At 37.2% G+C, this 125764-nt stretch overlaps 4 protein-coding genes and 1 long non-coding RNA gene across 7 annotated transcripts; 1 reads left to right on the top strand and 4 right to left on the bottom strand.

Annotated features, from left to right (window-relative positions):
* Window positions 1-24862: 24862 nt before the first annotated feature.
* LOC121908186 lies at window positions 24863-26284 on the bottom strand. Its single transcript, XR_006099186.1, has 3 exons — window positions 26141-26284; window positions 25824-25895; window positions 24863-25552 (listed from the first exon to the last, which is right to left on the bottom strand). It is a non-coding gene; the product is annotated as an uncharacterized LOC121908186 (long non-coding RNA).
* Window positions 26285-46412: 20128 nt separating this feature from the next.
* On the top strand, window positions 46413-77507 carry myripa (myosin VIIA and Rab interacting protein a). Of its 2 annotated transcripts, XM_042427989.1 has the most exons (18): window positions 46413-46590; window positions 47182-47241; window positions 48625-48792; window positions 56569-56790; window positions 59736-59872; window positions 64284-64364; window positions 66240-66337; window positions 67466-67546; window positions 67820-67966; window positions 68413-68545; window positions 70583-71139; window positions 71929-73986; window positions 74177-74233; window positions 74791-74970; window positions 75663-75824; window positions 76202-76300; window positions 76396-76456; window positions 76704-77507. In XM_042427989.1, exons 3-18 carry the CDS (start codon window positions 48683-48685, stop codon window positions 76718-76720), a joined length of 4200 nt encoding a protein of 1399 aa, XP_042283923.1. In that variant the 5' UTR covers window positions 46413-46590; window positions 47182-47241; window positions 48625-48682; the 3' UTR covers window positions 76721-77507. The 2 variants fall into 2 exon arrangements, with proteins under 2 accessions (XP_042283923.1, XP_042283924.1); XM_042427990.1 differs by lacking the exon at window positions 74177-74233 and having other exon boundaries at window positions 46414-46590.
* A 298-nt stretch (window positions 77508-77805) lies between these two features.
* plxdc2a (plexin domain containing 2a) lies at window positions 77806-90146 on the bottom strand. Of its 2 annotated transcripts, none has more exons than XM_042427991.1 (14): window positions 89728-90146; window positions 86293-86519; window positions 85647-85790; window positions 85278-85347; window positions 84429-84551; window positions 84173-84291; window positions 83995-84094; window positions 83756-83851; window positions 83351-83432; window positions 82240-82300; window positions 81896-82130; window positions 80356-80391; window positions 80035-80192; window positions 77806-78304 (listed from the first exon to the last, which is right to left on the bottom strand). In XM_042427991.1, exons 1-14 carry the CDS (start codon window positions 89822-89824, stop codon window positions 78089-78091), a joined length of 1764 nt encoding a protein of 587 aa, XP_042283925.1. In that variant the 5' UTR covers window positions 89825-90146; the 3' UTR covers window positions 77806-78088. The 2 variants fall into 2 exon arrangements, with proteins under 2 accessions (XP_042283925.1, XP_042283926.1); XM_042427992.1 differs by having other exon boundaries at window positions 80035-80189.
* Window positions 90147-92100: 1954 nt separating this feature from the next.
* On the bottom strand, window positions 92101-95651 carry LOC121909369 (peptidyl-prolyl cis-trans isomerase FKBP1A-like). The gene is made up of 4 exons (XM_042429883.1): window positions 95513-95651; window positions 95371-95418; window positions 94099-94211; window positions 92101-93539 (listed from the first exon to the last, which is right to left on the bottom strand). Exons 1-4 carry the CDS (start codon window positions 95547-95549, stop codon window positions 93414-93416), a joined length of 324 nt encoding a protein of 107 aa, XP_042285817.1. The 5' UTR covers window positions 95550-95651; the 3' UTR covers window positions 92101-93413.
* Window positions 95652-97883: 2232 nt separating this feature from the next.
* On the bottom strand, window positions 97884-105258 carry LOC121908977 (MAM and LDL-receptor class A domain-containing protein 1-like). The gene is made up of 12 exons (XM_042429315.1): window positions 105178-105258; window positions 104462-104649; window positions 103911-104076; window positions 102844-103062; window positions 102266-102444; window positions 101485-101722; window positions 100432-100591; window positions 100213-100327; window positions 99718-99811; window positions 98980-99076; window positions 98800-98875; window positions 97884-98709 (listed from the first exon to the last, which is right to left on the bottom strand). Exons 1-12 carry the CDS (start codon window positions 105236-105238, stop codon window positions 98614-98616), a joined length of 1689 nt encoding a protein of 562 aa, XP_042285249.1. The 5' UTR covers window positions 105239-105258; the 3' UTR covers window positions 97884-98613.
* Between the last annotated feature and the right edge of the window lie 20506 nt (window positions 105259-125764).

Genomic DNA, 125764 nt, shown 5'->3' with positions numbered 1-125764 from the left:
GGGGGTCAAATTAATACCATTTACCACCGAGAAAAGCTGTTTTGGTGTTTGACAGTAGGACATTCTTACATACAACTAACATCATGTAAAATGCAATAATGGAAGCGTAAGAGATGATGAACTCATGTGGATTTTGTTAAAGCCCTTTATTTTTTGCCACATAGTAGATAACAGAACATCAGGCTGACTGACTCCATCTTGTGGTCACATAATAGAGCACTTGCAGAGAATGATACACATCTTAGCATATTGTCTCTAAAGGCCAATTTGTTTTGTTTTAACTAAAACATTTATTTAACAGATATTAAATAGTTTTGTCTTTGTAATTAAAAGCACATTGAAGCGAGATAGCATATGAAACATCTCTGTAGAAAATTATTTGTTTTGCAGATGGAAATGTTCTTAATATGGCAATCTCCGAATTTACTGATCTTCTTCTTTCATTGATAATTGATTCAGAAACAAAAAACTAGATGATTAATAGAGAAGTATCCTGTGCCATCAACGTAAGAAAACACTCATGAGTACTAAAATATAAATTTACATTAAAAATTGAATATGTTTTCCGCTGAGATATGTTCTTGGGTTGATGATTTATGAGAAACGAGGACTGGAGGGTTCAGGTTAGCTGTCATTTTCACATCCTTCAACTGTTTGAAAAGAGCAAAGCCTCTAGTTTGATGGCAGTGTTGTTCAGCGCAGATGGCAGATTCTGTTATACAATACCAGTCACACTTTCTCAATCAAATGAATGGGAAGGTGAAAACGGTGCTGTGGCGTTGTCAGCCGTACCAGTATACCACCAAGAAACTACTGGTCCTAGAGAGAGAGAGAGAGAGAGAGAGAGAGAGAGAGAGAGAGAGAGAGAGAGAGAGAGAGAGAGAGAGAGAGAGAGAGAGGGAGAGATACAACTATTAACTAAAAATACTGTAATTTACATGAGAAGAAACTAATGCGCCCACTAATAACCGGCTACTCCACAATGACCAAATTAAGATGTTGAAAATGAAGATAAATTAAGATGAATGTCAAGATATAACTTTTGGAGGATTCACAGTATTGTAATTACAAGACAGAAATTGAATAAATAAAAATCAAACAAATTCAGTCTTACCAGGCCGATACATCCTCTGAAATACCATGCACATCCTCTCCTCTTTAGTTTTACTTTTCTTGCAGTTTGCTGAGAAGTCCATCTCTTCACCTTTTACGAAATTAACATTAACACATATAACATTGTTACAAGAAAATGCCTTATTTTCCCCATCTACTGTTTCACTGAACATTTGTAATCTTCTACATAATAGATAGATAGAAATGGCTGCAAATCAAAAAAATAATTCTCTGTGTCAACATGATGGACAGACCTAAACAGACAGACCTAAATCAAGGATCTTACAACACAAGAAAAGCTCCTTGCATATAATTTATATGAGAAGAAACCATTGCACCCACTAGTAACCGGCTACTGCACAATGACCAGATTAAGATGTTAAAAACTAAGATAGATTAAGATTAATGTCAAGATATAACTTTTGGAGGATTCACAGTATTGTAATTACAAGACAGAAATTGAATAAATAAAAATCAATCAAATTCAGTCTTACCAGGCCCATACATCCTCTGGGCAGTTTTGCACATTGTCTCTTCTTTAGTACTACCTCTTCTGCAGGGTTCTTAGGAAGGTGAAATCTCTTCACCTTTAACAAAAGAGCATTATTATAAGAAAATGCCTTATTTCCCCCATCTACTGTTTCACTGAACATTTGTAATCTTCTACTTAATAGATAGATAGAAATGGCTGCAAATCAAAAAAAAAATTCTCTGTGTCAACATGTTGGACAGACCTAAACAGACAGACCTAAATCAAGTATCTTACAACACAAGAAAAGCTCCTTGCAGTCAGTGACCAGCAGTGGTCCTTCTTACCTGATCAATAGACTGTTGTTGTTGATCATCCTTCACCAGAGCGGCTGCATCTGTAGAAGTGAAGGCTGTGATGAGCAGGAAAGCCTGCAGACACAACAGAACCAGCAGCACACCTCTGTCCATGGCTGACGGACTGAGAGCCAAAGGAAGCCCACGTTTATAACGCTCACTGGAACTGATAAGACAAAGATGAAGCAACAACAGGATGTAATCCATTACTGTCACCAAGATGCAAGTCATCAGCAGCTACACACTTGCAGTTGAGATATAACAGTAACAAAGTTGTGACATTATTGGGGTTTTATAAAAGCAAAAAGTCAATTTTAATGTTTAATTTCAAACAAAACTACACAGTAAAGAAATTTACCTTTAGTTGAGAGAGGAAAAATTCTCCATACTTGTATCCAGAGGTGGGCCCAGGTGGTTCTGGGTCACCCATCAGAGCTCAGGCCCACCCAATGACACATCCTCTAAAACACATATATGGTCAGAAGCAGAGTGACTGAATATCAAACAATTAGATATTTTTTTCAATGTTTTCTAGATTCTAAATTCTAAATGTATATGTTTATGGGTCTTGTTTTGGGTCTTGTTTACCACTTGATGATCATTCTGTTTATGTATGGCAGCAGCTACATTTTGTAAAACTGCCAGCAGCTCAGCTGTCCATGAGAACTTTCATATTTAGAGCAATGGTTTGACATTTTGGGAAATAGGTCTATCCACCTTCTTGCTGAGTCACACACAAACACACACACACACACACACACACACACACACACACACACACACACACACACACACACACACACACACACACACACACACTGACTATGTTTTGCAATATTTATATTGCAAAACAATTCAATTGAACAAAACATTGTTACTAAGGGAGGGGAAAGTTTTACTTCTACTTACTGAAAGGTTTGCTGACCAATGCCTACTTTGGATTATTTCGTAACATGTGGCAAAACTACAAGAAAAAGAACTGCAAGAATTTTTAAAACATGGTTTGACCTGGTATTTCCAAATCTGACCCCAACCTAAATTCTTATTTCAGGGAACCTTTTAGTGATACAAAGCACTGGATTTTGGCAACTGCACAGCGGCGGATCTTCAGGGGAACAAGGGTTAGAGGAAATGTTTTCGAGTAACTTCAGTTCATCACACAATGTAAATTGAAACAGGTGCAGATGTTTCGTTGCACTGTTAAACAAAACGGGTTATGTCATATTTGAATCATTAACATTAAGGCAGTGTGGAGCTTGACAGTTCTTTCATAGGGATTTAGTTTAAGGTGGACTTTAGTCTTAAAAACTGCAGTGCCAGAGGATCATTTATACCATGATTACATATTGAATCTGTAAGTATATTTAAAACTGTTTTTCCTCTAACACCTTTCTGTTAATGTGAGTACATGAGTGTCCACACAAACAGGCTGAATCCTCAACTGTCATGATACAAATATTGCTTCTGTGTAGGGCTGCAACTAACAATTATTTCCATTGTCGATTAATCTGACAATTACTTCCTTGATTAATTCATTAATCGTCTTTCTATAAAATGAAAGTAAATAGTAATCAAAATGCCCATAATTTCTCACTGTTAAAAGTGATGTCTTCAAATTTCTTAGTTTGTACAACCAAGAGTCCAGAACCCCCAAATATTCACTTTACTATCATGTATGATAAAGGAAAGCATCACATCTTCACATGTGAGAAGCTGAAACCAGCTAATTTCTGGCATTTTCGCTTAAAGAGGACTAAAATGATTATTTAATTATCAAAATGGTTACCAATTAATTTTCTGTTGAATTCATCAGCTAATGGTTTCTGCTCCTACAATATAAAACACATATTTTAACTAACACCTCCTTTCTCATCTTGACTGTTGTAGGTCAGTGTAGCTGGATTGGCCTTCTGACACATGACCCCATTCCTGCCACAGTTTCTGCTGGACCTCATGGTATTTTTTTATTTCTGTCTATAAAAATTCAAGTACAATAACACACTCAGTAAAACTGTTATTGACTATCTTCTGTTGCCATTGACCTGTAGTGGTAGCATGTATTTTTTGTCGGGACCACCACCCTTGTATGGGCGAGATTGTGGTTTTGTTTAAATAGTGAAAAAGTCAACACATCCTGTTTTGTGCTCCAACTCAGCACTTATGCCGCACTTACGTCTGGCAAAACTTCAAATGAAATTGTAGGCAGTTTTTAAATGTATATTTAAATGTAAATAACAGACATAAAAAAGAAGAGATATAAAAATTAGAAAATGATGCACAGCACAGCCAACCCAGCATGTCATTCCCAACTCCTCCTACACCTACGGTGTTGTGTTTTGCACTTCAGGGCCACCGTGCAAACTGTTTAGAAATGCAGTTCCTCTGAACCCATCACCCTAAAATGAGGTCAGATCACTGAACAAGTGAAGACCAAGTAAGTAACTTCAGATACCTCAGTCCACCTCACGAAACACATAGTAGCATGCAAATTCACTGTTACAACACCTATTATTTCTTTAACAGCAGTCCAACAACTACATAACTTAAAGTCACCTTCAAACACAACAGTCATTTTAACATTCATTAATTGAACTCCATAGTTTCAAGTAAAGAGTCCATTTTAGTTTTCTATGTATATACAGAGAATATATCTACTTTATTTGTTTGCACATAAAGGGGAGGGATTTCTAACAGTTTTTCTACTTCATATAGTAGATTTCATACATTTGGTGTCCCAGGAAGCTATAAATAGGATGTTATAGGATGCAAATAAAGCACATTGTTACTGAAATTCTAGCTCATGGAATGAAGTTAAGTGCTTGTGCTTTCTTTCGTAAATTGTTATGCTTGTTTTTTAATTAAAGTTTTCCAACACTTCCACACATTCACACTAAGTGCTATCCTGTTGACTGTAGCTCTGTGTCATCCTCATCTCTGCACAGTTTAAATTCATAATGATTCATTTTGTCATTGTTCATGTATTCCCAGTGATGCAAGCTAGTAATGACGGGTCCCATTGCAAGATTTTTTTATGAGCCCTATTCATTGCGCAGAGTCATGCAAGAACACATACAGAAACGCAACCACAATATTAGAGACCGCTCTCTTTAAAATGAACCACTATGAAAACTCAATACCGTGAATAAGCCACTATAAGGCGACATGCTATGCCAGCAGCGACCCAAGTCACACAACAGATAACAGGCTGGCACGGCAGCCAATCAGAGCACATACACCCTCCAAAAACTAATGTATAGCCTACTCACCTAATGTTATTCAAATGGCATCCAACAAACCTTGTGCTGTTCAAAATCCTTAACGATGTCCATCTCTCTGGCTCTGGTGTCCCCTAACTGACAGGACAGCTGGTGTTTCTACTGGTGACTGTAAAGGCTTTATTAATTTAACTGTAAGATGTGTTCACCTTTCTTAAAGTTAGTTTGAGTGTGGGGGGAAAATATATTTGCACAGTTCAGCTCATTTTTTATGAAGGATTTAGGAAGGATCTGTTGTTAATGCTCCCTATATGCTGGCAGCCTGCCCCTCCAACAGGACCCCCCAACCCTCCTGAGAGAAACAAAATATGTTTATTTATGTTATTTGTTTTATTTAGAAAGTAGAAACATGAACAAAATAACTTTAATCAAATTTACTTAAAGATCCCCTCCAGACATGTTTTAAGATGTTTAATACTTTACTTTGAATAATAATTTGTTTATAATATTTGTATATAATAGAAGGAAGAAACTTTCCACTTTCAGCAGACAAATGTGCAAACTCTGCACATACATCATTCAGTACAGTGAAGCTCAAATATCCAAGTGAAGGAACGATAAGCAAAACATTTTTGAGTGGAGGGGGACATATTAATATAATTTACTAGAGAAGAGCTGTGTTTTGGTGTTTGACAGTAGGACATTCTTACACACAACTAACATCATGTAAAGAACAACAATGGAAGCGTAAGAGATGATGAACTCATGTGGATTTTTGTTAAAGCCCTTTATTTTTTGTCACATAGTAGATAACAGGACATCAGGCTGACTGACTCCATCTTGTGGTCACATAATAGAGCACTTGCAGAGAATGATACACATCTTAGCATATTGTCTCTAAAGGCAAATTTGTTTTGTTTTAACTAAAACATTTATTTAACAGATATTAAACAGTTTTGTCTTTGTAATTAAAAAGCACATTGAAGCGAGATAACATATGCAACATGTCTGCAGAAAATTATTTGTTTTGCAGATGGAAATGTTCTTAATATGGCACTCTCCAAATTTACTGATCTTCTTCTTTCATTGATAATTGATTCAGAAACAAAAAACTAGATGATTAATAGAGAAGTATCCTGTGCCATCAACGTAATAAACACTCATGAGTACTAAAATATAAATTTACATTAAAAATTGAATATGTTTTGCGATGAGATTTGTTCTTGGGTTGATGATTTATGAGAAACGAGGACTGGAGGGTTCAGGTTAGCTGTCACTTTCACATCCTTCAACTGTTTGAAAAGAGCAAAGCCTCTAGTTTGATGGCAGTGTTGTTCAGCGCAGATGGCAGATTCTGTTATACAATACCAGCCACACTTTCTCATTCAAATGAATGGAAAGGTGAAAACGGTGCTGTGGCGTTGTCAGCTGTACCAGTATACCACCAAGAAACTACTGGTCCTAGAGAGAGAGAGAGAGAGAGAGACAGAGAGAGAGAGAGAGAGAGAGAGAGAGAGATACAACTATTAACAAAAAATACTGTAATTTACATGAGAAGAAACTAATGCACCCACTAGTAACCGGCTACTGCACAGTGACCAAATTAAGATGTTGAAAATGAAGATAGATTAAGATTAATGTCAAGATATAACTTTTGGAGGATTCACAGTATTGTAATTACAAGACAGAAATTGAATAAATCAAAATCAATCAAATTCAGTCTTACCAGGAAGCCACATCCGTTGAAATACCATGCACATCCTTTCTTCTTTGTCTTCGTTGGTTTTACTTCTCTTGCAGTTTGCTGAGGAGTCCATCTCTTCACCTTTAACGAAATTAACATTAACACATATAACATTGTTACAAGAAAATGCCTTATTTTCCCATCTACTGTTTCACTGAACATTTGTAATCTTCTACTTAATAGATAGATAGAAATGGCTGCAAATCAAAAAAAAAAATTTCTCTGTGTCAACATGTTGGACAGACCTAAACAGACAGACCTAAATCAAGTATCTTACAACACAAGAAAAGCTCCTTGCAGTTGGTGACCAGCAGTGGTCCTTCTTACCAGATCAATAGACTGTTGTTGTTGATCATCTTTCACCAGAGCGGCTGCATCTGTAGAAGTGAAGGCTGTGATGAGCAGGAAAGCCTGCAGACACAACAGAACCAGCAGCACACCTCTGTCCATGGCTGATGGACTGAGAGCTAAACGAAGCCGACATTTATAACGCTCACTGGAACTGATAAGACAAAGATGAAGCAACAATAGGATGTAATGCATTACTATCACCAAGATGCAAGTCATCAGCAGCTACACACTTGCAGTTGAGATATAATGGTAACAAGGAAGTGACATTATTGGGGTTTTATAAAAGCAAAAAGTCAATTTTAATGTTTAATTTCAAACAAAACTACACAGTAAAGAAATTTACCTTTAGTTGAGAGAGGAAAAATTCTCCATATTTGTATCCAGAGGTGGGCTCAGGTGGTTCTGGGTCACCCATCAGAGCTCAGGCCCACCCAATGACACGTCCTCTAACACACATATATGGTCAGAAGCAGAGTGACTGAATATCAAACAATTAGATATTTTTTTCAATGTTTTCTAGATTCTAAATTCTAAATGTATATATTTATGGGTCTTGTTTTGGGTCTTGTTTACCACTTGATGATCATTCTGTTTATGTATGGCAGCAGCTACATTTTGTAAAACTGCCAGCAGCTCAGCTGTCCATGAGAACTTTCATATTTAGAGCAATGGTTTGACATTTTGGGAAATAGGTCTATCCACCTTCTTGCTGAGTCACACACAAACACACACACACACACACACACACACACACACACACACACACTGACTATGTTTTGCAATATTTATATTGCAAAACAATTCAATTGAACAAAACATTGTTACTAAGGGAGGGGAAAGTTTTACTTCTACTTACTGAAAGGTTTGCTGACCAATGCCTACTTTGGATTATTTCGTAACATGTGGCAAAACTACAAGAAAAAGAACTGCAAGAATTTTTAAAACATGGTTTGACCTGGTATTTCCAAATCTGACCCCAACCTAAATTCTTATTTCAGGGAACCTTTTAGTGATACAAAGCACTGGATTTTGGCAACTGCACAGCGGCGGATCTTCAGGGGAACAAGGGTTAGAGGAAATGTTTTCGAGTAACTTCAGTTCATCACACAATGTAAATTGAAACAGGTGCAGATGTTTCGTTGCACTGTTAAACAAAACGGGTTATGTCATATTTGAATCATTAACATTAAGGCAGTGTGGAGCTTGACAGTTCTTTCATAGGGATTTAGTTTAAGGTGGACTTTAGTCTTAAAAACTGCAGTGCCAGAGGATCATTTATACCATGATTACATATTGAATCTGTAAGTATATTTAAAACTGTTTTTCCTCTAACACCTTTCTGTTAATGTGAGTACATGAGTGTCCACACAAACAGGCTGAATCCTCAACTGTCATGATACAAATATTGCTTCTGTGTAGGGCTGCAACTAACAATAATTTCCATTGTCGATTAATCTGACAATTACTTCCTTGATTAATTCATTAATCGTCTTTCTATAAAATGAAAGTAAATAGTAATCAAAATGCCCATAATTTCTCACTGTTAAAAGTGATGTCTTCAAATTTCTTAGTTTGTACAACCAAGAGTCCAGAACCCCCAAATATTCACTTTACTATCATGTATGATAAAGGAAAGCATCACATCTTCACATGTGAGAAGCTGAAACCAGCTAATTTCTGGCATTTTCGCTTAAAGAGGACTAAAATGATTATTTGATTATCAAAATGGTTACCAATTAATTTTCTGTTGAATTCATCAACTAATGGTTTCTGCTCCTACAATATAAAACACATATTTTAACTAACACCTCCTTTCTCATCTTGACTGTTGTAGGTCAGTGCAGCTGGATTGGCCTTCTGACACATGACCCCATTCCTGCCACAGTTTCTGCTAGACCTCATGGTATTTTTTCTCTCTGTCTATAAAAATTCAAGTACAATAACACACTCAGTAAAACTGTTATTGACTATCTTCTGTTGCCATTGACCTGCAGTGGTAGCATGTATTTTTTGTCGGGACCTCCACCCTTGTATGGGCGAGATTGTGGTTTTGTTTAAATAGTGAAAAAGTCAACACATCCTGTTTTGTGCTCCAACTCAGCACTTGCAGCTCTTACGTCTGGCAACACTTCAAATGAAATTGTGGGCAGTTTTTAAATGTATATTTAAATGTAAATAACAGACATAAAAAAGAAGAAGAGATATAAAAATTAGAAAATGAAACACAGCACAGCCAACCCAGCATGTCATTCCCAACCCCTTCTACACCTACGGTGTTGTGTTTTGCACTTCAGGGCCACTGTACACACAAAAGTGCTGATAATAAGAATTAATAATACATTTATGGATGTGCAGAGGGCCCAGTATTTGTATTTGTATCTATATTTGTTGAGGCAGCAAAATTATTTGTATTCGTATTCAAATAAAAGTGGAAAGAGACTTAAAAATCCTGTTTCTGTTTTCATTGCACTTTTAATTTTAGAAAATGAAAGTGTTACAATAAGTGTTCATGAATAAACCACCTTACGAAGGAGGTCCCCACACTGGGTCTTGAACTGGAGTCTCCCAGATCATAGACGACTGCGCTGACTACTGAACTAAAACTTTACTCACCGCGTCTTTGCAGACAGACCTCGACCTATTTATACATCCATAACACAGAGATGGCACAGTGTGTAACATGTAGAGAAGAACTTCAAAGGTGATTCTTGCTTTACGCTTTTCATTTATTGCCTATTTTTCCAACCTAACTTTGTGGAAAGGAGAAGGGAAACAACAGGTTATGGAGAGTCCCTTGGGAGCACTTCACATGTTTCAGTAGCTCAGCTTTATCTCTGGGGAACACCCCCAACTCCGGGAGTGATGTCCAAAGGAAATGTGCGTCATGCAGCAGGTGAGTGTGACTCCCCTTGTTGAGACCTGCTGATAGACGTAACAGCGGAGCAGAGGAGAGAGACTGAGATAACGATGTAACCGTCCTGCACTCTGGTATTTGACTGAGAAGCTCCACTGCAGAAGCTCTGTGTTTGCTACCTTGCTAAAGGAAACATAAACACAGGAGATCCTCAAAACTCATATTGTTTTAAAGATTTTCTAAAAAAAACCTATGTGCATAAGTCAACACTGCATGGTCCCAAAAGACGTAATTGTTTCGAGGTAATGGTCCGAACTAAAATAATGCACGAACATATTTACTCAATGTTTATGATTAAATATTTACTGTCAAACAGTCACATTAAAGCTTATTTGTAATATTGATTTAATTTGTTTTTTTGTCTAGTTGCTTAATTCAAGTTGATCTCTTCTATGTAAACAAAGTGTGTCTTGGACAATATGTTCAGTACATATATTATATTTTACGTTATATTATATTTGACATAAAAAGATGATTGGTTCATTGATTGATTCAATGTCACTGCGGTCTTTGCGTCAACATTTGTTTCTGCTCTATTCCTCATTGAGCTTTCTGATTTGATTAATGGACAGAACAGTCAGAGTAAGGAAGCATGAGCAAAAAAAAAAAAAAAAGTTTCTGCAAACACGTTGCATATATTATTGGATTCAGTGTGCCTCTCAATGACTTCAATTATTGTTAACATATTTTGAATTAATGTGTTAACAACTTAAAATTTGATATTTTTTGTTTCTTTGTTCATCTGTCTTTTTCTTCTTCTTCTTTTGTCATGTCCTCCAGTAAGTTTTTTATTATGTGGCCTTTTCTGCATATCCAACTTTTATGTGTCGTTTAAAGTATAGTAAACAACATAAGTGCTGAGTGGGACATTTTATAGTTGAACAATAGCAAATATTCCTGTAAATTTTAAACACTACACAGAAATTTTAAACGTATAACGAAACAAAAGCAGAAGATGGTTTTCTGTGTGAAATGCTGCATAATTCTTGATGGGTTTTTTTCTTTTTTCATTTTTGCATAATGATTTGTCATTTGGCTTCCTCTGACATTTTCTGTGAAACTGTTTAGAAATGCAGTTCCTCTGAACCCATCACCCTAAAATGAGGTCAGATCACTGAACAAGTGAAGACCAAGTAAGTAACTTCAGATACCTCAGTGCACCTCACGAAACACATAGTAGCATGCAAATTCACTGTTACAACACCTATTATTTCTTTAACAGCAGTCCAACAACTACATAACTTAAAGTCACCTTCAAAAACAACAGTCATTTTAACATTCATTAATTGAACTCCATAGTTTCAAGTAAAGAGTCCATTTTAGTTTTCTATGTATATACAGAGAATATATCTACTTTATTTGTTTGCACATAAAGGGGAGGGATTTTTAACACTTTTTCTACTTCATATAGTAGATTTCATACATTTGGTGTCCCAGGAAGCTATAAATAGGATGTTATAGGATGCAAATAAAGCACATTGTTACTGAAATTCTAGCTCATGGAATGGAGTTAAGTGCTTGTGCTTTCTTTCGTAAGTTATTATGCTTGTTTTTTAATTAAAGTTTTCCAACAGTTCCACACATTCACACTAAGGGCTATCCTGTTGACTGGAGCTCTGTGTCATCCTCATCTCTGCACAGTTTAAATTCATAATGATTCATTTTGTCCAATTTGTCATCGTTCATGTATTCCCAGTGATGCAAGCTAGTAATGACGGGTCCCATTGCAAAATTTTTTTATGAGCCCTATTCATTGCGCACAGTCATGCAAGAACACATACAGACACGCAACCACAATATTAGAGACCGCTCTCTTTAAAATGAACCACTATGAAAACTCAATACCGTGAATAAGCCACTATAAGGTGACATGCTATACCAGCACTCCAGCGTCTCTCTAACTTTGACATTAAATGGTTTTGCCAGTAAGATGTATTCACCTTTCTTAAGTTAGTTTGAGTGTGGGGGGAAAAGGATTTGACACCATAACTGTCAGTAGAAAAAGTGTCCGAAACCACTAACTACTGCGACTACTTTGATACTTTAGAATCAAATGTTGCAGGAGCTGTTCACAGACTGCATGGATTTTAAAATCGCTTTTCCAGGCTCTAGGAAAGTTTTACAAACACAAAACCTTCATAGAATTCTTTTTTATAATGGTGGTCTATGGGGAAAATGCTCTTTGGGCCTCAGGGGCCACTGAGCAAACTTGACAGCAAGGATGAGCGATGCCACCATATCCAGTTCTTATTATGCATCCAAGGTCCACAGTAAAAGATCAGGTTAATGGGTTGAATATGGATGACCTTCCAAACTAAAGGTATAAAATCTGCTGCACTGCTGATCTAGACATTGCCATTCCTTAAGCCACACCACTAGGATGGCTCAAAATATGACAAAGAAAACACAATCATTTTGTAAATTTCAGTTAAGCATGTTAGTCAGTAAGCTGTTGTTAATGCTCCCTATATGCTGGCAGCCTGCCCCTCCAACAGGACCCCCCAACCCTCCTGAGAGAAACAAAATATGTTTATTTATGTTATTTGTTTTATTTAGAAAGTAGAAACATGAACAAAATAACTTTAATCAAATTTACTTAAAGATCCCCTCCAGACATGTTTTAAGATGTATAATACTTTACTTTGAATAATAATTTGTTTATAATATTTGTATATAATAGAAGGAAGAAACTTTCCACTTTCAGCAGACAAATGTGCAAACTCTGCACATACATCATTCAGTACAGTGAAGCTCAAATATCCAAGTGAAGGAACGATAAGCAAAACATTTTTGAGTGGAGGGGGACATATTAATATAATTTACTAGAGAAGAGCTGTGTTTTGGTGTTTGACAGTAGGACATTCTTACACACAACTAACATCATGTAAAGAACAACAATGGAAGCGTAAGAGATGATGAACTCATGTGGATTTTTGTTAAAGCCCTTTATTTTTTGTCACATAGTAGATAACAGGACATCAGGCTGACTGACTCCATCTTGTGGTCACATAATAGAGCACTTGCAGAGAATGATACACATCTTAGCATATTGTCTCTAAAGGCAAATTTGTTTTGTTTTAACTAAAACATTTATTTAACAGATATTAAATAGTTTTGTCATTGTAATTAAAAAGCACATTGAAGTGAGATAGCATATGAAACATCTCTGTAGAAAATGATTTGTTTTGCAGATGGAAATGTTCTTAATATGGCAATCTCCAAATGTACTGATCTTCTTCTTTCATTGATAATTGATTCAGAAACAAAAAACTAGATGATTAATAGAGAAGTATCCTGTGCCATCAACGTAATAAACACTCATGAGTACTAAAATATAAATTTACATTAAAAATTGAATATGTTTTGCGATGAGATTTGTTCTTGGGTTGATGATTTATGAGAAACAAGGACTGGAGGGTTCAGGTTAGCTGTCACTTTCACATCCTTCAACTGTTTGAAAAGAGCAAAGCCTCTAGTTTGATGGCAGTGTTGTTCAGCGCAGATGGCAGATTCTGTTATACAATACCAGCCACACTTTCTCATTCAAATGAATGGGAAGGTGAAAACGGTGCTGTGGCATTGTCAGCTGTACCAGTATACTACCAAGAAACTACTGGTCCTAAAGAGACAGAGAGAGAGAGAGAGAGAGAGAGAGAGAGAGAGAGAGAGAGAGAGAGAGAGAGAGAGAGATACAACTATTAACTAAAAATACTGTAATTTACATGAGAAGAAACTAATGCACCCACTAGTAACCGGCTACTGCACAATGACCAAATTAAGACGTTAGAAACTAAGATAGATTAAGATTAATGTCAAGATATAACTTTTGGAGGATTCACAGTATTGTAATTACAAGACAGAAATTGAATAAATAAAAATCAATCAAATTCAGTCTTACCAGGAAGCCACATGCTCCTTTCCTCCTTCTACATCCTCTCGTCTTTAGTACTACCTTTTCTGCAGGGTTCTTACGAAGGTGAAATCTCTTCACCTTTAACAAAAGAGCATTATTATAAGAAAATGCCTTGTTTTCCCCATCTACTGTTTCACTGAACATTTGTAATCTTCTACTTAATAATAGATAGATAGAAATGGCTGCAAATCAAAAAAAACCAAACCATTTTGTTTTTTATTTCTCTGTGTCAACATGTTGGACAGACCTAAACAGACAGACCTAAATCAAGGATCTTACAACACAAGAAAAGCTCCTTGCATATAATTTACATGAGAAGAAACCATTGCACCCACTAGTAACCGGCTACTGCACAATGACCAGATTAAGATGTTGAAAATTAAGATAAATTAAGATTAATGTCAAGATATAACTTTTGGAGGATTCACAGTATTGTAATTACAAGACAGAAATTGAATAAATAAAAATCAATCAAATTCAGTCTTACCAGGAAGCCACATCCTCCGGGCAGGTCTGCACATCCTCTCGTCTTTAGTACTACCTCTTCTGCAGGGTGCTTAGGAAGGCGAAATCTCTTCACCTTTAACAAAAGAGCATTATTATAAGAAAATGCCTTATTTCCCCCATCTACTGTTTCACTGAACATATGTAAGCTTCTATTTAAGAATAGATAGATAGAAATGGCTGCAAATAAAAAAAAACACAACACAAGAAAAGCTCCTTGCAGTTGGTGACCAGCAGTGGATCTTCTTACCAGCTCAGTAGACTGTTGTTGTTGATCATCTTTCACCAGAGTGGCTGCATCTGTAGAAGTGAAGGCTGTGATGAGCAGGAAAGCCTGCAGACAGAACAGAACCAGCAGCACACATCTGTCCATGGCTGACGGACTGAAGGCCAAAGGAAGCCCACGTTTATAACGCTCACTGGAACTGATAAGACAAAGATGAAGCAACAACAGGATGTAATCTATCACTATCACCAAGATGCAAGTCATCAGCAGCTACACACTTACAGTTGAGATGTAATGGTAACAAGGAAGTGACATAATTGGGGTTTTATAAAAGCAAAAAGTCGATTTTAATGTTTAATTTAAAAAAAAAACTACACAGCAAAGACATTTACCTTTAGTTGAGAGAGGAAAAATTGAAACCAGCTAATTTCTGGCATTTTCGCTTAAAGAAGACTAAAATGATTATTCAATTATCAAAATGGTTACCAATTAAATTTGGTACGGTGTTGTGTTTTGCACTTCAGGGCCACCGTACACACAAAAGTGCTGATAATAAGAATTAATCATACATCAGGGATGTGCAGAGGGCCCAGTATTTGTAAATAAATAAAAGTGGAAAGAGACTTAAAAATCCTGTTTCTGTTTTCATTGCACTTTTAATTTTAGAAAATGAAAGTGTTGCAATAAGTGTTCATGAATAAACTACCTTACGAAGGAGGTCCCCACACTGGGTCTTGAACTGGAGTCTCCCAGATCATAGATGACTGCGCTGACTACTGAACTAAAACTTTACTCACCGTGTCTTTGCAGACAGACCTCGACCTATTTATACATCCATAACACAGAGATGGCACAGTGTGTAACATGTAGAGAAGAACTTCAAAGGTGATTCTTGCTTTACGCTTTTCATTTATTGCCTATTTTTCCAACCTAACTTTGTGGAAAGGAGAAGGGAAACAACAGGTTATGGAGAGTCCCTTGGGAGCACTTCACATGTTTCAGTAGCTCAGCTTTATCTCTGGGGAACACCCCCAACTCCGGGAGTGATGTCCAAAGGAAATGTGCGTCATGCAGCAGGTGAGCGTGACTCCCCTTGTTGAGACTTGCAGATAGACGTAACAGCGGAGCAGAGGAGAGAGACTGAGATAACGATGTAACCGTCCTGCACTCTGGTATTTGACTGAGAAGCTCCACTGCAGAAGCTCTGTGTTTGCTACCTTGCTAAAGGAAACATAAACACAGGAGATCCTCAAAACTCATATTGTTTTAAAGATTTTCTAAAAAAACCCATGTGCATAAGTCAACACTGCATGGTCCCAAAAGACATAATTGTTGTCGAGCTAATGGTCCGAACTAAAATAATGCACGAACATATTTACTCAATGTTTATGATTAAATATTTACTGTCAAACAGTCACATTAAAGCTTACTTGTAATATTAATTTAATTTGTTTGTTTGTCTAGTTGCTTAATTCAGGTTTTTCTCTTCTATGTAAACAAAGTGTGTCTTGGACAATATGTTCAGTACATATATTATATTTTATGTTATATTATATTTGACATAAAAAGATGATTGGTTCATTGATTGATTCAATGTCACTGCGGTCTTTGCGTCAACATTTGTTTCTGCTCTATTCCTCATTGAGCTTTCTGATTTGATTAATGGACAGAACAGTCAGAGTAAGGAAGCATGAGCAAAAAAAAAAAAAAAGTTTCTGCAAACACGTTGCATATATTATTGGATTCAGTGTGCCTCTCAATGACTTCAATTATTGTTTAACATATTTTGAATTAATGTGTTAACAACTTAAAATTTGATATTTTTTGTTTCTTTGTTCATCTGTCTTTTTTTTCTTCTTCTTTTGTCATGTCCTCCAGTATGTTTTTTATTATGTGGCCTTTTCTGCACATCCAACTTTTATGTGTCGTTTAAAGTATAGTAAACAACATAAGTGCTGAGTAGGACATTTTATAGTTGAACAATAGCAAATATTCCTGTAAATTTTAAACACTACACAGAAATTTTAAACGTATAACGAAACAAAAGCAGAAGATGGTTTTCTGTGTGAAATGCTGCATAATTCTTGATGGGTTTTTTTCTTTTTTCATTTTTGCATAATGATTTGTCATTTGGCTTCCTCTGACATTTTCTGTGAAACTGTTTAGAAATGCAGTTCCTCTGAACCCATCACCCTAAAATGAGGTCAGATCACTGAACAAGTGAAGACCAAGTAAGTAACTTCAGATACCTCAGTGCACCTCACGAAACACATAGTAGCATGCAAATTCACTGTTACAACACCTATTATTTCTTTAACAGCAATCCAACAACTACATAACTTAAAGTCATCTTCAAACACAACAGTCATTTTAACATTCATTAATTGAACTCCATAGTTTCAAGTAAAGAGTCCATTTTAGTTTTCTATGTATATACAGAGAATATATCTACTTTATTTGTTTGCACATAAAGGGGAGGGATTTCTAACAGTTTTTCTACTTCATATAGTAGATTTCATACATTTGGTGTCCCAGGAAGCTATAAATAGGATGTTATAGGATGCAAATAAAGCACATTGTTACTGAAATTTTAGCTCATGGAATGGAGTTAAGTGCTTGTGCTTTCTTTCGTAAGTTATTATGCTTGTTTTTTAATTAAAGTTTTCCAACAGTTCCACACATTCACACTAAGGGCTATCCTGTTGACTGTAGCTCTGTGTCATCCTCATCTCTGCACAGTTTAAATTCATAATGATTCATTTTGTCCAATTTGTCATCGTTCATGTATTCCCAGTGATGCAAGCTAGTAATGACGGGTCCCATTGCAAAATTTTTTTATGAGCCCTATTCATTGCGCACAGTCATGCAAGAACACATACAGACACGCAACCACAATATTAGAGACCGCTCTCTTTAAAATGAACCACTATGAAAACTCAATACCGTGAATAAGCCACTATAAGGTGACATGCTATACCAGCAGCGACCCAAGTCACACAACAGATAACAGGCTGGCACGGCAGCCAATCAGAGCACATACACCCTCCAAAAACTAATGTATAGCCTACTCACCTAATGTTATTCAAATGGCATCCAACAAGCCTTGTGCTGTTCAAAATCCTTAACGATGTCCATCTCTCTGGCTCTGGTGTCCCCTAACTGACAGGATAGCTGGTGTTTCTACTAGTGACTGTAAAGGCTTTATTAATTTAACTGTAATGAAATGTTCAATATATATTCTTCGGATTCTTTTTGTCTCTCTAACTTTGACATTAAATGGTTTTGCCAGTAAGATGTATTCACCTTTCTTAAGTTAGTTTGAGTGTGGGGGGAAAAGGATTTGACACCATAACTGTCAGTAGAAAAAGTGTCCGAAACCACTAACTACTGCGACTACTTTGATACTTTAGAATCAAATGTTGCAGGAGCTGTTCACAGACTGCATGGATTTTAAAATCGCTTTTCCAGGCTCTAGGAAAGTTTTACAAACACAAAACCTTCATAGAATTCTTTTTTATAATGGTGGTCTATGGGGAAAATGCTCTTTGGGCCGCAGGGGCCACTGAGCAAACTTGACAGCAAGGATGAGCGATGCCACCATATCCAGTTCTTATTATGCATCCAAGGTCCACAGTAAAAGATCAGGTTAATGGGTTGAATATGGATGACCTTCCAAACTAAAGGTATAAAATCTGCTGCACTGCTGATCTAGACATTGCCATTCCTTAAGCCACACCACTAGGATGGCTCAAAATATGACAAAGAAAACACAATCATTTTGTAAATTTCAGTTAAGCATGTTAGTCAGTAAGCTGTTGTTAATGCTCCCTATATGCTGGCAGCCCGCCCCTCCAACAGGACCCCCCAACCCTCCTGAGAGAAACAAAATATGTTTATTTATGTTATTTGTTTTATTTAGAAAGTAGAAACATGAACAAAATAACTTTAATCAAATTTACTTAAAGATCCCCTCCAGACATGTTTTAAGATGTATAATAATTTGTTTATAATATTTGTATATAATAGAAGGAAGAAACTTTCCACTTTCAGCAGACAAATGTGCAAACTCTGCACATACATCATTCAGTACAGTGAAGCTCAAATATCCAAGTGAAGGAACGATAAGCAAAACATTTTTGAGTGGAGGGGGACATATTAATATAATTTACTAGAGAAGAGCTGTGTTTTGGTGTTTGACAGTAGGACATTCTTACACACAACTAACATCATGTAAAGAACAACAATAGAAGCTTAAGAGATGATGAACTCATGTGGATTTTTGTTAAAGCCCTTTATTTTTTGCCACATAGTAGATAACAGGACATCAGGCTGACTGACTCCATCTTGTGGTCACATAATAGAGCACTTGCAGAGAATGATACACATCTTAGCATATTGTCTCTAAAGGCAAATTTGTTTTGTTTTAACTAAAACATTTATTTAACAGATATTAAACAATTTTGTCTTTGTAATTAAAAAGCACATTGAAGCGAGATAGCATATGCAACATGTCTGCAGAAAATGATTTGTTTTGCAGATGGAAATGTTCTTAATATGGCAATCTCCAAATTTACTGATCTTCTTCTTTCATTGATAATTGATTTAGAAACAAAAAACTAGATAAATAATAGAGAAGTATCCTGTGCCATCAACGTAATAAACAGTCATGAGTACTAAAATATAAATTTACATTAAAAATTGAATATGTTTTGCGATGAGATTTGTTCTTGGGTTGATGATTTATGAGAAACGAGGACTGGAGGGTTCAGGTTAGCTGTCACTTTCACATCCTTCAACTGTTTGAAAAGAGCAAAGCCTCTAGTTTGATGGCAGTGTTGTTCAGCGCAGATGGCAGATTCTGTTATACAATACCAGCCACACTTTCTCATTCAAATGAATGGAAAGGTGAAAACGGTGCTGTGGCATTGTCAGCTGTACCAGTATACCACCAAGAAACTACTGGTCCTAGAGAGAGAGAGAGAGAGAGAGAGAGAGAGATACAACTATTAACTAAAAATACTGTAATTTACATGAGAAGAAACTAATGCACCCACTAGTAACCGGCTACTGCACAGTGACCAGATTAAGATGTTGAAAACTTAGATAGATTAAGATTAATGTCAAGATAAAACTTTTGGAGGATTCACAGTATTGCAATTACAAGACAGAAATTGAATAAATAAAAATCAAACAAATTCAGTCTTACAAGGCCAATACATGCTCCTGGCCTCCTTCTACATCCACCTTTCCTCTCTTGTCCTTCTTTTCCTGCAGTTTTCTTTTCTTCTTCTTTTGCTTCAGTTTGCTGAGGAGTCCCTCTCTTCACCTTTGACAAAATTAACATTAACACATATAACATTGTTACAAGAAAATGCCTTATTTTCCCATCTACTGTTTCACTGAACATTTGTAATCTTCTAATTAATAATAGATAGATAGAAATGGCTGCAAATAAAAAAAAACATTTTGTTTTTTATTTCTCTGTGTCAACATGTTGGACAGACCTAAACAGACAGACCTAAATCAAGGATCTTACCACACAAGAAAAGCTCCTTGCATATAATTTACATGAGAAGAAACTTTTGCACCCACTAGTAACCGGCTACTGCACAATGACCAAATTAAGATGTTGAAAATTAAGATAAATTAAGATTAATGTCAAGATATAACTTTTGGAGGATTCACAGTATTGTAATTACAAGACAGAAATTGAATAAATAAAAATCAATCAAATTCAGTCTTACCAGGAAGCCACATCCTCCGGGCAGGTCTGCACATCCTCTCGTCTTTAGTACTACCTCTTCTGCAGGGTGCTTAGGAAGGCGAAATCTCTTCACCTTTAACAAAAGAGCATTATTATAAGAAAATGCCTTATTTCCCCCATCTACTGTTTCACTGAACATATGTAAGCTTCTATTTAAGAATAGATAGATAGAAATGGCTTCAAATAAAAAAAAACACAACACAAGAAAAGCTCCTTGCAGTCAGTGACCAGCAGTGGATCTTCTTACCAGCTCAGTAGACTGTTGTTGTTGATCATCTTTCACCAGAGCGGCTGCATCTGTAGAAGTGAAGGCTGTGATGAGCAGGAAAGCCTGCAGACACAACAGAACCAGCAGCACACCTCTGTCCATGGCTGACGGACTGAAGGCCAAACGAAGCCCACATTTATAACGCTCACTGGAACTGATAAGACAAAGATGAAGCAACAACAGGATGTAATCTTTCACTATCACCAAGATGCAAGTCATCAGCAGCTACACACTTGCAGTTGAGATGTAATGGTAAGAAGGAAGTGACATTATTGGGGTTTTATAAAAGCAAAAAGTCGATTTTAATGTTTAATTTAAAAAAAAACTACACAGCAAAGAAATTTACCTTTAGTTGAGAGAGGAAAAATTGAAACCAGCTAATTTCTGGCATTTTCGCTTAAAGAAGACTAAAATGATTATTCAGTTATCAAAATGGTTACCAATTAAATTTGGTACGGTGTTGTGTTTTGCACTTCAGGGCCACCGTACACACAAAAGTGCTGATAATAAGAATTAATAATACATCAGGGATGTGCAGAGGGCCCAGTATTTGTATTTGTATCTATATTTGTTGAGGCAGCAAAATTATTTGTATTCGTATTCAAATAAAAGTGGAAAGAGACTTAAAAATCCTGTTTCTGTTTTCATTGCACTTTTAATTTTAGAAAATGAAAGTGTTACAATAAGTGTTCATGAATAAACCACCTTACGAAGGAGGTCCCCACACTGGGTCTTGAACTGGAGTCTTCCAGATCATAGACGACTGCGCTGACTACTGAACTAAAACTTTACTCACCGCGTCTTTGCAGACAGACCTCCACCTATTTATACATCCATAACACAGAGATGGCACAATGTGTAACATGTAGAGAAGAACTTCAAAGGTGATTCTTGCTTTACGCTTTTCATTTATTGCCTATTTTTTCCAACCTAACTTTGTGGAAAGGAGAAGGGAAACAACAGGTTATGGAGAGTCCCTTGGGAGCACTTCACATGTTTCAGTAGCTCAGCTTTATCTCTGGGGAACACCCCCAACTCCGGGAGTGATGTCCAAAGGAAATGTGCGTCATGCAGCAGGTGAGCGTGACTCCCCTTGTTGAGACTTGCAGATAGACGTAACAGTGGAGCAGAGGAGAGAGACTGAGATAACGATGTAACCGTCCTGCACTCTGGTATTTGACTGAGAAGCTCCACTGCAGAAGCTCTGTGTTTGCTACCTTGCTAAAGGAAACATAAACACAGGAGATCCTCAAAACTCATATTGTTTTAAAGATTTTCTAAAAAAACCCATGTGCATAAGTCAACACTGCATGGTCCCAAAAGACGTAATTGTTTCGAGCTAATGGTCCGAACTAAAATAATGCACGAGCATATTTACTCAATGTTTATGATTAAATATTTACTGTCAAACAGTCACATTAAAGCTTATTTGTAATATTAATTTAATTTGTTTGTTTGTCTAGTTGCTTAATTCAGGTTTTTCTCTTCTATGTAAACAAAGTGTGTCTTGGACAATATGTTCAGTACATATATTATATTTTATGTTATATTATATTTGACATAAAAAGATGATTGGTTCATTGATTGATTCAATGTCACTGCGGTCTTTGCGTCAACATTTGTTTCTGCTCTATTCCGCATTGAGCTTTCTGATTTGATTAATGGACAGAACAGTCAGAGTAAGGAAGCATGAGCAAAAAAAAAAAAAAAAAATTTCTGCAAACACGTTGCATATATTATTGGATTCAGTGTGCCTCTCAATGACTTCAATTATTGTTTAACATATTTTGAATTAATGTGTTAACAACTTAAAATTTGATATTTTTTGTTTCTTTGTTCATCTGTCTTTTTTTTCTTCTTCTTTTGTCATGTCCTCCAGTATGTTTTTTATTATGTGGCCTTTTCTGCACATCCAACTTTTATGTGTCGTTTAAAGTATAGTAAACAACATAAGTGCTGAGTGGGACATTTTATAGTTGAACAATAGCAAATATTCCTGTAAATTTTAAACACTACACAGAAATTTTAAACGTATAACGAAACAAAAGCAGAAGATGGTTTTCTGTGTGAAATGCTGCATAATTCTTGATGGGTTTTTTTCTTTTTTCATTTTTGCATAATGATTTGTCATTTGGCTTCCTCTGACATTTTCTGTGAAACTGTTTAGAAATGCAGTTCCTCTGAACCCATCACCCTAAAATGAGGTCAGATCACTGAACAAGTGAAGACCAAGTAAGTAACTTCAGATACCTCAGTGCACCTCACGAAACACATAGTAGCATGCAAATTCACTGTTACAACACCTATTATTTCTTTAACAGCAATCCAACAACTACATAACTTAAAGTCACCTTCAAACACAACAGTCATTTTAACATTCATTAATTGAACTCCATAGTTTCAAGTAAAGAGTCCATTTTAGTTTTCTATGTATATACAGAGAATATATCTACTTTATTTGTTTGCACATAAAGGGGAGGGATTTCTAACAGTTTTTCTACTTCATATAGTAGATTTCATACATTTGGTGTCCCAGGAAGCTATAAATAGGATGTTATAGGATGCAAATAAAGCACATTGTTACTGAAATTTTAGCTCATGGAATGGAGTTAAGTGCTTGTGCTTTCTTTCGTAAGTTATTATGCTTGTTTTTTAATTAAAGTTTTCCAACAGTTCCACACATTCACACTAAGGGCTATCCTGTTGACTGTAGCTCTGTGTCATCCTCATCTCTGCACAGTTTAAATTCATAATGATTCATTTTGTCCAATTTGTCATCGTTCATGTATTCCCAGTGATGCAAGCTAGTAATGACGGGTCCCATTGCAAAATTTTTTTATGAGCCCTATTCATTGCGCACAGTCATGCAAGAACACATACAGACACGCAACCACAATATTAGAGACCGCTCTCTTTAAAATGAACCACTATGAAAACTCAATACCGTGAATAAGCCACTATAAGGTGACATGCTATACCAGCACTCCAGCGTCTCTCTAACTTTGACATTAAATGGTTTTGCCAGTAAGATGTATTCACCTTTCTTAAGTTAGTTTGAGTGTGGGGGGAAAAGGATTTGACACCATAACTGTCAGTAGAAAAAGTGTCCGAAACCACTAACTACTGCGACTACTTTGATACTTTAGAATCAAATGTTGCAGGAGCTGTTCACAGACTGCATGGATTTTAAAATCGCTTTTCCAGGCTCTAGGAAAGTTTTACAAACACAAAACCTTCATAGAATTCTTTTTTATAATGGTGGTCTATGGGGAAAATGCTCTTTGGGCCTCAGGGGCCACTGAGCAAACTTGACAGCAAGGATGAGCGATGCCACCATATCCAGTTCTTATTATGCATCCAAGGTCCACAGTAAAAGATCAGGTTAATGGGTTGAATATGGATGACCTTCCAAACTAAAGGTATAAAATCTGCTGCACTGCTGATCTAGACATTGCCATTCCTTAAGCCACACCACTAGGATGGCTCAAAATATGACAAAGAAAACACAATCATTTTGTAAATTTCAGTTAAGCATGTTAGTCAGTAAGCTGTTGTTAATGCTCCCTATATGCTGGCAGCCTGCCCCTCCAACAGGACCCCCCAACCCTCCTGAGAGAAACAAAATATGTTTATTTATGTTATTTGTTTTATTTAGAAAGTAGAAACATGAACAAAATAACTTTAATCAAATTTACTTAAAGATCCCCTCCAGACATGTTTTAGGATGTATAATACTTTACTTTGAATAATAATTTGTTTATAATATTTGTATATAATAGAAGGAAGAAACTTTCCACTTTCAGCAGACAAATGTGCAAACTCTGCACATACATCATTCAGTACAGTGAAGCTCAAATATCCAAGTGAAGGAACGATAAGCAAAACATTTTTGAGTGGAGGGGGACATATTAATATAATTTACTAGAGAAGAGCTGTGTTTTGGTGTTTGACAGTAGGACATTCTTACATACAACTAACATCATGTAAAGAACAACAATGAAAGCTTAAGAGATGATGAACTCATGTGGATTTTTGTTAAAGCCCTTTATTTTTTGCCACATAGTAGATAACAGGACATCAGGCTGACTGACTCCATCTTGTGGTCACATAATAGAGCACTTGCAGAGAATGATACACATCTTAGCATATTGTCTCTAAAGGCAAATTTGTTTTGTTTTAACTAAAACATTTATTTAACAGATATTAAACAATTTTGTCTTTGTAATTAAAAAGCACATTGAAGCGAGATAGCATATGCAACATGTCTGCAGAAAATGATTTGTTTTGCAGATGGAAATGTTCTTAATATGGCAATCTCCAAATTTACTGATCTTCTTTCATTGATAATTGATTTAGAAACAAAAAACTAGATAAATAATAGAGAAGTATCCTGTGCCATCAACGTAATAAACACTCATGAGTACTAAAATATAAATTTACATTAAAAATTGAATATGTTTTGCGATGAGATTTGTTCTTGGGTTGATGATTTATGAGAAACGAGGACTGGAGGGTTCAGGTTAGCTGTCATTTTCACATCCTTCAACTGTTTGAAAAGAGCAAAGCCTCTAGTTTGATGGCAGTGTTGTTCAGCGCAGATGGCAGATTCTGTTATACAATACCAGCCACACTTTCTCATTCAAATGAATGGAAAGGTGAAAACGGTGCTGTGGCATTGTCAGCTGTACCAGTATACCACCAAGAAACTACTGGTCCTAGAGAGAGAGAGAGAGAGAGAGAGAGAGAGAGAGAGAAAGAGAGAGAGAGAGAGAGAGAGATACAACTATTAACAAAAAATACTGTAATTTACATGAGAAGAAACTAATGCACCCACTAGTAACCGGCTACTGCACAGTGACCAGATTAAGATGTTAAAAACTAAGATAGATTAAGATTAATGTCAAGATATAACTTTTGGAGGATTCACAGTATTGTAATTACAAGACAGAAATTGAATAAATAAAAATCAATCAAATTCAGTCTTACCAGGAAGCCACATCCTCCGGGCAGGTGTGCACATCCCATCTTTATTGGTGGCTTAGAAGTCCCTCTCTTCACCTTTAGCGAAATTAACATTAACACATATAACATTGTTACAAGAAAATGCCTTATTTCCTGCATCTACTGTTTCACTGAACATATGTAATCTTCTACTTAATAGATAGATAGAAATGGCTGCAAATCAAAAAAAAAATTCTCTGTGTCAACATGTTGGACAGACCTAAACAGACAGACCTAAATCAAGGATCTTACAACACAAGAAAAGCTCCTTGCAGTCGGTGACCAGCAGTGGTCCTTCTTACCAGATCAATAGACTGTTGTTGTTGATCATCTTTCACCAGAGCGGCTGCATCTGTAGAAGTGAAGGCTGTGATGAGCAGGAAAGCCTGCAGACACAACAGGACCAGCAGCACACCTCTGTCCATGGCTGATGGACTGAAGGCCAAAGGAAGCCCACATTTATAACACTCACTGGAACTGATAAGACAAAGATGAAGCAACAACAGGATGTAATCCATTACTGTCACCAAGATGCAAGTCATCAGCAGCTACACACTTGCAGTTGAGATATAACAGTAACAAAGTTGTGACATTGTTGGGGTTTTATAAAAGCAAAAAGTCAATTTTAATGTTTAATTTCAAACAAAACTACACAGTAAAGAAATTTACCTTTAGTTGAGAGAGGAAAAATTCTCCATACTTGTATCTAGAGGTGGGCCCAGGTGGTTCTGGGTCACCCATCAGAGCTCAGGCCCACCCAATGACACGTCCTCTAACACACATATATGGTCAGAAGCAGAGTGACTGAATATCAAACAATTAGATATTTTTTTCAATGTTTTCTAGATTCTAAATTCTAAATGTATATATTTATGGGTCTTGTTTTGGGTCTTGTTTACCACTTGATGATCATTCTGTTTATGTATGGCAGCAGCTACATTTTGTAATACTGCCAGCAGCTCAGCTGTCCATGAGAACTTTCATATTTAAAACAATTGTTTGACATTTTGGGAAATAGGTCTATCCACCTTCTTGCTGAGTCACACACACACACACACACACACACACACACACACACACACACACACACACACCGCCTATGTTTTGCAATATTTATATTGCAAAACAATTCAATTGAACAAAACATTGTTACTAAGGGAGGGGAAAGTTTTACTTCTACTTACTGAAAGGTTTGCTGACCAATGCCTACTTTGGATTATTTCGTAACATGTGGCAAAACTACAAGAAAAAGAACTGCAAGAATTTTTAAAACATGGTTTGACCTGGTATTTCCAAATCTGACCCCAACCTAAATTCTTATTTCAGGGAACCTTTTAGTGATACAAAGCACTGGATTTTGGCAACTGCACAGTGGCGGATCTTCAGGGGAACAAGGGTTAGAGGAAATGTTTTTGAGTAACTTCAGTTCATCACACAATGTAAATTGAAACAGGTGCAGATGTTTCATTGCACTGTTAAACAAAAGGGGTTATGTCATGTTTGAATCATTAACATTAAGGCAGTGTGGAGCTTGACAGTTCTTTCATAGGGATTTAGTTTAAGGTGGACTTTAGTCTTAAAAACTGCAGTGCCAGAGGATCATTTATACCATGATTACATATTGAAACTGTAAGTATATTTAAAACTGTTCTTCCTCTAACACCCTTCTGTTAATGTGAGTACATGAGTGTCCACACAAACAGGCTGAATCCTCAACTGTCATGATACAAATATTGCTTCTTTATAGGGCTGCAACTAACAATTATTTCCATTGTCGATTAATCTGACAATTACTTCCTTGATTAATTCATTAATCGTCTTTCTATAAAATGAAAGCAAATAGTAATCAAAATGCCCATAATTTCTCACTGTTAAAAGTGATGTCTTCAAATTTCTTAGTTTGTCCTTTAATCCTTGATATATTCTTATGGTGATAGTAGGCTGACTTTGTAATTGTCTTAATGAGGCTGTTGAAATTAATCTCTTTAAATCTCTCCAGTCTGTAACGTAATCTCTTTAAATGCTTGCTTGTTTTAGAGGAAATGCTGAATCTTGTTACAGTATCCCACACTGATCATTCACAAGTTAAACAGATGGTAGCCTGGTTGAACCTGGTGGCCACTGGCCACGTGACCACACAGTTTGAACACATACGTTCCTGCACTGTGCGAGTCCACAGCATGAATTTATTATGAGAACTGGATACTTGACTCAAAGATGGCGTCTATTCAAGGGAATGAGAATTGCTCACCTGGCAAATGAACTAAAAAAGTTTCTGGCTTCCGGGTTTACTTCTAGGTTGTGTGACCCACTGACCCATCTGGCCCATCAGACTTTAAATTGGGATGACATCAGACATGGATTTTAAAATCGCTTTTCCAGGCTCTAGGAAAGTTTTACAAACACAAAACCTTCATAGACTTCTTTTTTATAGTGGTGGTCTATGGGGAAAATGCTCTTTGGGCCGCAGGGGCCACTGAGCAAACTTGACAGCAAGGATCTATCAATTTGGAACTTTGATTAATAATTAACTTAATAACTATAAACAAAATTACCATATCAATAGCTAGTTAAGGTTGAAGGATTTTGGAGTTCTTTGCAGAGCAGAGGTTGGCAAACTCATTCTTGTGCAACATTAAAACAGACAAGAGTTATATCCAAAAGCATTTATTTAACAAACAGGTAAAAAAGCAAAACACACAATACTAGTCTAGCTAAGTGCACCTATATACAAGTGTGAGTGTGTATGTGTGTGAGTGTGTGTGGGGAAGACAATGGCTGCAGTCACTTGGTAACTGAGCACATGGCATGCCAACAATTTGGCTGATAAAGGGAACTACAGAGATAAAAGGCCAGACCATGTGGTGTCTTGAACCACATGTGTTGCCTGAACCAAAGTTGCAAAACTAGGTTTTAAACCTCTTAATTGTGTGGTTCTCTGTTCAAGGCCAATTGGTGTAGGATAATGGTGCCAGCTTAGGAAGAGGTTAGTTGCATGCAAGACCTAGTTACTGGATGTAACATGTGTTGAGCATGCTAACATTAACCTAGCGGTGTGGCTATGCAATAACCTGACCATGAACAAGACATCACAACAATAGTTCAATGAATAACCTTAGCCAAATCAATACATGTACAGTACAATGATTAAGTTAAACATTCTTGCTTAGCCATGCTATGCTTCACTATATGTTGCTAGGCTATGCCCAGTTGTTCCCAGTCCATGAAGAAAGAGATGCTTTGTGGTGTTTTGCTTCTTAGCTGGTGAATCCGTGGAAGAGACAGGCTGAGAAGGGTTTGGCTCCAAAGCTGAAGGATGCAGGCATTGCTGGGGAGACAGCACTCCAGTCGTGCAGGTCAGAGGGCCCAGGTCTTCCTTTGTGTAGAGTTAGCGGCAAGCTAACTCTGTTTTGTGGCTCCTGTACTTGTTTAATCAGTCAGCAGACTTTTGTAGTAGCTGCTGGCACTAGAAAACTTAGTTTCTGAGTCTTAGGCAGGCTCTCGCGTCTTCTGCTGTAAAGAAAGAGTTTTGTGTGTGTCTGCTGGGAGTAGGCCACACAAGAGAGCAGAGAGCTGTGAGGAGAAAGAGGAGCTAAGAGCTGCTCCTTCAGCAGCTGGAGGTGAAAAAGAGCAAGGAGCTGCTCCAGCCACAGCTGGAGGAGAAAGAGAGAGATAAGAGGGGGATCTTTAGTTTTGATAACCTGGATCCATAGGTGGAGTTTCTTGAGGACACCTGCTGTCTCCTAGTCTTGAAACATGTGGTCAGCTAGTGAGACCCAACAGTCAGTAAGCTGTTGTTAATGCTCCCTATATGCCAGCAGCCCGCCCCTTCAACAGGACCCCCTACCCCTCCTGAGAGAAACAAAATATGTTTATTTATGTTATTTACCTAATTTATGTGCAGCTCAGTGTGAGAGTCTCTACTGCATTCTACTGTCATTTATGATCACATTAGTTTCTCTCCTCTCCTCTGCTCTCTGTGGTTTACTGGGGGCGGGGCTCACACACACACACACACACACACACACACACACACACACACACACACACACACACACACACACAGACACACACACACACACACACACACACACAGAGTGGAGCAGGGGAGAGACAGTCAGGAAGGGAATGCTGCACTTTTGTTGGAGCCAATCAGAAGAGAGGGGCATATAGCAGACACAAAATAGCCCGTTTCTGGTTGAGTGAGACAGAGGGGCTGCATCCATGGCTGGTACAGCTGTAACTAGGTGCTTTTTGACAATAAAAACCATGCCAATGTTTGTAGATAGACCATGAAAATGAAAATATTAAACTAGGAAAGGGGCATAATATGACCTCTTTAAACCTGCAGTGCAGAACTTTTACATATAAATGAATTTCTGTTACATTCAAGCCCTTGCCAAACAAGTTTACACAATGCTGATTAAGCCTATCACCGCCAGGTAAATCTCTCTGTTTTTCACAGTATACAGAGTTTTTAAATCTCATGTTGGGAGGGACATTCCCATGCTGGCTGTTTGAATGCGCACCCAGAGACTTCCACTGGCCAAGCCGGTAAACTTCCAGTTAGCCCTCTGATAACTTGAATGAGGATAAAATAACTGAATGGTGCAGCTCTTCTATTAGTCTTTATTGGACTGGGAATATGTGATGTAAGCACATGTCAACAGTGGTTTTGTAATTACTCTCACTGCCAGAAGGGGAAGACAAAAGTCCCGAATTCCAGCTTTAAGGAGATGAAGAGGAAGTCATCATGATGGAAACAGTTGATTTTACTTTTGCACTTGAACAACAGAAGTTCAGAACAAGCTGTTAAGGAACTACCATGCTATGTTGAGGAGTGGCAATGAATGTATTGTATGTTGTTCTGCTTATGTATGTTTCTGCTTATGTAATGTGCAATTTATTGGGCTCACAGCAGTGGTGTACTGGCCATTGGGCATACCAGGGCAAGTCCTGGTGGGCCGCTGCATCAGTGGACCAGCCGACCGTCAAAAATCAGTTTTTGGGCCAGTGGACTGTTTTCTGTGTGCCTGTCGTTCGGGATGTGCATGAGAGTGTGCTGCATGTGTGTTTGCATCACTGGCCAATCAACAACTGATTAGCTCTAAGCACAAAGTACAGCTGAGCCTGAGGGAACATCATTCATTTGCAGGTATTTGGTCATAATCCACAGTGTTGGACAGATTAAAATCTTCACATGATGTTGGTGCTAGATAAAAAGTCAGGGGAGTTCCAAAAGTATTGTATAGAGATATTTTGGTCTGAACCAAAGTGGTGGACCAGCAGAACAACATTGCCAACCCTTGAGCCACACCACTAGCATCACTCAAAATATGACAAACACAAGAATTTTTTAAATTTCATTTGGGGATGTTTGTCAGTAAGTTGTTGTAAATGCTCCCTATATGCATAGTGTTTGTGCATTGTGAATATGTTTCCTTTTTTTTAAAGATAAAAACAATGCTGGAGATATACACAAAACAATACACTGTTGTCAAGGAAACAAGTTGTCAAGCTGGAGACACCACAAGCCCAATTCTGCCGCAAACGGGACGGGTTTGAGGTGCCTCCAGCCCAACACCCTCACAAAAGCAGAGAGTACAGCGTAATATCCGTTAGATCAGAACAAACAAAACAAATCATCAGCAGGCTTACTCTCAACGGCCAATGAAGCACTGAGATACATGACGCAGCATGTGCATCATGCATTCAGGATCTCATCTTCCCTAACCCTAACCCAGTTTCAGACAGCAAACAAGGTGTCACAAAAAATAAATCTCAAAAGCGGGATGTGTGGACCTGAGTGTCAAGCAACCTGACTGGTTGATCCAACTCCTGTCAGGATGCAGGTTCGTAACAGAGAAGAACATATAAAAAATGGTATACAAGGTCCACATTTTACACCAAAGGCCATGACCATAAATGAGGAAAAGTCAAAGAATTTCACAGAGGAAGAAAGAAGGTAACCAGTATTTCAGACAACCCAAAAGTGGAAATTGGTCAAATTGATCTGCTGCAACATAATAAGAAAGTTAAAGGATATGATGATAATTTTTTATATTTTTCTTATTGTCAACAAATCTCAAATTACAAGTATAGTGTGTGTATCCAAAGTCTGATATATCTTATTCCTCTGTTTTGCTAGTGCCTCTTTTCATAAGTCTAATATATTTTTACTTGCATGTGGGGTATATTTGTGTTCACATGGCAGATAATCTCTCTACTGAGCAAAACATCCAAACCTCATCATGTGCCAAAATAAATTTAAAGCTATAACTTAACTTAAGTGATAACTTATATTAATCGACATAGAACGTCAAACATGTGTATAGCAAAATAACAGCCATTGCTCAGATGAATGGAAGACAACTGAAAATGAGTACCACACACACGTTTCTGTTTTGTATTCATCTCCAATACTTTAATGTGTCAATGCACATTATTTTATACCGTTACTTTACAATTATCTGTACAGTCTTCTTTGGTATTAAAAATTACTATCTGTCTATGATAGGTCTGTGATTGATACAGTGAACGGAGAGTCCTCTGCTGTTAAAGATTTATTCATCATTTAGTCATACAAAACACACAATATCTGATTTGATTAAATTATTTAAACAATTATTAAACAATTTGTACTGTGAGTCCAATAATTCTTTGCACGTTACATGAGCAGAACAACATACAGTTTATCATTTCCACTCATCAACATAGCATGGCAGTTCTTAAAAAGCTTGTTTTGAACTTCTGTTGTTCGAGTGCACAAGTGAAATCAACTTGCTTCCATCATTAATCATTCATCGTTAAGTTGCTCTTCATTTCCTGTAGATATAATCCGATGCCCATAGGACGCTTTGGGCGCTAAACAGAAGGAGGGAGAGAGAGAGAAAGAGAGAGAGATTACTGATGTTATTGAAGTAACAACAAACTCTTTTAACAACAATCATCCACTTTTTAATACGGAGCACTTTGTGATAAAATGTAAAATTTGAATATATTGCAAGACAGAAGAGAAATAAACTCAAAGTAAAGCAAGTTTATTCTTACATGTTTAGCCGAACATCCTCCTGGTCTTCTGTAACAGCCGCGCCAGAACCAATATTTGGACTTCACAACTTTTTTCACGGGTCTTCTCTGTAACAAAATGAGAAGAACACATTTTTTCAGACAACTTTCTTCCACTGTTTCACCATACTTGTTACACTTGTAATCTTCTAATTTATAATAGAATATCTGCAAATTTAAAAAGAAATAAAACCTTTTGTTTTTCAGCAACATGTTTGACATTCATGACTAAACACTCCAAAAAGAAAACACCACGTGAATCAAGGATCTTCTTACAACAAAAGAAAAGTTCTTTGCAGTCAATAAACTGCAGAGGATCTTCTTACCAGATCAAGATCAAGAGGCTTTGGTTGTTGATCATCTTTCACCAGAGCGGCTGCATCTGTAGAAGAGAAGGCTGTGATGAGCAGGAAAGCCTGCAGACACAACAGGACCAGCAGCACACTTTTGTCCATGGCTGATGAACTGAAGAGTTTGATCCAGCTGTGAAACAAACAGGTCTTTATATACTCACTGACAACAAACCACTTCCATGAAAGAAATCTACTGTGCCAAACATTCACAAAGATTTCATATTATTGGAGTTTTACAAAGGAGGAAACAGTCTCTATTACATTATCTCTCAAGGAAATATGGTCAGTATATTTCCACATTACTTTAGAGCTGAAAGCTGTGATGTCAAAGAGCACCTTACATTCATCAGTGAGGAAAATTACACATTATTATCCCGACTTTAAAGTGAAGTTCTGAAAAAAACACCTTAAATCATAAACATTGACTGCAGATTAGAATATTTATGCACATTTAGATTAACACATTCAAATAAAGCAAAGATAGAAACAATATACATGTGTAACTTACAACATGTGTATAAATTACAAATGACAGTGCAACAAATGAATGATGATAAATTGAACAAATTAATCATTATGAATTCATACAATAAAAACTATACAGAAATGAGGATGACACAAAGCTACAAACTGGGCAGCCCTTTGTGTGAATGTGTGGGACTGTTTAATTGCAAAACTTTAGGTAACAAACAAGTATAATAACTTGAAAAGAAAGTGGGAGCACTTTAAAATTACTTTACTGCATGAACAGATGTTTTGCTAACAATGTGCTTTCTATAGAGTTTAAAGGAAAAAAACATGACAACATCCTTTTTATATCTTCCAGGGACACCAAATGTATGAAATCTTCTGTATGAAGTAGATAAAAACCCCTATCAGGTAAAAGTTGGGTATGCAGAAAAGGCCACAAAAGAACAGAACAGGGTTCATCTTCACTAGAGTGTAAATATTTGTGAAAAATAAAGTAATTAAAATGGACTGTTTACTTGGAACTATAGAATTATATTAATCAGTGCTACAATGACTACATTATGTTGTTGCTGAAGGTGACTTTAGTGCATTTAGCAACATTATGTAGTTGTTGGATCACTGTTAGTGAAATAATATCTGTTGTAACTGTGAACTTACATGATAGTATGTGTTGCGTGAGGTGGACTGAGGTAACTGAAGTTACTTAATTCGTTTTCACTTGTTCAGTGATCTGACCACATTTTCGGGTGGTGTAATCAAAGCCTCACAAAAAATCTGTTGTCTACAGTCCCTTCTTCCATCTATGATGCAACATTTCATACAAAAAAACATCTTCTATTGTTTCAATATACTTTTAACATTTTCTGTAAAGTGTAGTGTTTAAAATGTACAGCTATATTTGTTGTTAGGCTATTTTTCAACTATTTTTCAACATAAAAAAGAAACTTTAGTGTAGCATACCGTGAGGCAAAGTGAGCATAGTATTCAGGAAAGAGTGATTGTCACTCAGTATTGACACTAGGGAATGTAGCCATCGGCAGAAATATTGTTTTTATAGTTTTTCATAGTTTTTGGTCAACAGCGGAGGTCTGCAGCACAGAGGAATGCAATATATCAGGCTTGGGATACACACACAATACTTGTAAGTAGGATCAGTTCATTGTTGGTTTGGCTCTGCACATGAGATTTGATAACAATAAGAAAAATATAAAAATTTGCCAGCCATATCCATTAATAAGTACAATATGAATCAATAATCAATCAATCACCCGATCCATCCATCCACCTGACCTTCTGTCTGGAGACAGAGAGAATGAAAGAAAGAAAAGAAAGACAGGCGATTATAAAAGACAACTTATCAAGTGAGGTTTGCTAAGCCTGTCCCTTTGAGTTACTGTTGCTACCAGTCAAGATTTCTGTTCTTACACAGCAAATATTGCAGTTTACAATCATAACGGTGCTAAACTGTTTTAATTTCTACCATCAGAAAAAATACTAGGCCCATAAACATTAAAGGTTTTTTTTCTAAATCCTGTTGCTCGATTGTACAAATTTTGTAAAATTTCGCTACTGCCTCTTTTCTTAACTAATATATTTTTACTTTATGTCTTGTAATCAAGCATGTGGGGTATATTTGTGTTCACATAGCAGATAATCTCACTATTTAGAAAAACAACCAAACCTCAACATGTGCCAAAATAAATCCAAAACTAAAAATGAGTACCACACTATGTTTCTGTTCTGTATTCATCTCCAAATACTTTAGTATGTCGATACACATTATTTTGTACCATTACTTTACAGTTATCTGTACAGTCTTATTTGGTATTAAAAATGACTGTGACAGGTCTGTAATTGATACAGTGAACGGAGAATCCTCTGCTGTTAAAGATTTATTCATCATCCAGTCATACAAAACACACAGTATCTGATTTGAAATCTTTATTTTGTAAATAAATGATTTGTATTGTGAGCCCAGTAAATTATTGCACATTACATAAGTAGAACAACATACAGTTTATCATTTTCACTCATCAACATAGCATGGCAGTTCTTAAAAAGCTTGTTTTGAACTTGTTATTCGAGTGCACAAGTGAGATCGACTTGCTTCCATCATGTTAGGTTGTTCTTCGTTTACTGTTGATGTTATTTGGTGTCCTCAGGAAGCCTGGGGGGCTAAACAGAGGGAGAGAGAGAGAGTACTGTTGTTATTTAAGTAACAACAACAACAAGCCAACCAACTCTTTTAACAACGATCATCCACTTTTCAATACTAAACACTTTGTGATAAAATGTAGCTTCTGAATATATTGCAAGACAGACAGAGGAGAAATTAACAAGTAAGCAAGTAAGACAAGTTTATTCTTACAGGTCGACGCCTACATCCTCCTGTATTTCTCCTACAGCCTCTCTTGGTCCGAATTATTAACTTTCCAATTTCTTTTTCCTGTAACAAAATGAGAAGAACACATTATTTAAGACAACCTTCTTCCGTTGTTTCGCCATACTTGTTAAACTTGTAATCTCTTAATCAATAAAAGATTTACTGCACATTTACACAAAAACCTTTTGTTTTACAGCAACATGTTTGACATTTACAACTAACCAATAAAATAAGAAAACACCACGTGAATTAAGGATCAGTCAGAGGATCTTCTTACCAGATCAAGATCAAGAGGCTTTGGTTGTTGATCATCTTTCACCAGAGCGGCTGCATCTGTAGAAGAGAAGGCTGTGATGAGCAGGAAAGCCTGCAGACACAACAGGACCAGCAGCACACTTTTGTCCATGGCTGATGAACTGAAGAGTTTGATCCAGCTGTGAAACAAACAGGTCTTTATATACTCACTGACAACAAACCACTTCCATGAAAGAAATCTACTGTGCCAAACATTCACAAAGATTTCATATTATTGGAGTTTTACAAAGGAGGAAACTGTCTCAATTACATCAACTCTCAAGGAAATATAGTCAGTATATTTCCACATTACTTTAGAGCTGAAAGCTGTGATGTCAAAGAACACCTTACATTCATCAGTGAGGAAAATTACACATTATTATCCCGACTTTAAAGTGAGGTTCTGAAAAAAATGCCTTTAATCATAAACATTGAGTGAGGATTACAATATTTATGCACATTTAAATTAACACATTCAAATAAAGCAAAGATAGAAACAATATACATGTGTAACAAAGGGAGGTGCAAATTGCAATAAATGAATGATTATAAATTGTATGAATTCATGAATAAATCATGAATCATTATAAATTTAAACAATATAAACTGTACAGAAATTAAGATGACATAAAGCTAAAAGTCAACTGGGCAGCCTTTTGTGTGAATGTGTGAAACCAATTACTTGGAAAACTTTAGGTAACAAACAGTATAAGAACTTGAAAACCATTTTAAAATGACTTTATTCCATGAGCTGTTTCAGTAACAATGTGCTTTCCATAAAGCTTCAAAAGAAAAGCATAACAACATCCTTTTTACAGTTTCCAGGGACACCAAATGTATGTAATATTGTATAAATGAAGTAGATAATAAGTCGGTTTTTTGTTGTTGTTGTTGTTGTTGTTTTGCATGAATATATTTGTTGGTTTTTATATTTTTCGTTACATATACAATAAAGACATAAAAACTAAAACAAAATAGGAAAAACAAGGAATCAAAACAAAAACAAACAAAAAAAGAAAAAATGCTGTCATACATAAACTACATTTCTTAATCAGTTCATCAGAAAGTACAAAGTCAAATGCATAAAGCGTCCTCATATTATTTGTAATGTTTGTAATGGTCCTTTGCAGCATATGTGAGCTTTTTCATGGCCAGGCAGCTTGAGAAGCTTTTTAGCCATTGAGTAACAGATGGTACTTCAGTTTTTTTCCATTAAAGTGCAATACAGTTTTTATCGTGTAGGTTCTACAGAATAAATACTGTATTGCGCTTTAAAAATGATCAGCCTTTGTTTTCTACAGTGTAGAAACAGCGAGAGGAAAATTATGCAGAAATGCATTCGTTTTTGTAAATGGTGCTTTACAGCGAGAGGAAAATTATGCAGAAATGCATTCGTTTTTGTAAATGGTGCTTTACACAAACAATTCTTTTTTTTTTCCCCAACTTAATTTCCAGTTTGTTTTTTTTAACTTTTAATCACAAACAGATAATAGACTGGAAGCCAGTCTGTTTTCTACAGTGTAGAAAACAAAGACTGATCATTTTTGCTTTAGATTTTGACAATTATATGTCATCAGGATTAAGACCCAGGATGCAAAGACAGGGCAGATGCTGTAGGTAATGGTAAGGAAACAATATCTGATAAGATCTGTGTTGTTTTTACCCAAAAGATTTGCAACTTCTGGCAGTTCCACATACAATGTACTAATGTCGCCTCCTCTGAGCCACATTTTACACAAGTATTATTTTCATTGCATCGATGTAAGAGATAATCAGTTGTAGGTAGAAATCCCACCACCATCAGGTAAAAGTTGGATATGCAGAAAAAGTCACATAAGAACAGAACAGGGTTCACCTGAGATATGAGAGTAAATATGTGCAAAAATAAAGTAGATATATTCTCTGTGTATATGTAGACAACTAAAATGGACTCTTAACTGGACTCTTATTTTTGGAGCTAATAAATGTTGACTAAAAAATGACTATGTTGTTTTTAATTTTGGTGCATTTAGCAAATGTACTTGTTGGATGCCTGTTAGAGAAATAATATCAATAAATAATATCAACAATATGGTGTAACAGTGAACTTGCATGCTAATATGTGGTATGTGTTGCGTGAGATGGACTGAGGTAACTGAAGTTACTTAATTTTTCTGCACTTTTTCAAAGATCTGACCTCCTTTCAGGGTGATGGAATCAGAGTACTTGCATCACCAAGCAATTTGACCAAAGAAATAACCTCATTATTTTTTCGCAAAAATTACAAAAAGTTTACATATTTGTCTTCTTTTTCTGTTGTCTATGGCCCCTCCCACCATCTGTGATGCAATATTTCACACAGAAAATCATTTTCTTCTTTTGCTTCAATATACTTTTAACATTTTCTGTAAATTGTAGTAAGTGTGCAATTTACTCATACATTTACTGTCAGGTTATAAAATTTTAGAAAATATCCCACTCAGTACTCATGTTGTTTAATACTCTTTAATAGCAGATGTAAGGGACTCATCAAAAATGATGAAGATTTATGATAGAGGTTTACAGGAAAATGTATTACTGTATTACTGTTGTATTGTTATCAGATTTTTTAAATGCTTTCAAATATCAATATCTGCTTCAGCCTCAAAAAACCTTCATCAATCAGGCTCTAAGTAAAGCCATGGTTAGCTTCTTTATTTTGCAAAGAATGTTTATAGATAAGTCTATAGACAAGCTATACATTAATTTGAAGTTAAAAAATTACCCGCCTTTATCAATTTAGGGATGCATAATTATGATCATAGTCATCGCTTAGGCACAGATCTGTTGGGTAAATGAGAAGTTTAACAAGTTGTTTGTTGTCATTGAAAAGAACATTAATGCAATGAACAAAGCTCATTTTCAAACAGAAATGGTGTACAGGTAAAACACAAATTGCTGGTGTTGTTTTTAATCAGTGATGCTTTTTATTGTGATATGTAAAAAAATAAATGGTATGTAACACATACCGTAAGACAATGTGAGCACATTATTCAGTACAGGAGTGATTCTTTATTACTCAGTATTGACTCTTGTAAATTTAGCCAAGCAAAAATAGTACTTGAGCATAATACACAGTATATAAACACCAGTGGACTTTGCATTAACTGACAATTTAGAAGGGAAAAAGGAGAAAAAGACAACATATTTTACAAAGAACAGCACAATTTGAGTGTGATGTGGCAATCACAGGATCACCAGAATTCCCTTCTGTGGAAGTAGCTTAATAAGTACAATATCAATCAGTGATCAATCAGTCACCCGATCCTTCCATCCATCCATTGGACCTTCTGTCTGGTCTGGAGGCCGAGATAGAGAGAGTGGAAAAAAGCAAAGAAACAAAGATGTTATAAACTGAAGTTTGCGAAGCCCATCAAGCTTTCTGCTCTTACACACTTTTCTAAAACTTGCTGCTTGATTAAAAAATATATTTTGCTCCCTCTTTTCATAATTATAATAGATTGTAACTTTGTCTTTTAATCAAGCATGTGGGGTATATTTGTGTTCATGTGAGAGAAAATCTCTTACCTGGAAGGAGGAGGAGGAGGAGGAGGAGGAGGAGGCGGGTTTGAAGAATTTGGATTAGGCTGTAACAGAGACAGAGCGGTTGATAAGCAGCAGCAGATTAATTGAGAAATAATATATCAGAATAAACACATGACAACCCTGCAGTTTTCAGAACTAATGAGTGATAAAACTTCCTCAAATTAAAATGTTGAAATCTGACAGTGATTTTTGAGACGTAGATTCTGGGAGGTTCAGTTACGTTTTATAAGATGAAAAAGACGTTAAATTGGTGAAGTTTGGTCTTACCCTCAGAGCAGCCCCTCCACTTGATCCTGGTCTCCAACTACAGTCGGAATTGGGTCTTCTTCCAAATCTGTCTCTGTGATGGTTATGTCTTCTGTCCATCTATAACAAATTTTAGTTGTCATTTCCCAAAGCAGTGATGAACCCCAAATTGCAAATTCAAAAAGAACAAAATCTTTGGGTAACGGTTTTGATTAAAGGCCACACAGTGTAATTATTTATCACATATGGGGTATCAATAACATACTTGCCGAGTATCTACTGTATATGCAAGTGCAAAGAAAGTAGACAAGAGGTCAGAGAATAAGGGTGTAACAAATGTGTGTTAACAGTGACGTAAATTACACTATATGTATTTTTAAGTACCTTTTTGATAATTACTGGGTGCAGTAATATTGTTACTGGGTAACCAAACAGGAAAAATGGGGCAAACAGGGTAACAGTGACAATATTGCAATCAAATTAGTTATGGTATCACTTATTTTAAAATGATGATATACTGACACTTACAAAAATGTTTAAAACTGCACTTCTTATTATTATTATTACTACAGTGTAAAATATTGTTGCTGGTGGATAAATCATCACTCTAAGCCTAGGAAGAAAGGTGGACTGTTATAGCTATAACTACAAAAGTTTATGTACTTTTTCAAAATGATTTTAAAAAATACTGGGGAACAATAGTGTGATGATGATGAGCTCAAAACTTATTTTAAACTCCAGTAGAAAAGAAGCTAGTCCTGCTCGTCTCTTAGAAACGCAAATATGTTGCCTCCTTATTCCCTGTAACTTCTCCCTTTCACCTACTGGTTGGTACTATACTAAAGTATTTCATTTGTATCCAACAACATGTTTTCTATTTAGACCTAAACAGTTAAATGAGAGAAGACCATTTGAATCAAGGACCTTCTTACAATATAAGAAGCTCTTTACAGTCAATTAATCTTACCAGATTAGGAGGTTGTTGATAATCTCTCACCAGAGTGGCTGCATCTGTAGAAGTGAAGGCTGTGATGAGCAGGAAAACCTGCAGACACAACAGGACCAGCAGCACAGCTCTGTCCATGGCTGCAGAACTAAAAAAGTTTGATAAATCTATAAAACACACAGATCTTTATATACTCACTGACAACCAACCACTTTCATGTAGAGAAAGGGGAGGCAAACAGATGTTAGATAATGCAAATGCGCAATTTGAAATGGTTTGTTTAAGTACAAGTTCAATTTAATCATAGCAATGACTTCTAAAGTATTTAACTGATGTATCTGCTTACTTCCTCTGCAGTCCCTCGTTGGACATCTCCAGATTATATCAATTAAAATATTTCCGTAGCTGTCCAAAGAAATAACTTTTTTTCTTGAACTTACATAAACTTCATGATATTCTGCAACCTCTCAGTTAGAGAATATTGTATTGATATAGCTCACAAAATCAACCTTTTTGTGTACCTGATCAGGTTTGTATACAGGTCTTTATCATATTTTAAAAAATGAAGTCTATACAGTACATCGAGTGAGACCTCCTCTACTCTGCTTTGATTTTATAATCAACATTAACAAATGAACTACCAGATTTTGGGGCCTATGGAAATATAGGGAACTAAATATAGGAATTTAAATCTGCAAATACAGATCTGTCGACTTGGTCGCAGTGGAAACAAGCTGTGAACAAAACATTGACACAAGCTACCTTTTAAATTGACATGACAAATTTAAATAGTTACTTATTTACACATCCAGCAGTTACAGACATTTTTGTCTAGCCATCAGGCGAATGTAAGTCCAACATTCACTCTCTTTTAGCTCTTTTTTTGGTTTCTATCAGGCTCTTTAGCTGCTAATTGCTCAACTATGTTCACCTGATGGTCACAAGCTGTGTCTGTTTGCAGTTTGGTGCTGAGCAGGTAGTGTACAGTGGGTTTTTAGAGCTTTTTCTCAGAAAACAGCTTCCTGACATGCTTGACAACGACGCTTTAGATCAGTGAGAGTGATCCAAAACAGTAAAGTTGCAGCTGGACAGCTTAGCAATGAGCTAAAACTCATGACAAACCTCCATAAAGCTGCAGAGTTAGAACATAATTCTGTTTGTTCTGTTTTATAATTTAAGTAATTTTGCTGTGTTATTTTTGTGAAATGTTTTTTAAAATCTTCACATTTTCACCTAGTATACACTTATGTTATCAATAGGTGAAATGTACAGACAGCTAGTGCTACTGGCTCAGGGGGCCTGGTCTTCTTTTGCATTGTCTTTAATAATTAAAACACCAGTGCAGTGATAAAAAGTGAGTTAAGACAAATTTTATTCAATCTTTTTCTATTTAAAGTGGTGAATGTAGATCAACATTCAGTCAAACTCTGTGCACGAGTCGGGAAACGAGCGACCCAGGCAAGTCAATCTGTGCAAAATCAAGTAAATTCACATTTTTCTTGTAATTTAATTTATCATACATCTAGTAAACAAACCACTGGCTCACTGATAACTAAAGGACATGGCAGACAAGATAAACAACAAAACCTCATCATGGACCAAAATAAATCCAAAACTGTTTCTGTGATAAATCATATTAACATAGAGCATCAAACATGTGCACTACAACATAAAAGACATTGCTCAGATAAATGGAAGAAGACTAAAAATGAGTACCACTCTATGTTTTTTTTCTGTATTCATCTCCAAATGCTGTTGTACTCACTTTATTTTGTACCATTACTTATGGTTATATTAATTACTTATATCTTTCTTGATCTGTACAGTCTTTGGTATTAAAATGAGTATCAGAGTCAGTGACAGCGTCTGTGTCAGATCTCTGGTTGATACTGGATAGTGTGTCATCTAGTCATACAAAACACACAATGTCTGATTTGAAATCTATATTTTGTAAATAAACAATTTGTATTGTGTGTCCAGTAAATGATTGTACATTGCATAAGCAGAACAACATACAGTTTATCATTTCCACTTCTCAACATAGTATGGCAGATCCTAAAACACTTGTTTTGAACTTTTGTTGAGTGCACAAGTGAAATCAACTTGCTTCCCTCATGTTGACGTGCTGTTCGTCCCTTTTAGATGTAATCCGATCTTCTACTGAGATTCGCGGGGCTAATCAGTGGGAGAGAGAGAGAGAGAGAGAGAGAGAGTATGATGTTGTGATTTAAGTAACAACAAACTCTTGTACCAACAAGCATTCACTTTTCAATACTGAACTCTTTGTTACAGACATAACGCAAGTTTATTCTTACTGCAGGACATCCTCTCATTCTTCCCACATAGCCTCTCTTGGTCCAAATTATTAACTCTCTAATTCCTTTTTCCGCAGCTCCTTCCTGTAACAAAATAAGAGGAACGCATTATTTCAGACAACCTTCTTCCACTGTTTCAACATACTTGTTACACTTGTAATCTTCTAATTAACAATATAAATACTGCAAATTGAAAAGGAACTAAAACCTTTTGTTTTGCAGCAACATATTTGAAATTCACAACTAAACACTCCAATAAGAAAACACCTTGTGAATTAAGGATTTTACAACATAAGAAAGTCAGTATAACCAGCAGTAGATCTTCTTACCAGATCAAGAGACTTTTGTTGTTGATCATCTTTCACCGGAGCGGCTGCATCTGTAGAAGTGAAGGCTGTGATGAGCAGGAAAGCCTGCAGACACAACAGCACCAGTAGCACACTTTTGTCCATGGCTGATGAATTGAAGAGTTTGATACAGCTGTGAAACACAGAGGTCTTCATATACTCACTGACAACAAACCGTTTCCATGTGGACAAACAGGAGGCAACAACAGCTTCCTCTTAGATATTAATGGGTGCTCGTTATTGGAAGAGAAACAATATATTGCTTCAATTACATTAATTTAAAGCCAAATATAATGTCTTACACAGTAGGTACAACATTGAAACTTATTTGTATTTCATTTTTGTCATGTGATTTGATTTGTCTTTATAACCATTTTTGTGACCAGCAGCATGTCCTTTAAGTTACCCACTTCTGTTAAATTATTTATTGTTTAAGTGATGATAGTCAATGTATCATGAGAGAACATCTATCTCATTTTCCTAAAAAAGGATATAAAACACAGTTTATGCAGGATGAGCCATTCAGCCGGAAGAGAGGGAACATGAAGGAAGATGTTCCTGTGATGATGCTTCTGTGGTGACAGAGGTTAGAGAAGCACAGAGTTGCAAGTTCAAGTCCTGGACTGCAGCACTTGTCTCTCCAGATTTCTGGCTTTGAGTCCTAGTAGGCCTTTATACAATACCAGAGTTATCATAACTACAAGTTTCTGACTTGTAAGCAGTATTCATGTTAACATCCAAGTTGTAAATATGACTGGGAAACTCATTTTTTTATGAAAGCTCTGATATATCCAAACTAACACTTAATAATATGGTTGTGGATGAAAAACCAAATAGATATGGATGTCTCCACACATCAATGGCCTTAGCCCGCAAGTGCTCCTTCAGTGCTGCTCAGTGGCCAACAGATCAGACTGTGGGTGTATAAAGTGTGTAGAAGCCTTTTTTCATTGACGGAAATTTTCTCACGTCACAGTAGGAAAAACACAGGTGTCAATAATAAAATGATTGATGGCTGAATTCCATTTTAGCTGCAGTTTCAGGCTCCTGGTGTTGACATTTTTCACTTGTCATACCAGGACAAACACAAGTGACACTGATAACTTTAATGATGGCTCAGTTTCACTGCATCATTCATTATATCTGGGTCATGAATTTAGAAGAACTATATGGGATTCAGCCGTCATTAATGCTATAAACTGCACCTCTGCTTTTCCTTCTTTGATATGTTAAAATGTCTGCTGTGAAAACGGTCTATTGACAAGAGATTTTGACATATGAAGTTACAGAGGAAGTAGATGGTGATGCTTATGTAACCCTGATAGCCTATATAGTGTCTAAATTGTATAAAATAAGGTCTGAAGGGTTAGGCTACTATATAACAGTTCATTATATGCCATTTTATCTGACTTTTAAAAAAAATGCAAGTAGATTTATTTATTTTATTTTATTATTTTTCAGTGTTTTCACTGATAGAAATGCTCTCTTTTGACTTGTCATGGTAGGTAAATAACAGGTGTTACTTATAACATTAATGAAGGTCCCAGAAAGCCATGACAGTGTGACAGTGAACTAGCATCTACAATACCAGGACCTTTAAACTAAAGCTGCCAAATGTAATTCAGCCATCATTCATTGTACCTGTGCTTTTCCTACTATGATGTGTGAATGTTCCGCTTTTGCCATCCCTGTATGATAGCCTGATACTGTATTTAGCCTGAATATGTCTTCCATGAAGGTGTTTGTCACAGAAGACATTTTGACATGTCATGGTGCTTTTCCTGCTGTGACATGTGAAAAGGGTAAATAACTCTGAAACTGAAGCAGCTAAATGGAATCCAGCCATTGTTAATTTTATTATTGACACGTCTGCTTTTCCTACTGTGACATGTCAACATGTCCATGAAAAAGGTGTGGAGGAAAAAATGACATTAGAAGTGTACTGTATTATTATATTAATATTTTGACGATCATTAATCCAGTGTAGAAGTGTGATCAACTGATCAGTTTTGTCTTTAAGACCCTGAGATGTTTCACAACTTGTTTGTGTATAAATGAATAACTTATCTGTCAGAAAAGCAGAAATAGGAAAGTTATCTGAATTGTATCATACATGGTAACTCCAATTCTAAGAAGTGATTGCTGGAAAAGGGGAACTAAATGCAAGAACTGGAAGCTGTACAAGATGGACATGACTCATTATTAATGATTATCTTGCAGGAAGCAGATGTCTGCAGACAGGAGTGTGACTGCGCAAGAGGTGCTTGTGTTGATGGTTGTGCTGGACGGAGGCTGAAAGTATAAGATGTTTGTGTGAGCTGTTCAAGGGGCTCCTCTTGCTGCAGAGCTCAGGAGCCTGTATGCAAACGCTTTAATGATTTATTAAAGGCAGTTGGATTGCAAAAGAATACTGTGTCTTTGGTATGTAGTCGTCTTTCTCACCTAACAAGCTAATATTTCAACTGCAACAAAAGAAGCCTATTCAGACTCAGACTGTAATTCTCCGTCTGTCCACCAGATGTCCTCAGCGAGTTTACTGCGCTTGTTAAAGTCACCTGCTCTCCCGACATACCTGCTGCACCCACCTGCTCCTCATTATCCCTCCTAGCCTCCTTGCAGCCACCGCTCTCTGCTGGACTTTTAGTAGCTTTCCAGGCTGTATCCTGTTTTACCTGCTTGCTTTGGATTTCACAAACTCCTGCCAACCTGGCTTTATCCCTTTGGTTCTGTTTGCGGATTCATGCCTGCTAGTCCGATTAGACCAAGTAAACACAATTTTATCCTCAACTGCCTGCATGTGACTCTGTTCATGAGTCCGGTCAGAAACCACAAACATTAGTATTGTTATTTAGGCTTATCATTGTGATACAGTGACAGAGGAATCAAGATGAAGAACGCGTAAATGTGCTCGCACCTGGCGAATGATTGCGTCCTGATTCTATATACTGTTTGTTTGGAAACATAAAGATAACACTTAAAAACTACCATCATCATTATGTGCATTATAGTGCTACAATCCCCCTCTCTTGTTTACACAAATGTCCATCATTTGTCGCCTACTTTGTTGTGCCAAGCAGAGAAACACTGGAAGTTGACCCTTCCAGCTTTATCCTGATTTTCTGTTGGACACACGGATCAGAGCAGCCGGGGCGGTCTTCAGACCACATCCACCTTTTTTATAAACAGGAAAATACTTTTAAAGAAAGGCTTGAGGACTTTTGGCAACATCATTTTCTTTTATAGAGATTTGATAACAGCAGTGGCCAGTTCACAGGAGGAATTCAAAACGGATTTAAAGTGTTTTTTTGTTTTGTTTTGTTTTGTTTTTTTTTGTTTTTTTTGGCTCTTGTTTGCAGCTGTGAAGGTGAACCGCTGGTCATTGTTTCAACCAACGACGACAACAGACTCAGACATCGGTAAGTCTTTAGAGCAAGATTTTCTTTTATTATAGTCTGTGATATGATTTATTGTCAGTAATATAAATAGGTCTGTTCCTGTTATATCTTAGCAAATATGTATCTGTGACCACTCATAATGAATAAAGTGGTCTAACTGCATTATATACATTTATAGGCGACTGTATCACTATATTATGGCTCAGAAGTTTGTACCACCTCCCACTAAAATTAGCTCTGCCGGATTAAAAACTGCAAAAGTACTTCTTATCGCGAGTTGACAGTAAGATGAAACAGTTTTGTTGTTACTGCCTTGAGCACAGTTTGATAATCCTGAACAGTTTCCCGCTATAGATATAATATAATCTCCTCAAACCAGGAGCTCCACATCCACATGCACATGCAGACACCCTGATCTGCTTCAATCATAGAAAAGTTCAACTTCATGTCTGACACACACACACACACACACACACACACACACACACACACACACACACACACAGACAGAGAGAGAGAGAGAGAGAGAGAGAGAGAGAGAGAGAGAGAGAGAGAGAGAGAGAGAGAGATTTCATCCTCAGGAATGCTAATGCAGAAAAATGAAATCCAGGTCGGTGTTAATTCCCCCTGATTTACTTGTGTAAGTGGCTTGAAGGACGTCAAAATGAGTTTTAAGTGCTTATGGACACAGTTGTGTTCTGTATAGTGTTAAATAGGAGGGTGTTTATGTATGAGCTGCCAGGTTGAAGGCATGTAATTCAGTTCAAATGGGTAGAAATGTAGGAAAGTTTGGTTTACCATCAGTCAGCAGGACCCTGAAGGACATATTTCTGACAGTATTATATTATTGGAATATAATATGGACTCTCAGACTTGCAAATTCAGTATCTTCCTTTAGGTTGCCTCTGACAACTCATTATCGTAAGGCTGTCGTATAATCTTTATTTACTGACTTGATTTAATGATTTCTATTTGTTTTTAATGATATATATGTGGGGATGAATGTGTGTATTTGTTGTTTTTGCTCCTTTTATGTCTACTTTGACCTTGTAACTGCTGGTTTTGATAAGTGTTATACAAATAAACTTTATTATTATGTTTCCATACATATATAGTCTTTTGTTAACAGGATAACAGAAGTTTAGACTTTTATATGTGGTTCATTGTTATATTAATATACCCACACTGTCTTACAAAGGTGTACTGCAGTGAAATACTGTGTTTTTTACAGGTCACAGGTCATGAGTGAAGTTTAGATTTCACTTCATTAATATTGATAAAGTTTATTAATATAGCATTTGTCACAGTGCTTTACAAACATATCACAGCATATGATAAGCCTACCTTGCATCATGCACACATAATTGCATTTCATTCATTCATTTCATTTTCCTCTTTTTTAAGATGATAACAACAAGCTGATTGGTTGGTCAGAGGGGCAACAGCTGACGGTGTGTCAACGATGGGCCGGAAGTTGGATCTGTCGGGCCTGACGGACAACGAGGCGGAGCATGTGCTGCAGGTGGTGCAGAGGGACATGAGGTTACGCAAGAAAGAGGAGGAGCGACTCAGGTGAGTTCTGAGCTACCTGGTGAATTTGAGAATTAACAATTGGACCAGTGGTTAGAAGAGACTGTTTTGTAATCAGATGGTCACAAGTTTGAGCCCTGAAACAGATAATAGCTGCATTATGAGGTGTGTGTGACCTGTCAAAGTGTTTTTGAGCTACTGGACTTCAAAGTGATTACAGAGTGATAAACACCTCAAACTCCTCGAATGACTTTACTGATTGTTTTATTTAGTTTATTAGATCAACTGATATTTAGCACATATAAAACTCCAAAAAAGGACAGAGGCATGGTAGCTGTTACTTAAACGATTGCATCAATTAGGCTGATGATGACACACTAAAACTAATCTGTTTCAACAGCAGCAACACAGAAGAACACCCAATGCTCTCAACATCATGCAAACAACTTCCTGTTTGTTGGTCTACGGTCCAACCATAGAAAGTAAAACTTCATGTGTTCAAGAGAGTCTAACAAAAACATTGTTAATATTAGATTTTTGTTTAAAGCTGTTCTAAATAATATATTTACAGTAACAAATGACTTTGTCTAATGTGGAAAGAGCAAATAATGGACTTAAATTCATCAGGTACATTAAATACATCTCCAAATTAATGCTAATGTTGCTCTGCAGCTGCTGGATGTGTAAAGAGGCAACTTTTTCTGAATGTTCAACATATTAAAGGGGACATATTACTGTTTTGTGGTTTTCTGATATTTTTATATGTTTAACATGGTCAAATTTCCAAAAGTTGAGGTTAACGTATGTAGAAATGCTCCCTGCAAGTCAAAAGCCTGCAACCTGCCCTGAACGCTTCATTTACAATGTTTTTTTCGACCTTGTCAACAAACTGACGGCGACTCATCACGCATGCCCATAAACTGCCGTCTGTTCTTCCATCTGGGCTCAAACATATACGGATGTATTTGAGAAGTTGATATTTGAGTAAGAACAAGGATGAGTAGTGAAAGCCCACTACTCTAGTTTGGTTTCATGGTTTGTTGACATGGCCTCCGGAGCCGGCATTTCTTAACCTCAGTGGAGATTTCCCATTCTGCGTCTCTGCCCTGCTCTGTGCTCCTCAAAACAACGGACAGGAAGCGACAGCCCTTTCCTGTTGCACTCAAACAAGTTTCCTCAAAACTCCTGTGGCCTTCAGATTCCACAGATTCCACAGAAATACAAAGACAGAATATGCTAATTGGGTGGGTTTGAGTCTCTGGTGTATATCAGCCTGAGTTTAGGCTGAGAGTTAGAGAAACACATAATAGTCGGAAACGATTTGTCTGCTTGTTGAGCACAAGTCAGTATTCAGAGGTTAAGAATAACATGGTTATGTCATTGCCCTTCAACTCTTTGCTTGGTTGGACTCCATCCTGCTCCTGATTCTTTCTCTCAGACTCCATCACTCTGCTTACTTTAACTGAAAATGCTTTCAGCGATCGGGGAAACCTATCAAAAGATAAGAAATTGTTTTTTAAGAGCTACTCACGCAAGATTAACTTAATGGCTGTAATTTCTTTCAGATTGACAAGAGAGGAATGCTTTAATGTGGAAACTTGGCTCAAGCCCCATATTTTGTATTTTGACCTACGTGACAATCACATAGCCAGTTTTTCACAAGTTCATACTGACTCATTTGCTGTGGTGACAGATGTTTAACAGTCCTGATATGAACTGTGAACAGAAACAAACATATGAAGTATTGGAAAAATTATCAAAATGATGCATAAAATGCTCTAATTGGTCTTAATTAATTGTCCCAGTCCGCTTAAAACATAGTTTATATACCTTCTGGAAAGATAAAATATATCCATCATCTTATATTTCCTACCTGTGCGTTTATATACAGTACTTAAGGCGAGGAGGGAATTTGCAGGGATTCAGAGTTTGTTTTCAGATCAGCTGCTCTGCCAATTTCTTAGTTGTTGTTGTTGTTCTTCCTCTTAGGTGTTTGCCTTGCATGTATTTTATCATGAAAGCCATGTACCAAAAGTAAGGAGAAATAATATCATATTATTGTTCACAGTGCTGTCTGTTTTTTATGTTTTGGGGTTTTTTTATGTCAGCAATCAATTTGGTCATCCAGCCCTATGAAGATACTATTGTAAGCCTAAAATATTCTCATAATATTCCAGAATTTTATTTGCTGTCTGCCTGGATTAGTTAGTAATTCATTAATTTTGATATTAACAGTCTTTATAATTGAATCTCCTATATTAAAACACTGTGATAGACTAGTTTGAACGTTTTCTGCTATATGAATCATCAGCAGTCTTAACTTCCGCAGCCTCACATGCTACACAACACTACTGGGAACCTTCTTAATAAATGTTATTGTAAAAGTCGTATGTAAGATCTGTGTGTAAAATCTGGAAAAACCAGAAGCCGCTGAACATATGGCTAAGCTGTTCTACTGAATCATATTTACAACTGGATGGTTTCTGGTTAAATCTCCATGTGACTGTTACTGAAAATGGGGTGTTTTCTAGTTTCTTGAACTTTGACAAGTTTGGCAAGCAAGGTGTTAACATCTAATCTGGTTGTTGTTTACCAGGTATGTCTAGACGTGTGCTGAGTTGTACAAAAGAGGATATTTTACACATTCAATTTCTGTGTTTGTGGAGATCAAAATGATTTTTCTATTTTATATTTAAGTTGTTAAGTGACATGACAAACACTTTCACACCACATAATTGGTCAAGACTTCTTTAGCAGAAGTACATTTCATCAGTTACGGTTCTCAGATACTGTATCTAAGATGTAAAATCCTCATGTCATGCAGATTGTGCACTTTTCTGCTTCCTCAGTCCTCCAGTCATTAAGTGGGCTCCATCTTCATGCAGCCTCCTTTTCCAATTTCTGCACTGATATCCCCTGAGATGAAATCTAAGAGTCGCACAGAATGTCAAATAGCAACGAGTGATAGACAGAGTACAGGAAAGCAGCATCTAGAGTTGAAGGTTAGAAGGAATACAGATGAGTAAGTTTGCTGCTGTTTACTTTCCTCGTAGCTCCAGCTGAACAAGAGGGTTTCTCTTTTTTCTCACGCGGAGAAGAATTATCAATTTCGACTGAATCTTGCATCACTGGCAGCAATGTTGTAAGGGTGTCAGAAAGGTGCTGGATAACTGAAATATCTCACATATAAAACCGAACTGATATTAAGCTTGATCAAATCTGCCTTGCTCTCTAGCCTGTTGCAACAGTAGAAATACTTTAGATAATGACACCCTCTACAAAGAAAAAAGAAGATAGAGCTCAGGTTGAGAGATTAGCGAGATTTCAATGCATTTCTTACATCTGTTAGCCAACAGGGAGAATGTTGAGCAGAGAACAGGCTTTGAAACACTTTAACACTCAGATCTAATTATTTTATGTAGGTTATTTTAATAACCCGGCTCAACTAACATATTAATCACACCTTCTTAGTGTTCGTACGTATTTATTGTAATCTGTATTTACATTCTCAAGTAATCCCATGTAATCTTGTTATAAATTGTGAGATTACTTTAAGAAAGAACATAGTAATTAGTTCTTGGGTCTCTGAACTAAGGCCGTGCTCAGTAGTTACACATATAGGAATGTATATGCATGTATTTACATGTTGTAGATCTCAATTACACATACAAAACACATCTTATATCCAGTATCTAATTTGATGAACCCTTTGTGAAACATTAAATTTGTTATTCCTGATGAATTTCAACAGGCCGTGTTGAATTTGCTCTAAAATGTTGGGACACTGATCGTGGACAGCTGTCAGACTGTGTTTATGTTGTAAACTGTTCCAGCAGAATAACAAGTTCTTTGGAAAAAGCCCCAGGAGCCGGCTCACTGCCACCGCACCTGATGATTTGGGGATTGTTGGCTTGTGATTCTCTGTAGTGTCACCCGCCCACACACAGAACACACAGTCAGCACAGATACACACACACACACACACACACACACACACATATGCAGAGTCTTAGTGTCAGTGCTAATCCTGGCTGATTGAGACAGCGAGTCTGTGGAAGTGAAGTTGTGTTCAGTGTTAGAGAAAGATGACCGCATCACTGTATCAGGAAAGAAATGATAAGACAGCAAGAGGCAGCTTGATATGTTTCTTAAATCTTCTGCAATTATTTATGTAGATAATTACTCAGCAATTATTATGCTAAGTGCTTTATGGATTTCCAAAATGGCCAGTGTCAAATAACTTCAATGTGCACACCATGAATCATGCACTTGATTATTAATATACAATAAGAAATTTAACTAAAATAGAAAAATGAACCAATTAACTGAGCAAACCTCTTTTATTATCATCTCTATTTTTACAGTAACAGTTGTATTGGATTTCATTTTTATTTCAGTTTCCATAGTCTCTGTCATAGTTGTATCATTAGTCGAATCAAACCAATAACATAATATACCCCGAGCATATCATAGCAGAACATATGTCAGTTTCACATGATGCCTTCTGTTCATGTTTTTCTTATGTAGAGATATCATGTTTTTTGTATTATGTCAATCACAATCTTTCATGTTACTTAATCCAGGCTTCAAAAATATTTTGAACAAAGATTCAATAACACACAAACACGTCCGGTAGATACTTTTACAACAATCAAAACATGAAGTAGTTCTAATTGGATACAACTGAACACTAAGGACATGCTTTACCCTCTAATCATTATCAAACAAAACAAACTGTCATCCTTATACACCTAAGTCACCCTCAGCAGGTGACACTGTTCTTACTGATCTTGATTTGTCTTATTAATTGACTCTTTTAGTTCAACTCAAATAACATTAGATACCAGAGCGCATTCAATTACAGTCTAAGTATGAATGCCCTCTACTGTTCAAAAGCAGCACAGCAAGTATATTTTCTTGGCAAGAAACTACATTGTGCATAATAAATAATAAAACTATCATCTTCCTAAAGCAAAAGAAAACAGATCCCTGCTAAAATCTTTCAAAACAAGAAAAATTAATTACAATATACATTAGGGGGTGTCACATCTTCTTATCACCAAGAAACAGACTTTTTGTGAAGATTATTGCAGCTCAATCTGAGCTCAATCCTTTCCTCGCTTCTTCTCTTTTTTTGCCTGAAGCGAGAAAGTTCTTTTAGACGAGGATGTGCTGAGCTGCTTTACAGATTTTGTGAATTATTGTGCTGACGAACATTGTCAGTATATGTTCCATGTCATTATAATTATTTAAATGAATGAGATATTTAATGGTTGCCGTTGTTGCTGTCAGTTGTAGGTGCATTTCTGCATTTTCAGAGGTGCGTTTACACATCTCCATGTGTTTCTGCACGTTACTTTACTGTCTTGCATCTTGCTGTGAGTATCTTACTGTGACTGTGTGTATCTGTGTACGTTCTGTCTCAGTTATTTATGTCGCCCACTGAGGTTCAGTAATGGACTGTGCTGCTGTAGTGAGAGGGCAGCCGTCTCTCTGTCAGACAGGCATCTGAGGGACACTGTTAAATTTTTATAGTTTGAGAGTTACAGAAACCAAACCTGGGTTCATTTTCAAGAGGTGTGGCTTTGATTAGGGACTTCTAAGTCATATAGTGTGTTATTTAGTTACATACTCATTGTTCAATATTTCCAGATTCATTTTTTTGTGATTATCAGAGGTGTATCTCATCTCCTTTCAGGTATTTGTAACCTTTTCTTTACCTTGCTCTCCACTTTTCTTTCCGTGTAAAGTGCTCTCTCTGTTTCATCAAGATTACAGAGTTCACCAAGTTTCCAATTTGGGTAATTTGGGGTGCAGGAAAACTATCTGTATGTGCAAATAAATGTTAAATGTTTGATTCATCACATTTCTTTTTTTTTTTTTTCTTTAAATTTTTGCAAACACGAGAAACCTTAATCCAAGGGTCAAAGTTTATTCTTGACCTCAGAAACACCAGACAGAGCAATCTCAGCACGAAGCATTCAGTACCATTTGTGGTGTTTTCAATTAGGGCTGCAACGATTAGTCAATTAATTGATTAGTCAGTCGATAGAAAATTAATCATCAACTATTTAGTAATGATAGAATAATAATTGCCAAAATGCCAAATATTCAGTGGTTGCAGCCTCTCAAATGTGAAAATTTGAAGCTTTTCTGTGTCATACATGATAGTAATCTGAATATCTTTTGGATTGTGGACTGTTTGAACATTTGACATTTGAAGACGTCAGTTTGAGCTTTAAGAAATTATGAGCAGGCATTTTTCTCCATTTTCTGACATTTTGTAGACAAAACGCTTTATCAATTAATTGAAAAAATAATCAGCAGATTAATTGATAATGAAAATAATCGTTGGTTAGCTCTACTTTTGATCACATCTCATGACCTCCATATGAACTTTGCCCAATCGTCATGGAGTTGTAGATGTTCATGTCCCATTTTTTAAGGACTTCTCTAGCCTGCTCAGACCTCTGAATCTCAAGCTTCGTTGGAGGGATTAAGTATAGGAATGTGATCTTCCGTCATAACTAGCTACCTAGCTACATTCATGAAAAATGATGAAAAGCGTGGATGAGGAGAGCACAGCTGTTCAAATTGCTGTAAGTCCATGTACAGAAATAACTCTTAAAGTCAAACAGCAGTTACAGTGTCTTTATCCTCTGTGATGTGACGTATGTGGGTGGGGTATTACTATGCAAGGGATTTAAATCAAATCCTACAGATTTGTTTTGATCACTTGAATGGGCGTGGCTTCATGAATGCAGAGCATTGCAGTGCTGTAGAGAACTGTCGGCCTCCATGCACACCTCCCTCACCTGCGCTGTTGAATGAATAACAGCACAATCACACACACACACCTGCTCTGCATGCTACACCCACAAGCTAACTGACAAGTGCAGTCTTATAGAGCCACACTAGACAAAATAACCCCGTCACACCAACAACAAATCAGCCAGCATGAACACAATGTGACAGGCTGAATGAATTAAGTGAAACCAAGCAAAGCTGACAGTTCAGTTTGACTGTCAGGCGAGGATTTTTTTACATAAAAGCTGAGGTTCAACATTATGAAATATGATCAAAAGCTCCAGAACAGCTACTAACTGGACCTTCTTTAATAATAATAATAAATGTTCATAATACTCTGACATTGGTAGTCATATAAACAGAAGAGCTGCCGGTGCTGTCGAGGAAAACACACCAATGTATTATTCACCACAGCCGCCTCCTTTAACCTTTACATGAGCGCAGCAGGCAGCATTTAAATGAACATGTAATGATAAGTGCTCTGTTTTAAATATTTAATCAGACATTTATGAATGAGAATTTCACTTTGATAACATTGTGAAGACATTTCACCACCTTGAAATGAATGATGTGGCTGCTTTTTTTTTTTTCAATCATCATTTACCTTTTAACGATGTATAGATTATGATGAGATGAAATGACCGACTTTGTGAAACCACTTTAATTTCTGTTCCATTTTCATTAAAAGGAGGCAGAGGATCAGTGTGAATGTGTGTGTTTATGTCCTCATTGTAATCCCATTTGACACAGTAAGCCCACGACTGCTGCTTTATCCACAGAGATGAGCTATATCTTCCCCTTCTCATCCTACTCCCAGTCACTCATACAACCTGATTTAAATATTCTCAGCCTTTTTTTTAAAAAAAAAACAAACATTTGCTACCACACACGCATAAATTCCCAGGTTCACTTCCTTCTCTCTCTAACCATCTCTTCTCTCCCCCTCTCTTCATCCCTTCTTTCCCTCTCATCCCTCCCCACCCCCCACCCCCCCACCCCTCCTCCCCACAGTGAACTGAAGCAGGAGCTCGACGAGGAGGGCAGTCGCTGCCTCCTGCTGTCACGGCAGAGTTGCTTCAACCGGCGCTGCTGCATCCGCTGCTGCGCACCCTTCACCTTCCTGCTCAACCCCAAGCGCCAGTGCCGTGACTGCCTCTACAACGTCTGTAAGGCCTGCCGGGTCTACAACAAGCGGGACAAAGCCTGGCTCTGCTCCGCCTGCCAGAAGAGCAGGTAAGGTTGGCGGTGGTGGATGATAGTGGGGTGATTCAGATAGTGTGTTTTGTGTGTATTAAGTTAAAAGAGGCTAAGTTAAGGATGAGAGTCTAACAGTGACATCAAAGGTTATTAAGGTCTTAACTCTGCTGTGGGAGATATGGATTTAGCACTTATTACACACAACATAGTCACTAAGATACAGCACAGGATAAAGTCTGTCACTGGCTGGAATATTTGCACTCAGCCTGACATAACATGGCAGATAGAAGGAGAGAGATGACTAAACTCAGCAGGTTAAAGTGTTGACGATGTGAAGATGTGAAGCAACAAGAAATGTATGCCTTTCGTTATCTGCATGAGGTGTTGAATGCAGCATCTCGGTTTCATATTACTGAAACCTGCGATGTGTAATTGCAAATCATTTTAAATATATGTTTGATTTATTGCTTTTCTGTGTTTTTGTGGTCAGTTCATGTTTTAACAACTCAGGATGACATTTGTTAATTGAGGGAAATCCTTAGTTTACTAAATTCATGACCATTTCAAAACCTATTGGATCAATTGGAAAATGTGTTGTTTTCCTACATGAAAAGATGACATTTTGGAGAGTCAACATTTTCTCTGAAAAGATAAGGCTGGTGCTATTTTATGTCCCTTAAGGTGGGGTTATGCTCAGAATGAACTAGTTACTGTAGTACGATATGTTGTCGTGCCGTGAAACAGAGAGGAGAGGGATACGCAGTAACTGTTCAAACAGCACACACCTTCAGACAATCTTTTCTCTGAAGGCTTTAATGTCGTTTGTACAGTTGAAAAGTGACAGGTGTAAGTCTTTGAAGAATAAAAAAAGAGAGAGAATGTCAAACCCTGCTTAGTTTCACACCTCCACACATCTGGCCTATTGCTGTGTGAAGTGGTGCGTGACTGTCTGATTGTCAGTTTCAGAAAGTTACAGAAATTCTCAGATGCAACATCTGACATCAGAAAGGTTTCTCACATTCTATCATTAAATACGCACTTACTGGCTTACTAGCAGCTTTATTGACAACAAATCCCTTGAAAATACCAAAAATGAACAATGCATCAGTTTGTCTCTCAACACTTCACTGCCCTGCCTGGTGCACTAAACCCTCAAGCCCATTTGTTCCTTCTGAAGGTGTAATTTTCTTAAACTGGCTCAAAGTGAAATAGTTTCATCTTTAGAAAAAAATCTGAGTAATTCCCTTATACAGCTGGGCACTTTAGCAAAAGTTACTCAAACAGGAGTAAATTGTGTATTTTTAGGGGACTATTACCATTCATGACTTAATATGTTTGGTGTTCTAGTGAGTCACAGAGGAATAAGATGTATCAGGCTCTGGATACACAAAAATATTTATTAGTAGGATCAATTCATTACTAGTTTTGGTCTTTCCATGGAATTTATTGACAATAAAAAATATAATACATTGCCAGACTTATCCTTTAAAAACTACAATATATGCATGATACACAATACCATAAATTAAATATATTGTATACTGTATTTGAAGATTATTTCAAATTCAAGTCTATTCTCTTAACCCACTTAGCCTGTTCTGGATCAGGGTTGCTGGAGTAAATGCCAGCAGCATGCACTGGGCACTGGGTACACCCTATGCAGTTGTCACAATCACACCTTTTTAACTTTCAAATTCACCTGAGAACCTGGAGGAAATTCATGCAGATTCAAGAAAAATGTGTGAAATCTACACAGAAAGGCTTGAAACACGGGATCTTCTTGCTGTGAGGTGCTAAAATTACCCACTGAGCCTCAAAACACTTTGATAAAATTTCAAAACCTAAAATTCATGATTCAGTGCTTATAAAACAAATGATGCTTTCTACTAGAAATTACAGTAATAACTTCTAGTAAAAATTTTCATAAGGCTTTTTACTACCATCTTAACTATCATCTATTGTAAATGATGCAGGTGTCTATGCCCCGAAGAAAGATTTTTTTTATATATTATGCGTAGAAGATAATAACTTATGTGCATAACATTATAACTTGATAACAACAAGATTCATTAAAAAAATATAATCTCCTGGGACTTTGGTGTCTCTGTAAACTTCAGTTTTTTTAATTGGTGGATATCTGACACCACTGCAGGAGACACTAGGAGTCTACCTGTGTCACCTCCACCTCCCGTCAACACACTTACACTCAGCACTCAGCACTCAGCTCCCCATCACACTGCAACTCGACCGCAACTCGACCACAGTGAACAGATGGTAACTCATTAAACATGCTGACATGAATATCTCTGAAATATCCTACACCTGTCATTCCTCAGCATTCAGTTTAATTCTAGTTAATTTTAATCTTAATAGGAAACTTGAAGATGAGACATTAATCTCACTGTGATAATACACCTGTTAAGTTAGTAATTTAAAGAACTTCAGTAAGTGACAGATGATGGAAACTAACTGTCATTTATATCATGATGGTTTATCCCTAAAATAAATCAAAGTTTGAAATATTGGATTCTTTCTGGTTTACAAACCTGATTAAAATTGAAATCCACTTTGTGTAAAAATATTTTATTAGTTTTTAGCATCTTCCATGTTATTCTAATGACATCGTTTATAGAAATCTTCCAGTAAAATTTTGATGTGTTGGTTTCATTTCCTTTATCTATTGGCGGCACGCGCTGCTGTATGCCACTGTACCTTTAATATTAACATGGTGCACCAAAGTCGAAAGAAACTTTCAATTTCAACACATAGTGGCTTTAAATTTCATATAACCGGCTAATTTTAAAATAAATGTTTCAGGAGAATCTTAACGCTAAATCCTGAATTTAAGTGTCTCCCTTTAAAAGATGGTGGCTTGATTTAACTAAACCTTTTCCTTAAGACCTTTCCTTTCTGCTTATGTCTGTAAGGTTTAAGACTGATTACTTTTTCAACTGCTGTCTGTTTGTCTCTCTCTCTGTCAGGTTATTAAAGACACAGTCACTTGAGTGGTTCTACACTAATGTGAAGACGCGCTTCAAGAGGTTTGGCAGTGCCAAAGTGCTGAAGACTCTTTACAGGAAGCACTTGGTGGAGCACAGTGCGCTCGCAGAGCTGACTGGTAAACTACTCTGTTCATTAGTGATGCTGCTAAAACCTGTTTGCATTAGTTTTGGTAATATGATGATTGTCACAGGTTCAGCACCAATTTAAGTATTTTACATTAATGATGGCTTGGCATTTAGGGTAAACCTGTACAGAGCAAAAACAGAAAACAAACAACAAAGAATCAACCCTCAGAGTGCTTAACTTGTCTTATGTAACACATTTTGGGAATATTTGTGGCAAAACATCTGAAAGGGTACTGAAATCCTGTATATGACCGGGTCAGGTCTGCAAACTTAATCCCACACTGAATGCTGTAAAGGGATTACTTTAGGGAGAATTTACTGTCATTAAAAATGATGGTGTGTATATGAGAATGTGTCTAATTCAACCACAGTATGAGCATGATTTTGTGTTTGGAAGTTTCAGTGTATCTGCATGATTTTTGTTGTTTCATATCTCAAAGCAGTGAAGAACAGGAAGTTAGGAAGAGAGCGTAACAGGATTAAGGTCTTGCTTTGCTTTCATCTCACATAACTTCAGCAGATTACTCTGACTGGCTGCCAGACTTCAGTCTTTTTTTACATTTGTTTGCTTCCTTCCCATCATCACTCAGCAGGGAGTCAGTGCTGCTGTATTTGGGTTTTATTATACAATATAAAAGTGTGTCTGTGTGTATGAATGGTAGATGCATACTGTATGTAAACTTCACCAGTGCTGTTAGAAAATATACCTTTTATTTAAACTTGAATTAGAAGTTCAAACTTCATTTACCATAAATTTTCTTCTTTTTTTAAAAGAACCTACAGAACCTGTCAAAATCCAGTATAGAGTATAATCCAGTAGAGCTGCAACATAGTCGATTAATCAATTAAACAGTAGAAAATGAATCAGCAACTATTTTAATAATTGAATAATCATTTTTAGTGATTTTTTTTTTTAAGCAAATATGCCAAACATACTGTGGTTGCAGTTTCTCAAATGTGAGAATTTGAAGCTTTTCTGTGTCATACATGATAGTAAACTGAATATCTTTGGATTTTGGACTTTTGATTTGACAAATCAAAACATATGAAGATGTCAGCTTGAGCTTAAGAAATTATAACAGGCTTTTCCCCCCCATTTTCTTACATTTTATAGACAAAATGCTAACATGTGTTTATACTAAACACAAAATGCAGCTGACATGTTACTTTGAGTTTAAGTATGTTGTAATGTCATTAGCTTTGCAGGTATTTGTTCATATACAAGTATTGGACAAACTGATATGATGTTGACATGATGATGGCGCTAGAAGAAAAGTTAAGGGATCATCAGTGTGATAACAATTCATCCTGAGGGGGACATGAATATGTGTACCATCTTTAATGGCAAAACATCCGATAGTTGTTGAGACATTTCAATTAGAACCACAAATGTCAATCTCATGATGGCGCTAGAGAAAAAGTCAGGGATCATCTAAGTCATAAGCTTTCATCCTTTGGGGACCATGAATGTCTGTACAAACTTTCATGGCAATCCTCTGGTAGTTGTTGAGATATTTCAGTCTGGACTAAAATGCTGGACCGACCGCCAGACCATTGCCATCCATTCTACCCTCATGGCTAAAAACATGAATTTCTAAGTATCTTAGGCCAGCATTATTTTTGTTTTGCTATTATCTTATAGTTTGACATCACCAGGCAAAGTCTAAATGTATCTGTTTCAGTCTTATTTCATTCATTGTGTCTAGTAGTAGCTTTCTGCACAGCTTAATGTGAAGCGTGTGGCACAAATACACACATACATGTGGGCCGAGGTTGGGAGCTTTGCTGGAGCTAACCATGCTGAAAATGTATTTATCGTGCTATACAGCACTTTGAATAAAAGTCTTCACCGGCAGCATATGCTACACTGGGGACCAGTGTAGTTCAGGCGGAGGCGTGTATCTCCGGGCCGTTAGTTCAGAGTCTCTGATCTGATTGAACAGACAAGGGATTTCAGAGCATTATGCATGTTTTGTGGAGGAGAGGTCGCTGGCTGCAGATGATGCAGAACTGTGACCCTCGTGGGAGGGGGACTCATGCGGGCTGATGTCAGGCCACCGCTCATCTTCTCTTTCTGGTTTAGGTAGCTCTGTTTTCATTTTCCACTCACACGCACACTCTTAGCACACACTGTATCATACATTATAATTTGTTTATGACTGACCCGCACTGGATATTCAGCTGTATTTATCCTGCCACCATATCCGATCTGCATAGTCTGACTCATGGAAGACCTCGCTACTGTTACTTTGCATATGAACAATGTGAGCTGCATGAATAGCATCAGAATTAATAGAGCTGACATTTGGGAGCTAAAAGCTGTGGGTATAGGCATCATCTTGTCTTTGTGTAGCAGTGAAACATTTCCCCTCAAGACTCCAACACAGCCCAGTGACTCAACAGCGCTCGGAGACATTCCCCTCTAAAGAGTAGAGCAGAAGAACAAAGTGACCCTCAGGAGAAGAGAAAATGGGCACGAGAACACATACAGACAGTCTAGTAAAAGTCACAACTGTGTGATGCATCATGCATATTACATGCTGATTTTAATGTAGTAATATGGAAAGCAATGCCAATAGTCGGAATGATGGCATTCACAAGTATAGAAACGTAATATACACTCACTGAGCACTTACTTAGGAACATCTGTGCAATCTAATGCAATCCAATACAAACAAAGCTGATATATTCTCAGTTTTTGTTAATATTGTCAGAAAGGTGATAATTCTACTTTGTTATTGAGGTTGTAGTGGGTGATGGTGGTGTTACTAGAGTGCATTATATTGAAAAGTGTTCCTAATATTTTGCTCCCCACATGTATGTCAATGGGGTGGATAAAATATTACAGACACTTTTCAAGGAAATTACAGCAACATACAGGAAGTAATGAATTATAATTATAATTCTACATCACCCAGAATCCATCTTTTTTCAAGTGCATCCTACATATTTCTTATTTTGTGAGTCAATTCTTCTTGAATTGTGCTTTTTCATCTTGTTAAATCTGGATGTGCTGTCTTTTTCCATCTTCTTGTAAGAATTTGAAATTACATTTTTTAATCCTCTTGATGATCTCATTGGGATTGCATTGGTATTTTTAGATAATTTTCAAAGTTGCTTCTGCTGATTCGAAATTTCCAGTTTTCTTGAGGACCTTTGGTGAAAATCAGATAATCGTAGCTTATTTTTTAGAGTTAACCTGCCGTCATATACATTTAGTATACACATTACATCAGGATTATATTTCTGTGCAGATACAGTTTGTGAACCACCGTTAGTTCACCTTCGTGAGAGTCTCATGGTGCCTTTAGGGTTACAATGACCTTTAGCTGCTGTAGTTGAGGCAACTGTGTCAGTCATGAGTGTTTTTTTTCATGTCCCTTTGCAGGGGCCAAATGTGCCATGACTCTTTAGATGTTGTAACACAGATGTTGCACACACATCTACCAGGGGACAAAAAATTAATATTCCAGCCACTGAAATACAAATACAGATTCTCAGTTTGTCTCATGTCGTTGAATTCATGCCTGCCTATAGGGTTTTAGCAGTGAAAGGGCTCTCAGAATCAAAGAGTGCTCTCTGCATTTTCAAAATAATCTAGTTCATATCACTTAAGTCCACTTTTTGCCCCTTAAAATGATTGGAAGTGACCCTGTGTACTTCTGAACCAGCGCCTGCTGCACACAGATCAGGTCGCCTGGTAATACCACACACGAGGCTGCTCTAATGCACTTATATAACCACAAATGGCTGCATTGTTGCATGAATATTTGCACAACGTGAAAACAGCTCAAGGCTCAGAGTTGGAAGGGGAAACTGTCTACAGTAGGACTGAGCTCCCTCACACCCTAAAAGACTGCTGCTCAGTCATCAACTCTGAAACCTAGTCATGAATTTAAAATGTAATTTCCCATAATTAAACGCAAAGATACATGAGATACATTTTCCAGCTATTCTTCTTTGTTGTTGTTGTTTTTGGTTAAATTATCACATTAGTTCTTATTTTTTGACCCACTAAATGAAGGTAAAAATCCTTTCACAAATGATATGCAAGAAAAAAACATCATCACAGGGACATTTCAAATTTCTGCATGAATGAAAACAGTATTGATGATGAGACTGTACTTGACATGTACTATAATAGTGTAACTAATGTGTGTAAAAGTAATTCTTATCATTGCTATGAGATTTTACTATTAAAGGAGAATATATACTGTTAATAGTTGGTAAACTGATGCCATATGTTACATTAGTGAGAAGAGAGACAGGACACAATTTCCTTTTTGTTGACTGTACTGTATCTGCTTTTTCACATCCATGTTGACATCTGTCTTTATGTGTGTGTGTGTGTGTGTGTGTGTGTGTGTGTGTGTGTGTGTGTGTGTATGCGCGTGCATGCAGAGGGCAGCGCCTACGAGGAGAGCATCTGCAATGAGGGCAGCGTCTGTGGGAGCGACTCAACCTTCTACAGACAAACTGAAGGTGCGAATGTGTTTTATAACTGTTTCACTGTTCCTTGGATTTTGTAAAGTCACCCTTTGACATAAAGCAGTTTAATACAGTAAGGTTTATTATTGCTGTGTCACACTAAACATTTAACCATCCAAATGGAAATACAAGACACCGCTATACATTGAATATCAAAAATAAAACATTGCCATTAATACATGTACAAAACCAAAATTAAAAACCTCAGTTTTAACATTATGTATACTTCTACATCCTGTAAATATTATATGTTTATGACCTATTTTCTTTCATCTGCTATTCATTGGAAAATTTCAAATACATTTTGCACTGAACAGCAGAAGAAAGAAATGAAATACTACTGACTAACTCACTGACTTAGATGTATCGTTTCTGAACAGCCAACTCTGTTTTTTGTGCATCATATATGTAAACCACATACTTCAGTATTGACAGAGGTTATAGTGTCAGAAATGCTCAAGTCTCTTTTTAAAAGAACCTTCTTCTGAGGACAAAATGATCCTCTGTAATGGCAACAGTGAGACTAAAAAAGTCTCTTAAGATTAGATCCTCTACTTTTAGTTGTGTCTTAGTAAATAATTAACACAAGTAGCAATAAAAGTTATTATAGTTGCACAGATATCAGGAGTTGGCATGCAGAAGCATGGGGTCGGCTCAACTCTGAAGGGGGCCCCGGGCCCCTATTCAGTCCCCCTAGGTTCACCAACTTAGTTTTGTTAGAAGTTGATTAAATGCTAAAAATGCTAAAAATTCATTTAAAAGGAACATATCATGCTTTTTATGATTTTCTGTATTTTATATACTGTTATGATGTTAAATGTCTCTGTTAAACATAGTCCAAGTTCCAAGACTTGAGGTGAACATATGTAAAAATGCAAAAGCCCAGACTTCAGCCTACTCTGAACGCTCAGTTTGCAAGGTTACCTCTACTTCCTCCTTGCAATGACATCAGTTTTTTGAACTGTAAATCATGCCAAGTAGACCGGTAGAGCCCCAGAATAAAAACATTGATTTGGAAATGTGCATGATACGTCCCCTTTAAGAATATATGACATGTAATCATAATATCGACTGATATATTAGAGGTATTAAAATTAGATTTTGTTCTGACCTCCTCTATGAGACAGGGCCTTGAGGGTTTGAGGTAAAGATGCAGGAGTTGCCTTAAGGCCTCTTTGCTGTCAGTTGCTATAAAATCAGTTGATCAGATTACTTGCCCCACAGTGAACTTGAGGCCTTTGGGGCTCTGGGGTGGTGGCCCACTTTGCCCATTTGGTAATCCAGCATTGCTTAGTGTTTAATGCCATTTCTACAAGAAAGTCACCACAACAGACGTTCTGAGGCCATATTCAAGGTTATTTTAGGATTGTTGTAATCCTCTCATGAATCCATAAACTCATATTTGTGCCCAGCTGCCATGAAGCTAATACTTTACAGCAGACGAAGCAGCGGAGAAATAAATAGTTAAAGGATCTTGGCTGTAATCTTTTGATTACAGTTGCATCTCAAGCAGCTGTATGTTAGTCATTCCTGCCCCTGCATGCCTTCCTCTGTGTCTTAGTCTGTCCTCACTTCTCCTCAACTCTCCCAGTTCACTGCACTAACAGAATGAGTGACTGTAAACAGAAATGAAAAGCTGCAGCAGCCTGATGGTCATGCATCTGTCTGTTGTGCCTCTGTAACACGAATCAGGACAGACAAAACAGATCAGTCATGCAGGATACAATTATATATGAAAATTATACAATTATTCCCCTTTTTACTTCATTTTACATAATTGCAATGACTAAATCATGTTTTTTCTTTGATTTTATTTCAAGGATTGTTCAGATAACAAAACAAGTGATTATTGTGTTTCTTTGTGTTCAGAGCACAGCATGGAAGATACGCTCACTGTGGCCTTGCGGGTGGCAGAGGAGGCTATAGACGAGGCCATTTCCAAGGCTGAGTTCGATTCTGCCAGTCAGGTTATTCATGCTGTTCACGTATTATAAATAGACTGTCATTGTAAATTTATTTGTAGATTTCTTATCTACTCATACTGCCTTGCACTTAGTGTTACAAAAACTGCTGTGTACTGTGTTAGCATTTTTGTTTTCTGACATTTGTACTGTAATTACTCTTCTCTGTAAACGGCAGTGGATGAAAGCTGATTTTCAGACAATACTGTAGATGCTTATATATTACTGTGTTGGTCTGCAGTCTGTATGCTTTGATAAATATACAGTACTTTCATCACATTTCTCTTTAATCTAAATTCTGTGATTTTTCTCTAAATCAGTGTTTGAGTCAGATTATGGGAAACAATACAGATTATGCTGCAATCCAAATAACGGTTTAATGTTACAGTATAAAATAATGTTATATACTGCTTAAAATAACATGGATTATCTCATTAAATAGTTATTTTAGTTTTCAGTCTGTTTTTGGAGGCTAATGATAACAAAGAATTAATTAAAATTAAAATTCATGAAGATGTGTTTCCCTATAACATTTATATGATACCTAAAGTATGTAAATTCTTTGTTCAACAACGTAACAGTTAACTTATTGTTCATTGGCTGAAACCCACTATTGATTTTATCTGTTTCTACAAAACATTGATTATGTTGAAGATCAGGCTTATTATACATGTCTCCCAAGATGTAGAAAGTTTATACACTTTCTTCATTTCAGTGAGTTTCATATAATTTTTCTTAAATAATCGATCATACTTGCTCTTTATGTCAAGTAAAATTATCATTCACTTTGCTTTGAATCTCAGTGTTTTCAAAGGTGACTAAAGACGCGTAATCCGTGTATTCCATATATAACCTTAGATCTATAATCTGTATATTACATTTCAAAGACACATTTGTGATTCTGCTGCCATTTTCAGACATACTGCTGTGTACTGCAGCATATGTTCAAAATGATTTTCTTCTCACTAATCTGTTAAAGTATCCCAAAGCTTTTGAACTCAGTGCAGAAAATATGTATATTTAGAGTGTATATTTAGAGAAGTAATCCGCTTATAGTGTGTGTGTGTCTGTGTGTGTGTGTGTGGTACTGCATGAGTAGCCTTTTTTATTTGTGTGTTTGTTCTTGTTTACCAGGAGAAGCAGAATGAGGCACACTATCTACGGAAGCACAGAGGAGAGCTTGTTGAGGAACTGGCCAAAACTATTGTGCAAAAAGTATGAAAAAAGAACAGATTTTACTGTCTGAGCTGCTGACATTCACAATTCATTCTAACTGATGTTTTATAGTGTGTAATTAGGTTGATTGAGCCATTGCGTAACACTCAAATGTAAGTCAGAAGAGTGGGTGGAGGGGTTTCCACAGCTGTTACACTACACGATGATGTGTTTAAATTCATAGCTGCTGTATTACACTCTAACTGAACCAGTAATTTACCTTTAAACAGGAAAACCAGCTGATTTTCATTATCCTTTCTCTGTGCATGTAAGATCATTAGTAGGAGGAAGACTTTGGCTGACATTAAGGCTGAGTATAACGAGGATTGGCCATTTGAACACAACACGGACCTTCATCATCATCATCAGTCCACCGCTGATCAAGCCTGCAGCTCCTTTAAAAACCAACCAGGCCTCTGGGTAAAAAAAACAAAAAAAAAAACACATCACAGTCAGTCCGAAGGATGACACATGCTGACCTCTACTGGTTAAATATGCTATATTGATTTTATGGTATGTAGGCAGATATAAGTGTTTATTACTGTATTTGTCGACAACAATAACTCCTCCTGTGGGCGCCCATAGGAGGCTGGTGTATAAACAGATAATGAATGACAGTACAGTAAAACACAAAATAATATATGTCTTCGTAGGAGAAGTTATATTGTTGTTAGATACTGTACATTAATAAACACTTAAAATGTCCTTACATCTGCTTATAACTACATTATAGTGTGTTATAAAAATTTATTAAATGTTTGTATACTGCTTATAAATTCTGTGATTTAATTATCAGCATCCAGCATGTCTATTGTGATTGTAGGTAAAACCACATGTGTGATTTCATTTGTCTCATCTCTCTCCAGAGGTCACATTCTGCCTTCTCACTGCTGGACGACTCTCCAGGTCTGATACAAGAAACTCACCAGACATTGAAGAAGGAAGGTGGTGGCTCAGCTATGTCTGCTTGGAAGAGTGTAGACCGGCTGGACAATCCCGGTGAGATGTTGCTGCTTTAACTTGTTAAACCTCATTGATCCACCACTCAGTTTTTGTTCTTCTAGGTTCTGTCGGGCCAGGAATTAGAATAACTTACCTTTGCAAATTAAAATAATAAATAACCACAACAATTTTAAATTAATTTGTACTTAATTTGTTTTATAATGTGTTTCTTGGATGTTTTAATTGAAATGATTTATAAATGGTGATGATATAGATTTGTATTATTTTATTTTCACAATATCAAATTAATAATGAAATTATGACGGTGAAATTATGACGGTGAAATTATGAAATTATGGTTAAAAACTCAAAGAAATATTCATACAGTCACACCAGATGTGCAGGCAGAGCCCAAAAGCCAAAGGGCAGATCCCCTAGAAGAGCATCAACTTTATCATCACAACAGCATCATATTTCTGGAGCAAAATATCTACAATCAACATTTATCTGTCCAAACCAGAATCTACAATATTGCTCAAAATAGACAGGTACTAGGAGTTGACAATGAGGAATCCTCAACATATTTTTTATATGTTGAGGATTATATATAAAAACTTTGTAAACTAATAAGTTTACAAAACAGGACCCGTATCAAAAATTCTATATTGGGCTTTGAAGTTCTTGAAAATGCAAGCTGAAGTTGATGATCTGTGCCTGGTTTCACAGTTGTGAATGGTGCTGGTATTAATTGTGTTAGTTTGCTGGTAGTATTGCCTCACCTGGTCACCTGAACTCCTGCATCTTTACATCAAGGACCACAACAGAAATAATTCTTGGAATGTATTGTACCATCCTTGATACTTTTGTGGGTGTAAATTACAGTAAAGTCATTACAAAGTCATGTTGTGAAAATATTGTTTAAACTCTCATAACTTTTCTCTAAGTTCTTGTGGAGATCCCAAAGTTTTCACAGTTACCAAATATGTCACAAAAAATTATGCTCAAACCATTTCTGATTGACACTGAAAATATGGAGTCTTTGGTTTGACTATTTCCCTCAGTAATGCTTTATTTTATCCTAATTTACTAATTTCCTTTAAGTAATTTGTAGGTATTTAATGGTTAATTTTAGGACATTTTATAGAAAGGGTGTAATTTGGTTCAAATTATACGAAAAAACTGAAAAATTGTTGGTAAGTGCCCACTCCTTATATCTGGGTTCATACATAGTTGTAAATTTACAAATATAAAATAATAAATTGGACTCTTAACAATTCTGAATTTAAGTGACAGAAAAAACTTTTTCAGTGTGTAGTTTTGAGTGTCAAAAATGTTCAATTGTTTCTTAAAAACTATAAATGCACTATAATAAGTGCATTTATTGTATTCTACCAAATTACATAATCCTTTCAGAGAAATGTCCTAAGAGTTAACAGTTACACAGTAGCTACTTTTAGCAGATTATTGAAAAAACTCAATATGCTAATATATATCGTTTGACACACAAAACTACACACTGAAAATTTAAAAACATTTTTTTATATATTTTCTGTCAGTTAAAGAATTGTTAAGAGTCTAATTTATTAAGAATCTTTGCAAAGTAACTACATATGAACCCAAATGTAATGAGTGGTTACTTTTGAAATAACATTACTTAACACTGTTTTCTGCTGTTTCTTATAATTTGTACCAAATTGCCCCACCTTTTCAGTAAAATTAACTTAACTTAATTTGTTAAATACCTACAAATTACTCTGAAAATGTTCAGGAAATGAGTGTGAAATTAAAGGACCTGTAAAATAAAGCGTTCCCTAAACATCATATATCTGAGTTGGAACTAGCTGCTGCAGACAGTGTGGAATAAAATGCTACTTAACAGGTAAAAAGGGTAAAACTGGATGTTTAATTGTTTAGCACAAGTTCATATATTAGTAATTTTTCACTGTCAGCTAATACATACCTCCACTGTGTTTGTTTTTGTTTGCTGCATGGGTGACTGTATTTTCTGTGGTATGCATGTTTGGCATATGCTTGTCTGCATGATATTTGTCCTTGTATGTGTGTGTGTGTGTGTGTGCATTCTGGGATGCGGAGGTGTGTCCTCAGTGCTCACGAGCCCAGATGGGAACTGGATTGCCCTGCAGAGCGCCCAGCTGTCGCGTCCCAGCCTGCTGACCAGAAGGAAGAGCCTGGTCTACAGTGCCTTGGAGAAGGAGTCAGGAGTGGTATCCGCCTATGAAGGCATGGGCTTTGACAGTGAAACCAAATCTGAGCCGGACAGTTCCTGGGGCACCGTCCTCCAGGAGATTCACAAGAAGATGACAGACTCCAACTTTAACCTCCAGGACACCGAGGACAGGGTCTCGCCACAGCTAATGGACCACCGGGGCAGCAACGACAATCTGTTTTCAGACTCTGAGGGCAACTGGAAGGTCAATAAACCTGTGCTGGGTCGTCTTAAAAGGAAGGTGCCTGTGGAGATCAGGCGACCTTCATCATTACCCAGGACCAACATCATCGACGTGAACTTTAACATGGAAGGAGCAGAGGATGAGAGCAATGCGGCTGCTGAGTCCGCAGTTGGAAAAGTCAGGAGATCACGGAAGAAAAGGAACAGTAAAAAAGAGCCGACAGCTTCTTCTCCTGTGCTGGTGAGAAATACATTCAACTCCAAACTGATATGACATAACAAAAGATATAAAACATAGACTTAAACAAGAGACACATTATGAGACAGAAGATACAGACAAAGCAGAAAAATAGCAAAAAGTTTGACATAGATGCAATACAAGGTTTGAAAGGAAGATAAAACAAATATATACCATTAATTCCTTACAAATTAGAAAAATACCTACTTACACTCAGTTTCCAGTTTATAGAGTTCAACTTTATAAAAGTAGGGATGCAACTAAAGATTATTTTCATTATGGATTAATCTGCCGATTACGTTTTGGATTCATTGATTACCTATAAAATGTCATAAAATATTGAAAAATGTCCATCACATTTTCATTATGTCCAAAATCAAAAGATATTCAGTTAACATGATGTAAGAGAGGGGAAAGCAGCAAATCCTCACACTGAAGAAGCTGGAAGCACAGAACATTTGGCATTTTTGCAGAGTCAATCGATTACCAAAATAGTTGCCGTCGCTGATTAATTTTCTGGCGATTGACTAATTGATTAATTGACTAATTGTTGTAGCTCTAACTCCAATACAACAGCCGTGTTTTAGAGAGGCGTTACTTGGTCATTTTTGAATCTGTAGTTTGTAGTTCTGTTGAACTGTATTGTGTCATACTGAAAGGTGTTTCTAATTTTTAGTCTTCACTGATATGATTGGTGTGGATAAAATAAACTGACAATCTACAATCTACACAGATTTGAACTCATGTTATTCACCACAGAAATATTTATTTTAAACACTCTTATATTCACAGGATTATAACAAAAAAGACAACCAGTCCGAACCTACTTCTGATGCTGTGACCCCTGAGACTTTGACCTCTGGGGCCACAACCCCTGAACCTTTTAACCCAGAGAGTGACATCACCGGACATGGAGCCAATCAGATGGAGCAGGAGCTCACGTTAAAACTGCAACAGCTCACAGGCAGAGTTTCTGACTCGTTTACGAGAGACGACGGGCTTTATGGAGTGAGAGATGCTGACGATGACGCACAGAGTGAGGAAAGGAGACAAGGAAACGAGGACAAAGATGAAAAAGATGAAGAAGATGAGAGGCCGTGGAGGATGGAGATCGAATTGGATGACAGAAGAACAGAGGATGAGAGAGAGGAGGAGGAGCAAGACATAGACGAAGACGAGGTGAAAGACCGATTGTACAGGCTCGTCACACAGTCCAGACTCACATACTTATCGTCTACTGATGACGAGTTAGACAGAGCAGGCCTGAGCGAAGGAGAATGGGACGGAGAGAGAGATGAAGATATGGAGGAGGACTATAAAGAGCAGAAAGAGGAAAAGACAGAAGGACTCACTTATAAACTCTGTCAGCTGGAAAAAGAAGTCAGAGCTACCCAGTTCTCATCCACGGAGGATGAGCTGGACAGAGTTGGCATCATGGATGAAGAGAAGAAGACAGGAGAGGAGGAGGAGGAGCTGGCGGTGAAAGTGTGCAAATTAGCAAACCAAGTCAATGCCACCCAATTTTCATCCACGGACGATGAGTTAGACGGGAGAGGCGAAGAGGGGGAGGAAGCGATAGACGAAGTGACGCTTTGGAAACTGCAGGCGCGAAAAGCAGTCCAGGCGGCTCAAGTGCGCGACTTGGCCAGTCTAGTCAGCGCCTCTCAGTTTTCTTCCACGGAGGACGAGCTGGACAGATATGGAGAGAATGAGGGAGAGATGGAGCACGAGGTAAATGAAGGAGGAATAGAGAGCAGTGTTGAGATGGAAAAAGTGTGGGAGGGAACAGTGGGAAAGAGTCAGGAGAGGAGAGAATCCATTGGAGATTTAGATGTGAAAATGTTTGATTTAAGGGAAGAAATTGAGGAGAGAATGAACGAGAGAAGTGAGGAGAAAGTAGAAAAAGCGACGACTGAGAACGTTCTGGATTGTCAGATAAAATTTGATGTCCAGCCAGAAAAAACAAAGATAGAGGAACCTGAAGAGAAAGATTGCGTGCAAAAGAGAGTGGCAGAGGAGACTGAGGATGAAAGGATGGAAGGAAAAGTTTTTAAAGAGACAGAGGAGAGACAGGAGATGCAGTTAAAAACAGTGGTGGGAGCAGAGAGAAGGGAGGAAAGGACTGAGGAAATAATAGTCTTATATGAGACAAGAGTCGGACTAGAAAATCAGCCAGAGGCGAAGTGGTCAGACAAAAAAGAAGGAGAGGAGAGACAGGAAGAGGAAAAGATTAGAGAAAGCAAACAGACTCAGGAGAAATGGGAAACAGCATCAGACAGTGAAGAGGAGGATGAAGAATTTGACAGAATAATCAGCAGCATGTTGATGATGACTTTGGAGGACATGCAGGTAGAAAAGTTAAAGGATAAAGGAGAAAACGGAGGGATGAATAGAGAGCTAGAGGAGGTAGAGGCAGACAAGAGGGAGAAAGTGGATTCGAAGACAGACGAGACAGGAGGTGCAAAAGAAAGACCAGGAGAAAATATAACTGAGCAAACTGCAGGAGATATTTCTACAAAACAGGAGAGCAGCAATGCTACAGGCAGGAATAAAAATGAGCAGCAGGAAAAAGACACAGATCCACTAGAAAAACCGACAGATATGACAAGCGAAGAGACCAATGAGGCCAAACAGACATGTAAAAGAACGGAAGCGGATGACATGAGCACAAGAGGAGAAATGACGACTGAGTGGCAAATGATGGAGACGCAGGGAGACGCTGCAGAGTGTGAAAGTAAAGACACAGATGAAACACTCGAGGAAACCAAAGAAAAACACATAGACGACACAGAGCAGAGCTGCACCTCGTCCCTTCAGGATGGTTTACTGTCACCGGAGGAGATTCAAAATGTAAGCATTCCTTTTTCTTTTTAGGCAGTTGTACATTTAGTAAATCATTCAGCAACATAGTTTAAGTTTTGCTTTTTTATAGTTGCTGCCAAGAAAATATTCACTGCACTGCAACTAACTACTCAACTTCCTTTTTCTATCTGTCCTCTGTTTCCCTCTGTCCTTCTGTGCTTTTCTGTGTGCACTGTAGGCTAGTGACATGGAGCTTTACAAAACAATAGAGTTTATATCATCTCTGCTGGAGCAGGTGAGAGTGAACATGTTGTGCTTTAGAAAGGCAACATGTTGGAAAATGCAGGTGATGATTGCTAATTCTGGTGCAGCTCTACTTCATTTACAGTCCTTTTCACCCACTTTTTCTTCTCTCATTGCTTTTATGCAACTTCTAAGTTGTTATAAAAAGAAACCTCCATATGTTGTTAAAATAGACAATACTGTAGCCTACATCAGCTAGAAAAAGTGAAAATTACTGATTTATGTGCTTTGATTAAGAGCAATTTTTTTGTCTTGGTGGCAAGAATATGCTGACGCAATTGGCCAATCATGTTATCCACTGCAGATATGAATACTCCTGTAAATGACTCCTGTGACCTGATGAAGGCTCCTCCTTGAAAATAACGTCCTGTCACCCTGGAGTCACCTGTAATAGTGTTTGTGTCTCATAGTCTGAATACTGCTGCAGAGGGTTTTTTGCAGGCACTCAAAAACCCTAGTGTATGGTCATAATGCAAGAAATCAGATGTAATAAAAATATCATCCAGCCTTAGAAATATATCTGTGTATGTGTTTATATGTGTGTTGTAGAGGTACTCAGCAGTGTCGCTGCGCAGCATCACCACCGAGGTGCTGAAGGTGCTGAATGCCACAGAGGAGCTGCTGCAGGGGGTGGAGGGAGGAGATGGCCCCCGCCTCTCCACCACCTCACTGCCCCCCAACACTGACCCCAAGAAACTGGACCAACAGTTCTCCAGACTAGAGGAGAATGTAAGTTCATCTTTATTTCCTAGCCTACATTTTTTTGTTTAAAAAAACTGTATAAAATGACTCTAACTTTACTTAATGTCACTTTTAATCAAGATGGGTTTATAATTTAAAGCTTTCAAAGCTGCAAAACTCCAAATAATAAAAGTGCAGAGTGTGTGGACCAAAGACAGAGAGTTCAGACAATAAGTGCAATTAAAGGTTCCCTTAAATATGTCTATATAGCCAAAAAAAAAAGAGCAGGGATAGATAACACAATAGCTGTGTAAAATAACATGATGACTAAATGTTATGTTTTGAATAAGTCCATAACAATTATTAAAATATTGAATTGGGTTCTTCAGTTTTAGCTGATTGATCAATGTTTGATATAATTCAAAATAGTATTTATCTATTTTTCTTGTTAAATATTTGCTTGATGTTCAGTTCTTATGAACACATTTGAGAAGAAGGCATGTGACCAGCAGGTCGATGATTCAGATATCAGGACTGGTTCAGAGCATTTGGAAAGAGAAAGTTGAAGAGTTAAGTTTCAGTAACTGTCAGTACACACACATGAAGAACTGACTACCATGTAAAATAAGACTTTAAAAAACTGGTTCACTTTAGATCATTGTAATTAATCTTGTTTTCAGTATAAAAACCCTAATTTTGAGATGAATCTTGTGTTGAACTGTATTTTTTTTTCGCTGCAGGTGTATGTGGCAGCTGGTACAGTGTACAGTCTGGAGGCGGAGCTGAGTGACCTGGAGGAGTGTGCCAGGGGCATCTGCAGTGCCACATCCGATATGGAGCTGTCCTTCCTGGAGGAGCAGGTGGCATCAGCAGCTGCCAAGGTTCAACAGTCTGAGCTACAGGTGGGCTGAAGCTTCTTTTTTAAGATGTGAGAGCGGCATATAAAGACATGTGACAGACCTCCTGCAGCTTGTTATTAGACCTTAATACTTCTGTGTTTTGGAAGCTGTGTGATGCTTGTGTTTTGTAAAGAAGTATTGGACAGACTGGTGTTAAGATAGAAACAGCTGCATTGATTGGGGCTTTCATTAAACAACAATTTTAAACGTCCAGGTGTTTAAAGACACCAATTGACCTGATGGAGGCACTGCAGCAACACCACAACAACTGCAACACTAGTCCGATCTAGGATGAGGCATTTTGTTTATTCCAGTGTGTGCAGGCATCATCTGAGGGACCACATACACTGCATTACTTGTTTGTGTTGTTGCTGTTGTAGATATGCGATATCTCGGCAAGGATTGCTGCCCTGAAGAGTGCAGGCCTCAATGTGGACCCGCAGTCCTGCTTCCCTAAGACCAGGGCCATCCCAGTTATGGTACAGTATTGCTTACATACACTGTACACAAAAGTACAGTAGTTGTGTCATGAAGTTCATACAAGAACTACAAAAATATTATTTTCCATATGCAGCCAGTCACACTGGACTCATCAAGACAGCTGAGGAGGCGATTACCTGCACCACCGATGAAGGGTAAGAAACGTTAAGACAGAATTGTTATAATCTGAGTAGTTGTGGTTTAGCACAGAACAATACTGATTTTTTTACAGATTTTTCTGTATCACTAGAATGTATTTACAATTTAGTATTTTTCCAGTTGCTACTTTTTATGCACATGCTATTTGACTGAAGCTTAATCTTATTTTCATTGCCTCGAGTGCATCTGTATTTTACAAACATAACTGCATTTTTTTCCTTAATTTGTTTCATTATATTTCAGAAGACAAGGAGACCTAACTCATCCCCCCAGGACCTGTGCAGTACCTCCCACACAGCAGTGCCTTGACCCCATCACTCTGCAGTCTACAGGCCAGTCTTAAGTGATCCATTCAGATACCATTTGCCTTAATTCCATCCTACACGAAACATGCCTCAGATAACACTGGACACTAGTACTGTATGTGTATTTTGTGTTGTTGTACAGTGTAATAGTACAGGAAATCATTTTGGGGAAAACTTTAAGCAATGATTAACCTTGTAAAGAGAAGCAGCAGGTTAAATCAGCTTATCGCTCACTAAACCTGAGAACAAGAAAATCACTAAAAAATTGAGTTTTGCAAAAAAAGCAGTCATACTGTGTATGTGCAGGAGATTCTTTTAGATTTCCTAACAGCTGGAATAATGCTAAATGTTTTAATTGTAATACTTGAGTTAATTTTAACACTAATAGTTGTCCATTTGACTTGTTGATGAATTAAGTCATACATATAGTGTATTGAAGAGACACTGAAATTATCAGCAGTACAGCTACTGGATGAAACCTGCATTAGTACTGTTTTTACTGTAAATCATACTCAATAAGCAGATTACAAATACATGGAAACAATTAAAGCATGTTAGAAAATTGTTTTGGGAGACCATATCATGTCTAGAATTAATACTATGGATATACTGTACACCTGTATTTTTCCATGGTTGTGGATATTTGTAATGTTGTAGTGTACTTATTTATACAGCAAAGCAATCAATACATATGTTGTTTTCTGCCTTTACAGAAAATAAAGAAAAGTCACTAAGTTCCAAATATTTGCTCCACCGTGAAAATGCTATGCACTGAGATAAACAGCCCTGAAAACACTCTGCACCCTGTTTGCCCCTCAGATGAAGGTGGGTGTTATGGTGAGGAATTTAGTCTGTATTTTTGAGATGAGGAAATGACACCAGAATATGACATTCCTCCTTCTGAAGATGTGTGGGAACAACACATAACAGCTCTGGAAAATAACAGCCGTCTTTGAGAGAAATGGTCTCAAGACAAACATTCAGCAGCGTCACCTCTCGCTCTTTCTGACGCTGCAGTAAACATGAGCGAACGACCTGAGCGAAGTACAAAAAAGCTTTTTCTCTTATTTTCCTGTAATGTTTGTTTTCACAAATATATCACAGGGAACCAGTCTTATGGCTCATTCAGTCTTAAAGCCACACTGTTGCATAAAATATTCTGTAGTAACAGTTTCCTCATAGAGGTTTGACGTTTTCCTCTCTGAATGCTCCTATTCTGTCCTTAAAAGTGAACTTGAGCAACAGCTGAATAGAAAATAAGAAAAGCTTCATCACATAGAGAACCAGCTCCGTCCCAAAGCCTTCTGGGATATGCAGTTTTAGTCAGGAGCTCTCTGAGACGAGAAAGCGCTCCCTCTGATCAGGAACTATGAATCCTTCTTTCTGTTCACTCTCTCTTCTAACTGACATGACAAAGGCCTGTTTGGGGTCGATGACCACCGTGCTGTCTTTGTCCTGACCGGGAGCTTCCACCTCGGCGTAGGAAGGCCGACCAGAGCCCCGTCGGAACTTCATGATCGGCCAGCGGGTCGGGCGTCGCTGTGGGAGGAAGGAACGACAAAATATTAAATATGTTGAATATGAAATGTTTTAATTCATTTTTTGTAGTCCCTACCATTCATACCAAATTTCATGGTAACCTGCCAGAAATAGTTCAATAAATAGAATAAAACATTTACATACTTAAAACTTTTATGCATTTAACTATTTATTGTCTTACTTTGTAAGGAAAGTATGTGTCTGCTCAGCGAGGGATGAATAAAGCTATTGAAATGAGTTTTACTTAATGCCCCTTAAAAGGTAAGTTCACAATTTTTCCAAGTTTGTCTTAAAATAATTGTCAGTTTTGGACATTGAAATAGGTTTTGCTCACTGCAATCATTTCTCCTGTTCATACAGGCCATTAAAAGATTCATTCTTAATATGCCTTCAATGTAAGCGATGGCGGACAATAATCCACAGTCTTGAATACATTTGTGCAAAACATATGTTGATCTGAAGTTTGTAAGAGGCTTCAGCTACCCAAATTAGTCAAATCAAGTGGAGATCTTCAAAGGTTAAAAGCCTTTTCGGTACAAATTTCCCTCTTTTTGTTATTATCCTTCCACTGGAAAACACAAAGAAGCAATTTTGCACTAAAAATACTAACTTTAGGAGATTTTCACTTGATTTGACAAATTTGGACAGTTGAAGCCTTACAAGCTTCAGCTGTACTTTTGAGTACATTTTTCCAAAAACAAGGATTGTGGATCTTGTTCCCCATCACGTACATTGAAAGCTTGTTAGGAAGGGATCTCCCAATGGTCAGTATGAACAGGAGGACTTAATAAAGCAAGCAAAACCTGTTTCAATGTTTGTATGGACACTTGACTGTAGTTTTAAGATAGACTTTACAATTTAATAACAACAATTTAATACAAACTCATGTTTTGAGGAGAGCCACTGTTCAAACCAAAGAGAATGATGTTCTAAATTCTATTCAAGTTCTCAGTTTACAAAAATGTGTTCAAAATTATCTACACGTAGTTTTCAACTGGATTGAAGGTATCATAAAAATAATGGGCACCATTTTTCAGTTTTAGATGTTTATAGTTCACTCAGCACAAGTGTGATGTAGCTTCAGTGTTGGGATATGTAGATACTAAAAAAATGTACAGAATACGGTGGTAGATGCAGATAAATTATTGGATCTTGGTGCCGTTTGAAAAAAGGTCAGTCAGTCACACAAATCATCATATTGGAATGATGAATATCATGAAAAATGACATGCAAGTCTGGCTATTAATTTAAAAAATACTTTGTATTGGACAAGGTCATTTTGGTTACAGAGAAAATTTGACTTAATGGTCATTCTAGATGAAAGTTAAAGGGGAATCATCCTCTGCGACAATAAGTATCCACACCAAATTTAATGGAAACCCCCCAATAGTTAACAAAAGCTGACAACATATCTTGCTGTAGATGTAAAGTGCTGGTAGGATAAACTTTAGGACTATCATCTTTAGGCCCCACTGCTTGCAAAGCAAATAATAAAGCTGACAAAATGTTCACTGTGATGGATTACAAATACTAATAACTAGGTTTTAAAGTCTCTGTGAGCTGATTTCCATTGTGTACAGAGATACCAGGAGATTAAAAGGTTAAACTAAAAGCATGGCATGCTTTAGAAAATGGGAGCCAAAAATGCGAAGAATGGGCTAAAACTTAAAGACATGGTCCTTTCCAGGGAAATGTAAGTGTATTTTTGTGAACTCATTGCCGTCACTGACCTCCATGAAGAAGAGGCTGGGGTTGGAGGTCGGGTGGTTGTACATGTAGACAGAAAGAAGGACGGCTGCTGCCATGATGACCATCATCATGACGATGCCCGCCAGGAGACCAATCTGTAGCTGCTCATCACTGTCTCCTTTGTCGTCCTTGTCTCCTGCTGTACAGAGGTGAGGGTGAGACTCTCAATGATACCACTCAGAGTCACATTTTAGACACATCAGGTGCAAATATAATGACGAGAAGTAAAAGCATCATTGACCTGATACTGATCAATGATCATCACAGATATAAAATACTGGAGGTGAACATTAATAACTTACGTGTTTCATTGATGTGGAAAGAGATCTTTGTGTCATCTACAAGAAAAAAAATCCATTAACTTATAGTATTCCATTTACCTTTGTGTCCATTTTTTTTAAGAGTAAAAGAAAGAGAGTGAAAAGAAAAGAGTGTCCATGTGTCATTATTTACATTCTTGTTACTGTCTCAGAGTAGTTATTTTAGTTCTTAGTTGTTGATGTAGTAAGTCAGTAATTTAACATTTGTCAGTTTTTATTGAAGTACTTTCGTGTACTTGACTACAGGTGAAATCATATATAAAGTTCAGCTCCTAAAAAGCGTCAGAATATTTACCACTTTGCAGCAGAGGTGGGACAAAGTTGTTTTTACAAGTCACATAAGTCTCAAGTTTTGACCATGAAGTCTTGAGTCAAGTCCCAAACTTTCCAGTTCCAGATGTAAACAAGTTATAATATTCACTTCACCAAATTTTATCCCATTTTAATCACATTTTAAACAACAGTTGATACAGTAAATTTACAAAAATGGATGCTTTCTGTTCTTACTTTATCATATGTGCCTTGGTATGTTCTTCCTCCGACACAATTACAATCATTTGTAATTACTGAGGGGAAAGTTTAGCATGTTGCCTTCTGCACTTTCGAACATAATCGGAAGGTATCATCTGTCGGACTGATTCAAAGTATGTCCGTTGTCTGGAAAATGAAGAGTTGATTCTCTGCACACTTTTTAAAAAACATTTTTTTAAGCTTTGGGCTTGAGGAGGATATCAAGTGATTTAGTCTTTTGATTTTGTCAACTCAAGTCTAAAGTTGTCAGATTCATGACTACAAGTCTGACTTGTTTCTAGATTACATGACTCAAGCCCACAACTCTGATTTACACCAAACATTTACACAATGAAGAAAAGACTGATTGTGCAATTTATTATGTCATTTCCAAAATTTCACTTAAAATATTCAAGTTTAATCTTGTCAATTTGAAGTTAACATCCAAAGCATCCAAAACATTCTTCTACATCAAAAAAGACATTTTAGGATTAACTAAACTTTACCTTTTCCTTCTACTTAAGTAAAATCTCAGTAAGAGTAAGTAAAACATTTAACTTTTTCAGCTTACAAATAATAGCAACTACATATACACACATATATTCTGACCCAACCAGGATACAGAGTGATACACATACTGTACATTGAGTCTTCCTTCAGTAGCTGAGGACACTATGCAGTATTTAACATGGCGCTGTATACACTCAGCAGAGAGCTAACAGAGGGCTGGGAAATAGCTGACCACTTGACCCTCACAGTGGGCGTGGATACCATGCTACGAGAACAAGCATTAATTCATGAGATGGTAAAGACACCTGAGCTTTAATATGTCCTAAATATTCACTGACGTTAAACTGTCAAACAAGAGGAGTCTATGAAAGGTAGTCGTACGACTTTTTAAGTCTTTAAAGTTTCAAAAAAAGGACCTAATTTGCAAATGCTGCAATCAGGACCAATAAAACTTACAGTTCACATTCACTACAGATGATGTGAAAGGCTTTTGTCAGCCTACCTTCTGCAGGTTTGCTGGTTGGAGGCTGTGGAGTGGCTATTGTTCTCCTGCTGCTAGTGCTGCTGCTGTGTGTCGATGGGTTTGTGACAGTGGACGTCTTGCTGAGGGGGGCGGAGGTCATGCTGGAGGTCCTCTGCTGCTCTGCGGTCACAGTGACTGGAGTGGTTGTGTGCGTGAGGTGGCCAGATGTGGCGTTTGTGACGTCTGTCATTCGGAGACACCGGGGATCTCGTCTCTGGAGAGGAAACATGAGTAAACTCTTTTGTTCAGACAGACGGAAGAGATGCTACCTTCACACGGAGTTAAACTTTTTGCAGTTTTATGTTATGTAAAATAATGCAAACCTCTTCCAGGCAGCCGAGGTCAACCCAGTCCTGGCGGTTACGATCAAAGCCGCTGGAGCATCTGAAAAAGGATATAAACATTATTACTGTGTGGAGAGAATAGTTGAGCTGTAATTACAGGTTTACCTTCACAAAGCCATCATTGGTAAACTTCCTGGTTGCCTTTCATAAAAAGCTGTTTCTAACAGCTATCAGACCAGATATCTTCAGTATCCCTGCAGTCTGCTCACAACTCAGCAAAACTGAATTTTAATATTATGCACCCTGGACTTAGAAACATTTCCAAGATTAAATTAATCTGGAAACGCTGCCTTCATATCAGGCATTCAAGCATCACATTAAAAAAATGTGTCATGACAAATTATTATTAATTATTTAATTATAATTATTTAAATGGTCAAGTTTTATCACGCTCATATATCTGAGATCCTGTTTTGGTGTGTTTGATGTGATTGTTGTAAATTATTGTGTTTTTATACAGCTCTGTGACACCTATTTTACACTGTCATTTTGGCCACGTCTCCCTTGTAAAGAAGATAATGTACAGTAGCAGTCAAAAGTTTGGACACACTTTCACACTCATTTAAATGAGAATATGTCTCCAAACTTTTGACTGGTACTGTATCTCAAGAACATTCCTGGTTAAATAAAAGTTAAATAAATAAAAACAAACATACAAGACACAGTATTAACAAGGTGCTTCACAAGTCGAGTATGAAGTTTGAATCAAGCTTCAGATTATTCTTCAAAATCAAAAGTTTGTGAAGTTATTTCCATTTTCTTGTGATCTTGTGTTGCCAAATTCTTTCAGCCGTGACATATCTAAAATAAAATACTTTAAATTTAGATAATGCAAATATACATCAACTCCAACTCCTGAAAATCAGCAACATGGTTAATTTAAATAGCCAAAACTGTAGTCAACTGACTCCCAAACAGGATCATATTAGACATCCTGCATATCACAGCTGCCACTAACCATGGTTTGTTCATCTAAATTCAGATGCAGAAATGTAAAGAATTTTAAACATTTTCTATTATTAAAATACATTTCAGGGACTGTGCAGCCTTGTCAGTGGTATGCGCTCTCCCGAGTGCTTTTCCAGTTTACCTTTGTAGCCGACTGCACCAGCTGCAGTTAAAGCCGATCTGAGAAGTGACACATGGACCACAGCTGGAGAACTGGAGACATGCTGAGAATAAAGACATACAGTGAAGACTGTGGAGGAAGAGACGGCTTTGGCTTCTGTAAATAAAACTTGAATCCAGTTTTTCAGGCCATCCTGCAGGATAGAGCCAACTTGCAATGGCTACTAATGTATTATTATTTCTCTGTACATTTTCTATATGAAGACAAAGAATTGTTAGGCTAAAAAAAGTAAAAGAAATAGATATTTAGATCAGGTTCACTGCTGATCTAAATATACACGTAGATGTGAATCTATGAGTGTTTTTTTGCCAGCTTGCCAGCAGCACTTTTCCTGGTGTACTCAGACTTAAAGTAGGAATAACTTACTAGGAAGAGGTAACATCTCCACAGCTGTGGAATTGGAGATTTTGGACTTGAGGATGTCGACTTTGTGATATTCGTAGATGGTTCTCCTCCGAACATCTGAAATATATCAGAAAGAATATAATGTTGTTAATAAGTGATGAGGCCAAGTTGTGTAATAAATTGTCTGGTAAAAATATAGTTAAACTAAAAGGATTTTTCAGGCTTTAAAAAAGCTTAAATACGACAAGTGTGGCACTCACTGGGGATCTGCTCTATCTCGTGAAGCACCACAAAAGCATCCGACAAGCCCACTTTGACGGGATGATTCTCGGTGCTGATGTTGCTGATTTCAGACGGAATCTATAAAAGAAGATAAAGCTGTAAGATTAAACTAATTTCACCTTAAAAGGAGAACATGAGAGAGAAAAGAAAAGTCACCTCTTTGTAGGCAAAGACAATGCGTCCGTCGCTGTGCAGAGAGGCCTGGAAGGTGAAAGTTCCCAGATTGACGTTGTCCTGGAGGTGAATCTGGTTCCACTGCACCACCAATGCAGTGCCTAAAGGTAAACATACGTACAGTACACAAAACAATGAGCTTATATTCAGGTTAATATTCTACATTGGGCCTACAAATAAAAGCCACAACTCATGACAGTTTAAATATTGTGGTCATGAAAACACCACTCTTTCTTACCATTATCGCAATAAAACACAGAAGAGTTTTTGGAAAGACTTGGGTCAAAATTCGCCATCAGAGGAGCGACGTACTGAGTGGCTGTGAGCATTCGGTGGATTATATCTCCAGTGTAAATGAAACCTAGGAGACACAAGCATGTGTATGTAGCCATCAGTTGTTTGTAGTGCAGGCAGACACAGTATTAATTAAAATTAGTCATGTCATGACCTTTATTAATCATATAATGTAGCTCTATATTGTGGCAGAAGCCAGGATTTTAGAAATACTGAGGTCATTTTCATCAAGTCATTTTTCATGCTTCATAAATGGAGTTAGCTGTTCAGGTTTTTGTCTTTATTTAAAATTAAGCTTCATGGAATTTACTCCAGCAATTAACAACTAATAAACTAAAATGAACTTTGTTTTAATAATTAGTACCAATTTACACATTTTCTTCCAGGAAACTTCCCAGGAAATTTAGAGGAATGGATCCATATAATTAAGTGTTTGCATGAATAAACTTGTGGTGGTAAAATATTGAATCCTTTATTTATTTTGTTGGCCAAAAGTCGTCAAATTTAAACGTATTGAGTCTCAAAATACTGGAATCGGTAAAAAAAAAAAAAAAAAGTACCAACCATGTGTACATTTTTAACTCTAACATTAAACTCCTCCTAGATGCTAAAATCCCAGATTCCCCAGAAAAAACACAAAGGACACAACCTAAACTGTAGCTACAGTCCTGTACTGTATATACCTGTAACTTAAATTAATTTTGACTTTTTCCTCAAAAGAATACAGATTAAACCTCATGATTCAAATCTCACAATTTTTAGAGAAAAGATGCATGTGTTGTGAGAGACTCACCTCCTGTTGCCACGGTGATTTCCTTCAATATGTGACCGTAGAAAGGAAAGTTGAAGGAAAGATTTACTCTCTGGAAGCAAAAAAAAAAAAAAAAAGACAAAGTACACTAACATTAGTATGCTAGAGGTGATCAACAACTAATGACAACAAAAGTAAAATTTTAATTATGTTAAGTTTTACTGTAACTGAGAGCAGAGTCAGTTGTTGTTTGTGTGGAACATTTCACTGTACTTCGATCCTTTCAGACAGTAAATAGCAACTTTAATAAACTATTCAAATAAATCCACACATTCAAACTGAAACATTTCCTCCAGCAGCTATTTAATTTACATAAATGTCCACACATATCCACACAGACTGATTTCATACCTCAGCCTGTCTGTGGGTGCTGGACAGGAAGCCGTGGACCTTCCAGTCATCCTCCTCCATCTCATCAATGTTCACCCACAGCTCTTTACTGGCTGCGTCTCCAGACCCGTAGATTTTAGACGTATAGTAGGCGTGATCAATGTCCTGTCCAAAAATATGGGGGTTGAAGTGCTTTAATTATATATTAATAATTTATATTGCTTGCTATTTCTCCATATGTATACTTAATTCTCACAGTAAATGGCAAAAATGTATTTAATTTAAAAAAAAAAATCCATCTACTATTATCCAAATGTCATTACTTGCAGACACAATTTAAACAAATTTTTTCACAAGTGTCACCTCTAAAACCCTTTTCACTTTCCTAAAAACATTACTATTTACCTACAATACTACGATACCTACATCATTATGTTTGTGAAGTTTTATTGAAGATTCTGGACTTTGATACACAGAGAATTTCATCCAATTGTTCATAAGGAATCTCAGCATGCAATGAACTTCAACAACATGATTTTTACAGTCTAACTCACATTTTCCAACAGTCACAACCCAAATTATGTAGCTAACTAACATCCCATTTAAATAGGAAATATATTAATGACATTTTCTTTTCACCACTGACTTTGATTTCTTTGAACTTTACCACAATCTGTGTAGAATCGTCGTGTCCCTCCTCCATCAGCAGGTCTGGGTTCGACTCTTCCGGCAGGTGCTGGTCTCTGTAGTGGCCCCTCTTATCTGCAGCCCAGCCAGGGGTCCCAGACCTGGGCCTGGATGCCCACCTCCTCTCTCTGGATTTGTGGTTTCTGGCAATTACATATGGCCTTTCCTCTGGAGGAGACAGCCCCTGCGTGTCAGTACGGTAGACCCCTGAGAGCCAAAGAGAAGCAGATGGGTCGTGATCACACTGTTTCCTTCTCTAATGTGTCTCAACTGTTCCAAAGCTTTTTCGTGTCCCGTCAGGAACAACGGACATGACAAACAGGAACAGCAATAAACTGTAAATTCCTGAGATGTGAGCTGATCTCAAACATTTTAGAGCAGTCTTAGCACAAACACAGGTACAAAAGTTTTTTTTCCAGAGACCCATTTCTTAAAGTAAATATACTAAAAAATGTGTTTTTATGACCAAGATTTTTGCTCTGTCACAATTTTAACAGTTTAAGACCTTGAGTGAATAAATAATTAGTCTATAACAAATTGGTCAATTAGTGTAACATTAATTTACTGAATTTAAACACATAAAATACAGGAAAAAGACATACAAAACAAAAACAAGGCAGCCACAGCTCTCAAGTTTAGGACACAAATTAGCTAAAACACATGTAGTAAAATAGCAACACTGATAAAAAAGACAAAACACTAAATATTAAAAAGTTAACAGAAAAGCAATTTTAAAAATATCATTGAAGTCTTTCTCTGAGCATAAATGCCAAACATCAATCCTCAAATATAAGGTTTCTCACTGTTTTCTATAACTATAAATTGTATATTTCTGATTAAAGACAAAAACAAGCAGTTTGAAGACATTTTTGGGCTGTGGGAAATTGTGCTGGATGTTTTACCATTATTCTCTGACATTTTATAAATTATGAACCCTTAAACATGCAGCGGCCCACCGGTGGATCAGTCATCACAAACTCATATTGTGCAGCCAAACATTGTTCAAACTCACTGAACTGAGATTGCAAAGTTTCCAAGTATGATATCAAATACCAGATATCAATTATGGTGGGCTGAATTTTGGGGAAATGATGCACAAGACATCTAAAATATTTCTATTAGATGGAACGGTGCAGCCGAGTCTTGGGTTTGAATGTTGCACTCAGTGTAAACATCAGGTGGCTTCATTTAGGAGCTTGACAAGCTGATATACAATATATGTTTAGATGGTATGATACTGTTACTGTGAAAACAGATGCTTTTAACAACCTTAAAAGCTACTTAAATCGGGGAAACTGTATGTTTTATCCAGTTAATTGTGTGCAAAGCCTCCTTCAACATCTCAAACATCAGTCATCTCCTGTATCTCCTGCTCTCATGCAACAGGACATAAACACATCTTCAGCGTGTGACATGTGGCAAACATGCGTGGTCTCCCCGTCATTCTGCCCTTACAGTGACAACACTGCATCCAAACATTTCTCTTCACAGCAGAGGGTGAAAGCATGCTTCACATTCTTCACACCAGCAGGTCCAGGACCAGGCATGTGAGACCGGGCAGTGGTGGGTGTTGTGTCTATATTTCTGTCATATGGTGGCCCTGTGGCTGCAGAGGCCTCCACGTGTGTGTGTGTGTGTGAGAGAGAGAGACATGGGCAGTGCACGGATGCTACATAATCTATGTGCAGTGGTGGAAGAAGTACACAGATCCTTTACTTAAGTAAAAGTACCAATACAGCAATGTGAAAAACCTGCATGAAAAATAAGTATAAGCAGCAAAATGTACTTAAAGTATTAAAGTAAAAGTACTTGTTTCATCCCTCTGACTGATATATTATTATATATGACATCATTAGATTGTTAATACTGAAGCATCAGTGTTAGAGCACATGTTACTGTTGTAGCTGCTGGAGGTGGAGCTAGCTTCAACTACTTTATATACAGTTAGCTAGTTTAGTCCATTGGTTCCAAACCTAGGGGTCAGGCCCCTCCAAAGGGTCACCAGATAAATCTGAGGTGTCATCAGATGATTAGCGGGAGAGAAAAGAAGAAAAAACAAAGTTCTGATACACATATCTGTTCTCAGTTTTTGGACTTTTTCTCTAATCTTTGATTTTTGGTGAAATATTGGATCATTTGAACATTTATTGAAATGAAACCATGTGAGAAGTTTAGAGGGAAAAAATCACTATTTGGTGGAGCTGTTAACAACTCAGACATCTGAAATGCGGCCCCGACTACACACTGCTTTTTGTAAGACGTCAAAAGCCAAAATGGTTGGAAACCACTGGTTTCATCTTTAACAATGTGTTGTATTTTAAAAGCTTGTTATATTATTCATTGTGTCAAATTTTCATCTGAAAAGTAACTAAAGCTGTCAAATAAATGTAGTGGAGTAGAAAGTACAATATTTCCCTCTGACATGTAGTGGAGTGGAAGTATAAAATAGCATCAAATGGAAATACTCAAGTAAAGTACAAGTCCCTCAAAATTGTACTTAAGTACTGCAGTACTTGAGTGTACGTCATTACTCCTCACCACTTCTGTCTGTATGCAACTGGTAGTTAGCTTGCATACTGTTTATATGTTTATTTTCACCAGTTAAGCCACTGATGACAAAAGTCAGATTTATCACACAGTTCAATAAAGCTCACCAACTGCTGCTGCAGCTTAGTCCACAGTTTAATTCTCACTAAAAAATAAAGAAAAGAAAACTGCAGAAATGAGGCACAAACACGGTCACAAACGCTCTGCTTCTTTCACAGAAACACACAACACACCTGAACCCAATTACACCTTAATTAAGTCTCTATCAGTCACCTTGAAATAAAGATTCTCCGCCTGGTGGTCGGAGGCGTAAAAACAAATAAACAAATAAACAGAATCACACTGAAAACGGCAGGTTAGAATTTATATTATATCCCGCTGTGGTTAAAATGCTGTGTCAAAGGGTTTTCACCAAGCCAAGAATAAAATACACGAGATAACACAGAATGATAATACTGTTTTGCATTTTTGGAGATTTCCTGTGAAGAAAATGTCAAAACATTTGCAAAAATGATCTGCAACTGGCATCTTCAGTCCAAAAAATATTATTAGCATTTAAACAAATCATGTAGTCATCATCATCATCATCATCATCATCATCATCATTGTTATTGTTGTAAGTATGGAGAGATGAAATAAATGACAAAAACTTCACAAAGAACCAAACACTGCAAACATACAATGACACAGTATCTAAATTACAGGACTTGCTAGTGTATTGACTTGCAGAACAATGCGGAAGTAGCATGTGACTTTAAAAGAGAAAATAACATTAAATAGGTTGAAATAATATTCAATATACAATAATATGTTATATTGTGCAAACTGTCCTCCTGTTCCTACAAACAATGATGATTTTATGACTTACCATATGCAGATTTTAGCTTCATGAAGCTTATTTGAAACTGGAAAACAATGATCAGTCCTGTAATAAGTTGAACAGTCTTATTCATGGTCATCGACATCCTTTTTTCTCAGTTAACGCAACTTCACAGGGCAGAGAAACAAATGAATGGACGCAAAGTGAGACTGAGCCTGCAGCGTCTCACTGCTGCTGGATGTCAGGTTAGAATAATAATTATGATAATAATAATAATAAAAGCTCCTAGTCGCCTAATGAAGAAAGTTTCTCATCATGTTTTTGTCCATGTCCGACCTACAAACCGCCAGCAGACCGACTGTGCGTAAGTTCACTCTTCTCAGGAATGAAATGAACGGTTGGTGATGAGAGCCTGAACCTGGGGAAACGCTGCCTTCACGTGTCGTCGTAATTGTCAGTATTAGGAGCCCACAGACAGAACGAGGATTTAAAACGAGTGTGTTCAACAAAACGGTGCAAGCGTTAATTGTCATATGTGTTTTTGTTGCAGAAGATGTGTCAGCGATCAGTAAAACTTGATGAATAGTCAACTTTTTGGGTTCGTAAATCAAAGTGAAGGCCAATAAACATTTTAATCACTACATTTCTCTACTGCAGCACAAAATATTACCTATTAGACTTATTTATTTGTTGCAGTTTTCCCACCTTTATTGTACACCAAAAATTGGGTTCTGGTCGTAGCATTGACATATTATGAAGAGAGGATGAATGCACATTAAACTCCAACGAAGAAAAATGCTAGACCTGTAAGCTGAACAGAATATTCATGTTTCAATATTGCTTTCTGAAGAGTCCTCGGTACATATACTGCAAAGAAACAATAAAACAGAATAAGAAAAACATATCAAACAAATGTGGTCGAAACGTCCGTGATGAAATACAATCAAACCTCTACGTGCAGTTGTTCAGATTACCAGGTGCAAGTGAAGGCAACAGAGGTTGATGCAGTTACAACTTCCGCCCACGAGATGTCGGAGGATCGTCGATAATAATGTGTCAAGGTTATGATTTGGTTTAAGATCTGAAAAAAGGGAAAGACGCCACTCATACTCGCCACTATTATTATCATAAACAAATGAAACGTAATCTGTTGTATGTGAGTAACACAACAAATGTAGCCAACTGTAATATAATATAAAATCTGCCGTAAACTAACAGTCACACAACAATCTGTAATTTGTCGCCGTGTCTGAAGCGCTGCTGCAGACCTGATAAGATTTTATATATTATGAAAATAACCATAGAAATTCTGCGGTAAAACTGCTAGAACAACATTAACAGTCTTGCTTAAAGCTCTCTAATACTGTGATAGTACGAATAAACACAGAAACTGGGCTACAATCACAATAAACGTATTGTACGCATTTAAATATGTTGTTTGGTTTTTAAAAAAAAACAACAAAAACAAAACGTAATACACCTATAGCTGGTCTAAATGAAGTGATGAGGTTGGTGATATTGAGATGTGATGCTCATTTTTCCAAATGCTTGTACATTTTTATGCACAACTGAACACAGTGTGGCTTCACTACACGAACTTTTATGTTTTGAGTATTTTTGTTGGGCAGGTATAATAAATAAATTTGATTTGAAAGTTACTTAGAAATAAAGAAATCCACAAACTCTTCACTTACTTGAAAATAAAAGTTCTAAAATCATATTCTACATTTGAAGGTTTCTTATATATTGCATTCAGCCACATTTGGACATTATATTTTTGATATCATATTTTATATCTATTAATTATTCTATTTTTTTGTATGTTTACTTTGCCCATTAAAAATAAATGAAAGAATTGTATAAATATATGAATAGTAAACACATTGAACAACAATGAATTAGAGAGGAACTGGCTGGACAGGTGAACTCAAACACTATTTAAAGAAACACATTTGCCCTTTTGTGGTAACCAATGGTAATTATAGGTCAAAATAGCTACTTTTCAAATAATTTTCAACTCAACTAAATTCTACTTTTGCTTAAATAGCATCTAAGATATATACTATTTGCTTTGAGTCTCAAGAAAAGCAGCAACAGAGAAGCTGTTTTACTACTAAACTGTTGCAGACGGCTGCAATCCGTTTATGACAATCGACCTAAACCTGCAGAGCACAATCCAGTTTGACAACAATATTGTTTTCATGAACACATTGCAGAAGTCTGGCGTGGTAATCCCTCCAAGGAAAGTACTGAAAGGCATCAACCTCTGCTGGCAGACATCAGAGCAGACTTTCAGCTTTGACGCATCAGTGACTTACAAATAGTTGATTGCAGATTGCAAAGATACCTAAAATTTGTGTGTGTTGCAAGTACTTCAAACATAAATCTAAATCATATTTAAGACAAAAAATGAAGCATGAATATTGTATACTCTTTTTAATGCAAGAATGTAATACCCAAATTTAACAATTTCAAATGGCTGATACCAAAGAAAGAAAACATTAAGCACTATGACATAATACAAGGACACTTCAGACAATTCATGTTACGGCAAAAAGCCTCATAAGTATAGTACAAGGAGCAAGTTTCAACATCTGTTCCTAATACTATAAATGGCAACACAAGTAGTGATGATAAATGAAATCATACGCCAATTTTTGTTTCTAAACATGTGAAGTGTTTCTTTACATTGTGTCAAAGTTTCAAGCCGTCAAACTCATGCATCTTTTGGAGGGATAGGTTTACGCTGGAAAAAAACAAATAAACTTTTCATTAAAGGTGTTTCATTTGCATTTTATATACTAATAATCTTTACTGCACTACCTTTGAGACATTGGAATATTTATGCACTAACTAGACATTTGCTGAGAAGACTGGTAGCCTCTACTACATATTTTAGAGCCACACATTCAGATTTTGTGATCATTATTGGTTTATGGCACAGAGCGAAAGCTGCTTTTTGTACAATGTACAGCACTCTAGTCTACTGTTCCCTTGTTGTTTTGCTCTTATTCCAGTATGTATTTTAAGTGCTTTCTACCACCTGAGAGATAAGTCAAATATTTAACAGACAAAAGGTAAAAATGAGGCTCAAATAAATCCTGAAAGTTTACAACCAAAGATGATATCTCAACCGTATGTCCAAACAACAGAAGGGGGACATTACACATGGATTTCTTTATAGGAATAGTTCAACATTTTGAAAAACACACTTCCTTGTTGAGAGAATGATACTGCTCTTCAGTTTGTATGGAAAATATACAGCCATCACCAGCAGCAGTCTGTTATCTTATCTAAAGCATAAAACAGGAGGGAAACCCATTAATTAGTGAACCTTAGAGGTGCTGGTAGGTGGATTTTGTTACCTTCAAGCAGAGCCAGACTAGCCGTTTCCCCATTTCTAGTCTTTATGCTAAGCTAAAATAATCCTCTCATGGATGTTTCATATTTAACAGACAGAAATGTGAATTCCTAATAATGTTGAACTACCTCCTTTACAGTTAGTGGCTCTGAGTGTCATCACAACACCAATAAGATTATTAGCATTGGGACATATCAATTCACTCAACCATGATCTCATTAGTCTCAATTTTACCAAGATATCAGAATAATTTTTACAATGATTTATTTGTGTTTATAAATGCTACTGACAGCACCTTTAATTAAACAAGTTATTTGTGTCCGGGATGAGGGTGGAATGAGAAATTTTGAGGAGCAACCTTCAGCTTAAACACTCAGCAATTCAGCAGCTCCACTTCAAAGATGAGGGTGGAATTTCCTGGGATGATGGGAGGGTATCCTTTACTGCCGTACGCATAATCCGGCGAGCAGGTCAGCTTGGCCACCTGGCCCACGCTCATCTGTGGAGGGTATGAAGGGCAAGTTACATAAAAAGGTAATAATATGGTTTTAATATTTGTATTTTTGGCATCTCTATTAAAAAGGACACTGCAGTGATTGATTATTACACTTCTGTAATGTTGGGAAACTCACACGTCTTGTATTAAAATAGAACAGTCAATATCTGTCTCTGTCAATATAAGATATCCTGACTCCAAGAAAACAGTGGATCCTACATTTTCTGTAACATAAATCAATACTGCCATTTGTGAGGTCTTCTCTGGCTGGAAAATGCTGACTTTGTTACAAATTTAAAGTCTGAACACAAGCTGGTATATTTTTTCAGACTTTGGAAATCTCCAGCAGAGACTTGCTTCTCTATTCATGAGCCCTTTCAGTCGTCTTCCACTTCTATTTTAATTGATCAGCAGTACTGTGACTGAACGCATCCTGTGTAGACACAGATAAAGGCTTCAAGCTGCTGCTCTTCTTACTTCAGAGCAGTATTCTCCATGAAGAGTAATCTGATCTTGATGTGTATTAATCAGTGGAGTGCCCCTTTAAAGTTCCTCTCCTTACCTGAGCTACACCCTCATCCCATCCACGAATGACTTGACCGGCTCCAATTTTGAATTTGAAGGGCTCTCCCCGGTCCCTGGAGGAGTCGAACTTTTTCCCATTTGTCAGTGTGCCTGTTCAATATTAAAGTTAAAGTTCAGCTTTTATTTGTTCCCAAAGGGCAATTGATTTTGCAGCATAAAGTACAACATAAAACAAACATGAAATCACATTAGCAAGATTAATACAGACTCAGCAGCACTGCATCAATGAACAAGCATAATCATCAGAGCAGCAATAACAGTAACCATGATGACTATCCTGTCATCCCCCTACATAAAATATGACCACCACAGCATTAAAAAAACAACAACAAAAACACAAAAAATCTCTATCAGTAGTGTATGACTTATTTTTAGTATGTTAGAAACACTTTTCAATGCAACTGAGTGATAAAAACATTGACAATTGCACAAAATAGGACAGAATTTCACATTTTAAAAGGAAATTTGCTCATGTGCTTTCTTACCGAGAGGTAAGATGGCAAGATCCATCATGCCGCTGTCATGCCTTTACATTAAATATGAAGCTATAGCCCGCAGCAGCTGGCAAACCTTATCATAAAAACATGCTGGTAGCCTGATTCGGGCTGGTGGATTAATGTTTTAACACTTAGATTTCATTAAACAAATATATAACGTGTAAGAAAAGTGTATGAGTTAGAGAAGTGCTGAAAAGCTGATTTTTTTTTTTTTTTTGCTCTGGACAGAGCCAGGCTAACGTTAGCCGTCCCCCACGTTTCCTGTCTAAGTGCTAAACTAAGCTAAGCTAAGCTAGGCTAGGCTAGGCTAGGCTAGGCTAACCGTGTCCCAGCCGTAGCTTCATATTTTACGCACATACATGAGAAAAATACAGATATTCTCATCAAACTCTCGACATAAAAGCGAACGAGCCTTTTCTCCTCCCAAATGACTAATTATTAACTTAAGAAAAGGAAATACAATAGCATAACGTTAACATTTAGCGAGACAAAGTGTAACGCCAAGTAGCTTCATTCAAAGCTAATAAATGTGTAAAGTGGCGAATTGCGCACATTTAAAAAAAAAATCGACCAAATGTTTCCATTTATGTAAAGGAAATAATCTTCTATTTTAAGTGAGAGTGTGTGTGAAAACACACACACACACACACACACACACACACACACACACACACACACACACACACACACACACACACACACACACACACACACACACACACACACACACACACACACACACTGAGTCTTACCGACGTAATGCACGCTAACAGTCTGCCCTTTCTGCGGAAAAGTCTTTCCTGTAAGAAGGAAAATGAGCGTTAAAACTGGTGTCTTTCTTACAGGGAATATATATTTACATTTATAAAGTAATTAGAATAAAAAAATCCTTACCGTCTCCGGGTTTTAGGGTCTCAACGTCCACTCCCATTGTTCCTGACTGAGTCTTCCCTCTTTCACACTTCCTAAGAACAGCCTGTCTCTATGCGTGCGTGCGTGCGCGTGCATGTGTGTGGGGATGCACGTCACGTGGTTGGGAGGTTCTCGTGTCTTTTGTTCTGGCTGTTTCTTTTTAGGCGTGTGTGTGTTTGCGTGTATGTGCTTGTGTGAAAGAGGAAAAATGTGACTGAGGACAGAATCAGTGAGAGGGAGGGTTGCAGTTGTAGCTTATTGCAACGAGAATAAATAGGATCATACGTAAAGACTTCCCCCCAGACATGAATTAAGATATATTTAAAAAAATATATACTCTGCTCGGAACATGTGTATCTAATTTTTTTTTCCCCCAAAAAAGTTACCTTTTGACTCAGACACTGTGCAATAACCCTGTAACACTATAATACCCACAGTACCTACAAATTATACATATTAATTTAGACTTTAAGCAAAAGTAATAATACCTCAATTTGAAAATACTCTGTTACAAGTAAATGTCCTGCATTAAAATACTACTTAAGTAGAAGTACAGATGTGTTTTGCTTATTGTGCTTATTGTTCTGTGAGTTGGATGTTTGAGCCTCACTGTGCAGATTAATGTATATGCAGAGTTTGACACTAGAAGGCTGTTTTCACATTGATCTGCTATGAGCAAGATTTGTGACATTACAACAAGTTTGGAGCCAATCATAGCCCAGTATGCAACTTACACAAGTGTGATGTGGAAACTTGATGCCTCTACTCTGCTTGGAACAATAATGTGTGTCTTATATGGTCCCCCCCCCCCCCCCACCCCCCGCCCCCGTATCCTGTTTACAGTTCACAGAAATGGTTTCACCGGTACATATTCACTCCGTGTGTATATTTCTGAAGATTATTGTGCATACTTTCTGTAAGTACACTGAAGCAAAACCGGAGCCAAATTCCTTGTATGTGTAAACATACTTGGCCAATAATGATTCTTATTCTGATGTGCACTGGAGACTTCAGGTCTCCACATCACACTTGTGTAAGTGTAATATTGGACAAGAATTGGCTTCCAAACTAGTTGTGATGTCACAAATCATGCTCATGAGCCTACCAATTAAACTCAGATTTTCAATGAGCACAGACAAACGTTCCACTTTCAACAGACGAATGTGAAAAAAACCTTTTAGTGCCAAACTTCACAGTGAAGCTCAAACATTCAATTGTAAAAACAGGAAGAAAAAAACATTTTTTTGAGTGTCCTCTCCAGACATGTTTTAATACATATAAAAATAATCTACAGTGAATAATAATTTGGTGTCTAATATGGTTTTTCCACAGAAAACATTCAATCCCCCAGTTACAAATCCTTAAAATGACATCCATTCTTTCAGAATCTATAAATATGCAAATATATTTTATTTCAAAAGTTTAACCGATACACTCAAGATGTCTCGTACTTCACTGAAAAATCAATTTCCACATCACACTTGTGTAAATTTCCTATTGGACCAGAATTAGCTTCTAAACTAGTTGTGATGTCACAAATCATGCTCGTAGTCTAAAAATCAGATTTTCAGTGAGCTCTGAGAAACTTTCCTCTTTCAGAAGATGAAAGTGAAAACATACATCAGCACAGTGCATTTCACAGTGAAGCTCAAGCATCAAACTGAAGAAACAATAAGCAAAACACATTTTTGACTCAAGGGGGGAAAGTAGCAATACCTCAGTTTGAAAATACTCTGTTACTAGTAACAGTATGCCACTAACACAAGTGTGATGTGGAAACTTGACACTTCCAGTACACTGATAATGGACTTTTCAATGAAGGAGACATCTTCTAAATGAAAAATATTTGCATATTCATAGTGATTTCTCAATGAGGGAGTAGGAGTAGGATGTGGTTTTAAGAATGTTTACTTTTTTGTGGGAAAAACATATCAGAAACAAATTATTATCTTCTATCTATGTCTTAAAACATGTCTGAAGAGGATCTTTCAAGTATAAAAAGTAAAAGTACTCCTGCTGAAAAATGCCCCTGTGTCTGATAGTGTATGTAAGTTTATATATTACATTATTAGATTATGATGCATCCATGCATAAGTGGCATTTTATTGTTGTAGTTGTTTGAGGTGGAGTAAGTAACAACTATATACTGTTACTTTAGTCCTGTGATTCTCAATCTTGGGGTCAGACCTCTTCTAAATTAAGGGTCACAATAAATCTGGGTGGTTTTAAGATAATTAATGGCATACAAAAGCAGAATTAAAGAACTAAACTCCACCATACATTTTTGGACTTTTCTTTTTTATTATTATTATTGGAGCTCTAACAGTTATTTAAATAAACCATGTTTATTTTAAAGGGCATCTGAACTCACACTGCTTTTTTGTTAAGGGTCTCAAGCCAAAAAGGTTGGGAACTACTGGCTTAATCTTTAAGAGCGAACTGTATTTTTCTGAGTTTACTCTTGACCTGGTGAAAAGATTATATTTATTTATTTATTATTCATATGATTTATATCAAAATATTGAGATTCTGATACAAATAATCCATACATATGAGGAGAAAAAGTAGGAAACCTGCTCATGCATTTTACTCTCTTACCATGAAACAATAATTTTTGTTTGTCAACTGTTCATACGCTACTAAAATGAATCTAACAGGAGAACTGGTTCTGCTGGTTCAACACAGCAAAAGGATCTAAATTATATCAACAACATCAAACTAGTTATTACAAGACTTAAATACTTAAATTCACTTAAATTCCATTTTATAAAACTGAGATTCTTTTTCAAAGCACAACATGTCCCAATACTCAGTCAAAGGCTTTGACTGTATGGTAGTAATTGCATATAAATAATAGGTATATTAATGTAGTTAAAATACAGTAGTCATTAAAAAAAAAGATACTGTCAATAAACTGCCATTACATTCTTTGATCTGTTACCACAGAAAAATGCTACATTAACATCATTACTAAATTTTAAAATAATAAAAATCAAATATCTAAAATATATCACTGAAATAATTTACAATAATTTAGTTATGGCTTATTTGTTGTATTGTATTTACTAGAGGGAATGTCTGGATTAGGCGTTAGATGTAGCCAGTGTGTCGTCAATCTGGGATTGACCATAAAGATTATTGTAGAAGGAAAAGTCAGATTCACTTCCATGTTGTGTGCCCTGCATGGGAGGAAATAAATATATTTTTTTATCATCTGAGCTCTATGAAACCAGGACAAGATGTTTTGTTATCCGCTTCTGCTTACTTACCTCTATTTTGCAGTCATAGAGGTCAAACACAGCGCGCTGGTCCATCACATTGTCATGCATAACTGTTGGCTGGTTCCTATAAAACACAATCAGGTATGTAGATAAACAACATGACTGAGCGTTCTTAAGTGTTATTATGTGCATCATGTAAATTGTTTAAGTATTTAAATCACTGTGTACGTTAAACAGCGTTTCCTGTACAGCACAAAGACGCAAGCGGCGATGACGACCACAGCCAGCACAGTGACACCAACTGCGAGGCCTGTAAGCGACGAATCTGCAGACACAGAAAGACATGATGGATATAATAAACAGGCGATTTGAAAGTAACATCAGACATTAACTGGACCCACAAATAAAATCAGGTAAGTCAAAACAAAACAAAGCCAAATCACATACAATCAGGACAAATGAAGTATGTTTTAAGAAGAATTTTAAACAATGATACTCATTATTTCCACAATATGTGAAATCAATATTTTCTTAAAATGCATATCTTTGCTTACTGCATTTCCCACTTCTTCTGAAGCTTTCAAATCCCTTACTTTCAAGTATTTGTATTAGAAATTGACCGACTAGGTTGATGCTTCAATTTTGAGCAGGTCATGACAGAAAAAAATCAAAAATGCTTCTACAAAACGTCGATAAAAACTGGCAAGCTGAGTAGTAGAGTAAATGGTGAGGCCATTTTTTATGCAAGTAGTTGTCTGCACTAATTCAGAGGAGATGAGTAAGGGTTAATGATTTCTGAATAATTTGTATTTTGGGTAATTTGTCAGTTAATCAATAAGAATTATAGAGCGACACACACAACTCTAGTTTTATAGTCATCAATAAAATATCTCACAATGACAAATAACTGTGCAGGTACATATGATAGATACTCAGTGGAAATAGATAAGGGGGGTGTTTGGTTACCATTACTGGAGTAGCAGGTGCCAGGGACGATGGAGATGTCATCAAGAGCAACGGTGCCACCTGTATTCATCCCCCTCTGATACACAAACAAAAACTGGCAAAAAAGAGAGTTGTGGCAATCAAAAAAAAATCAGGAGACACATCAGCAAACACTTCAAACAATTCAGGCCTTCATATGACTGACACTTGCTCTGAACGGACTCTATGCAGCTGTTGTATTGAAGTTGATTTTTATTAAAAAGGTCCAGGATGTTAAAGCTAATCAGATACTCAAAACATATCAATCAGTATCCTAGTTTTCAGCTAGAGTTTGATTCTTAGAAACTGGCCCTACATGCTATTTTAAGTGTAATTGTTGTAACTGACTTTCTATCATACAAGCAAATACTAAAACACTGCCACTGTAAAATCTTGACTGTAGGCTCTTTAATGAGTTTTTCATCCTAACACTATCTGCATTCATTCTGCTGAAGCCCATTAAAAGCTCATTATTACCCAGAATGCTTCTTCATGTTTAATGTCCATACTGGCCTCCTGCCACTTGTTTCCCTTGTTTCCTGTCTCAGTCCACTGCAGAATCCCTTCTTCGCTGCCACCAGTGTGTTTTTCTCTATAAGACAAGACATCACCGATTCAAATTAATGTCTTGCAAATGTTAATTAATGTTCAGTAAAATTATGTTTAATGTTGCTACTCATCAGACATGATGGTTACCTGTCATTTATAAAGACTGTGAGAGTCCCATCTTGATTGCCAAACATGTGGTACCAGAATCTAAGACAGTGCCCACTAGTGGACGGCTCGAACATATCACTGATCAGGAAGGTCTTGTCTCCCCTATGACCCACTGAGCTGTCCACGTACAGATAATAACCTGGAGGAAATGTGGTAAGATGGAAAATGTGTACAGCTTGTATGTAGCAATCATGATTCAGCTTTCTTGTCATTATACTACTTAATAGAGGATTACAGTTAAATGCTGGTGTAGGCCACTCCATGCTACACACACAGAAAATGTATGAAATATAATATAGTATAGTATAAACATATACACACTCAAAATATTAAAATGTTGTATATTTCTGACCTGCTCTAGTCACTGTTTCTAGGACAGGATCAAGATCCAGTGAAGGTACTTTTTGTTACTCTGATCTTGGAAAAACTGGCTGATGACCTGAGATCTGTCATCTGTCTGTGTCCACTCTCACATGCAAACTGAAAACTTGTGTTTTTTCTCAGGTTTATGAATAGTTACTTAGATTAGTTGGGTGTGTGTATGCGGTTTATGTCTGAGGGGTGAATGTGGGCTTCAGTGTCTTTACACTCATTGTTTTGGTTTTACAGCCCACAGCTTTACTGTTTTGGTTCACCCTCATCGCTCTTATCAGCAGTTTCCAGACTCAGCAGACGGTTATTTATTCAGCAAAAAAGCTCTAAAAACCAATTGTACTGCCCTGCACTAAACAACAGACAAAAGCACCAGATATTTCCCAAAGCATTCACCTGGTATACATACAGACACGACTCCAAATGAATGCTAATGTTAGTCTGTATCTGCTGGGTGTGTAAATAAATAATTGTTCTCTTACAAGCTCACCATATCAACTTAAAAGGTCATGTCAGTGTTGTGTTTACAGCTTGTTTCTGATACCCCCAAGTTGCCAAAAAATCCATTAATGCTTGCCAAGCCATAAAGGTGTTATTTTTAGCTTAGAGCAGAATGGATATGAGTGTGATCGAATCAGAGTTATAAAAAATACAACCAACCGCGTGTTGAGTTTGTGGTGTGATCCACACTGGGTCCGGTGTTGGGATTCAGGGAGGCCCCTTTGCTATGGAGCCAGTCTCCCTGGTCTACTCCTCCACCCAGGTTGCTCCAGCTACACATGTTAATTTCAAAGTCACAATATCCACGAGGAGGACACTGGGCGTCTGTCAGCTGTACATCATCAAAAGCCATGTCTCCCTCCTGGGTGGGGCCAGCCTTCACACCTTCTACCACAATCTGAAACACAAAGCAAGTCATGATGGAAACTGCTTACTGTAAATCCTAATACTTACTTAAAAATCAGTGGAATACTTAAAGTGAGTTTTAGATGTAATCTTAGTCTCTTTTAATCACATCCAAATCTCATGAAAGAGTTGGGCTGCCAAAATAACCCCAAAAAAGAAAGAAAAAGATATGAGTCTACTTTTTATCAAGGAAATTCTACAGGAAGGTCTGTGAAATAGTCTTATTAACCAGAATTCAGGAAAGCTTGTAGCAAAAGTTTCAAAGCTGGATATCTCAAAATGTAAGCAGATCAGACCAAAACTATCTAGAGAGGTAAGTGAGATTATGTTTTTTGTAATTTGGGTGATCTGACTCTCCAAAAACAATGTACATTATTAGTCCTAACTGACTTGTTTGGCTGTGAAACTCCTAAAACTCATAATGAGAGTAATCTTACATAATATCTTGAACTATATCCAAGTGTATGTATTTCCCCCCAAACATTACACCACCACTGTGGTATCAGCCTGTTCTGAGCAGATCTTTGTGACTCACCCTGTAAGGCTGATCCTGAGGCAGAAGTGAAGCCTGCGCAAACCACCACAGCCGGCCCTGGTCTCCTGTCTGGGAGAAAATCTGAGATTGCTTCCCTTCCCCATTCTGCTGGTAGATATTCAGTGTTCCCATGCCTTTTCCATACATGTGGTACCACAGCTGCACACAAGCTCCTTTGCCTGAAGGGCCATAGGAAGGAAAACCATATTAAATGTAATTTCCATCCCTGAAATATCATAGTGAATATCCAGAGTGTATTGCAACACAGCCACTCTGTGAACTTTAGATTGTTTAGATATCCAGATATGTGTGTTTGCTTGTAGAGAAAAGTCGAGTCAGTCAGCAGATATGTGCCTTAAATTAAATCAACCAACTGGACACTTTTTAGGCAGCGAAATGAGATTCTAGACATTTGCGAGACACTGGAACTGATGGGTCTAATCCGCATAATCACACTGTATACAAATGGGTCAGATCAGGTGTCTTCTCAATTAAAACATTCAACCAAACAGTTACTAAACTGTTGAGTCTGTCTGAATGTGATGTAAGTGGGGGACGTACTAGTAACTCTCTCTTACCTGCAGGGTACAGTGGTGAAAACATCACAGCTGTCTGGCCGGCATGGTCAGCAGCAGAGGAGGGCAGGTAGTAGTAATGGCCTGTGGGTGTGTTGGTGGTGTGGTCGCTGTCCGGTCCTGTGTTGGGGTTGAGCGTGGAGCCCGACTGTCTGACCCAGTCAGCATCATCAGAGGTCTGCTGCTGCCAGTTACAGCTCCCCTGCTCAAAATCACACAGATCTACAAAATATTGAGGAATGCCTTATGAAAAGTATATATTGTGTGAAGAATTTCAATGTACCTCTAACATGTTTATGTAACCAACGAATATAAGTGTCAGTTAAACAAAGACCTGACAGTATTTTGCCTACTGTGCTTCAGAAATCCCCTCTCTTGCATTTGTGACATTGTTTTCTTTGAGGACCGTGAAAGCCCTTGACAAAAATCTTTAATTAATTGTGATTTAAAAGGATCTTTGACTGATGGTTTATAATCCTGTTTACTGTAAACTGTCACCAAAAGCAGCTTGGTTACTGAATTACACTGCTTTCTCAATGTTTTGCATATAATGTATAGAGTTTGTATATTAATATATCTCTTTTCGCCTCTGCTTGATTTCACTCTGCTTTAAAAAATGTTCATGATTTTCTTTTAGTTTAGTAATTTATTTTAGTTCTGGATTTTAAAGAAATTATGACATACAGCTAGTTTTTTCAATCGGCTGATGTTATTTGATACTCTTTTATTGCCATCAAATCCCATTTAAAAGCCAAATTCAGCAAGTAGGAAAGGATGATGCAGTTGAGAGAATGATTCGGTGTGGACAGACATAAGTTATTGAAAATGTAAGTTCTTCCATTTTCCTTTTTCAAGTTACTAAAAAATGATTACTGATAATCCTAAATAATTCACCTGATAGATCCACATTGTACGTTTGAGATGGCAATACAAGACATTTATGCCAATGTAATAAGGAATACCTGTTTATAATCACTTAAAATAATCAACTAAGAATTCTGAAAATACAAACAGACCAAGTCAATTAAACTACTCCATATTACATGCACAAACATCTTCAGTCTTATTACCAGAGGCAGGACATGGACCACTGATGAGGGAGATGTCATCGATGGCTATGTCCCCTGCCTCTCCTCCCACTGTGGCCTCCAAAATCACTTGATGGACTTTCTGCAAGGTCATGTGGCTCTGCATTAGCAGCCACTGATCCCCCTGATGTCCTGATTTTTGCCACATCTACAGAAAAGACAAGAGCCTGATTCATACTTCACAATGAGGATGTGAGGAGATTTTTTGCAACACCATGGTATATACTGAAACTGTGCAACTTGCACTCATTATACCATACATCAATAATGTTTTGCAATCAGCATTTCACAACCATAAGAAAAGTATAATAAGAGAGAGAGCCGACTGGCAACAGTCCCATATATTACTCAATCAACCTCACAGCCATTTTTCTAACACTGTAGTACAGGGAAGTACAGTGTGTGCAGACAAAAAACACAACCATAAATGAAAAACTGAGGCTTTCTCTGACATTTTCATGCACTAGCTTTGATAAAAAACAAACATATCATCAAGAAAACCAGAAAAGCTTTTAATTTCATGCATGTTTTACCAGTGTTTTGGTCAAGGGATCAGCTGTTTGTAGAAACATCCTCAAAGATCCCACAGTAGCTCCAAACATGTGGTACCAGAATCTGAAACAGTATCCTTTTTCACCAGCAGGTGGCAGCAACGAAGACTTCAGCTGGGCCATATTCCCTGTTACACTTGCCGGGGAACTCTTAATGTAAAGGTATTTCCCTGTGAAACCACATACAACAATGGTTTCCAACCTTTTCAGCTTGTGAGCATTAAATACAAAGAACTGTCTATTTGCAACTCCTTGTCACTGGTTGCATTTGTATATAAGTCTGAGGAGTTTAAGCAAAGAATGATTTTTCACTTTTTTAGAGGCCTGAGGAGGTAAAACTCTCTGGTATTTCGCAAAAAGAAAAAGAAAGAAAGATTAGACAAATCAGACAAAATCTGCATTGAAGAATCTTGTTTCTGACTCTGTAATCACTTTTTGACCCCTTGGATTCAACTTGTGTACACTTGGGGTGCCCCTGTCCCCAGATGGGGAAACCACTGCTATAGTAAATTGTTAATGTTTAATTTTTGCTGTTTGTGATAAATTCCACTTTGTTGCATTATCCATTTAAAATAAAATCCTCAAAACAAGCTTGATGTACTTTTGTTTGTGAATGTAATTCAACACTTGCTAGTTATACAGTATGTATAATGTTCTAGTAGATTGCTTGTCTAAAGATGGTCTAGCATAGTAATGACCTTTGCCGGTAGTGTGGTCTCCGGCAGGCCCGGTATTGGGTGTGTCAGTGGGACCCGACATGCTGAGCCAGTCCAACTGATCCTCAGCTCCCTGCACCCAAACACACAGACCATCTTCAAAAGAACAGTCGTAGGCAGACAGGGCTGAGGAGGGAAAAATAATTGCAAATTTAGCACTTTAGCAACACATGCTGCGTTCACCACACCCATGTGACTTCTACTCACTCCTCACAAGAACTTGTACTCACAAGTTGATCAAACCTTATTTACCTGGAGGTCGGAATGATTTTTCACAGTTTTGAAAAGAGATATCATCCACAGCAATGATGTGACCTCTAGAGGTGGAGCCCCCCTGAGTTATTTTACTCATGCCACTGAACCAAATCTGAGAAAAAAATATTTTCACATTAATGATTTATAAGGATTAGAGTCCCAAAAAACAAAGGAAACATTGCATTGCACTGCACGTCCTGCACTTTAAACATCCTTTAAATGGACATATATTTGAAAATTAACAAATATCATGTTCACACACCATCCTCACCCTCATGCACACCCTACTGACATTGACATATACACATCCCATGTTTTATGTATTTGCTTCACTTATTGTTGATTAATAAATTGTTTACCTTAGAAGACAAGTTGTAACAGTAATATATTAAAATACTGCAGATTTGTAAATAGTTCCATACATATTTAGCAATATAGTACATGTGCATATAATAATAGGATTGTGGATGATATATATATTTTCTGTCACATTCAGGTGAATTGCATATGGTAGATACATTATATGGAAAATATAATGTATATACATTACACTAGGCTGCATTACTTAATTTGCAATAAAGTGAACACATTATATATGTTCCAAAATTCAGTGTATATTTATGTATTAGAACTCCATACATTATGAATATACAGATGGGTGACATAGTAAAGGAAAAAGCCACAGTGACCCCTGGAAGCATCTGCATTACTAATTTTTCTCCACTCATTTATTCAGGTATTTTCTTTAATTTGTCACCCATTTGTATGTATATTTGTGGAATTAAAATGTATTTGTTCAACTGTTAAGTGGAGACATGAGCAGTCACCTTATAAGGCTGCTGGTGCAGGCCTAGAGGCAGATACTCCGGCGTCCAATGGGACACAGTGTTGTGACTATGTGACCACAGGATTGCTTCACTTCCATCAGCTTGCTGCATAAGCACTCTGAGTGACCCAGCACACTCTGAGCTTATGTGGAAGTGAAACCTGGGTTTAGGAAAGAAGGAAGGAAGAGAGTGTTGGATTGGGAAGAGAGTTGCATGGTAGAAAGACGGGGGGCGGTGGGGAGCGTTGAGCAATTCATACACTAAAATATTCAACTCTGTATCAAAACAAATGTATTACAGACATTAGCTATGAAGAATAAACTAGCCATTAACGTTGTGGTTATCACTTACAGAATCTGGCAGTAGGGGGATGAAGGGGAGAGTGAGGGACTCTGAAGTCGTGCTTCAATCTGTGTGGACACCTGACTGAAATTCACTCTCATGTAGTACCCTAAGAATGAGAGAAGATATCCTGAATCAACACAAACTGACGCTTAAACATGCTGATTCAAGATTCAACTGCTGACGGACGGTTGTAGTTATGATCATTTGAGGGCCATGTTACGTATAAATCCTCACAAGTTATCCCTTCGATTCCTGTCCTGTGGGTCCATAAAATAAATAAAGGAATCCACCAATCAATGAGCCCCTGAAGTCACCTGTTTCTGTAGTGTGATCAGTGGGTGGCTCCATGTTGTTACTGGCTTTCTGTCTCTGCCACCTCCTCTGTCCTTCACTGATGTCTAACCACTGGCACTGGTCACTCTCAAACGTGCACGGACCTGAAATGTTAAGGCAAGGCGTGAGTAATACTGCTGGGAAAAGATGGAATGTGAACACTGGCTCAAGAATCACAGGTTTTTGAGAAATGTTTTTGAAGTAGTCCACTTTTGTAACATTTTGTGCTACAGAGAACATGTTCAACAGTAAAGGTTACTGTTGCTGGTCATCAGTGAGAGTCTGTTCCTAACACATTTTAAGAGGTGTATACTTTTTTGTGGTCCTGTGTTAGGGCATGCTGACCTCTTTGTTGGTGAATCTGAAATGTCACAGAATTGTACAGTTAAGACTGTACCAAATTGCATTACTTTTCAGCTGTATTAGCATGCAGGAAAATAGTCTTTTCTGAGAATCAAATTTCAACTAGAGTCAATGAACACCAGAAAGTAAAATCCTTTGCATCTCTCAAGATGTAGAAATACTCTCTGTCAGTTCTCTATCATACACAGGGAATCTCAGCTTAATGCAACACAATCTTCTTCTATCACAAACTTTAAATTCAGGCATAAAGCATTTGTTTTGTTATCTGTGCAAAATAAACTAAACTAATGCTTACTTCAATATAATATGATAATAATCTCTCTTATCTTAAAAACACTGCAAGACTAGGTTAAAAACAACTGTTGCCATAACTTATATGCACCATATACATGCAAGTGGATTTTGGTGAAATGTAAGTGCTTCGTTGAATTAGGGTAAGCAGAGTCATTTTCTGAATGTACTCCATGACTCATTTTACCCAACAGCCACCATTTTGACAGAATTGCGTCACATAGCTAATCAGGCTCATATTATGACATTGGATTGTGACATATAAAGCCACAAATATACACTCAGCTTTGGAGGTTGCAGTTTAATGCTGAAACAATGGTGGAAGCAATGTCCTACGGTCTATTTTAGATGGATACAGTGAATGCACCAGGCAGCTTACCACAGCCATCCTCGTCCTCGCTCTGGGGACAGTCTGGGCGATAATCACACTGTAAACTAGCCAGAATACACACTTTGCCAGGTGAACGCCAACAGAAAAACTCATCATCCTGCAAAACCAAAGAAAAATAAAAACTACTTTTAGATTAATTTAAACCAATTTACAAACCCAGTTTAGTGAATGCTTTATGTTTCACAGGATTACCTTTGCTGTCATGAGCTTATGATATTAAGTAGCTTACCTGACATGGGTTGGTTGGTGCAGTTGAGGTTAAGGGTGAGGTTGGAGATGTCGGTGGGACAGAGGTGGGCCATGTGTCAGGCAGTTCACTGTTAGCAGGGTCAAATACACACTCCTTAGAGAAAGAGACGTCATCCAGTGCAACCAGTCCTCTGTGACCATCACTTCGCTCATATCTGAAGACAATCTGAGGACACACACCAAAAACACTACATTCTGACATTGTTGCTATCTGTTATCCCTGTTACTATGAATCTTGAATTTTGTATCAAAAGCTACGACTAATTTCTATAACTATCGATATATGACTTGAATGATATGACCCACATTGATTTTTTGACCAGCTGGGGGCAACGCAATAAGCAGTAAACACAACATTGACATATTATCACCATATAAAGCAAACAGTTGCTTACACACCAATCAGGTATAAAGCAACATTAGCATTTGGAGCTGGGTTTAGGTCCACCTGACGATGGTGGGTCCAATATTCATTCTCCTTTAAGCTCTGTTTTGGTCTCCACCTACTCCTGAAGGAAACATCTGGCTCTTTAGCTACTTAAGTCACCACAATGTCCACCAGCTAGTCCCTAACGATGCCTGCCGTTTGCTGCTGAGCGGATAGTTTACAGTGGGTTTTAGAGCTTTTTCACTGAAATCAGCTGTCTGCTGCAGCAGGAAACAACGCTTTTATCTTTGTTCTCTCATAGGGTAAAGTTTACAATCTGATAGCATTTTCATACATAAGGTCCTGGCTGCCGAAAGCTGTCATCTGTCGTTTAACCAACTGTTCGTGTTTTCCTCACTGACCTTGCAATTGACTGAGGAGGAGAAGGTGACCTCTGCTCTCTGCCAGCTGTAGCTCTGTGAGTTTTCCCTGAGCCATAACACTGTGTCGTCACTATCAGAATGTAGCGTCCTGGATTGGGCTGTCAGTCTGGCTGTAGTATCCTCAAGGCTGTAGTAGAAGAATCTCATCTACATGGAAACAATAAGTGTCATCACAGTAAAGGGAATACTACGGAAGCCAAGAACAGCCATGCTTGCAATTATTTTTTTAATACCATTCTCTCAAGATAACAAAGGCAGATTTCTCGAGATTTTGCTGCCATTTTTATATGAAGTTAAGTCCAGTCAAGTAAATATAATGTCTAGCCCACATGTTAATCATGCTTTCAATGCTGCAAAACACTGTTGTCTTCCTTTTAGGCCTAACTAGTAACAGTTTAAACCAGACATCTCGTCAGTCATTGGTGACAGAGAAAATAGACGTTGACATAGTGCTTCAGATAACTGACAGGACAAAATACATATTCACAGCCAAACTGGCTTGGAGTCAAGAAAGCCGCAGCTACATTTGACTCCAAGTAGTCAACGTAGTTGGATGTGGAGGGAAAGGAAAACAAGCTGGTGCGTGTGAACAGTAGCTTCGTCAGAACTGACGAAGGGGCCTGAACAGCTTCGCCTCAGGCTAACCAGGGTTAAATCATTTCTGTGGGTTAAATACTGCATACAGTGTCAAACATGTAGGGATAACCCATGTATGTTAATGCAGAATAAAGTTAGTTCAAGCTTAAAAAAAAAGAAATAAATATATATATATGTAAAAAGGCCTGTACATTGATATTAATCATAGTAAAAAAAAATGTATGTGGTTGGATGGGTTATGCTGATCAAGAATAATCCATTCCACAAAGATAGAATCCCTAATATTATATTAAAGTGGACGAGACTGCTCAGGTGTCGGCTTTACACATCATCACGCCATCGAGGAACGACAGTGGCAGGCCCAACAAAATCTGTGCAGCCTACTGCTGGAGCACTAGCTGATAGGATTGACTGAAGTACAGTCTGATGTGTTGATCAATAATGGGTACTCCTTGATCCGACATTTTCAACTTAAATCAGTTGCTACAGTTGTCAAGACACCATCTATGCATGCTGGCATGGCATTCCTGATCTCTGATAAAACATTGTAAGTGATAAGAGGAACCAGCTGTTTGCTTACTCATGATAACAGGTTGATTATTTCGTTATCCTGAGATAACAAAGCTCATTTTCTCGAGATAACAAAATAATTAACTCGTGATCTTGGCATAAAAAAAAAAAAAAATGCAGGCACTGACATTCTTGGCTTCCGTAGAACACATAAAAGTCGGTGATAATGTTCTTTGAAAGTAAGTTTAATCTAACTGAGCAGAACAGTCTTGTGAACTGTGATCACCCTGCAAGAGTGGTTAATAACATACTGCACCTTTGCAGATCAGAGATAAGCTTGACAGAGGTAATAAAAGCTACACACAGACTTATGCAGCACAGCATTACAGCAGTATCATCTGTAGTTGTGCTGAGGCTGATAATTGCAGCTCAAGATACAGAAATGTATGGGGCTGAAGAGTCGAAACACATTAAATGTACACATTCATTTATATCTGAGATATACATGTTCAAAAAATATTATATTATATAAAGTATCAATACATCTAGATTTTATGAGCCTGTCAGGATGCCACCCATGTAGACTTGTGCACATTTTGTAATCTCTGACACTATGAAATGGTTAAATCGAATAATTTTGTAATAATTTCAGCCTGTTAGCTGTACTGTCCCCAAATACCCGGATGGACCATAACCACTTATACTCACTGTGCAATTAGAGCTCGGTAGTAAGGTTTTTGAGAGAATTTCTGATGTCTGCCCCTTCTCAGTCAGGTGAGTCCCAGGGACAACATAGATACCTGTGTAATAACATTAGACAATGAAATGGTAAGATTAAGTATAGCACTACTCAATACAGAAAATTTAATTTTTCATATTGAATGGGCAGATATGAGAGTTTTGTCCATCTTTTGTCTGTTTCTTTAAGGATTATCTCATTACCAAGCAGTTCAGAGAGTTTAATACCTGCAGCAGAATTTTGGGTGTGATCCCTGGGAGGCCCATGGTTTGGCCAGGCTTCCTGCCCTCTGTGTTGTGTCCACTCAGTTCCAGGTGTGTCCACCTCACTCTCTGCCCAGGAACACAGGCCTTGTTCAAAGCTGCAGCGCTCCACCACACCTTGTTGCTCTAAATTAATATTATCAGCAGGTAAAGCAGAGAGAGACAGACAATTAACACCAGTTATAAACTGGATCAACCTGTGAATACATAATACATAAACAGTCACATAAAATCGCATATTATTATATTTCATTGAAGTAAATCATATATGTTTCTAACCCTAATATCAACATTCCAAAACTGACTCAACTTCTAATCCTTTTAAGGGAATTCGAAACTATGAAATAATGTTCTGGACAAGAGGATATATCCATTAATACATTTTTCACAAAAAACTGCTCTGTTTATGTGCCAGAATCACCGATTTAATGATCATAATGGTCTTGTTAACTTCTACATGACTAGCTTTTTAAGCTGTTTGATATTTGTAAATCAACCTATTGTATGTAGTAGTCTGCAGGCAGTATATGTATATGAATTCACCGTACTGGCACATAATCTACCATTCAACATTTGTGATATCTCACCACAATTGTTCTCATCAGACCTGTCCCCACAGTCATCGTTGAAGTCACACACTTGGTTGTTCTCTACACACACACTGTTATTGCACATGAACATGTTCTCAGGACATATCGGCTGGGGCTCTGAAAAACACACCAAAATTATGTTTATGAATGTAATTCAGCTTGAAAAAAAAACATGTGCAGGTAGAGCAGGTAGCCTACCAGGCAGGGTGCAGTTGGTGAAGTCTATGTCGTCAATGGCAATATGACCAGGCTTGTTGTAGGTCCTGGTGGCTTCAAAGAGGATGGTAAAGTCCTGAGGGTTTCTACCAACCGTCACCTCACCATGTTGCCACAAATTTCCATGGTTACCCGATTGCCACCACAAGGTGGTGGTCCTGGAGCCCTCCTTTAGCAGCACATTCAGCTCTTTTGTGTCTGTAACAGTTTACAGAGTTGATGATTCCATGCACAATCTAACTAAGACATGAAAGAAGCAAGAACATGTGAATGTTTATGACTGCACAAAAATGTGATCATTATGCAAAACATACCCTCTCCATACATGTTGTAGTAGAAGTGTAGTGTGCAAGTGGAGCTGGCCTGTTTCATGGCAGGACTCTGCAGGGCGGCAGGGCTCATTTGATCTCCCATGTTAGACTCCACTGCCATGTACCAACCTGGAAGATTCAGAAAAGAATTCAGGGAGAACCTAACGCATAACCCTTTATTTTCACTATACACATGCAGTAGTGTAAACCCACATCTGTAAAAATGCCACTGCTGCTGTAGTAGGTCTGTAAAGTTGATGTGGGTGGCAAAGTGGTGACAAGAGGTTTTAGCAGGGTGGTGGCAGATTTGGGATGAATGGACGGTTTCCTCTGACACTTATGCAGCTTGAATACCTGCCTTGATTTTAAGCAGACATGCAGCATAGTATGCAATGCAAGGTAATGATTAGATGTTGTTTGTGCGGTTTTCTTCTTCGTTTGTGTGAGAGTTCTGGAGACTGATGGGTCATTTTTGGTGGCAAGGCAACATGAATTGGGGATTTACCTCTTTTTTGATATCAGTTTCAATTTAGGCATTATAGGTACAAATTAAATTTTGCATTATGTTTTAAGGTGTGGAGGCCATTGATCTAACAGAATATTTTAATGATAATCACAAAGGTATAGATTTTATGTTTAGTAATAGTTTGAACATTGAGGAATCCAAGAACAAGCCAGAAATGTGGAAACTGTGGCTAACACTGCTACCAGACATTGTAAAAGAGGAAACACAACAGGAATCACACTTCTGTACTCAGCTCCTTTTTACCTCTGTAACAAATCCCCATATATTACCCCAAACATCTTTTTAGGATCAACAAAATAACTACATAGTAAAATAATGAATTTTATTTCTTTCCTGATTGGTGGGTTCTAATTATGGATGGTTATTGGGTTATTTTATGAATGGAAGGAGTCCAGACTTGTATACTGTACACAGATCATGTTTGCTTTTGTATTGATTTGATTCCAGCGAAGTGTCAGTGTGCTCTGTATAACTGACTATAACCTGCTCTATCATATATAAAGGCAAGATAGAGGAGTTTGTGTGTGGCCTTACCCAACTGAGTGCCCAATGTGTTGTCAACAGAGGGTCCAGTGTTCCCAGTAGCATTCCTTCCTCTCACCCACTGACTCTGGCCAACACTGATGTCCTCCCAGACACATGTGCCATTCTCAAAAGAACAGCCCACAAATCCCAAACTTGTTTCATTCACTAAAAGAAAACAGTTCATTTATTTTGTTTAAATATAGTAAAATATCATTTAATTTCAGTAGTAAACTATGAAACTAAAAAAACAAAAACAGTCTCAGTACCTTGACAAAGGCCTGTTGTGAGACTGATGTCATCAATGGCAATAAATCCTCTGTTGTTATTCTCTGCTTCAATCAGCAGCTGAGCATAAGGTCATTAAGGGAATCAGAGAATATCATTGATAAATTATCCATTTTTTCTATTTTTATTTTTATCATTATTATTTCTACTTCTAAGTCTGTTTTGGGGTACCTGGAATGGTTTGGGTGTCTCTACAGACTGAGAGAACCTGGTCCAGCTGTGTCCACTGCTGTTACTTTGGAACATCAGATCCTCCTCTGATGGCCCTGAATGAATGTAGACTCTCAACATCCCAGAGTCACTGACAACAACAGACAAATGTCATGTTTTAGTGTCATTATGTGAAAACAGCTTCAGCTAAGATAAACCAAAACACATTTGCCTACTTTGCAAAATCCTTATTTAGTAAGTTTTGTCACTGATCTTTGCAAAAAACTTTGTATTTCCATCAGTGCTACAAATTCTGGACATTTTTGCTTGTTTGTAAATTTCACATATCATAAGAACTCACTTGTTGTATTAACCTTCTTGTTTCATTTGGGCTATGTTGAGGCAGAAATTTTGCACGGGAGTCTATGTAACTCTCACTTTCAGGTTGTTTTTAGGGGTTGAAACTATTTTTTTTTTAAAAGTCAAAACTGATATTATGCCTTTTTTGTACAACTCGCACAGATCTGTGTAAAGAGTGAACTCTGCCACAGAATATCTGTTGTCTTGCACAAAGTGGGGCAGGTGATTCATGACATTTGTGCACACTTCCTGAGGAAGTCAATGAGGAAACTAAACACGATAAACAGGATAAAGTGCATCCTCTGGATTGTTACATACTGTACGGTGCAAAAGTTGTGGTGGTTTTGTAATTTTTTTTGCTGACCTGCTATCCATATGGTACCACAGGGTGAGACAGGAGGTGGTGTTTTTCGGTTGGATCCATTCTGACACTACTTGTGCAAGACCTCTATTGGTTTGGTGCTGTGGTAAGCTCAACAAGAACCAACCTAAAAGCAAATACAAGACAAAAATGTAAAAAAAAAAATACTTTTGAGTATATTGAAAAACCCACAAAACTGTTTGCAACACTTTGCAGCATTGATGATTGCATTCTCATTGGCCAATCAGTGTAATGATAAATGAAGAGAATATGAGTCTTATGACAGACCTATTTTCAGGGCACACTATCAGATGTGAATGCTTCTCAGTTCAGTTTATTTCAGCTGCCTGAACTAAACAAAATGAGTGCTGCAAGATCAAAGTTATAGAAAGGATGTTCATTTCAATGATTTTGATACCCTCTCAGTATCAAGTTTCTGCTAGAGAAAGGACATAAGGAAACTGTATTTGGGTCAGGGAGGAGGTAATGTCAGTAACAGGACAGGAAGTCAAGGATAAAAAGAGAAGTTGATGAATAACATGCTTTTTCGGTAAAACAGCAGCTACAGTGGCTAGCAATAATTATGGATTGCAACATTGGCAGTTTATGAGCCAATTAGTCACCTAACGTTTTACTGAGATGTTATATGATGTTTGTCACATTTTCAGATGGAAAATGATGATGATGAATTTTTATGGGACTCAGTAACGTATTATTAAGTGGACAAGCTCCCCCATTTAATGGGATCTAATAACAGTTGGAAGGTTTCCATTTCTATTCTAGTGGAATGGTAATGATCATCTTATTTGAGTGATCTAAGGTCGTACCCTCTGGGGTTTGAGTGGTGTGATCTGTAGGTGGACCCTGGAAACCCCCACTGGCCAACACCCAGTCATGTCCATCTTCTTCGGGGATGTTAACCCAGGTGCACTGTCCAGACTCAAAGTCACAGCTGCCTGATGGAGAACAGGCCCCATCCCTCACAGAAAAATCATCTATATGCACTGTAGAATTCATGCCTGGAACATGGACTCCCTTAAACACCACCTGACAAGGAAAACTAACGGTTTTAAGCGCCCAACAGTAATGATTGAAAAATACAGTATGCAGTTTTTACTGACTAACTGTGATGCAGATGGTGTGACTGGGAGTGAGTGTGATTAAAGGGATTATCAGAGAGAAACAGCTTACGTGGTATTTTGCAGGGGAGGACAGAGTGACCTCTGCCACCTCCCAGCCTTTGGAGGACACTCCCGACCAAAGTGCATCACCCAGGTCCCCGCTCCGCAGCACATGGACTGTCAGGACATTTGAAGACTCTGCAGGGAACCAGTACCTGAACAAATATATTACATTCTCTGACATCATGATATGCATCAAACGACCGTGTGTAAATGTGTGTATTGGCAGCACTGAACTCACCAGAAGCGCATACACATCTCTCTAGCTGAGGTGAACTCCGGTGTGAGCAGCTGAGCTACTACACTTTGTGCGGAATCTGATTTTCTGACAGACATGTAGAAACCTACAGGAAAAAGTTTCAGAGCTGTTTTTAAAATGCAGTCAGGGTTCGTTTTACAGTTACAGCCTGACTGGAGTTTCTGTTCATTCTCCTCGCTGTAGATTGGGCTTTAATCATGATATTTGCTCCCTCGCCTCAATAGTTTGACAAAACAGCTACAGTACATGTACAATGTACTATGAATTAGATATCTACCAGAGAATTGTAATAACAAGGTACAAACAGAATGAAACAAATGTGCAAAAAATAATAGTCAATTCATGACTAAATGGTTGTTTGATAGATTTACCATACATTAAATAATCTCAAACAGTGTTTCCTAATCCTTTTGGCTCGTGAATGTTTGAAGTGAAGCATATCTATTCATGGACCATAGTCACAAATTGTGTTGCAAGCAGTTCAACCAAAGTATAAAGTTCCTTTCACACTAAATTCTACATCAGATTGTGTCATTTGCATCATTTTTAGAGGCCGAAAGAGGTAAATTTAACCAGTATCACAATAAAAAACACAGGTTATTTCCTATCTTGTTAAACAGCTAACAACTCCAAGGTTTGGTGCCCATGCTTTACTATTGATTCACTTTACATTTGAACCTTTATCTTGCTTTAGTGTGACCTTCGTTGCTCATTTTCAGTGAAGCTGCTTGGCACCACCAGTTTTCTACTCACCATTTTCAGTTCCATAGGTGTGATCCACGTGATGTTTTGTGCCTTTTTTGCGATCCCAGCGACCAATATGACTGACATCATTCTCAAAGCCACACATGCTGGAATCAAACCCACAGGCATCTGAAATAATAAAAAAAGCTGTAATAATCTCTAATATGTTTTGTATAGTCCACCTCTCTCTGTTATGTCTCTCAGGTCTTATGTTATTGTGCTTATATGTTAATGTTGGAATTTTTTTATGTGACTTTGTAAACTTGCTGCCATTGTGGACATGTCTCTCTTATAAAAGAGATAATGTATCTCAAGAGACTTCATGGTTAAAGAAAGGTTAGATAAATGAAATTTCTATGACTTTCTTGTGAACACCAGGCAGCAGTGCGTCCGTGTTTACGTACTCAGATTACTGCAGGCCCCCTCCCTCACTGTAATGTCATCAATGGCAATGAATCCTTGACTGCTGGTGTTTCTATGGCCAATGAACTTCAGCTATGGATAAAAGAGAAAGACATACAGCATTTAACAGATAGAAGATGATGAATTTTTAAAAACATGGTTTTGTGCTTGTGTGCATATTTATGTTTCTGTAAGATCCTAACAAATGAAATTAAATAAATGAAATGTATGCGCAGACTTGAGTCGATAAATAAATCAGCAGGTCTGATATATTGGCTGATATTATCTTATTGCATATATGTCAGTCTATTGATTGTGAATAAATTAATCTAAATGACCAATACATGAAGGGATCATTTTTGTTGTTCTTTAACTATGGAGTGTGCCTTTTTTCCTGAATTTGTTCTTGAGAATATAGACTTATTGAAACTGCAGTACAGAAATGCCAAAGATATGTTTGAGTTATGTTTCAGAAACAGTGCCACCATTATGTTGTTTATTCACAAGCACAAACTTGTGAACATTTTTGAACTGTAAAATGTTCAGCTTAGTACATACAGTATATTCTCAGAATTCATTCAAAAAACAAATTTAAGGGATCCTTGTTTTTGTTTATGTTATGTATTTGCAAATATGTTATGTGTATGTAAATAAAAAATTTTAAAAAATCAACTAATATAGTATTATCTAATTTTTAAGTTCGGGCTGTAGTGCAGGTCTGAAAACACAAATGTGCACTTGAGTGAAAATTTACCCGGATCACATCATCCATGCTGATGGTTACTTGTGCGTTCATCCATTCTGGATTCTGGGTCCCTCGGCGAGTCCAGGCTAACATTTCGGTGTATTCCTAGAACAAAGAATTGAAGTAAAGACAATTTGCAAGAAAAGCATAGAACAGAAGGATCTGCAGAAGATCTAGGTAACTAGGTCACATACTGTTTTAACTAGCAGATCAAGGGTTGACACTGAAGGCCCCAACATGTAATACCAGAATCCAACACAGATAGGTGAATAAGAATGGATGACACGGACAGAGATGGCTGCACTCTCACTATCCTTGGATCCAGATCCATTCAACAGTAAATAGACCCCTTAGAAGAGAGAGAACACAGACTGTCAGACTGTGATGGAAATAACTGAATATGACACTGGATCATTGTTCTTCTGTCTATTTCATTATTGAAGATGATGTTTAAATACAAATCAGCATTGGTTAGTTTTTTAATGAAAACATGTGTTCCCACCTTTTATGGGCTGAACAGAAGAATAGCAATGAAAAATGTTGATTAATATGTCAATTACTTTCATTTATCTATTCACCATTTAGTCTATATAAAATGAAATTGTGAAAAATAACTAATAAAATAACATTTAATATTACGTTTTGTAAAGCTTTATGCCCTTAAAGTCTTCAAATTGTTTATTTTGTCTGACTATAGACACCATGATACATAATGTATGATGATATAAATTAGAAAAAAGCAAATATCGTCACACTTCAGAAGCTGAAACCAGTGAATGTTAAGACATTAATCAAAAATTGTTGATTGATTTTCTGTCGATTTACTTATTCATTGGTCAACTAACTGGTTCTCTGGACAAAAACATTGTGTTTATCAATACGTACAATGGTTACACAGACACAGACAGTACACATGTTTTCAGGTCAGTGGGTTTCTCTCCTCTAATCTAAATTAATCAGATAACCCTGGTGTTGATGCTTTTATTAAAACCACTAGTAAATACCTTGATTATTTCCAACAGTATGATCATACCGAGGTCCATCCCATGGCTGGTCCACTTGAAGTCCACTAAGCAGAGTCCAGTTTACGTCATCACTGTCCTCTTGGACCCAATTACAGAGATCTGTTTTACAAGATACAGTTTTAACATCTTAACATATTTATAATAAAGATAACAGACTAAATAGAGAAAAGAACATTTACATAATAATATGCAAATAGCCAAATGCATATACACAAAAAACCTATGCAAAGCAAAATAAGCATTTAGTAATGTGATTTGTTTTATGTGTTTTTAGAGCCTAAATTAGGCAACTATAGCTAAGAAGTCACACACTTTTGTTTGTTAATTCAGTTACTAAGTCACTCAAGCTGACCAGTAATCATATATTAGATTCACAAGCTTAAAAAGTGTTGACCATGACATTTTATGAGAAGCTATCCTGCTGTGTGTTATGATGTTTCAAATCAAACAGATGATTCAAATGAAAAAGGAAGTGATTAAGCATGAGCCTTCAGTTCTCAAGAAAAACATCTGTCAAGCCAAACATCTTCATGTCAGCTGATTATTAATTGTCCTTCACTGCTCCTTTCTTAAAAATGACTCATATTATGAGTTGATTTGCCAGTAATCATGAGCAGCAAACATTACATTGTTCAGTTGGTGGATGTTTCATTGTGTTATTCTCCTTAAGCAAGCATAAAAGTTTTGTTATTGACACACTGACTCTACTCTGACTCTAACCCTGTGTTCCTGTGTCACCTTGTTCAAAAGTGCAGTCCATGGCGGAGCCATGAGCAGTGGTGGTCATGGTGACAGGGTTTGGGGTGGTAGTCGGGATAAAGCCATCACAAGACTTGTTCATGATGATGTGCATGTCATCCAGGGCAAAGCTTCCACACCTTGAGCGTGGACAAGTGGCTTGCAAAATAATCTGTGAGAAAGGATGATAGTTTGTGTAAGAATTTTGTCAAGAAATTGAATCAGTGTGGATGATTAAATGATCAATTTTGCTTTACCTGGTGACGCCCTGATGCATTGTAATCCACCTTGTCTTGGATCCATGTGTAATTCATATATCCATTTGTGTTCCACACAGGACGCAGTCCAGAAGTGTCATTGACAAACACTGTCAGTGTGATATCTGACGGACCTGGAAGCACAAAAATTAATTGTCAAAAGACCAAAATTTGTTTATTGACAGGTTTTGAGAATGGATTTCCTGGATGATGCCATGTGACATAAAGATGGTGAAAGTCATTAAGCATATGTATTGGGCTTAGATGGTTAGATGTGTAATGAGGCACACACATCAGAGCAACACTGCATAGACAGAATCCGACTCAGTGATAGGACCTCATCCTCATCATAAGTATTAATCCCCTAACATACAGATTCCCATCTTTTACTTCCCTCATATTAATTTGAGGTTGGGAAAATAATTTTATTCCACACTGTCACTCACAGTGATCTGTATCATAATCACATGGCCATAACATGATCTGTATCATCTTGTTCAAACTCTGAAGCTATATGATGAGTGAAATGTTCAAGCCCACAAATCTAAACTTTTTATGTGGTAGGAATATGCAATTAAAGAGTTTTTTTTTTTTTACACTTGTTCGCTTCCCGTAGCCTTCATTTATTTTGTACTTATGTGTCTTGTAATCTTTGATTATTCTCTTCTCTCTATCACTCTTTTTAGTTTCTTCTCAAATTCATTATAAGTCTGTTTGTTTTGTAGTCTCTATATTTTATGTAGTGCTGATATATTGGCAAAGACAGTTCTGTAAAATAGTTTAATTTGGTGATTTGCAGGTCAAAAGACTTTAAAAATAGTACAACATTTTCTGGTGCCAAGGTTACATTTAACACAACAGCAGTTTTAACAGCATTTACAGGAAATGACCATGTTTCAGCATTTAAAGTTTCTTTCAAGATGACCTTCAAATCACCAGTTCAAGGCTTACTGAGACAGTAGACGAGGCTGTACTCACCATGTGCTGACCACCCTTCAGTTTGATGCCAGAGCTCCAGGCAAGCCTGGTCTACAGGCTCCATCAACTCACTCTCCAGTCGAGCAATATTCCCTGTTTCAGCAATGAAAATTGCAAAGTGGCCTATAGAGAACAAAAAAACAACATAATATATCCCAGAGAATTATTTTCTAACAATGTCTTGCACATGTACACAGCTGAATGATTATTGATATGATCAGTATCTTATTATGGATTTATTTGGAGTCTGAGCATCTTCCTGGGTTAATGCCCTGTTAAATAAAGCACCTTAGTGAATGGAACAGAGCATCATCAGAGATATTCCCAGCAGGCCAGAATTAGTATTTGAGGTTAAGAAGGTAACTTTGAGGTTATAAATGCACGTGTTAAACCATTATTCAGATATGGTTCACTTGAAATCACTAATTAGAGGTAACAGAGGTAACAGTATGTGTGCGGAGGCTTACCTAAATCTGAATCAGTAGTGTGGTCCTTTCGTGGGATAAAACTACCCTCACTGGTGCTTGAGAGCCAATCCCAGTCTATTCCAGACTCTGCTGGTGGATTACTCACCCACCCACAGAGGTCCATCTCAAAGTCACAAAAACCTGCAAGGAATAACACAGATACACATACAGTATGTAGACATACATGGATGAACAAACACCCAAACACAAACTAATTTTCATCATTCATCCATTTCCTTTTAAACTTTTAAGTATGACATTTATAGAGGTCACTAACCTGGCGGGGGACAGGCACCGTTCTGGACAATCAGGTCATCAATGGCAATATCTCTTCTCGGTCCATCCCCGGTTTCCGCTTCAAAAATCACCTGTCACTCAGAATGACAGCTGGAGTTATCATTCGTTACAGGACTCCTTTTTCTTCTTGCAGGTAAATATAGTTCTTTATGACTCTGGCTGTATGTTTGGGGTCATTTTCATGCTACAGAATTAAGTTGGGACCGATCAGACGCCTCCCTGATCATATTGTGTGATGGATAAGAATCTAAACCTCCAAAGTGCCTAAAACTTTTGCACAGTACAGAATATACTTCATATCATTGTCATTGCACTGTTTATGATTTCATGGTACTGCACTTGTAGCAGCATGTAAATACACAGACCACAAAACATGAGGCTATAAAAAAGCCAAAAACCAAATAGTATTAATCTAATCAATAATCATTATCTGATATCAACTTTAACTACCAGGCATACCTACCTGATAAGGGGTATCAGGACTGAAAAGAGTCACTCTTCCGTGCCTCCAGCGGTTCTCCTGATCTCCTCGCCTGGTCCAAAGCTGGACGGGGGTGTCAGCGGAGATGGTTTGAAGGTAAATACTGAGCTCACCTATTGCTTTTCCCTCCATGTAGTACCAGAACATTAAGCACTCCCCATCATGAGGGGTGGGCTCCATCATTGCAGTCATCATCCTGCCTCTGGACCCCACAGGGTGTCTCCACAACTGGGCACTCAGGTAATAACCTAAACATGAGGTGGAGTTATGCACATGCTCCTTTTTTTGAGAGTATATGTTTTTATAAGCATGTAAGTTGATCAAATGTAATATCTAATCCAAAGCATCATCCACGAACAACATGCATCATCTTCAAAGAAAATAGGTCTTTCAAATTTAGATTTTTTCCATTAATTAACAGACCCCTTAAATAATACATATGTCTTTAAAATTATACTATCCTCACTATGCCAGTTAAGGTGTCTTTAAAAAATATGACCTGTCTCAAGTTCTGACATGAAAAATGAACCGCAGATAAGCCAGATGAGACTGTATGTCAAAGAGTTTCAAACCTTGCTCTGTCCCCAGAGTGTGATCAGTAGCAGGGCCTGAGGAGTTGGCTGGCTGGGACTCCCCTGTGATGCGGGTCCAGCTGAAATCTGCAGATGGTTGGGGCTGCAGACCACAGAGGGAGCCCTGGAAGGTGCATTCCCTCTCAGCTGGACAAGAGCCATTGACACTGCTGGACACCACAATGTTACCGATGGATATGCTGCCTTGCTTACCACCCATCACAGCTTCTATAATAAACTGGAGAACAGCAGGAGTTTCAAGACAACAAAGAGTTTAACTTTGTCATGGCTGTGGAAATCAACAAGAAACAAAACTGCATGTATCGAAACTGACCCCTTATTAGAATAAAAAAACTGTTGTATTACTGTGTCTTGTCAACTGTAAGAAGAAGCAGTAAGAAAGGAGCTCAAAATAGAGATGTGTGTTTGATAATAGAAACCTTAACTTCAAGTCACATCCTTTACCATCCTCTAACAGGAATATTGTTCAGTATAAACAACAGCAGAGGAATACACACACACACACACACACACACACACACAAACACACACAAAAAGGAAATAAGAATACCTGTATTGGTTTGTCGCTGGTGAAAGTAAGATCAGCAAATCTCCATTTGTTTCCCTGGGTGCCACTCCTCATCCACACTACTGTTTCTGGTTCACCAGCATGCTTTACAATAAACTTCAATGAACCTGGTATTAAATTACATGCATTATATTATATTACACTGTATTACAGAGAAAAAGCTCATAGAAAACAGCCAATTCATGAGAATTTCAAGAATTTGTTTTCTTCCACTACATTTAATTGGACAATGAGGTACATACCAATACTGTTGCCAAATATGTGGTACTGGAAGCTCACACAAATGACTCTACCAGCAGGTTGAGGATAGCTGATGAGTCTGGCTGTTGATGTGATATCTATGTTGTATTTAGCTGTTATGAACATGTAGTAGCCTGTGTGGGGGGGAAAAAATCATGAACCATGACTTGAAGGGCCACACAATTAAATATATTATTTAGTTAATTATCTGTATTGGTGATCATAGGGTCTCCTTGATCTGTACAGGGGAAACCAGGTTTCAAAATGATGTCCAAAGGTTTTTTTTTATTTTTATTTTTTTAGCATTTTGGTTCATATACAGATGACAATGAGTCAGTTATTGATCAGTTTAAGTTGAAAAATGCATTCAAAGTTTCAACTTGACATTCAATCAGAAGCAGAATCAGCAGAACAGTAATGACAACCAGTTAAACTGAGAAGGAAATAAGGGGAAAAAAAGGAGAAAAGGAAAAAAAAGAAAAAAGGCAACAAAGAGTCTACATAATCTCACCTCATCACCTTAACCCACCAATGTTTCCTGGGTGTTTTAACTCATTCATATTCCTTCATATCTGTATGATACTGTGAAATGTTATGGATGGAAAACTTTGTTTTACTTTTTATTTTAATGTGTGGTTGCCAAATTGACAAATTCAAAAATCAAATTGAGAGAGTTTGTTTTTTAAAGCATATTGAATCTTTTCTAAATGTAAGGTGTCATCCAGTCACATCATAATGGTTGGGACATTAGTTTTATTCCAGTGTGTAGGGATGAGGGTTTTTACTGTAATGAAGGTATAAGAAAGAAAAAGCTTCGGGGTTGAAGTCAGATTCATTGTTGATTCAAACGAGCCAAGGATGATACATAAAGGATCAACGGCAACAACCTTAGAGATAATATCAAAGATGCCAGACCAAAAGGCAAAATAATCTCAAATAGGGCTACAGAGTGTCAGTCTGTATTATTTAATTGCAAATACACAATGTTGAAATGCATCCCATTTCATTCCAGAGTTGTATTTAGTATTGCTGATCATATCTGCTATTTGTTCCATACCAAGAAGATTTAGAAATTCAGTTAACCAGGTTTCTATTGAGAAACAGTCCTTGTATATTTGTGTATTGTATAACAACATGTAAGTACTGCTGAGTTGTTCAGGAGACAGGATTCCCAGCCTTGCAAAGCAGGCAACTGCCCCAGGCCCCTAGACCCTCCGGGGCTCTGAAGGTTCCACATTCATTTTGACACAATCATAATATGGTCATTTAATTCACTGCAGATGTGTTTGTTAATTCTCTGTGTACCACTAATGCACATTATAAAGTGAAATGATAGGGGACTTAAAGCAACACTTGCATTACAGTATTACACAACCTTGACGCACCATCTTATACAGTAGAGGGGCCCTAAATTAAAATAGTTTCTCAGTTTATATTATGTTTATATGGTACATTTTAGTGAACAAAATAAGCGCTTAATCAAGTTACCACAAATTAATTGCTAAAATTAAAGTTGGTTACTATAAATAGGATACTCACCTTTCCCAGCTGGGCCTTCCACATAATCTCTACTCCTATCCCATAAAAGGCTGGCACTGTAGTCATGGTACCATGAACAGGTATTCTTTTCAAAATTACATGAGAGCTGGTCTGATCCTGCCGGGACATCTCCCTCTGCACAGTACTCAAAGTTGATATCATCCAGCATAACATCCTTGGGCTCGGAAAATGGATAGTCAAACGCAAACATCAGCTGTAGAAAGAGAAGCATTTTTCTCTACAATTCTTCTGAAAATCTATATTCCATACATAATAATAAAAATAGTAACAATAATAATAATAATATACTGTACTATACTGTAACAAGATGAAAGAATCAAAGTTATTCTTAGGAAGTAAGGCTACACTGACTACATTTTACTTAAATCTGGGGCCAGATTAACCCACTATTGGGCCTCAGTGTGAAAATGAGACCACTTACTGACCACCAGGTTCCCTGTGTATTATATATGTACCCTTTTGCCATTAAGTCCCCCTCAAGTACAAAGTACCCAAGAGACTATACATAACAGCGTTGCTTTAATCCCCAAAAAGTGACCAATACTCCTATTCCTGAGAGCTACCTTGCTGAGATTTACTGTGTGTCAGTTAGTTTATGGCAACAGAAATTTATCATGGATGAACAATTAAGGACGAAGGCAAACATAATATCAAGTATATAAAAAAAGATAAGGTGAAGTTTTATTAATCGCTCCTCTGGGAAATTAGGGGTTATAGAAGCACAGTTAATAGGTCAG

The sequence above is a fragment of the Thunnus maccoyii genome, chromosome 12 (genome assembly GCF_910596095.1).
Source record: "Thunnus maccoyii chromosome 12, fThuMac1.1, whole genome shotgun sequence".
Classification (NCBI taxonomy): domain Eukaryota; kingdom Metazoa; phylum Chordata; class Actinopteri; order Scombriformes; family Scombridae; genus Thunnus; species Thunnus maccoyii.
This window is presented reverse-complemented; position numbering and strand designations above follow the sequence as displayed.

Excerpts from the sequence above, each read along its gene's own strand:
- plxdc2a (XM_042427991.1), bottom strand. The coding sequence starts at position 89,824 with ATGTCGATGACCATGAATAAGACTGTTCAACTTATTACAGGACTGATC. Across the intron at positions 84,292-84,428 it reads TGTGTTTTATTGCGATAATG|GCACTGCATTGGTGGTGCAG; the intron begins GTAAGAAAGAGT and ends GTTTACCTTTAG. Across the intron at positions 78,305-80,034 it reads CCAGCCTCTTCTTCATGGAG|CGACGCCCGACCCGCTGGCC; the intron begins GTCAGTGACGGC and ends TTCCTCCCACAG.
- LOC121908977 (XM_042429315.1), bottom strand. The coding sequence starts at position 105,238 with ATGTCGGGTCCCACTGACACACCCAATACCGGGCCTGCCGGAGACCAC. Across the intron at positions 102,445-102,843 it reads TTCACCACTGTACCCTGCAG|GCAAAGGAGCTTGTGTGCAG; the intron begins GTAAGAGAGAGT and ends ATGGCCCTTCAG. Across the intron at positions 99,077-99,717 it reads CACCTGCTACTCCAGTAATG|ATTCGTCGCTTACAGGCCTC; the intron begins GTAACCAAACAC and ends CTGTGTCTGCAG.
- myripa (XM_042427989.1), top strand. The coding sequence starts at position 48,683 with ATGGGCCGGAAGTTGGATCTGTCGGGCCTGACGGACAACGAGGCGGAG. Across the intron at positions 67,967-68,412 it reads AAAACCAACCAGGCCTCTGG|AGGTCACATTCTGCCTTCTC; the intron begins GTAAAAAAAACA and ends ATCTCTCTCCAG. Across the intron at positions 71,140-71,928 it reads CAGCTTCTTCTCCTGTGCTG|GATTATAACAAAAAAGACAA; the intron begins GTGAGAAATACA and ends TTATATTCACAG.
- LOC121909369 (XM_042429883.1), bottom strand. The coding sequence starts at position 95,549 with ATGGGAGTGGACGTTGAGACCCTAAAACCCGGAGACG. Across the intron at positions 95,419-95,512 it reads GACCCTAAAACCCGGAGACG|GAAAGACTTTTCCGCAGAAA; the intron begins GTAAGGATTTTT and ends TCCTTCTTACAG. Across the intron at positions 94,212-95,370 it reads TGTTAGCGTGCATTACGTCG|GCACACTGACAAATGGGAAA; the intron begins GTAAGACTCAGT and ends AATATTGAACAG.